The sequence below is a fragment of the Sphaeramia orbicularis genome, chromosome 5 (genome assembly GCF_902148855.1).
Source record: "Sphaeramia orbicularis chromosome 5, fSphaOr1.1, whole genome shotgun sequence".
Lineage (NCBI taxonomy): Eukaryota > Metazoa > Chordata > Actinopteri > Kurtiformes > Apogonidae > Sphaeramia > Sphaeramia orbicularis.
The window spans coordinates 58,046,222-58,157,703 of record NC_043961.1 but is presented as its reverse complement, the minus strand read 5'-3'; the positions used below and the strand labels follow the sequence as shown (position 1 = coordinate 58,157,703).

Below are 111,482 nucleotides of genomic sequence, written 5' to 3'. Positions count from 1 at the left end.
GTCATTCCATAAACATGGTGACAAACGTAAATATGGTGTTGATTTACAGATATATTCATTATTATTACACTGGTCAACAACAAATTTATTGTTTACGTTTTTTGAGCTGATTTAGGATAATTTTGGTGTGCTGAATCCAAAAATCACATTCATTTTGCTCAATCAGGTCAACTTTCTGAACTATGCTACATATTGGCTTTTTAACATTTTTGCTTACATTTATGGGCATTTTCACATCATATGATACAAAATTCTTTCATATTTCTTGCAATAAACGAGTTCTGAAGATTTTACTTTTGCCAATTTATGATTAATGTTTTTTTTTAATATTACAGGTGAATCAAATGGCTTCGACTAGAAGATCTTGCAAAAATAAACCTGACGTATTCTGCTACATCTGCGGTGAATACACCTTTGCAGCTAACAGGAATCAAGTCACAAGTTTCATAAAGTGTGCTTACCAATCTTATTTTGGTATTAATTATTCTATTTTGTGAGAAGATCAAATTTTTCAAAATCAAATGCGCAAAAAAACCTGACCTGATTGAGAAAAACAGATGTCATTTTTGGATTTAGTGGTGCAAAATGGTCCTAATTCAGTTGAAAAAACCTAGACAACTTGCAAAAACATTTTTTTGTAATCCAGTGTTATTAGTATTATATATTACCTCTCTATCTCGTACTAAATTAAAAAATAATTTGGTTTCCTGGTGTGTCCACACATACCGTGACATGTTTCTTTTAAAACTCTTCTTCTTCACTTGTAACATCCGTCAACATCCGTTTTGTTTTATTCATGTGACCCTAGTTGCAGAAAAAGGTCTTTTCAGTGCAGTTTTGCGTGATATACCATTTGCGCTATGCCCCAAAAAAACACCTATTTCCATTGCAAAGACTTTTGATCGAAAAATTAGAGTTTTGGCAAAATTGTCCTTTTTCCATTAGGTAAATTTTTATGTGCACGTTATATTCGCACAGTTTGAGGGTCAATGGAAAAGCGACATGTGACTTTATGCAAAGTCATTTACAATGCTGTTACTTGTAGCAAAATGCAAAGATGCATACAATCGTAAAGATAAAAAAAACAGATAACAAAAATCATGTATAACCCTCAAGTAATGAATAGCCAAACAAACCTCAGTTATTTTTATTGACTTATACTTGTTACATGTTGGTACTCTAGAGCACAGGTGTCAAACATGCGGCCCAGGGGCCAAATCCGGCCCGCCAAAAGGTCCAACCTAGGATGAATTAGTAAAATGCAAAAATTACACTGAAGATATTAACAGTAAATGATGAAAAATAATTTTAATTCAGGTTCCACATACAGACCAATTAGATCTCAATTGGGTCAGGTCAGTAAAATAGTATCACAATAATGTATAAATAATGACAACTGCAGATTTTCTCTTTGTTTTAGTGAAAAAAAGTAAAATTACATGAAAATGTTTACATTAACAAACTATCCTTTTACAAAAAATGTGAATAACCTGAACAACTATGAACAACCTGAAATGTCTTAAGAGAAATAAATGCAATTTTACCGATATTATACCTGGTACTATGTGTTTGGTGTATTTGTAATTGTAACGTAAGTTGTAATGCACATGTGTAGATGATAAACTGATAAACTGAGGCAGAATATTGTTAAAATTGCACTTGTTTTTCTTAAGACATTTCAAGTTGTTCATGTTATTCAGATTTTTAAGGAAACGTTGTAGATATAAACATTATCATAATGTAATTTTACTTTTTTCACTGTTATTATTTTACTGGTCCGGCCCACTTCAGATCATATTGGGGTGAAAGTGGCCCCTGAGCTAAAATGAGTTTGACACCCCTGCTCTAGGGCAAGTAGTGTTACAACAGTATACAATACATACAATTTACCTCATAAAAAGTACATGCTGTTACATCAGTTCAAACACACATTTGCATCAGCGTTCACTGAACAATGTGAAATCTGTCGCGTCATTAATTACACAATGAATCAAGTGCTTGCTCTCAGTTTTAGTGTGCACGTTACACAATAGGGTTACAGTGTGAGGAAATTCGACTGTGGGTGAGTGGTTGCATCATTTGGACTTTTACATTCAGTTCTCTTTTGAAAGTGTTTAAAGCGTGTAGTTCTTGTTTCTGTGAATTGGAAATGTTGCCTCGATGTTTGACATTTGTGTCTTGATGTGAAATGAACACTGGAATTTTTGGGGGTTTTTTTTCTGGCTCTTGGGTTAAACACGCAAACACACAAACACAGTACTGCTTCCATATCTTCTGTAAGTACATCTTCATGCTACTGGAACACTGAGACACAATCACTTAGATATTTTTGTAATCACATTGCTAGTTCCGCTCACAATTATTATTATTATTATTATTATTATTATTATTATTATTATTTTCTTTTTTTTTGGATCAATTTATTTTTATTAAGTCTTTCAAACATTGAAAAAGTAACACAAACACTGAGACGTATAGCAGAGGTACACTACAAACAAAAAGTTAAGGATATTCTTTTTTTTTTTTTGGTAATTTTTTTGTCATTTTTGCCATTTGGAAATAAAACTATGTCTGAGCATTAAAAAAAATGTGTTTCAATTCAGTTCATACAAAAAAAAGTAATAAAAAGTGCTGTGCAAGAATCCCAACTGAAAAAAATAGTCCAAAAATTAAAAATATCCTTAACTTTTTGTTTGTACTGTATGTAGAAGCCAATAATGTAATAACAGCCGATAGCATAATAACGGCCGATAACGTAATAAATTTGCCATTTTTAAAATGTAATAAGCCAATAACGTAATATCTGGCCGACAATGTAATAAAAGTCCTGAACTGATAATGTAATAACTTTTGGCCAATAACGTTATAACTTATTGGCTGGTTATTACGTTATTGGCCTGGTAAAAAAAAAAAAAAAATCTTTGCAAATGTAATAACTGAGCCGATAACGTAATAAGTTATAACATTATTGGCCAAAAGCTGTGACGTTATCGGTTCAGGACTTTTATTATGTTATTGGCCTATTACATTTTAAAAATGGCAAATTTATTACGTTATCGCCTGTTATTACGTTATCGGTTGTTATTACATTATTGGCTTCTGAAGTGTATAAGACGCCACACAACAATAATTAAAAATAAAAGTTGAAAAAATAAAAATTAAAGGTTTCCACTATGTAATTGCTAGGCCTGTAACTACACAAAATTTTCAGTTCGGTATGTTTTCGGTTTTCAAAGCCACGGTTCGTTTTTTGTTTTTTTTTCGGTTCGGTACAGGAAGAAAGAAAACTCCTCAAAATGTCTTTAATACATTTATGAATTTTTGAAAATTTTCCTCCCAATTTTTGGACACAATAGAATATAGAAAAGCAGGAATATAATTCTGCTGCTATAAATCAAACAGAAAATAAAGTAAATTATTAATATTACTAAATGTATTTTAAACATTAGTATTGCACTTTTCCCAGAAAGGTAGTTTTGAACAAACAACAAAAATCAAATCACAGTTCTGTCAGTTCACATTCTGCAGAAAAATAGCAAAAAAATTTCACATGAAGTGCAATATTAACAAGAGGACAAACTGGTATTCTGTTGAAATAAACTGAAGAGAAACACTGACAACAAAAAATTAACCAAATTATTTATTTTAGGACAGATAAACTGTTAAGGACACTTTGTGTACATGTACGTGCACGCGTGCGTGCGATTTGGGATGTTTTTTTGTTTTTTTTTGGTCGGGGGTGGGGGGGTCCATAACTAACGTAACTAATGCTGGCGTGAAACAAAAGTGAAACTTTATATACTTTCAAGGTCCGACTCCGGGTTCTATTCCTCTGTTATACAGTGTGCGTGACAGAGAGAGAGACAAACAGAGCTAGTGTAAGTGTGTTAGAACTACCGTAGTACACGACCAAGGTTATTATCGTTAACGAAAACGAACGAAATGACGAAAACTAAAATTGAAAAAACATTTTCGTTAACTGAAATTAATAAAAACTCTAATTAAAAGAAAAAAACGATAACTAACTGAAACTGTATCGTGAGCTTACAAAACTAACTAAAATGTATAAAAATTATGGATACAATTCCCTTCGTTTTCGTCTTTGTCAATGTCGGATTGATATCAAATTAATTTCTTTGGCTCCAGCAGTTTGAGCTGGTGACACCATACGACACTTCCCAGTCTGTCATGTGTGGTCACTGGTGGTTTCCAGTGGTCTTCTGGTCCCCACTCTACCTGGAACATACAGACTAAAGCTGGGACACAGCAGCACAGTCCTGTCTGGGGTTTACTGGAGTGATACATGGGTCGGGTTTTTTTTTTTTTTTTTTTTTGTTTTTGGCGTACCGTGTGTGTGCGCGTGAGTGACAGAGACAGAGCAGAGCTAAAGGACAGTCAGTGTTGAACTAGCATCCAGGTTAAAACTGGAGAGTTTATCACCATGAAAAGGCCTTCCAAGCCCTGAACTGCACAGTTTAGAAGAGGAGAAAAGAGGAGGATGAAAACTAATCCAATTACAGAGGTATGGAACCTGTTAGAATGTTCAAAAACGTTTGATGTTACTAGCTACAGCTAGCTGAACTGAACTGAAGCAAAGTTGGCTAATAATGGAACTGGAGATGATTGAGATATGAGAGATCTGCTAAGGTGTGGTTTACTGATGAGGAACTGGGTTAGATATGTTTATAAGTGGTTTATATATGTTTCTGTCTGCTTTAACTGCTGGTTAGCTGGTTTATAATAGGTTCCTATCTGCTTTAACTGCTGGTTAGCTGGTTTATAATATGTTCCTATCTGCTTTAACTGCTGGGTAGCTGGTTTATAATATGTTCCTATCTACTTTAACTGCTGGTTAGCTGGTTTATATATGTTTCTGTCTGCTTTAACTGCTGGTTAGCTGGTTTATAATAGGTTCCTATCTGCTTTAACTGCTGGTTAGCTGGTTTATAATATGTTCCTATCTGCTTTAACTGCTGGTTAGCTGGTTTATATATGTTTCTATCTGCTTTAACTGCTGGTTAGCTGGTTATATATGTTTCTATCTGGTTTAACTGCTGGCTGCTTTGTGCATCTCCTCTCCAGCTTTGCACATCTTCGCATTGTTTCACGTAAGTGACGTGTATGGATTGCACCCCCCCTCAACCTGCTATAGGGAATTTATACATTGTACGGTACATTGTGTCTCTGCTCAGTCCATGAGCCGCCCTAACCCGACCCCCAAATAAAGTGTCCAGGGTAACCCATATCCATGCCTCACTAATTTCTTTGAATAGGATGATGAGGAAGATAAAATATATGAAATAACTAAAACTAATACTAAAACTAAACTAAACTAAACTAAAACTAAGCATTCAGAAAAAAAACGATAACTAATAAAAACTAACAAACCTGCTCTAAAAACTAATTAAAACTAACTGAATAAGAGAAAAAAAAGTCAAAACTAATTAAAACTAAACTATAATTAAAAATCCAAAACTATTATAACCTTGTACACGACCAGGCAAAAGTTTGGACTCACCTTCTTATTTAAATGACATGAGATGGACCACAGATGGCCAACAAGAGCTCAGCATCATTTGGAACTCCTTCCAGACTTTTGGAAAACATTTCAGGTGATTACCTCATGAAGCTCATCAAGAGAATGCCAAGAATGCACAAAGCAGTAATAAAAGCAAAATGTGGCTACTTTGAAGAATCTAAAATATAAAACATGCTTTGAGTTTTGTCACACCTTTTTAAACTACATAGTTCCACATGTGTTCATTCATAGTTTTGATGCCTTCAGTGAGAATCTACAATGAAAATAGTCATAAAAATAAAGAAAAACCAGGTGAGTCCAAACTTTTGCCTGGTAGTGTACATGCAACAACGTCCGTCTTATCAACGTCTCTTTCCTCGTTATGTTTCACCGGGACCTGAGCTGATCCAAACAGGACTGTAATGATGGTGGAGGGTCTTCAGTCTCTTCCTTCCAGGTTCACATCATATTTATTGTTTTTTTTTTTTTTACCTTATATCAGCCGTTCTTTCGTATTTCAGGTCAGTGTGTGCATCCTTCAATATGTCCGTGTGAAACTTGCGTGGATTTAAAGTTCTGCATCACACAACGTCTTTCATTCCTTTTTCTTTTTCTCATCATACTGTGCCGTTTCGGTACAGCTGTGTACTGAACCGAACAGGTGTGTACCGAAACGGTTCGGTTCGGTACGTGTACCGTTACAGGCCTAATAATTACCCTATCACTTTGTACACAGCACATGTTACAATTATCTTTTTAAATACTTTGACCCAAATCAGTGACCTCATCTCAACAAAGCATAGTGGGGCAAAAATAGTTGACACTGAATGATGCTGAAGAAAGTGTGTCCTTTCATTCACACAAATCACATGAAATGTAGAAATACATGCAAAATACTCAGAATGTCTCTCAGTTACATGCTTTTAAATATTATTCTACACACCCATGGAGTGTACTGTTCATCTGAATAGTTCATCGTGTAGGTTTATAAAAATGTACCTGCCTAATGTAGAGGTCAATTATTGCTCAAGGTTTTTCATTTCTGCAGTCTTTAAAATGTGGCATATTCTGAAATAAGGTGAAGAATCCTCCTAATATGAAATATGATTATCAAGATCTGTTACTCCCTTTAGATCCTGATTTCCAACATACTGTGAAAGAACTACAGCTGAACATATATGACACGTTTCATTCTGGTTTTACATGAATTGCATATGTAGTTTTTTTTTTCTTCATGTCAAGGTTGCCTCTGTAGAGTTTCTGCACCACATTATGTTTTTTCTTTGAATACATTTCGGTAGTGTGTGATTGTATGAATAAACGGAGCTTTATAACGGGGGCAGTCCTCGTGCACGTTTATATGAACAGGCATATGTAATATTTTGATAAGTCAAACTTTTACATTTGAATTTTGCCGGGTTTTTTTTCCTTTTTACTATAATTTTTTCCTCTTCTCAGCTTATTGATGTCTTTTTTTTCTCTTTTTATTGAAAGAATTCAGATTTTTTTTAAGACAATGAAAAATCTGATAAATACACAAACTATACAAATCCAGAGAGTGGGTGTAAAAAAAAAAAAACGCCAAAAAAAGACAAAACAAAAACATTTACAGCAGCTCATCATTGTCTTAGCATACGTGGTCTCAAAATAAAGAATCAATGTATAAATAAGGATAAAAAAAAAAAACAACACAAAAACATATTTCCTTCAGAGGATTTTGGGTTCATATTCATGCATTCATCTCAGTAAGATCAGATCTCAAAGGCTTCACATATCTCACCCATCCCTCCCAGTGTTGCACAAAAACATCCATCTTCAAATTTACAGTGAAGGTTATTCTTTCCATCCTATAAATTCCCACGGTAATGTCGATCCAATTATTTATTGTCGGTTCTTCTTGTGTCATCCATCGTTTAGTTATTGCTTTTTTTCCCCCTGCAGTTAGTAATATGCTGAATAAATATCTATTTATGTTTTTGACCTCTGGAGAAATGTATCCCAAATACAAGGTTTTGAAATCAGAGTTTGTTGATGTCTTAATCATGCATCTTTTGTTTATTTAAGTTAAAAAAATCCTTATCTTCTCACTTTTCCTTCTTCTCGACATTCCCACAGACGTACTGCATTCAGTTTTTATCCGTCTTTATAACATCAAACTCAAAAAGTCTTCATCTGCCAGAACCATAGCAGCATCTGTGTACTTGGTTTAAATTAAAGAATAAGCTAAACATATGAACAGTCTTCATGTTGAGGATTTATTATCTCTTTTCTTACTCTAATTACCATAAATTAGACTAATAACACATTACACAAACTGTAAAAAAAAAAATCTGTAATTTAACAGAATTTTTACTGTTTATTTGAAAGATTTTTCCTGTATTTTTAAGATACAGGAAAATATCAATGAAATTACAAAAACAGACTGTGATTTTACATGTGAAATGTAAAATAACATGAAAAAACTGTGAATAACCAAAAAATTTCAATTTTTTAAAAGAAATTTTGTCTTTTTTCACAGAAAAATACAGTTAAAATACATTTGCAAATGTATCGTAATTTCACAAATATTTATTTTCTATTTATGAGATTAAACGGTTAATTTAAAGTTCAATACTGTAAAATAAATAAAACGAGATAAAATTACTGACAATTAACCATAAAAGAAGTATTTGTTCTGCAAGTTTAACAAGACTTGTTTGTTAATTGACAAATATCTTGTGTAAATACGGGAGGTTTCACAACAAAAATGTTGAATAAATATATTTTTGTGAATGTATAACATGTATAAGCACTGATAAACTGTCAAAATACAGTTTTTATCAGTGGATTGTATAACTTAGTCTCATTGAAAAGTATTTATATATATATATTTATAGGTAATTTGATTGTTTTAATACACAAAAATATTCTGTATTAAACATTAAAAAGTAAAAAAAAAAAAAAAAGCAAAATTTCATGTAAAGTTGGGGCAAAAAACTGTATTTTAATTATGGAAAATTAGCGTATTTTTATGAGATGGTTATTTTCCATATATAACAGTATTTTTTCTGCACCCCAGCTGCCGGAATATTACTGGTTTTTATGTTTGTTTGTTTTTTACAGTGCACCTCCAATGTAAAACAGCTCATTTTAATTTTCCGAACACCAGTTTAACTAACAGGATCCGCAATGAATTCCACAGGTTATTGAAATAATACACACATAGTTGAACTGAACTTCATTTCAAGCTTTCCGTCCTTGATGGCTTTTATTATTGAGAGGTAATAGCTCTGCTTAGAATGAGTGGGTTATTATTCTCAAGTGTGTGGGCTGGGTAGCTGGAGGCCCTCGAGGTGGAGTCTTGTCATCTGTATGTACAGTATATAGTGCCTTATAGGCTTCTTAAGAACACATCAATGGAAATAAAACAGCAGCAGTAATGTCACACACATTTACAGTTAATGTGCGTAAAGCTGCTTCAGAGGAGAGTTACAATATAGTCCGACACCGCAGTAGTTTCTAATGGTGTTTACATGAATAGAAAACATGTTAGAGCAAACACACGCAAAATAAAATCATGTTATCCTTGACTAAGTGGCTGAACAATGGCATTACAGGTTGGAACTCCATACATCGAGGTTGAAATGTCATCAGACAGGTTGTCAGAAAGTGTTGGAAAAAAAAACGACCTATTCAATATGTACATATAGCAGTGGTTCCAACCTTTTTTGTCTCGTGACCACATTTTAACATCACTAATTTCTGGTGACCCCAGACATTCAAAACAGAGACATTTTTTGGATAAAATTAATTTGTTGTTGATCATGTAATAGTTTGCTATACTATGTTGCAAATAAATGTTATTTTTAGAGGACATTTAGTCTATATAATGTGTATTGTCATGGACGGAGGCAGAAAAGCCAGGTGTAGATTACTGCACAAAGGAAGAATTTTACATAAGATAAGATAAGGTAAGATAAGATAAGATAAGATAAGATAAGATAAGATACGATAAGATAAGGTAAGATAAGGTAAGATAAGATAAGCATTATTTTCCTTGGTCAGGATATGTACAGTCAGTCCAGCTTGGATTTACAAGGCTGACAATTAATACTGAACAAACAAGAACTCAAACTATGAATTATGAAAGAGCTGCGGCATCTGAAAGTGACCACAATGAACATTTGACAGATAAACAGAACCACAGTGCTTCAATTTCAGCTTCACAGTTTGTCATGTCTGTTATGGATTGGGATTGTCTCTGTCAACTCAACATATATAATTATTATCATTATTATTTTTATTTTTTAATTTTTTTTTTTTTTTTATCAATTACCAGAAATTTCAGGTGACCCCACATGGAAAAACACTGACATATAAGTTTCATCATAACTGTAATATGTATGTCTAAATGTGGACAATGTAGAAATATACATAATAGGAATGTACATTTATCTTCACACTGTAATCTGGAGGAATGGACATTTACAAGAATGGACGATATATACATGAAAGGCTGTTTTTCCTTTTATTTATTTATTTTTTTTCTCTTATTGTATGATGAAATCTCATACAAACATTTATATAAGGTGAAAGCTACTCTCAAGGCAGTCTTGTTGTGTGCTGTTCATTACCTGTCTTTTGCTGGTTATGGCAATAAAGTTAAAAAAATAAATTAAAATCACGTATTCAAAATCAAAAATATTTTTCAAAAATATTTCAAAAATATTTTTCTTTTCATTTTATATATATATATATATATATATATATATATATATATATATATATATATATATATATATATATATATATATATACACACATAAATATATATGCAACATATATTATGAAAAGAAAAATATATGTATATATGTAAAATGTATATTTTTTCATCAAAAGTCAGTATGGAATTAGAGGTTCAGTGGAGAGCAATTGGAGAGCAGTTAAAGAAGAAGTAGAAGAAAGAAGTTAGAGGTAGTGCTGTCAAACGATTAAAATTTTAATCAGATTAATCACAGAGTTGCTGTGGATTAATTTTGATTAATCACGTTTAAATATCATTCATTTTTAATCTATTAATCACATGTCATTTAGCACGAGCAAACAGACTCAAGAAAGAAGAGAAAATACAATTGTGGAAAAAATTATTAGACCACCCCTTGTTTTCTTCTATTTCTTGTTCATTTTCATGCCTGGTACAACTAAAGGTACATTTGTTTGGACAAACATGATGATAACAAAACAAAAATAGCTCATAGTAGTTTAATTTCAGAGCTGATATCTATCCATTTAACATGTTTTCTTGATAATAACCAAAATCACTTCAGTTCTTCTATCAATATCTATGACATTGTACTGACAAAAACCGTGCGATATTTTCTTTTCTGTCTGTTTTAGTCACATGATACACACAGGAGTTAGGACTGGATTGCATAACCGTTGTTTTTGATGACTTTTGATGGTCTAATAATTTTTTCCACGACTGTATGTGTAGTCACATTTATGCTTCTGTAATCTTGTTTGCTATCGGTCGGCTGGGCTTTATCGTCTGTTTTTTCTATGTAAGAGATTACATGTGGCGTAAGTAATAAGTTGTATATTTGTATGAAGAAGAATCGTTATTATTTAGGATTCAGATTCAGATTTCTTTATTGTCATTCAGACATTACATCCAATATAAGTGCTGATCCAGACACCTGTCAATGGACAGTTGCGGAAAAAATTATTAGACCACTTCTTATTTTCTTCAATTTCTTGTTCATTTTAATGCCTGGGACAGCTAAAGGTCCATTTGTTTGGACAAATATAATGATAACAACAAAAATAGCTCATAGTAGTTTAATTTCAGAGCTGATATCTATGTTTTCTATATAATACCCAAAATTACTTCAGTTCTTACATTAATATCTATGGCATTGTACTGACAAAAACAGTGTGATGTTTTCTTTTCTGTCTGTTTTAGTCACATGATACACACAGGGGTTAGGACTGGATTGTATAACTATTGTTTTTGATGCGTTTTGATGGTCTAATAATTTTTTCCACGATTGTATGCACACTTAATGTGTTTGTTAAACACCTTCAACAACAACTTGAAACAACTGTTCCATCTTGGGGTATTTTTTGTTCCTCATATTTCCATCCAACCACAATGAACATTTGACAGATAAACAGAACCACAGTGCTTCAGTTTCAGCTTCACAGTTTGTCATGTCCTTTATGGATTGGGATTGTCTCTGTCAACTCACCATATATTTTTTATTGGTAAGTTTTTTTTTTTTCTTTTTTTTTATCAATTACTACAAATTTCAGGTGACCCCATTTGAATGTGGGGTTGAAAAACACAGCTCTATAGAGTTTGTTTTGTTCTTTTCATAGGTTATTTGACGCAGTGTGGGTCAGTCAAAGCCCGTCCATTAAACTGGATAAAAACATGTCATTATGGTGCATTAATTGTCTGGAGTTATTTTCCCATTTTGGCTAAAATTCTGTTGAATCCTGCTGTGCTTTTGTCTCTGTTTGAGCTGGTAAAAAAAAAAACCAGGTCATTTAATAGGTGTGTTAATGATTCATTCACACTGAGCTCTGGTCCAGAATAGTAAGCCGTGGCTAAACACAACAGGAGGAGGAAGAAGGATGGAGCAGTAGGGCTGAAGATGAGGAGGGGGAGGGGGAGGGGGTGGGCACGGTCTGCTCACCATTAAGCTGTTGATTAATAAGGAGCTGCTGGGCTGCCTCTCCTGAGCCTTCCATACATGCAGGCTTGACACATCCTCAGACTCACACCTGTGATTCCTCCGAGTCAAGGACATGCTCGCCGGCTGCCATTGTTGCTGGATGCAATAAAAGGAACTCAATTTGTCAGGTCTGTTATTGCATTAGCGACAATCCCCGAGGAGGTTTTGAAAGAATGGTTTTGTTGGCCTCAGGACTGCAGACTCTCACCACAGTAAGAAACGTCTCATTTACAGCATCCAGAGCAAGGGTGTCAAACTCGTTTTTTTTCAGGGGCCACATTCAGCCCAGTTTGACCTCCAGTGGGCCGGACCAATAAAATAATAGCATGATAGCTTATAAATAACGACAACTCCAAATTTTTTATATGCAAAATATAACATTAAATTACGAAATCATTTCCATTTTACAAACTATCCAAACAAAAAAGATGTGAATAACCTGAAAAAACTGAAATTTCTGAAGAAAAATACAGTGAAATAATAAGAAAAATGTGAACAATGTTATGCCTCAACTTATGATTTGTACATGCACTGTAAAAAAAAAAAAAAAATCTGTAATTTAACAGAATTTTCACTGTCTATTTTACAGATTTTTCCTGTATTTTTAAGATACAGGAAAATATCAATGAAATGACAAAAATAGACAGATTTTACATGTCAAATGCAAAATAACACGAAAAAACTGTAACTGTGAATAACCAGAAAATTTCCATGTTTTTTTAAGTTTCTTTTTTCACAGAAAAATACAGTTAAAATACATTTGCAAATGTATCATAATCTCCACAAATATTTCTTTTCTATTTATGAGATTAAACTGTTCATTTAAAGTTCAATACTGTAAAAAAAAAAACAACAAAAAACAAACAAGATAAAATTACTGACAATTAACCATAAAAGAAGCATTTGTTCTGTAAGTTTAACAAGACTTGTTTGTTAATTGACAAATATCTTGTGTAATTACAGGAGGTTTCACAACAAATGTTGAATAAATGTATTTTAGTGAATGTATAACATGTATAAGCACTGATAAACTGTCCAAATACAGTTTTTATCAGTGGATTGGACAACTGAGTCTAATTGAAAATGATTTACATATTTATTAATAGGTAATTTGGTTGGTTTAATACATGAAAATATTCTTTATTAAACATTAAAAGAAAAAAAAGCAAAATGTCATGTAAATTTAGGGCAAAAAACTGTATTTGAATTATGGAAAATCCCCATATTTTTATGAGATAGTTATTTTCTGTTATTTAACAGTATTTTTTCAGCACCCCTGCTGCCGGAATTATACTGTTTGCCCAAGATGCCCAAGAAATGACATGATCGCAACACAAACAACTTAGAGATAATTACATATCTACAGCAATGGAGTGAACAAACTGCAGCGCTCAAAGGAAATAACATCTCAAACACTGAGACTCAGCAAGTTTAATGCATTTTTTTATATATATATTCTCCCTTTTCTTGGCTCTCGGTTCCTAAATGGTTATGATCAATACTGCAATCAAATCCAAGAAACCCTTATATTTGCAGCTGTCTCCAGGAAAAGCAGTATGAATAAGGCTTTTATTCTTGCTCTTGCATTCACACAACAGTTCATTGTAGAATATAGAAACATATAGAACCTGGAGCACAATAACTTGTTTGTCAGTGAGGAACAATATTAAGTATGTGAGCAAACAACACATGGGTCAGAGCGGATTAATACGTATTTTAAGTCAGTTCTCATAGGTTTTATGAATGCTCCTGTTCTTTAGAATAATAATAATGGATTAGATTTCTGTAGTGTTTTTCAAAGCACCCAAACACATTGTTGATCCATTATTCATTCACTCTCACATTCTCACTCTGGTGTACTGTTTAAAAAAAAAAAAAAAAAGGTATTATTCTGGCAGCAGGGGTGCCAAAACAATACTGGAAAATAACGGAAAATAACAATTTCATAAAAATACGGTAATTTTCCATAATTAAAATACAGTTTTTTGCCCTAACGTTACACGACATTTTGCATTTTTTTTTTTTTTTTTTTTACTTTTTAATGTTTAATAAAGAATATTTACATGTATTAAAACAATCAAATTACCTATAAATATATATATAAGTAATTTTCAATGAGACTCAGTTGTACAATCCACTGATAAAAAACTGTATTTTGACAGTTTATCAGTGCTGTATATATATACAGAGTGGGGAAGCAAAATTTACAATGAACATTTAGTTGTTTTTTCTCTCATACCTAACACTATTATCCATATCTTTTCAGAAACTTTTGCCCATATGAGTAATCAGGAAAGCAAATGTCAAAGAGTGTGTGATTTGCTGAATGCACTCGTCACACCAAAGGAGATTTCAAAAATAGTTGGAGTGTCCATAAAGACTGTTTAGAATGGAAAGAAGAGAATGACTATGAGCAAAACTATTACCAGAAAGTCTGGAAGATACTATTAAAGAAGAATGGGAGAAGTTGTCACCCCAATATTTGAGGAACACTTGCACAAGTTTCAGGAAGCGTGTGAAGGCAGTTATTGAGAAAGAAGGAGGACACATAGAATAAAAGCATTTTCTATTATGTACATTTTCTTGTGGCAAATAAATTCTCATGACTTTCAATAAACTAATTGGTCATACACTGTCTTTCAATCCCTGCCTCAAAATATTGTAAATTTTGCTTCCCCACCATGTATATATATATGTATATATATATATATATATGTATGTATGTATGTATGTATATATATTGTCGTGGAAATTTACCGTTCAACTGATAACCCACACAAAGAAAAAGGGAGAAAGTTAGAGTTAAAATAGTAAATGCATTTATTGAGAAATCAATCACAGACAAAGCTCTGTAAATGAAGTCTGATTAAACAAGAGAAAACTAAAGATTATATAGAACCAAATCCAACCCCCTCAAACTATGATGTCATTCCTTACGTACATCGTACCACTCCATACTACTCCTTCTCTGCTCCGTGAAGAGGTCATGAGGACCTCTTCACTCTAACCTTGCTTGAATTCTATCTGAAATACAGGCGCCATCCTCTATCTACACATTCAGACATTCAGGTGTTTGGGTTTCAACTCAAGGTAAGAACTTCGTCCCCAAGTCGGGGTTGCTACAGAGTGGTAAACATCACACATAACAATGACTCAGCATGCACTTAACAGTATAACATATTAAAAGAGTATAAAATATAAAAAGTAAATTTTTCCACCACAATATACACACACACACACACACACACGTACGTGGCTTCTTTTTATAGAATTATATGTTTTTTCTTGTATTTTTTATCAGACTCCCTGCCACACAGGTTCCTATGTGTTTATGCACAAATGGCAAATAAACGTTTGAATCTTGAATCCATTTCCTTCATCTGCTGTTGATTTGACTGATGTTGTTTGTTTTCATATCCAACTGATTCTGTAAAGCCCTGTGAGGCGACCCTCTTGTGATACAGAGCTCTACAAATCAAATTGAACTGAATTGAATCTTGAACTTTATTCTGGGCTTTTATGAACATCTCCATCACAGGTGTCAAACATACGGCCCGCGGGCCAAAACTGACTCGCTAAAGGGTCCAATCCGGCCCGTGGGATAATCTGAGAAATGCAAAAATTACACTGAAGATATTAACAGTCAATGGTGTTAAACTCATTTTAGGTCAGAACAGTAAAATACTATCACAGTAGCTTATAGACAATGAAAAACATACTTTTTCTTCTTTGTTTTTGTGTAAAAAAAAAAAAAGTTACTTAACACAAAAATGTATAGATTTGCAGACTAGCCTTTTACAAAAAATGTGAATAACCTGAAATATCTTAAGAGAAGTATGTGGAATTTTAACAATATTCTGCTTGTTACTAAATGTTTTTGGTATTTGTAGATCTACTGTGATCTGTAAGTTGTAATGCACATGTATAAATGATAAACTAAGGCGTAATATTGTTAACATTGCACTTATTTTTCTTCAGGTTGTTCACATTTGTCCATTCAAGTACAGTTCATAGACAGTTTCATTATGGAATTTTACTTTTTCACTCAAAAACATAGACAAAACTTTGGAGTTGACATTATTTATCAGTTCTTATCCTATTATTTATATTATTTGACTGGTCCGGCCCACTTTAGATCATATTAGGCTGTTTGTGGCCCCTGAACTAAAATGAGTTTGACACCCCTGATGTACATGATCAGTAAATTAAATGTAGGAAAATACAAGATTTTCACAGAAAAAAACACAAAATACAGAAGATAATATTACAATAAATGGTGATAAATCATTTAAGGAAGGTTAAATATAGAGAAAAATTCATTTAGGAACTGCCACAAAAGTAACACTGGGTCTTCATGGGTTAAGTTTTCTTCTATCAGACACTCAAAACATCTTTGTGTATTTAAATATTATAAAATAAGTAACAACAAAATGCTAATGCTACATTTTGTCCTCTTCAACTCCTGGTTGTAGGCCTGAAGATGGGAATACAAATGTGACCCTGAGAGCTGCCGGGGTCAGACTTGGGTGTGACTCCAGGGTTAATTATACAGCATAGGCCCAGTGAGTGACAAAGAATATTGACACACTTTGACCTGCATGTCTCTAATTAAGTTAGGTGAAAAGGAAAAAGGATCAGAGGACCTTCCAGAGTGGAGACCTGGCCCTGGATACAAGACCTTAGGCCAGAAAGTGATGGAGAAATGTACTTTGTATCTGTGAGATCTAAACTGGCTGCCTCGAGTGGCCACCTGGAAGAAAACTAGAAGAAACGTGTCCAAATCCCCCAGAGATTAAACCGGTCCGCATGCGCCAAATAGATTCAGGAGTGACATTTTTATGCCTCTAGCATCTAGAGTCCCCTGGGACAGCTCTCTCAACCCTTGACCTTTTCACACGCTGGCCTTGCGCATCTGTCACCCACGATAACAGCATCAAAATTGATTCCAATTACCTCACAGTCCACAGCAGACAACAGAAAGGGAGGTCAGCAGATCCTGATTGGTTCTATGTATGAAATGAAATGAAATGGAAAAAAACACTGCAAAAAACACTTGAAGCTCGTGGAACTTTATTTACAACGTCAACATGTAGACAACTGATTTCTTTGGTACTGTTATAGTTTCAGAAAATTAGAAGATTTGTAAGAAAAAAAATGAGTAGTGACATTAGGTTGCATTATTATTATTATTATTATATGTTTACATTGTTTGCACTGTTACATTTGCACATTTTTATATTACTTTTATATATTTTTTTAAATTTCACTCTTTCATACAGTATATCTCTAATTTGCAAATATTTTCAGTTGCACACTATTTTATATTTTATATCTTTAACACTTGTCTGTGTGAAAAGAAAAACACATACGTATGCTCATTTCAGCACTATATGACAACAACAAAGCTGAACCCATAAAGACCCAGTGCTACTTTTCTGGCAGTTCTTGATATTTTTTTTTCTTTTCTTTTTTTGACCTGCCACGCCCCCCCCCCCCCCCCCCCCCCTTCGGGGGACAACTTTATTATTAATTACAGCTTATACTTAACAAGTGACCAGTAATAATTTCAAGTTTATACTATTGACCTACAGTCCTTGCTAGTATACAGGGGTTGGACAAAATAATGGAAACACCTAACATTGTGGCATCATAGAAGGTGTTTCCATTATTTTGTCCAACCCCTGTATATGTACATAGAGGGAGGGGGTTCATATAAACAAAAGTGCACAGGGACGAGACTTAACAAAGTGGCAGATTGACACACGACAGTGGTACAGAACGAACATAAGACAAGACAGTGAGACAAAACAGACATAAGGCAAGACAGTAGGATAGGACAGACACAAGACGGGACAGTGAGACAGGACAGACATAAGACAAGATAAATGGACAGACAAATTAAGTGGTCACTCTTACTGATGTTACTGTCGATTTCTTGTTGTATCTGAAGAAAAAAAAAGAAAAACACATATGTATGCTCATTTCAACCCTATATGAAAATAACAAAGTTGAACCCAGAAAGACCCAGTGCTACTTTTCACAGTTCTTAAATTAATTTTTCTCTGTATTTAACCTTTCTTAAGGGATTTATCACCATTTATTGTAATATTATCCTATGTATTTTGTGTAATTTCAGTGTACATCATGTATTTTTCCCCTTATTTAATTATTTGATCATGTAGATGTTCATGAGATGATATCTCAAATCATTTGTCCCATCTGCCGTTAAGTTTGTAAATAGCCTGTAGGCGAGCCAGTGGGGAACAAAGCACTGTTAACTATGATGCCTTATTTATTTATTTATTTACTTACTTACTTACTTACTTACTTACTTACTTACTTACTTACTGTATTCATTGTATTTATTGTACTATGTGAGACTGATTGTTTTGGTGATATGTGAGATGTGTACACTTCTGTCACAAATCAAATTGCCCTTCGGGGACATTAAAGATTTTTCAGTTCAATTCAGTTCAATTCAATGAAACCTCAGTGAGAATTCAAAGGTTATTATATCAAAACAAAGAAAACTGAAGAAAAAAATGACTTTTTCAGCAAATATATCAATAACTGAATATAATCCAAGTGTCTCCATCCACTATAATTTTTCAAAGTCCATGGGTTTTACTGGTGAATCAGTGTTGTAGAAGAGGATGGTGTTTATACATTCACTACGGAGCCTCTGAACGTCCAAATGGGTCATATCTGATGACCATGAAAAGACGATAAACTGCATTTTACACCAATTACTTACATGTATTGATAGGATTAACACTCTGTTAAAAAAAAAAAAAAAAAAAACTGTAAAAAGTGGTATTATACCGACAGCTGAGGCGCCAAAATAATACTGTTAAATAACAGAAAATAACCATCACATAAAAATACGGTAATTTTCCATAATTTAAATATAGTTTTTTGCCCTAACTTTACATGACATTTTACATATATTTTTTTACTATTTAATGTTTAATAAAGAATATTTACATGTATTAAAACAATCAAATTATAAATAAATAAATAAATAAATAAATAAATATACACATATATATGTGTGTGTGTGTGTGTGTGTGTGTGTGTGTGTGTGTGTGTGTGTGTATGTATATATATAAAAACTGTATTTGGACAGTTTATCAGTGCTTATACATGTTATACATTCACAAAAATACATTTATTCAACATTTTTGTTGTGAAACCTCAATAACACAAGATATTTGTCAATTAACAAACAAGTCTAGTTAAACTTACAGAACAAATACTTCTTTTACAGTTAACTGTCAGTAATTTTATCTCATTTTATTTGATTTTATTTTATTTTTTTTACAGTATTAAACTTTAAATTAACAGTTTAATCTCATAAATAGAAAAGAAATATTTGTGAAATTACAATACATTTGCAAATGTATATTAACTGTATTTTTCTGTGAAAAAAGAAAAAAATTTCTTTTAAAAAATTGAAATTTTATGGTTATTCACAGTTACAGTTTTTTCATGTTATTTTCCATTTGACATGTAAAATCACAGTCTGTTTTTGTCATTTCATTGATATTTTCCTGTATCTTAAAAATACAGGAAAAATCTGTAAAATAAACAGTGAAAATTCTGTTAAATTACAGATTTTTTTTACAGTGTAGATCAACATGTATTAAACAGTTTAGATCAGTAGATGGTTTTGGTCACTAATAGTGGATGTTTGGGTCTTTATGGGTTAATGTGACTTTTACACTGTATAAAAACACACTTGCCTGTAAATGTTTTAAGCCTGTAAGATCTTATTTGCATGTAACATTGGGAGTCCTGCATGATAATAATCATAATTAAGACTCCTAACTCTGTTTCCACTTTCATTATATAACCATTTGTGGGTTTATCTGCTCTGTTTGCACTAATTGTATTCTTTGAAATTTAATAATGTTTTATTCGTTCCGTCAGTGACCCAATTTTTCCACAGAGATCATTAAACTTTCATTTTTTTTCTCTCCTTATCTTTCTCTTCTATTTTTAATATTTCATCTTTGTCTCAACTATGTGATGTAGAGTTTAAAAAAATGGGGGAAGGGTCCTTTTCTGTCATATTTTCACAATTGTCATTTTTATTATAACACATTAAGGACGTGTCCTCGTGTAATTGTTAACCCTTTCATGCATACTGGTCACTACAGTGGACAGTTCTTCTGCAGCTGTTCTCTTGTATATTCATGGATTTTGTTGTTTTAGTTCCATATCAGCCAACACAGTGGACGCTTATGCATCATCTCATACACTGCAATTGATACCATTACTGTAACTTCGCTATTCTTGATAAAATTGATCTGCAGTAACATGTTTGAGTGTAAAATAATTGCTTATTATTTTTATTAGACTGTAATTAACACCAAAAAGTTTTTCTTTTTTCATATTATCTCCATGACGTGAGTACTGACTAGTATTGGAGTGTGTTAAAATATGACAAAACTTCAGATTAGCAGCATGAAAAATGTTTTTATGTCATAGTTTTTTACACAGCATATTAGTAAATACATGTTTCTTTGCTTCAAAAATTGAACGCATGGTGTCCAGCTGAGTGGACTTTTTTACAACTCCATATAAAAAATAAGTTGAGAAAAATTAGAGGACTGAAATTATTAACAAGACTAAAATGAGAAAAAAACAAAACAAAAACAAGACAAAAAAAAATGTACAAAAATAGAGATAAAAATGAAATACAACATTCTCATTCTTATTTAGTTTTCATCTTGTTTTTGTCTCATTTTTTCCCTCTAAAACATTGTGCATAAATGGAGAATCTAGTATGATTAAAGTCATCTTAAACCTTCAAAAAAAAAAAAAAAAAAAAAAAAAAATTCAATCGCATTGTTTTTTCAATCCAGTCCAATCTAACTTATTTGTAAAGCACTTTAAAACAACCACAGTGGACCAAAGTGCTGTACAGAAAAAATAAATAAAAACCACAATAACAGAGTAAAATACAAGAATAGATTAAAAGACATAGAACAGCTGTAAAGAATAAAATTAACCCTTTCATGCATGAATTATGAGAACCAAAATCGAGATTTTTTTCCTGAGTGTTTTTATTCCTCTTTAGGCATGAAAACACAATGCAATTGAATTTCTTTTTTAACCCTTTCATGCACAGTGGTCACTACAGTGGACAGTTATTCTACAGCTGTTCTCTTGTATATTCATGGATTTTATTGTTTTAGTTCCATATCAGCCGACACAGTGGACACAAGTGCATCAACCCATACAATGTAATTCATACCATTACTGTAACTTTGCTGTTCTTGATAAACCTGATCTGCACTAACATGTTTGAGTGTAAATCAATTGCTTGTTATTGTTAATAGACTGTAATTAACCATTTTTCTAAAACAAAAAGGTTTTTTTTTTTTCATATTATCTCCATTAAATGAATAATAACTAATATTAGAGTATGTTAAAATGTGACAAAACATCAGATTAGTAGCATTAAAAAAAATATTTAATAGTTTTCACACAGTGTATCAGTAAATACATGTTTCTTTGCTTCAAAAATTAAATGCATGATGTCAAACTGAGTGGATATTTTTGCAACTCAATGAAAAATAGGTTCATAAAATTTTTTTCGATCACATTGTTTTTTTTATGCCTAAAGAGGAATAAAAACACTCAGGAAAAATAACTTGATTAGGGTCAAAAAACGGTATTCAAAATCTCTCTGAAGTGACATTTTAGAGACAATTTGACCCATGTTTTTACTTTTAAATTCATTTTCGCTTTAGTTGGACCATAAGGGATTATCTAAAACAAGGAGCTACTTTATATTGAAATAAATGTTGGAATGTGAATCAATTAAAGTTCGCTCTCTGACGGGACATTAATGCGTTTGACCCATTAAGGTTCTCATAATTCATGCATGAAAGAGTTTAATAAACCTGTTTTTTTATGAAGGTAGATTTGTTTCTTTATTGCTTTTACAAAAAAAAAAAAAAAAAAAAAATCAGTAAGAAGAAGTGTTTGAATGAAAAAAAAAACTTACGACACAAAAAACTGCATTTGAACATGTTTTTTCTTTGATTGAAGTGATTTTTTTTTTTTTTAATTGATTTTTTTTTAATGAATTTTTTTTTTTTTTTTTTTTTTTGGTTAAAGCTATAAAGAAACAAATCTACCTTCATAATTTTTTGTGGAGTTCCAAAAACGCCCACTCCGCTGGACACCATGTGTTTAATTTTTGAAGGAAGGAATGCAATATCAGAAAGTGATCTACTGTGTGAAAACTATCAAATCAAAACATTTTTAATGCAGCTAATCTGATGTTTTCTCACATTTCATTGTATTCCCAATTTTTATTAGCAATTGATTTACACTCAAACATGTTAGTGCAGATCAGGTTTATCAAGTAAAGCAAAGTTATAGTAATGGTATGAATGTCAGTGTATGGGATGGTGCATGAGCGTCTGCTGTGCTGGCTGATATGGAACTATAACAACAAAACCCATGATTATATTAGAGAACAGATGTAGAATAGCTGTCCACTGTAGGGACCAGTATGCATGAAAGGATTAAAAAATAATAATAATAAAATAAAATAAAAATAAATAGATGGACAGAGCAAATACATTAATAAACAAAGGTGATCAAGAGAAAGTAGCAATTGCAATGTACACTAGTAATAACAAAATACATTCAGTATGTTCTGCTCAAAAAGGAGTGGGAAGAAGAAAACTTATTAAACCCCACCCCCTTCTCACATGTATTCAACATAACACATGACTTTTGTTTCCTTAACCCTTTCATGCATGAATTATGAGAACCTTAGTCAATATTTTTTTCTTGAGAGTTTTTATTCCTCTTTAGGCATGAAAAAAAAAATGCAATTGATTTTTTTTTTTTTTTTTTTACCTATTTTTCGTACTCAGCTGGACACCATGCATTTAAGTTTTGAAGCAAAGAAACATTTATTTAAAAATCAGCATCAGAAAGTGATATACTGTGTGAAAACTATGAAATAAGAACATTTTTAATGCCACTAACTGCTAAATTGCTACTGTTTTCTCACATTTTATCATACTCTAAAAAAAAGTTATTACTTCTTTCATGGAGATAATATCCTCCTGAGACCCAGGAAATTGACAGTTTTAGCTTATTTACATTAAGATAGATAGATAGATAGATAGATAGATAGATAGATAGATAGATAGATAGATAGATAGATAGATAGATAGATAGATAGATAGATAGATAGATAGATAGATAGATAGATAGATAGATAGATAGATAGATAGATAGATAGATAGATAGATAGATAAAAAATACAGAAGAACAGATAAAACCTAAATAAAAGAATAAAATACAAGAATAGATTAAAAACATTTAAAACGCTGTACAGTTAAAGCAATGAGACTCAGTTGTCCACTCCACTGATAAAAACTGTATTTGGACAGTTTATCAGTGCTTATACATGTTATACATTCACAAAAACACATGTATTCAACATTTTTGTTGTGAAACCTCCCGTAATTACAGAAGATATTTGTCAATTAACAAACAAGTCTTGTTAATCTTACAGAACAAATACTTCTTTTATGGTTAATTCTCAGTAATTTTATCGGGTTTTAATTTTTTTTTTTACAGTATTAAACTTTAAATTAACAGTTTAATCTCATAAATAGAAAAGAAATATTTGTGAAATTATCATACATTTGCAAATGTATTTTAACTGTATTTTTCTGTGAAAAAAGAAAAAATTCTTTTAAAAAATGGAAATTTATGGTTATAGATAGATAGATAGATAGATAGATAGATAGATAGATAGATAGATAGATAGATAGATAGATAGATAGATAGATAGATAGATAGATAGATAGATAGATAAAAAATACAGAAGAACAGATAAAACCTAAATAAAAGAATGAAATACAAGAATAGATTAAAAACATTTAAAACGCTGTACAGTTAATGCCAAATTTAAGAAGAATAAAAACACTCAGTAAAAAAATCTCGATTAAGGTTGTCAAAATTCATGCATGAAAGGGTTAAATAAATACCAAACACCGGCTCTGTGAACTTTCCCTATTAATGTGCCATGAGGGTTTCTAAAAAAAACTCCTTTTTTTTTTTCTTCTTGGTGTGAAATAACCTTTGGAGTTTTATTTCCCCCCTCAAGCAGTAGGTAAGGGAGCACAGCAGAGACTAAGAGAGAGAGAATAATGAACAGTGAGCACGGCCCTGGTAGTTCAATGAGTGCAGATGATGAATGACCATGGGGAGGGAGTCCAGGACCAGAGCAGAGGTACAGCCATTTGTTACTCTGCTGTCACAAATGTATTTTTAATGAATCTGCACCTCTGACTCCTCTGCAGAGCACCACTGTTCCTTAAGGCCAGCGTGACCCCAATATTTTCCTGAGACGCAGCGGCTCCGAGCAAAACCCACTTTAGCTCCGTGGTCTATGTAATGTAAATAACCTTCTCCTTGTGTTTGCTGAAGCCATCAGTCTAGCTCCTCATTATTATTATCCTTACCTGCGCTGAAAATAAGGGCCGTCCCTGTCACTGCGCTGGAAGCAGGTGGTGGAGGTTTCACCTTGAATTTACTCCTGTGTTTCTCACACTAGTTCTTGGCTGAATAAAACAAAAAGTCCTTCACAACAGCTTTTAGTTTTTACACTTGAAATTTAATTCACATTTTTACCTAGGTACCAAGGTACTGTGATCACTTTGCTTTGTGTGTTTGTGTGTTTGTGTGCGTTTGTTTGTTAGATAACTCAAAAAGTTATGGACGGATTTTCATGAAATTTTCAGGAAATGTTGATACTGGCACAAAGAAGAAATGACTAAATTTTGGTGGTGATCGGGGGGGGGGGGCAGATCTGTCTTGGCAGAGGCCTGTGCGAGTGCTTTTCTTGTTTGCTTGTTTGTTTGTTTGTTTGTTTGTTTGTTAGCAACTTTACAGGAAAACTGTTCCAACCATCTTTACCAAATTGTACCCACAGATAGGCCGAGGCCCTGGGACCAACCCATTCAATTTTGGGCCAAGTAGTCAGTAGTCAGTATGATGGGATCTGGAACAACCATGTCACAGCCGTCCACTGCCACATTTAGTGTTTTTGTGTCAGCTGGTATTGTTTTAGATCCACAATACTAACATTTATGAATAAAAGGAGAATTAACAATAGTAAGTCTATAAGTTTATTCCTAATAAAGTACTGGTACTGACCAGAGCATCATGGGTAATGTCACTTCCATCCACCAGCAAAAGTTTTCACATACACGTGCTATTCAAAATCCAATATTTCTGAAAATAGAGCTTCCACTGTCAAATAATATCAGTAGTCTGTGCACAAATGGATTAGCATTATTTCAACACAGTTCTATGCATGTCCTACAACTTTTTTTTTTTGTTTTGACAAAAATGGCCACTCATTTGACCCCCTAAGTAAATTTTGGCCGGGGAAAACTATTCCAACCATCTTTACCAAATTATACCCACAGATCGGCCTAGGCCCTGGGATGAACCCATTAAATTCAAAATCAAAATCTACAATTTTCTCTCATTATTGAGCAATTTTTGAAAATTCATAAAAAATTAAAAACGACTCCAATTAGGCAAGGCAAGGCAGCTTTATTTCTACAGCACATTTCATGTACAAGACAATTCAAAGTGCTTTACATAAAACATTAAAAGCATTACAGAAGAAGGCATGAGAAAAGCAAACAAACAAACAAACAAACAAACAAACAAAAATCAGATAAATAGATAAAAGAGATAAAAACTTAGCCTCCAATTTGATCCACCTGTAGCTTAGAACAATATCTTGTATCTGGTACTAAATTGTCCACATCCACTGTGGAATGTGGACTCTGTGGACATTTACATTTAACATTAAAAATCCCATTTACCACACATTTTTCATTAGAACTCAACAAATGTTGATTGGAATTTAATATAATTTGACACACACAGGACTGGTACCAAGCTTCAACTTTGTACAAAATATCCTTCCGCTCTGTTTCTCTTCCGTTACACTCTGTTAACTTCTGTTATTTTTTTATGCACCATTTTCAAAAAATCATAATAATTAGTATGATTATGAATATAGTAATTTAAATAGAAATAGTCGATCCACACATGCACACCATTCGGGGTGCTTGGCGGAGGTTTGCGTTCTCTGAACGCTTGTTTTTCATTTATCTTCCTTTTGCTAAATGAACTAAAAACTCAACTATTCATACCAGAGGTTCCCAACCTTTTTTGACTCAAGATCCCATTTTAACATTATAGAAAATCTTAGCTGAACTTTTTCACATAATAGAAATACTAATGACAACTTACAGAGAAAAACACAACACGACACGATACGATACGAGAGGGAAACATCATATAAGGCAGTGGTTCCCAACCTTTTTTGACTCTTGACCTCATTTTATTGTCACAAATTTCTGCTGACCCCAGACATTCAAAACAGAGACTTTGTTTTTGTGCAAAAATTAATTTATTTTTGATCATGTAAAAGTTTGCTCTACTATGTTGCAAATAAACATTAATTTTAGATGACATTTAGGCAAAATAATATATAATATACAAACATATACTCTGTTCGGTCTGGTTTTCTGACTGTGACTGTGTCTGGGCAGGTTGAAGCATACAATATAATAAAATATTATTAGACCACCCCTTGTTTTCTTCAATTTCTTGTTCATTTTAATGCCTGGTACAACTAAAGGTACGTTTGTTTGGACAAATATAATGATAACAACAAAAATAGCTCATAGTAGTTTAATTTCAGAGCTGATGTCTATCCATTTTCCATGTTTTTCTTGATCATAACCAAAATCACTTCAGTTCTTCCATCAGTATCTATGTCATTGTACTGACAAAAACAGTGCTTTTAGGCATTCCATGTTTTCTATTCTGTCTGTTTTAGTCACATGATACACACAGGAGTTAGTACTGGATTGCATAACCATTGTTTTGATGACTTTTGATGGTCTAATCATTTTTTTCATGACTGTAGTAATGCACATGGTCACATGATCAGGTCAATCAAGATATGCCCTCTCAGACATTATATCCCATTTTATTTGAACTTGATTTTTATTAGGAAAAATGTGTGGTGTTTTAATTATAATGAAATATATATTGAATCCTTAGAAAAAAGAGTTTGTTAGTAATTTTTTTTTTTTTAAATTCAATTACTAGAAATTCCAGGCATCCCCATGTGGGGTCACGACCCCAAGGTTGAAAAACACTGATTTATACAATTAATTCTCTCCCACCAGTACCAAACTACAGTTATCCAGCTTATAGTCAGCTGATCTTAAGATTCTTTTTATGTACTTCATTCATCCAGTTTTGTGTACACTGGCAATGAAGTTGGAATAAAATATTATATATATATTATATGTATCTATTCTCACAAAAATGTCATTTATTCTCGATAATGTGTAACTAGGACTCATGTTATCGCTACACCAGGTCAAAGGTGATCACTGATGTGTATGAATAGGAATAAAACGGAATGTGCTAAAAAAACAAAATGATTCCAACTGTATGGGACAGTGTCTTTATCTGATTTTTAAACATTTTTACATGTTTATGTAATTTAGCTCAGATTTGACATTATTTCTTGAGTTGTTTCTTATTGTTTTATTTTATGTACAGGCCATTTGGTACGTATATTGTAATACTAGTATGTTAGATGCTATTGTGATAAACATGTATTTTACTGTTTTTATTATTCTCCCTCTGTCCTGTTTAATGACTCTTTCGTGTATTTTTTTCTCTACAAGAGTATGGGGGACTGAACCTGCCATATTAAAAAATATATACAGAAATATAAAATGGCTTGATAAATCCATTTCTTTACCATTTATTTATCTATTTTGTCCTTCTGTATATTTTTCCATATTTAATTTTTTATCCCTGCATTTATTTCGGTGTTGCTTTCTATTTCGATTTTCTTCAGTATTCCCCCTTTTGCATTTTCTTCCTCTATTTATTTGTGTCGGCTATTTAATTTTTATTTATTTATTTATCTATCTATCTATTTATTTATTTATTTATTTATTTATTTATTCATTTATTTATTTATTCATTCATTCATTCATTTATTTATTTGGATTTTTTTTTATTCGCCTATATATTTTTTAAGATGGCAGGTTTAGTCCTCCATGCAAGAGATCAATAAGAATACAACATTTAATTTAATGTCATGAATATGCATACCTCTCAGTTTTAATTAGACTTTAATGTATGGTGCAGATATTGTACAACCTATTATCAAGTGCAGATTGTAAATCACTTGGAAGCAAATTCACAATTAGCGATATCGATTTGACTTGACCTGATCTGTTTAAGATACCGACAAGATTAATTAAAGAGATTGGTGGGAAAACAAGATAAGTGGAAGAGGAGAGGAGGCAGGTTACCCGCTGGTTGTCTGCAGGGCGAACTCCTTAAAGCTGCTGACACTGATGTGTGATGGAGTCTGGAGGCAAACGAAGGAGAATACATTTCTGTTCTTGCAGGTGTACACAGTGCCTCGCCGTGCTGGAATATTGAGTGTGAGTGTGGGGTTATAACACGGCCAGTTACATTCACACACCTCTGTAATTTCAGTTTTTCCTCTTTTGGCAAGTAGATGTAGGAAATGCAGGAGGGACAAGTGTTCAGAGAACGCAAACCTCCGCCACGCACCCCAAACGGTGTGCATGTGTGGATCGACTCTTTCTTTTTAAACTACAGATGTGCAAAACAAATTTCATAATGATATTTCACGAATTGCATTTTTTTTAGGATTTTTTGAAAATGGTGCATAAAACATAACAAAAGTCAACAGAGCGGAACAGAAGAGAAACGGAGTGGAATGATATTTCGTACAAAGTTGAAGCTTGGTACCAGTCATGTGTATGTCAAATTCTATTAAATTCCAATCAGTATTTGTTGAGTTATAATGAAAAATGTGTGGTAAATGGGATTTTCAATGTTAAATGTAAATGCCCACAGAGTCCACATTCCACAGTGGATGTGGACAATTTTGTGCCAGATACAAGATATTGTTCTCAGCTACGGGTTTTTTTGAATTTTTTATGAATTTTCAAAAATTGCTCAATGATGAGATTAGAAAATTGTAGATTTTGTGACCTTGCTGTGACCTTGAACTTTGGCCTACTTGGCCCAAAATTTAATGGATTCGTCCCAGGGCCTAGGCCTATCTGTGGGGAAGATTTGGTAAAGATGGTTACAATAGTTTTCCCAAGCTAAAATTTACTTAGGGGGTCAAATGAGTGGCCATTTTTGTCAAAAAAAAAAAAAGTTGTCATAAATGCATTGAACTGTGTTGAAATAATGCTAATCTATTTGTGCACAGACTACTGATATTATTTGACAGTGGAAGCTCTATTTTCAGAAATATTGGATTTGGAATAGCACGTGTATGTGAAAACTTTTGCTGGTGGACGGACGTGACATTACCCATGATTCTCTGGTCAGTACCAGTACTTTATTTGTAATAAACTCATAGACTTACTATTGCTAATTCTCCTCTTCTTCATAAATGTTAGTATTGTGGATCTAAAACAATACCAGCTGACACAAAAACACTAAATGTGTCAGTGGACGGATGTGACATGGTTGTTGTGGATCCCATCATACTGATGCTCTGCAGCCATGTCAGCGTTTACACTAATGATCCCTGTGCAAAAACTAGGATCAGAATTATTTATTGTATCGTTTATCATCAGACTAAAGAGGAAATAACAATATAGAATTGTTATTTCTTTATAAAAATGCTTATTATTACAAAACTGTTGATTTAAAAAGTGACGTGTGACATTCTTATTGTATGTCTTGGTGGAACATAAGCAGGATGGATCAGCACCATACTCCAGATTGAACCTGTAAAAATAAAACATGTGATATGTAGGATAGAATCTTGTAAGAAAAATTGGGGAATCTAAAAGAATAGAATATTTGTTTTTAAGGTAAATTCAGTTCAAATATAACTTGGCCATTTGTGACATGAAAACATAGCAACAGCTGTGATGAAATTGGACATTTTTGACCTGAAAACATAGTTCGTATGACCATCAACATGTTGAACAGAACTCAAATCCTATAAATTTGCAGAACTTGCATTTACCAACACAAAGTTTCTTTGGGGATTCACTTATATTGATTTCTTATGCACAAAGACAGAAATAAGACCTCTAAGCAAATTTCAGCTGTCTAAAGTTGCTAACAAACACCCAAAGCAAAGTGATCACAATACTTCCTGGCGGAGGTAAAAAAGCAGCAGCTGGAGCCACTGTAGAAAGACTGTCTCAATCTGAAGGTGACTGAAGCATGGGATGATACACATGACACATATCAACATGTGACCTCCACTGACACCCAGAATGACACACACATCATTACATTTGCTGTGCTCCATCTGTGCTGTCACACCGGTTCAACAATCTTCCGGGTGAACTGAATGCGGGCAGTCATCCATCATCAGCCTCAAGCTTTCGAAAAATGTTTTATGCAAAGAAAAGATACTGCAAAGGCAATTCACACATCAGCAAACATATTCACACTCTGAGCATACTTATCATTTTAACAGCCAATCGCAAACAAAAGACATTTCCATTCCTGTTCTCCCATTAAAGCAGTCCATGGCTCCTATGTAATTCTTAATGACAGTGTTATCTTTGAGCGTTTCAGGCCCTGACAGCAGCGAGTCTTTGACGTCCGTATATGTATGTACATCCTGTTAGAGCCGGCGGAGTTTGTCCATGGGCTCACCTTGGCGCTCTTGACAGGTACGTACACTTTCGGTATCTGGACAGCCGGGGAAGTCGCATACCATCCGGGGCTTGTTATACTTGCATTAAAGGCACATCGGCTGCACAGGGACAGGCAGGGGATGAGAGGGAAAGGGTGGGAGGGGGATAGGGGTGGGGGTGGGTGGCAGAAATCAAATGACAGTGTTTATGAAGGCATCTCATTGTGGCTGGACGCCTCCGCGGGGCCCCTTTGCTTGGCCAGACGGTTGGTTTTGACAGAGCTCTCCCCCGACTCGAGGATCAGCGGGCGGGTGTTCTTGTCTCTGTCTTGGTCTGTGACAGAAGCCTGGTTGTCACTGTCAACAAAAATAAATGAGGTGCTTCACTCCCAGATCCAAAAAAAAAAATACAGTGAAAGAATGTTACTATTTTTGTGGCAAAGCCTTTGGTTGTGCTTTACTTTACACAACACCAGTGCTACTAAAACAAGGGTCAGTGCTTCAGTGAACACTTAAAGCTCTTTTTAGTCCAAATTTTCGATAATTTACTGACTGAATTTTGTGTTTCATTAGCAATATGCACCCTAGGGATGCACCAATACCACTTTTTTCCAGACCGAGTACAAGTACAAGTACTTACATTTGAGTACTTGCCGATACCGAGTACCGATACGAGTACTTAATAATCCCATTCCAGTTCTTAGTTCCTTTTGTAAATGTGCTTTATTGTCGTTGTCATTAGTCTGACTGGAACAAAGTGCTGCTACTGACATTTAAGGTGTTGGAATGAATGTTTGTCAATTAATCCACCAGGAGGCGTCGCTCTGAATTAACCATACTGGACAAATACCACGAAGAAGAGGAAAGTTTTTTGAGAAAAAGAAAGTCAACAAACATGGAGACGACAGAGGTAACTCTAATGTGACACTAATATTGCAGCGTTTTCACTGGTAAGGTTTAAAAGATAATTGAGCGATAAGTTTGGTTTTTACGTTTAGGTATTGTTTTTTGTTGTAATTTGTTCTGTCTACCAATTATTGTCGCATTTGATACATCTAGGTAATGTCTAATATTTAAAAGTAAACACAGGTATCTACAAGCTATGACTTAACTTTTTATTTATTTTTATTTTCTTCTATTTCCATTAGCTCAGTTAATATTCTTGTACACCACAGATTTGATACTGCTTGTACTTATTTGATTTTCTACTGCTCAGAGACTGTTATAATGTTCTTGTTTCTGCTGTTGCCCCTTCTCGGAGGGCCTCGGGGTTGGATTGGGCATGGGGAAAAATTATATACAGGGTGGGGAAGCAAAATTTACAATGAACATTTAGTTGTTTTTTCTCAGCAGGCACTACGTCAATTGTTTTGAAACCAAACATATATTGATGTCATAATCATACCTAACACTATTATCCATACCTTTTCAGAAACTTTTGCCCATATGAGTAATCAGGAAAGCAAACGTCAAAGAGTGTGTGATTTGCTGAATGCACTCGTCACACCAAAGGAGATTTCAAAAATAGTTGGAGTGTCCATAAAGACTGTTTAGAATGGAAAGAAAAAAATAAAAACTTACTAATAAAAAATCTATGGTGAGTTGAGAGAGACAATCCCAATCCATAAAAGACACGACAAACAGTGAAGCTGAAACTGAAGCACTGTGGTTCTGTTTATCTGTCAAATGTTCATTGTGGTCAGTTTCAGATGCTGCAGCTCTTTCATAATTCATAGTTTCAGTTCTTGTTTGTTCAGTATTAATTGTCAGCCTTGTAAATCCAAGCTGTACTGTACTGTACATATCCTGACCAAGGAAAATAAAATTCTGACTTTGTGCAGTAATCTACACCTGGCTTTACGGCCTCCGTCCATGATAATATACATTATATAGACTAAATGTCCTCTAAAATTAACGTTTATTTGCAACATAGTGTAGCAAACTATTACATGATCAAAACAAATTAATTTTAGCAAAAAAAAAGTTTCCGTTTTGAATGTCTGGGGTCGCCAGAAATTTGTGATGTTAAAATAGGGTCAAAATCCTATGGAGCGCCTCAATGCTACACTAAAGAGCAATGACAACTTGTTTTATAATGTCTGGCATCCCTTCCTGAATTACCTCCCCGACGATACCGCTGACTTGTTGAAGGAAGGGCGGCCGTATTTTGTTTTCACAAATAAGTCATAGAATATTTTTATTGTCTTTATCTCCTCCTTTGTGTAGCCCCAATGTAAATTTACATAAGCTATATGTGCAGTTTATGTATGTGAATCGTTGTTTTCTTTTGTGGTTTGGCTGTATCTGTGCTGTGCTGTTCATTGTTTGTTGTTTGTGAAATCAATAAAATATATTGCAAAAAAAAAAAAAAAGGGTCACAAGCCAAAAAAGGTTGGAAACCACTGACCTAGACGCAATGTAGCACCATTATCTACCTAACTTTTTGTTCAAGCCTGCCTTGACATGATTTTATATATCATTAGCCTCATAGCATGTTTGCCTAAGTCATATTTTTGCCCAAATTGAGATACGTATCTGCGTAACTTTACTCCCCTAACACTGCTGCTTCATTTTGCGTCACTGACTATATCCTGAAAAAATATGACTAAATCAATTATGCTATGAGGCTAACGATATACAGTCAAAACAATCCATTCCAGATGCAATACCTGGTTTGACTTTCTCTTGCTGTTGTGCTGTCTTCATATATTTTCAGCATTGTTTCTGTGCGGTCATCATGGTGCTCTTTCCCTTCCTGAAATCTAGAAAATAAATGCATTATAAAACAATAAAAAGAAAAGCAACAAGTATAAACGTAGAATATTTGTCTAGACTTAAAACTAGAATTTAAGACGTACTTTCAAGGAGCAGAAAACCCATATACAACATTGTTTTTTGCAGCTTTGTGTTTCATACAAGGATATTTTAGAAACTCAACGCAAAAAGCCTTGTGTTTTCCCAGCCGCTATCATTAGTCATCTCCACACACCCTCTGAATGTAATACCTGGGCTCAAGCCTTTCTTTAACCTTGGCAATAGACATGATGTAGGGGCTGATCTGCTTGGCGATGGTGGTCAGGTAGGAGTTCTCCTGCTTCAGCTGCATCAGGTCATGAAGCTGGGCTGTTATCAGTAAGCAAAGAAATAGCAATAAATCATACGGTAAGGGAAGAAAAATGTGTGAGCACCGCGCCTTGTATTTTTATTGTCAATACTGAACACAAACCTTCATATATTTCCTGCTCATTAGTGACTCTCTGAAAAGTCTCATCCCAGATCTGGAAGGATAATGTGAGAAGAAAGTGAGACTCATAAAATAAAATGTGACATAAACTGGTTTGACATTTACTGCTCCTTCTCTGTGGGTATTTTTTGCTGTTTTAATTTATAACACTATGAAAAGCTGCTTGGTGTTTATCCAGTTAGTGGCGCCAACTGGGGATAAATGTAACAGTCTGATCCGAGGACAGGTACAAACCAAAGGTCAAAACATCATTTCATCACTCAGCGCACCTCTTCAAACATGACCCTCATAGTTTCCACGGTGGCGTACTGAGCAGCTATCTGACTGTCGACGTGAAGCGACCTGTCCAGGATCTCGCCCATTGTGTCTGTGTTGATGATGGAGTGGTGCTTGGTCAGGTCTCGGTGCATCTCCTGAACCTGATCCTTCAGGTTCTGGATCTCTGTTTGGAGAGTCTAGAAATACACATGTACCGCTGTGACATGGAGCGCAGATATCAGTTTTTAAAAAAAAGGAAAGACTTTCACTCAGGATATGACAAATTGTGACACAGCACTAAACATATACAAGGTGTATCAAAAAAAAACTATACATTTTGAAAAATTACCCCCAATTCCACATTTGATGATTTTTGGAATTTTCTTTTATGGATGTCGGTAGGTAGGGGATTGGTGGATATTTGTCCAAATTTACAGACTCAGGTTTTCATGCATGAGTGAGCAGGGGCAAATTGCGCAATCCAAGTTTGCGCGAAGTAAAGGTGGGATTTAAATCCAATCAAAGGTCATGGGAGGGGACAATGAGCATCCATCTTGTTTTCCACAAAACTGGTTAGGGTTAGGGTTAATCCTTAACCCTCAATCCTAACTTGATCCAAGTTAAAACTGGTTTGTGCGAAGTAGCGGTGGGATTTAAATCCAATCAGAGGTCATGGGAGGGGACAATGAGCATCCATCTTGTTTTCCACAAAATTGCCAGGTTACAGCATTAACACTTTGGTCACCACGTCAATTTCATTTCGTTACCCATGGCAGCTGTTCCTGCCTTTCAAAGTTAATTCAACTTGTTTAGGCCTGAAAATGTCACTGAGGACAGGCCAAGTTAGGGTTAGGGTTAAGGATTAACCCTAACCGATTTTGTGGAAAACAAGAACGATGCCAGGGCAACATGGTGGTGCAGTGGATAGCACTCGTGCCTCACAGCAAGAAGGTCCTGGGTTCGATTCCAACACCAGTCAACGGGGGGTGGGACCTTTCTGTGTGGAGTTTGCATGTTCTCTCCGGGTACTCCGGCTTCCTCCCACCATCCAAAGACATGCACTGATAGGTTAACTGGTTAATCTAAATTGACCATAGGTGTGAATGTGAGAGTGATTGTTTGTCTCTATATGTTCAGCCCTGCGATGAACTGGCGACTTGTCCAGGGTGTACCCCGCCTTCGCCCCTATGTAGCTGGGATAGGCTCCAAGCGACCCCCATGACCCTAGTGAGGATAAAGTGGGCTCAGAAAATGAATGAATGAATGAATGAAAGAGCGATGCCCATTGTCCCCTCCCATGACCTTTGATTGGATTTAAATCCCACCGCTACTTCGTGCAAACCAGTTTTAACTTGGACTGCGCAATTGTCCCCTGCTCACTCATGCATGAAAACCTGGGTCTGTAAATTTAAACAAATATCCACCAATCCCTCACCTACCGACGTCCATAAAAGAAAATCCCAAAAATTATCAAATGTGGACCTGGGGGTAATTTTTCAAAATGTATAGTTTTTTTGATACACCCTGTATATCCGACTTGACTTGAAAGAGGTTATGTGTTCGTTACCATCTGTCTGCCTGCCCGTCAGCAGGATTACACAAATACTACGACAGATTTTCATTAAATTTTAGAGCAGGTCCATGAAGAGGAACAGATCTTGGATTTCTTTCTCTTTTTTTTCCTAATACTGATTAATCTTCAGGACTGTGGGATTTTCCTGGAAGTATGAGTGCCCCTCTACTTCCACGTACAGTCATAATATGTGCTGTTTTTCCTGCACTGCACTCACCCTGTAGGCATTCTCATAATTTCGGCAGTGCTCGGTGAAAGGAGTTTCCTTCCCCTCGGCCAGGAGGACCTTGGTGCAGACATTGCGGTGAGAAGTGGGTCTTCGACCGAGCATGGAGCCCAGAGGCATCTCACTGAGAGATGGGGAACGACAGGACACGGAGAGAGGGGACTGGAGTCTGGGGATGAGGAAAATAACACAACCACTGGTAAAAACACACCAATGACAATATTGTCACGGTTTAAAAGTCTATTCTGTTTTCTAGCTACCAAATCCCACGGCTTTCTGTCCTCACATCCAGCAGGGAATTGTATACTTAGCACCATTAAAAACACATGGGTCAGAAAAATATGTATATCTGGAGATATATTAAATTAATTGGTTTGGGGTTACCTTCATATTAAAGAGTGAAACATTGGTCATTAGAGAATGAATTGTGGACAAATTGTGATCAACTGAACAGATTTATTCAGTCACTGAATACAGGTACTCAGAAATTTAAAGTGTCATCATTCAACATCAGGTGCGTCCACCTCTGGCTTCCAAACAAGCAGTGCAGCGACGATGCATGGAACTAAAGCCGCGTTTCCGCTGTCAGTGGTTCCCAACCTTTTTTGGCTCGTGACCCCATTTTAACATCACAAATTTCTGGCGATCCCAGACATTCAAAACAGATCCATTTTTTTGCTAAAATTAATTTGTTTTGATCATGTAATAGTTTGCTATAGTATGTTGCAAATAAACATTGATTTTAGAGGACATTTAGTCTATATAATGTATATTATTCTGGACGGAGGTGGAAAAGTCAGGTGTAGATTACTGCGCAAAGTAAGAATTTGATTTTCCTTGGTCAGAATATGTACAGTCAGTCCAGCTTGGATTTACAAGGCTGACAATTAATACTGAACAAACAAGAACTCAAACTATGAATTATGAAAGAGCTGCAGCATCTGAAACTGGACCACAATGAACATTTGACAGATAAACAGAACCACAGTGCTGCAAGTTTCAGACTCACAGTTTGTCATGTCTGGTATGTATTGTGATTGTCTCTCTCAACTCACCATATATTTTTTATTAGTTGCAAATTTTTTAATAAAAAAAAAAAATATATATATATATGTCAATTACTAGAAATTTCAGGCGATCCCATTTGAATTCCAGGCGACCCCACGTGGGGTCCTGACCCCAGGGTTGAAAAACACTGCACTATGTGGTATCAGCTCGACATGACTTGACTGGGCCTTTTTGCGTTTCCATGACAAAAAGGACCTGGAATCTGGTACCTGGTACTAGTTTTTTGGTATCACCTCCGCCGAGGTTCCAGGACTGGGGACCAGATGCTAAAACGCGATGTGTAAACACTGCAGACCACTGATTGGTCAGAGAGTTGTCTGTGTGACCCGCCGTTTTACAAAAAACAGATGCAGAAGTTGGCAGTAAATACAGTGGTAGGTTAATCCACATGATGACGGCCTGTAAAACTACACCATGGTCGGTCGAGGAGGTTCAGACGTAAAAATTCAGCATGAGCTTGACGAAACACGCAACAAGCGACAACTCTCCAAGCAGACAACACAGAAGTAACGCGCCGCATCGCAATGACGTCCAGGTACTGTAAAGTCGGTAGTATCCTGTAATGGAAACGGTCTCCAGGAATAGTACCTGGTATCTGAGCCGAGCCGAGCCGAGTTGGTTCCATGAAGTGGAAACGCAGCATAAGTCTCATGATCCTGTCCTGAGGGATCCGATCACTTAGACGACTGATTGTACTGCGATGACAGCGCAGACGGCGAGCGACTTCACTACGGCTCAGACCTGCTTGTAACATGCCAATGACATGTTGTATCTGTTGTATCCTAAGTCGTGGCATTTTGAGTAAAAACATTTGGACATTTTCTTTGCTTATTGACCACACCTAAAGATACCAGTCAAGTGTGACTCTGTACAACAGATTCAACTCAGTGGGATTAGTCCAAACGCCGACGTTGCGTGCTTCGGAAATGAAAAAAATACAGCTGTTAACTGTGTTACTCATCTCGTGAGCAACATGTACAAAATAGGCTCCTGAGCAAATCACTTTCTGGAAATTACACCACGTGTTTGGACCATGCGTTTTTAACGGCGGTACGTATATATAGTATATAATAGTATATAATAGTATATGCAAAGTATGCTGAACCTGAGTTTTTATTCTGTCATTGTAATTGCCTACTTCTACAGTTTTAGAGCTGTATATATATATATATATATATATATATATATATATATATATATATATATATATATATATATATAGTATGCAGTCTGAAAAGATAATTGTAATTACATCTTTATGGTACACTATATTTAATATCACTTACAGTGATTCCTCAGAGCGCTTCTTTGTACACCTGCACTGTACAGCTTCCATCTCACCACATAAAGAAGGTCTCAAAATGATACACATTAAATATTTCCTTTAGACTGAAATGAATGAACCTAAGAGGAAAGAGCTGCTCAGTACTCTCCTTTTATACCTCATCTCTTCAGCATATTGACACACTCCATATGGAGCTGTATTAAAACATTACAACCTCCTCCCCATTACTTGCACTTCTCCTCACACCTGTTGATAAATATACACTTATGTGGGTTCCGGCACTGGCCGACGTCATTCTATAAAAACCTCTTGTATAAATGTATCCCTCTCATGCTGAAATACAAATTGTTCCTTTGAGGCTGCGTCTCAACACCACCAATTAAAGTCTTTGCTGGCACTAAAGAAGCAGCATCAGTTGCATGAAAGAACATGGATGTACCACCACAATCTATTCTGTTCAGTGTGAAAATATGTTTAAAAAAATAAAAATAAAAATCGGGACAGCCAGCTGGCCGTCTACCAGTCCCTGCCTGGTGTGCATTTTGCATTAGTGTTCGAGTATCTGGGGCAGGAGCTTTCACTTGAAGATGTATCAGACACAACACATTCAGCCACGCTGAGTAACAGGGAGCACCATGTGGGCAGCATTTGGAGCGACCATATGGTAGGAAAAGCCAATATCCTTCTGCAGCTGTGAACTGAAGGATGAAGAAGAGCTGAGAGCTCAGTCAAGCAACTCAGATAAACGCTGCTGTCTTACAATATTAAAGTTTACACAACATCAGGCTGCAGCTTCACCTCTGGAGAGTAAACACCTCTTTAGTCTGGATTGCATGTACACATTTATGATTGTATGGGTTTTTGGGATTTATTATTATTTTCTATATGATATGATTTATATGTTCACCATTTTTTTATTTTATTCATTATTTATTTCATTGTTTAACATTGATTCTGTTGAGCGACCATTTCTGATTTTATTTTATTGTAGCTTGCAAGGTTATAGTAGTTTTGGATTTTTTCTTATCGTTTAGTTTTATTTAGTTTTGACTTTTTTTCTCTAATTCAGTTAGTTTTAATTCGTTTTTAGAGCAGGTTTGCTAGTTTTTATTAGTTTTCGTTTTCTTCTAAATGCTTAGTTTTAGTTTAGCTTTAGTTCAGTTTTAGTTTTGTCGTATCTTTTCTCTTCTTCTACGTCATATTCAAATAAATCCCAGACAGGACTCTGCTGCTTTCTCCCAACTTTAGTCTCCATGTTTCCAGGTAGAGTGGGGACCAGAAGACGACTGGAAACCACAAGTGAACACAAGTGACGGACCGTGAAGTGTCGTATGGTGCCGCTAGCTAAAATTGCTAGAGTGAAATAAATTGATTTCATATCAATCCGACATTGACAAAGATGAAAACTAAGGGAATTTTATCTGTAATTTTTATACGTTTTAGTTAGTTTTATAAGCACACAATACAGTTTCAGTTAGTTATTGTTTTTTTCTTTTAATTATAGTTTTTATTTATTTCAGTTAATGAAATGTTTTTTCAATTCTAGTTTTCGTCATTTCGTTAGTTTTCGTTAACGATAATAACCTTGGTAGCTTGTAGAGATAGACCGATCATCAGCCATAGCCAATTATCAGATCCAACATTCCTTTTTTTTTTTTTTTTCACAATAATCATAATAATAATCAGAATGTGAATGTGTAAGTGAATGAATAATGGATACACTGTACGTGCTTTGAGTATGCGTTCATAGAATAGCGCTATATAAATCTAATCCATTATTATATTATTATTATTATTATAATCCTGTCAGCCCTGTGATGAACTGGCGAAATGTCCAGGGTGTACCCCGCCTTCGCCCGTAAGTAGCTGGGATAGGCTCCAAGTGACCCCCGTGACCCTTGTGAGGATAAAGCAGGTTCAGATAATGAATAATGAATATTATAATCCATCTTTGTATCTTTTAACTGATATCAGATCAAATAAAATTGTTTAGAAATGCTCTAAATCATTTCTCGCATACTTGGAGGAAGTTAAATTGGACTAAGGATTATATCTGGATACCAGTGACTGTCCTCTACCTCTGCCCCTCTTTCTTTATTTGAATAAAGACTGGAAAGTTAATTAATTAATTAGTTGTTATACACATGAGCCTTTATTTTTGTTTTACATAACTGAAAACTGCAAAATAAAATATTTAGAAAGAAAAAAAAAAAAAAAAAATGAAAGGCTCTAAATTGTCTGTCTCCATCTGGTCTCAAACTATGTCCCACTCTAATTGGTTACAAGTTCAGAGTAATAGCCAATCAACAGTGAAATAAACAAAGAACATTTGCTAGTACGTATTATTTACAATTCTCCCAGTTCAATATAAAATGTTACAATAAATGCTATTGAAACATTACTGAATTGGAGTTTATGCATTTGATTTGAGCCAGTTTAGAGCTGTTATTCTAAAAACTGATTGAGATTTTCCAGTGTTTTCACAAAGGCACAGGTTTCCTTGATAACACTGGGTTACAAAAAAATGTTTTTTGCAAGTTGTCTAGGTTTTTGAAACTGAATTAGGACCATTTTGCACCACTAAATCCAAAAATACATTTGTTTTTCTCAATCAGGTCAGGTTTTTTTGCTAATTTGATTTTGAAAAATTTGATCTTCTCACAAAATTGATTACATTTAATTACATTAATACCAAAATAAGATTGGTAAGCACACTTTATGAAACTTGTGACTTGATTCCTGTTAGGTACAATGGTGTATTCACCGCAGATGTAGCAGAATACGTCAGGCTTATTTTTGCAAGACCTTCTAGTCATTTCATTCACCTGTAATATTAAAAAAAAAACATTAATCATAAATTGGCAAAAGTAAAATCTTCAGAACTCGTTTATTGCAAGAAATATGAAAGAATTTTGTATCATATGATGTGAAAATGCCCATAAATGTAAGCAAAAATGTTAAAAAGCCAATATGTAGCATAGTTCAGAAAGTTGACCTGATTGAGCAAAATGAATGTGATTTTTGGATTCAGCACACCAAAATGATCCTAAATCAGCTCAAAAAACTTCAACAATAAATTTGTTGTTGACCAGTGTAATAAATGGTTATCGTATCAGTATCAGCCATGAAGAAAAACTGACTATCTTTGACATTTTGTTTGCACTACTTTGCCTGAAAACTGCCAAATAAAAAAAATTTGATTTATTAATTGATTAACTAATCCAGATCTTTTTATAAAACAATCTCATTCCAACTATTTGAAGATGCACACATTGAAAGGATTAATACACTGACAGCACAGCATGTGAAATGAACATGTCACACTCGTAATGTTTCTGACTCAGACACATTTCTTAGTTCCCTTCTGTATAGTTGAACAAAATAAATGATCAAACATGCTATATAAACATTTACCTGGGGGTCTGGTAGGCTCTCACTCCTGTTTTCTTGCCCAGTGTTGCTACAACAGAAGACCTGTCTAAAATGTGAATCTCTCCTAACCTGCCATATACACATGTCATCCTCGACCACCGCTGACGCCAATTAAAGACTGCGCCTGTGCTACAGCAGTGACATCAGCCGCCTGGAACAAAGAGGCCCGTCCTCCGCCGCGTGCCAACTTCCACATGAATCCTGGAGGGTTCTGTGAAATTATGATAAAAATAGTGCCAGACGGACAGCCACCAATCCCTGCCCACTTCGCGTCTTACACTGGCAGGGCGCTAAACAAGTTGGAAAGGAGAGTTGTCAGTATGCTGGCATTAGTGGGTGGGCTTAAGGACCTGTGAACAGTTGGGAGACAGCAATGTGGAGAAAAAAAAAAAAAAACTCCATCAGGGAGTGTGTGAATGTGGAGTTAAATGTAGAAAAATAGGCAAAACCTTTTGTTCTTTGGAGCTGTGATGTGTATTTAAACAAAGGTGGTATTTAACTGTGGTTTAATATAAATGTCAAAGACTGCATGGTGCTAAAAATACCTCTGCATTATGTTACACCACTTGTTTTCCCTGTTTATTTAGCTAGCTAGCAGATTCTTTCATTTATACACTTCTGGTTAAATTAACAAAAAAAATCTTAACATTTCACTTTTGAGTAACGGGAAACTTCTATGACAACAAGGGGCGTGTATTGGCAAGAATCTGGCGATACAATACAAATCACAATATTAGGATCACAATATGATATATTGCGATATATCATGATACTGTTAACAAGGTGATATTTTTTGTTTTGTTGATTTTTTTTTATTATTATTATTTCTTGGGAAAACTTATAGTGCAGCATTTGGATAAATACATTTTTAACATGCGGCTTTACCAGTACAAAAAACACACAAATAAATGACTAAATAAATCAATAATGTTTTACAGACATTACAGTTTAAGATCCTGCTTAAATGTTTGGACTCTATTGCAAAAAGAATACTTGGTGTTCAGTCCCTGAATCATCCAACATCACAACTTTATTTTTGTGCCTTCCCAATAAAAAAACATTTGCCTCTTTCAGACAGTAAAAAGTGCTTTTAAGATGCTTGAATTATCCATTATTTAACAAAACAGCAACAGAAACATCAGTTTCAAAAAAACTACATTTATGACCTGCAATATCACAATACTACTTTTCTAGTATACAAACAACAGAACAAATACCCATGTGAATATCGAAATAAAAGAGCCTGAAAATCAAAATACAAAAATGAACCTCTGCCATATCTACATTTGACTAAATACCTAAAAATATCGATACAGTACTTTTTAACCCTTTCATGCATGAATTATGAGAACCTTAGTTGAGTTGTTTTTGGTTTTTTTTTTATGTTTTTATTCCTCCTTAGGCAAGAAAAAAAACAATGAGATTGAGGTTTTTTTCATAGATTGACAAAAATGTCCACTCAGCAACACCATGAATTTTTTTCTTGAAGCAACGAAACATGTATTTAAAACCCAATATCATAAAGCGATATGAAAACAGTGAAATGAAACCATGTTTAATGCAGCTAATCTGATGTTTTCTCACATTTTAACCTATTCTAATACTAGCTATTACTCACTTCATGGAGATAATATGCAAAAAATAACAATTAACAATTGATTTCCACTCAAGAACCAATCAAGAACAGCAAAGTTACAATAATGGTATGAATTGCAGTTTATGAGATGATGCATAAGCGTCCACTGTGTTGGTTGATATGGAACTAAAACAACTAAACCCATGAATATACAAGAGTAAAGCTGTAGAATAGCTGTCCACTGTAGTGACCACTACAGGGTGGGGAAGCAAAATGTACAATATTTTGAGGCAGGGATTGAAAGACAGTGTATGACCAATTAGTTTATTGAAAGCCATGAGAATTTATTTGCCACAAGAAAATTGACATAATAGAAAATGTTTTTATTCTATGTGTCCTCCTTCTTTCTCAGTAACTGCCTTCACACGCTTCCTGAAACTTGTGCAAGTGTTCCTCAAATATTGGGGTGACAACTTCTCCCATTCTTCTTTAATAGTATCTTCCAGACTTTCTGGTAATAGTTTTGCTCATAGTCATTCTCTTCTTTCCATTATAAACAGTCTTTATGGACACTCCAACTATTTTTGAAATCTCCTTTGGTGTGACGAGTGCATTCAGCAAATCACACACTCTTTGACGTTTGCTTTCCTGATTACTCATATGAGCAAAAGTTTGTGAAAAGGTATGGATAATAGTGTTAGGTATGATTATGACATCAATATATGTTTGGTTTCAAAACAATTGACGTAGTGCCTGCTGAGAAAAAACAACTAAATGTTGATTGTAAATTTTGCTTCCCCACCCTGTATGCATGAAAGGGTTAAAATCGGTACAGTATTGTGAAGTGAAATATAACAATATATTGCGATACCAATATTTTCTTACACCCCTGACAACAACTAAAATCATTTTCATCTGGAAATCACCACATGCTTCCGGTGAATATCATCTGTTGTCTTTCTCACCTGGCCACTGTCGGATCAGACCTTTTCAAACAGGATCAGCTGCCTCCTTTCTGCCCCCATTAAACAGAATGAGTTACATAAACATATCAGCGTAGAGAGCTTACACACAGACAGAATAACTACCATAGTGGGAATCAGAACGGCGCCTTCTTTACTCTCGCTGCAGTCATCGCTGTCTACCATCTGTACTTGCAAACCATTTGGGGATTTTGAGTTTGGATGCTTCACAAGTGTGACATTTTCTCCTCAGACTTTTTTTTTTTTTACTTTCTTGGAAGAATCCGAAAGACATCACAGTGATAGTCAGAAAGCAAAGGCACATTGTGAATGGAAGCCTTTACAGGAAGGGATCATCTGAGTGACTGCACTCAGATGATATTTGGCAGCAGGTAAATAAATGATCTCACCTTATTGCACTTGTGGAGCCGGTGACAGAAGGAGGGCAGCGCTGTCCTATCAGCAGTAATGGTTCTAGACAGCGGGCAAACTCACTCCGATAGTCTGTGTTGATCTAACGGTAGACATACATTAAGTTATTTAGACTTCTTTAAACAGTGTAAGAATGGCATCTTTATATATTATAGAAAATCTGAGCTGTACTTTTTCATGAAATAGAAATACTAATGACAACTTACAGAGAAAAACACGACACGACACGACACGAGAGGGAAACATTGTATAAGGCAGTGGTTCCCAAACTTTTTTGGCCCATGACCCCATTTTAACATCACAAATTTCTGGTGACCCCAAACATTTTGCTTGGCTAAAATTAATTCGTTTTGATCATGTAATAGTTTGCTCTACTATGTTGCAAATAGAAGTTGATTTTAGAGGACATTTAGTCTATATAATGTACAGGGTGGGGAAGCAAAATTTACAATGAACATTTAGTTGTTTTTTCTCAGCAGGCACTACGTCAATTGTTTTGAAACCAAACATATACTGATGTCATAATCATACCTAACACTATTATCCATACCTTTTCAGAAACTTTTGCCCATATGAGTAATCAGGAAAGCAAACGTCAAAGAGTGTGTGATTTGCTGAATGCACTCGTCACACCAAAGGAGATTTCAAAAATAGTTGGAGTGTCCATAAAGACTGTTTATAATGGAAAGAAGAGAATGACTATGAGCAAAACTATTACCAGAAAGTCTGGAAGATACTATTAAAGAAGAATGGGAGAAGTTGTCACCCCAATATTTGAGGAACACTTGCGCAAGTTTCAGGAAGCGTGTGAAGGCAGTTATTGAGAAAGAAGGAGGACACATAGAATAAAAACATTTTCTATTATGTCAATTTTCTTGTGGCAAATAAATTCTCATGACTTTCAATAAACTAATTGGTCATGCACTGTCTTTCAATCCCTGCCTCAAAATATTGTACATTTTGCTTCCCCACCCTGTATATTATTATGGACAGAGCTTTTCAACAACGCCTACATGATCAGTGAATTAAATATGGGAAAATACCTGATTTTTATTGAAGAAATGCAAAATACAGAGTATAACTGATTTTCAACCTTGGGGTCGGGACCCCATGTGGGGTCGCCTGGAATTCAAATGGGGTCGCCTGAAATTTTTAATAATTGCTAATTAAAAAAAATGGCTTATAAAAAATATATGGTGAGTTGAGAGAGACACGATAAACTGTGAGTCTGAAACTGCAGCACTGTGGTTCTGTTTATCTGTCAAATGTTCATTGTGGTCGGTTTCAGATGCTGCAGCTCTTTCATATTTCATATTTTTGAGTTCTTGTTTGTTCAGTATTAATTGTCAGCCTTGTAAATCCAAGCTGGACTGACTGAACATATCCTGACCAAGGAAAATAAAATTCTCACTTTGTAGTAATCTGCACCTGGCTTTTCTGCCTCCGTCCATAATAATATACATTATATAGACTAAATGTCCTCTAAAATTAACGTTTATTTGCAACATAGTATAGCAAACTATTACATGATCAAAAACAAATTAATTTTAGCAAAAACAAAAAAAGTCTCCGGTTTGAATGTCTGGGGTCACCAGAAATTTGTGATGTTAAAATGGGGTCACGAGATGAAAAAGGTTGGGAACCACTGGAGTATAATATTAAACAAATAGAGAGAAAATTTCATTTGGGAACTGCCACAAAAGTAGCTCTGGGTCTTTATGGGTTAAGATCCAATCTGGATATATGTGAAATATGCACAGCAGTAAAAACAAACATTTAAGGAAAAAACAGCTTCTATGAACCAAAGAGGAAGCATCTAGTGTGACATTCCTTTGCACTTAACATGTCTTTAACCCTTTTATTCAGACAATATGAAGTTTATTGCATTACTTTTCTGGTGTTTTATACCAGGTTTCATTCAACACATGTCAGATGTGTTCAACTGTTTGGGCTACTTCTTGTCGTGGGGTCAGAGGTCACAAAAAAATAGTGACTTTAGCCCAGTGGTTTCCAACCTTTTTTGGCACGTGACCCCATTTTGACATCACACATTTCTGGCGACCCCAGACATTCAAAACAAAGATTTTTTTTGTTGCTATAATTAACTTGTTTTTGATCATGTAATAGTTTGCTATACTATGTTGCAAATAAATGTTAATTTTAGACGACATTTAGGTGATATAATGTATATTATTATGGATGGAGGCAGTAAAGCCAGCGTCACAGTTTGTCTTTTATGGACTGTGATTGTCTCAGCTCACCATGTATTTTTTTTTTATTAGTAAATTTTTTATTTTTATCAGTTACTAGAAATTTCAGGCGACCCCATTTGAATTCCAGGCGACCCCACGTGGAGTCCCGACCCCAAGGTTGAAAAACACTGATTTAACCTTTACAACCCATTTGGTTCAGGGTTTTTTTGTGTCTTTTAAGGCAGTGCACTGAGAAATAAATACGTATGCTCATTTCAACAATGCATAAACAACAAAGATAAAGGTGACCTAAGAGTTTTGGACAGTACTGTGTGTCAAACCTTGTCCTGCTGTGTGTATTCGAGGTGTGAAAGTGGGTATTTCCCCAGCCAAATGGATTCTTTTAATTAACTGGAAACAAACCAAACTGCTTCAGGATGGTTAACTGGTATAAGGAGTTTGTGGACAGACTGCTCTTGTTCTCAAAGACAATGATAGACCTGATGGTATTCACAGTCCTTGGGCTTATTCTGGCATTTAAAGCAGAAAACAAATGTATGCTATATGTACTTGTGATGTACTGAATGTGAATATCTGATACTGAATGTCAATAAACAATAACTTATAAAAAAAAAAAAAAATCATATCTTGCTGTAAATTATGAATACAAGTTGCATATGTATTTTAAATGATTTGTAAATAAATCTGAACTGAACTGAACTGAAAAACGTCACAAATCAGCAGGAAACATAAGTATGCACGGCACAAAACTGAAGGGTTTGATGAGAATGAAAATGATGTGGTCATCCCTCCAATAAAGTTTGTGAAAGCACATAATGATAGCAGTTGATACTCATTTAACGTCCATCTGTTCAGTCTTACATTTCTAAATTTAAAAGCTGGGAAAAAAAAAAACAGTAATGTGAATGGATAGTATACTGTTTTTGACTGAGTCTTTCTTTTCCATTTTCTACATCATATAGTGGTTAGAATCCCATTAGAAGCCTCAAAACTCAATTTTCTTACAATAAAAATTGGCAGTGGGGTTTAGAAGCGCAGTGGAAAAGCATTGGGAATGAGCAAAACAACATCTAATCAGTACACTGGAGTGGATTTCACTCTGAACGTAACCTTTGCCGGTTCTGTATGCGGCCTGTTCCTACTCACTTTGCTGCTTTGCACTGGTCTCAGTCGATGAGGGAGCTTTACAATTCGCTGCAGCCTCTCCATGAGTTGCTGTGTAAGCAAGAACATCCAGAGTGTGATTCAATGACCTGTTTCACCTCGCTGAAACATTACGGACAACCTCCATTTAATGCCCAATTCAGTCTGCCTACTGCGGGAAGTTCCTGCCAAGAAAACTTCTCCAAAATATACTGACTCCTATCCCATAACATACGGTCTGTGATTGTTTCAGAATTGCATTAATAGTGTTATATTACAGTGTACAACTGTGCATGAATATTTGATAAAATTCTAATTATTAATGAAAGGCAGGGAAAAAATAGTCCATAAATTATGTCCTCTAGATGTGATCGTACTCACATAACCCATGTCCAAAAACTCAAACTTATTGGCAGAGTTGAGAAAGGCTGAACAGGTGACAAGATGAACCTAAACACAAGAAAATAGAAATGCAGTTTTAACAAGAAAAAATGGAAAATAAAGCACTAACAGGCTAAAACGGAAAATTAAAACAAATGTCTAACATATTTAAAACTCTAACACAGGGATGTCAAACTCATTTTAGTTCAGGGGCCACATGCAGCCTAATATGATATAAAGTGGGCCGGACCAGCAAAATAATATAAATGATCAGATAAGAATTTATAAATAATGTCAACGCCAAAGTTTTTTTTTATGTTTCTGAGTGAAAGAAGTCAAACTCTGTAATGAAAATGTTTACATCTATGAACCGTACTTGAACATAACATGAACAAATATGAACCTGAAAATTCTTAAGAAAAATAAGTGCCATTTTAACAATTCTACGCCTTAGTTTATCATTTATACATATGCATTACAACTTACAGATGACAGTGGATCTACAAATACACAAAACATTTAGTAACAGGCAGAATATTGGCACAATTCCACATACTTCTCTTAAGAAATTTTAGGTTATTCACATTTTTTGCAAAAGGCTAATCTGTAAATGTAAACATTTTTGTGTAATTTAACTTTTTTATGCTACAACAAAGAGAAAAAATTGTAGTTTTCATTATTTATAGGTTATTGTGATAGTATTTTACTGGTCTGACCCACTTGAGATTGAATTGACCTAAAATGATTCTAACATCCTTGAGTGTTAATATCGTCAGTGTCATTTCTGCATTTCACAAATTCATCCCAGGACCCTTGGGCAGGCCAGTTTTGGCCCCCGGGCCGCATGTTTAACACCTGTGCTCTAACAGATATGCTTCATGTAGAGTTGAAACCTGATACACTTTTGGTTGTACTTGGAGCCTCTAATCAATTTTCACAACTTAATAAAAACACCACCGTCAACTTCTATCTTATGCACTTATCGTAGGAAAAAAGCTTGTTTTGTTGTTCTGGAAAAAATCAGAAGTTCCTTCAGTTAAATTATGGCTGGAAGAAATGGTTAAACTCTCTCACCTGGAGAGAATCGGGTTCTCGTTGTTAAATAAACTACACCAGATTATTCAGATGTGTATCCCCTTCAACAATATATTGATAACTCAACCTGAATATAATTACAAATTACGTGGCCTCCCTGGGTGTGACATGCCATAAGTCCTGGGATGGGGGGGGTGGATGAGGGTTGTTAAATTGTGTGTTTGTTATGTTTGCTTTCCTTTGTTGTACTTTTGGTTTGCTCACTCTGTGTGTATTTCTCAAAATGTGGACAAATTGTAACAAGTGTTCAGAGAACGCAAACCTCTGCCAAACACCCCGAACGGTGTGCATGTGTGGATCGACTATTTCTTTTTAAATTAAACAGTTTCAAGGTTGTTCCATACAGCAGAAAAAGTTGAAGCTTGGTACCAGTCATGTGTATGTCAAATTATATTAAATTCCAATCAGTATTTGTTGAGTTATAATGAAAAATGTATCGCAAAAAGGATTTTCAATGTTAAACTGAAATGTCCACAGAGTCCACATTCCACAGTGGATGTGGACAGTTCTGTGTCAGATACAAGATATTGTTCTAAGCTACAGGTGGATCAAATTGGAGGCTAATCTGAGTCGTTTTGAATTTTTTATGAATTTTCAAAAATTGCTCAATGATGAGAAATAGGAAAATTGTAGGTTTTGTGATCTTGCTGTGACCTTGAACTTTGGCCTACTTGGCCCAAAATTTAATGGGTTGGTCCCAGGGCCTAGGCCTATCTGTGGGGAAGATTTGGTAAAGATGGTTGGAATAGTTTTCCCGTAAAGTTTCTAACAAACAAACAAACACACAAAGAAAAGTGATCACAATACCTCCTGGCGGAAGTAATAATAGATGTTTTTGTAACTAACTTCTGAATAAAAAGAATGACAATAAAAGAATTTATGTCACATCTAACTGCACAATTCATTTTCTCTGTAATCTGCTCCAAAGGCCCATTAATTAAGGTTTGAGTTCAGGTGAAAGTGTGCATCTATGTCTGCTTCATCATTATTCATCATTGAGTTGTTACCGTGCTCTACCTGGAGAGTGGGCAGGAGGGCGGTGAGGTGTGAGAGCTGTTCTTTGAGCGCTTTCTCCTTCTCCTCGTGTTGACTGCAAACATACACAAACACGTAACACTACACCCTCCATTCAACGCCCGCTGATATTCACAGAGGATTCAGCTCAGGAGGTGCAACCACAAACAACATGCTCCATATTTCCAGAAGCTAATCTATCTGTCTCCTCCTGTAACAAACACATAAGCACAGACACAGGGCCGGACACACAAAGCCCGACATAAATAGCCTTTAACACCCTTCCGGGAACCCAGCCACTGGATGGCTTCCAGGCAATGGAGAAACAGAAAGAGACAGAGAGAGAGAGAGACAGCGAGAGAGAGAGAGAAATGGAGGACACTTGTCACAAAAAAATCTCATTAAAGATCCCCACAGACTGCAACCTGATACACTCACTCACATACAGAAAATTGTTCCCGTTCAATCATGCACACGTACACATGGAGAGCGCACCAAGAAGGAATTGGTTTGCATTCAGATGGAGTCATTTAGAATCGGTGCTGTTAGCAAATCTGAATTCGCAGACTCACAGGAAGCGAGGAGGTCAAGATAAAACACTAATTTGATGTCTGCTTCTTGTCAAGGACTACACTTAAGTGATTAGTCAGTAATCTTCTGTGACCTTTAAGCAATGTGCAATATTTTGATCTTGAAATTAATTAGTGGTAAAGTTTAATGACATTAAATCAAACTTTAATGATTTTCTTGGGGATGCTGTAGGATTATTAATTTTGTGCTAAAACTACATGCTGCGAGGATACTTGTGGAAGCCAATTAAGCTTTTATCACAAAGAGATTTTCTAGTGTTTTTTTACTTTTATATTCTGGGTTGAACACAGTTACATGCAGCAGACTTAACCCTGTAAAGCCTGAACCACAAAAATCATTGACAGAAAATCCCAGTTCTTTGAAACTGGAGCATTTATTGGTTCTTCTGAACAACCAAAAAAAAATTTTTTTTCAAATATCGGTTTCCATGTATGAGTTTTAATTTTGTATCATATTTAATACATCGGGTCTCAATGCTCAAATGCTATTATTTTTGAACAGACAAAAACATAATATAACACAAACATGTCCAACAAATTATTAGTTCCTTTTCTAAATTGTCAAAGTTCTTCCTCCTTCCTTATTATCCCTTTCATGCACAAATTATTATTATTAGTCAAGATTTTTTTTATTGAGTGTTTTTATTCCTCCTTAGGCATGAAAAAAAATTCCAAACAAGTTTTTTTTCCTCATGAAAATACAAAAATGTCCGTGCATTTAATTTTTGAAGTAAAGAAACATAAACCAAATATCAGAAAGTGAGATGAAAACAATGAAATAAAAACATTTTAATGCAGCTAATCTGATGTTTTCTCACATTTGAACATATTCTAATCCTAGTTATAACTCACATCATGGAGATAATATGCAAAAAAAAACAAACTTTTTGTCTAACAAATAACAATTGATTTAAACTAAAACATGTTACTCCAGATCAGGTTTATCAAGAACAGCAAAGTTACAGTAATAGTGTGAACTGCAGTGTATGGGATGATGCATAAGCGTCCACTGTGTTGGCTGATATGGAACTAAAACAACAAAACCCATGAATATACAAAGGAACAGCTGGAGAAGAACTGTCCACTGGAGTGACCAGTATGCATGAAAGGGTTAATGACAGTCTTGTAGTGTCACTGGAAAGGCCTCTGGTGAATGAATTCCTCCCCCCTGGTGGATTATCTGTGTATTACATGTATCTAATTGTATACATCAGGTTTTTTAAAAAAAAAGAAAAAAGAAAAAGAAATCACGCTGATCATGTAGAGGGCTTCAAAACTCATGTATCAAATATGATACGTTTGGCATTATAGGGTTAAGCACATAAAAATAAAAATTAAAAAAAAGATAAATATATCTCACTAACAGAGAAATAAAATGTAATGGGAAAAGGCTGTATATCATATTTAAAAAGTAATAGAATTTATAGATTTTTCTTAGTCCGGGAACAAATTTGTGAACCTGTAAACCTCATACTGTAAATGTCTTCTTCTGCGTTTGCCATTCAAGGTCAGTAAGTACTTCATTTAAACACTGCATATACTTCAGTTAGTGTATTTCAATGACACAATCCACGCACAAGCTGCAACCACTGACTTGAAAAATGTAGCAGCTCTAAAGTGGTTCTAATTCAGCACCACGCTTTGTTAAAATGAAAATCACCCAAGAAAATGTGTTTGGAGAGGAAGGAGATTATTCCAAGGCAAACAGGGTGCTGCTATTCATCACCTGAAGTACAATGCTGTATAATACAATGGAAAATGTATCAAGTGACCCAGTGAAAATGGGATAATAACACTCAGTTTAGTCAATTTTGTGACATGAGCTTTGAGGCAACAAAGAGAACATTTTGCTGTAAGAACCCAGAAATCTTTTATGCATTTTATTTTACCTTTGGGCTGCTTTCAACAGAATCTTCTTCCTTTCTGCCAGTCTCTCCTATCAGATCAGAAGAGAGGAAGCACTCCTTTAATAATACAGTGCAAAAAAAAAAAAAGAAGAAAAACAGCTTTGACCTCTCTAATACCTAATGAATTTTGAAGATTGCATGAAAAAGGCGTGAAGGTGTGAATTGTCTGAGGCTTTTATGGATGGCTCATAATGCATAGATACTGCGCTTTCTTCCTCACAATTAGGCCACTAGAGACACCCAGTGGACAAACTATGCTAATGGTGTTAGGATTTCAAACCACTGTATTAAAGACTGACAATATTTGCATCTTAATCTAAACCTGAAGGACATTACATTGCACCCTGGACATTGTAGAAACTTAATCACACATCATCTAAACTGCGCTGGCACACATTTCTTGCGGTATTGTCAACCCATAAAGGCCCAGTGTGACTTTTGTGTCAGTTCCAAAATTAATTTTTCTCACTAATTAACCTTTCTTAACCCCTTTAGCCCTATCAGCCCGTCCGCGGGCCGAAAAAATTATATTAATATTCATCTACTATAAGAAATATAATAAATCAGGACAACGAATGTTTTTTTCAACTTTTGCTCAAAGTTTAGACCCTAATGTTAATAAAAGTACATCAAAAGTGTATTTTAGTGCAAACTTTAATGTTCAGACATGATTTTGAATATTTGTGGGGTGAAATATACGCTATTAAAAATCTCCGACACGAACAATTAATTTATGCATATCATCGTAAATCCAGCCGAAAAAAAACAGGCGAGGATAAAAAATTCTAATTTCTCTTTTAGTTTGTTACAGTTTACTCAGGCATAGTAATAGATACAATATTTTCAACAATGGGAATAGATTCTGTGAGGTCTGTAAATGTCCATAGACACCAAGAACATCCATATGGACCTTATTATTGTGGAGTAATTCTTCATTTACTTTGGGTATGTCTTTTTAGGCGTTTTTCCCCTGAAAATACGGTCAGGGTTTAACAGGTTAAGTGATTTATTGTCATTTATACAATATTATCCTCTGTATTTTGTGGGGGGTTTTTTCAGTGAAAATCATGCATTTTATTATATTTAACTCACTGATCATGTAGATGTTCATAAAAGCTCAGATTAAAATTGAGGATTATTATATCAAAAATAGAGAAAACTGAAGAAATGATGACTTTTTCTGCAAATCTATCATTAACTGAACATAAACCCAGTGTCTTCATCTACTGTCACTGATCCAACTCCATGGGTTTTACTGGTGAATGAATGCTGTAGAAGATGACGGTGTTTCCATGGTAATTATGGAGCCTCTGAACGTCCAAATGGGTCATATCTGATGACCAAGAAAAGATGAAGAACTGTATTTTACACCAATTATTTACATGTATTGATAGGATTAGTGGATCAACAGGTATTCAACAGTTTAGATCAGTAGATGGTTTGGGTCAACAGCGGATGTTTGAGTCTTTATGGGTTAAACAATTTTGGTTCAGTGTAACTAAAAACCTGTCATGTCTTCTTAGTCCTGGTCCAGTAATAGGTTTGTTGGTTTAATTAAGTTTTAATGATCACACATATGCACGTCTCCGTCTCTGTATTAACCCATAAAGATCCAAACAACCACTGGAAACCAAAATCATCTACCAATATACCATGTTTAATACCTGTTGATCCACTAATCTTATCAATCCATGTCAATAACTGATGGAAAATACAGTTATTCGTCTTTTCATGGTCATCAGATATGACCCATTTGGACGCTCAGAAGTTCTGTGGTTACTGTGGAAACACCGTCATCTTCTACAACATTGATTCACCAGTAAAACCCATGGAGTTGGATCAATGACAGTGGATGGAGACACATAATTAATGATAGATTTGCTGAAAAAGAACACTTTCTGTAGTTTTCTCTGTTTCTGATATTATGACAGTTAATTTTAATCTGAGCTTTTCATCAACTTCTACATGATCAGAAAATTAAATATGGGAAAATACTGGATTTTTATTCAAGAAACACAAAATACAGAGGGTAATATTATAAAAAATGGTGACAAATCATTTAAGAAAGGTTAAATAGAGAGAAAATTTCATTTGGGAACTGCCACAAAAGTAGCTCTGGGTCTTTAAGGGTTAAGGTCCAATCTGGATACTATATGTGAAATATGTACAGCAGTAAAAACAAACATTTGATTAAAAAACAGCTTCTATGAACCGAAGAAGAAGCATCTAGTTTGACATTCCTTTACACTCAACATGTCTTTAACCCTTTTATTCAGACAATATGAGGTTTATTGCATTAATCTTCTGATGTTTTATACCAGGTTTCATTCAACACATGTCAGATGTGTTCAACTGTTTGGGGTATTTCTTAGTCATGGGGTCAGAGTTTGTAAAAAAAATAGCGACTTTAACCCAGTGGTTCCCAACCTTTTTTAACATCACAAATTTCTGCCGACCCCAGACGTGCAAAACTAAGACTTTTTTTTTTTTTTTTTTTTTGCTAAAATGAATTTGTTTTTGATCATGTAATAGTTTGCTGTACTATGTTGCAAATAAATGTTAATTTTAGACGACATTTAGTCTATATAATGTATATGATTATGGACAGAGGTAGAAAAGCCAGGTTGAGATGACTGCACAAAGTGAGAATTTTATCTTTTTTTATGTACAGTCAGTCCAGCTTGGATTTACAAGGCCGCAAATTAATACTGAACAAACAAGAACTCAAACTATGAATTATGAAAGAGCTGCAGCATCTGAAACTGACCACAATGAACATTTGACAGATAAACAGAACCGCAGTGCTGCAGTTTCAGCTTCACAGTTTGTCATGTCTGGTATGTATTGTGGTTGTCTCTCTCAACTCACCATATATTTTTTTATTAGTATGTCGTCTTTTATTTTTATCAACTAGAAATTTTAAGCAACCTCATTTGAATTCCAGGCGACCCCATGTGGTATCCCGACCCCAAGGTTGAAAAACACTGCTTTAACTTTAACACATTTGGTTCAGCTTTTTTTTGTGTCTTTTAAGGCAGTGCACTGAGAAATAAATATGTATGCTCATTTCAACACTGCATAAACAACAAAGATAAAGGTGGCCTTGGAGTTTTGGACAGTACTATATATCAAACCTTGTCCTGCTGTGTGTATTCGAGGTGTGAAAGTGGGTATTTCCCCAGCCAAATGGATTCTTTTAATTAATTGGAAACAAACCAAACTGCTTAAGGATGGTTAATTGGTATAAGGAGTTTGTGGACAGACTGCTCTTGTTCTCAAAGACAATGATAGACCTGATGGTATTCACAGTCCTTGGGCTTTTGTTAAATCCTGCCAAGAAAAACCCTAATTACTGAACTTCTGTTGTTAAATTATGTACCCACTACCGCAGTTTTTTCTTTGTCTTCTCTGTTATTACAAATTATTAAATTTTTTTTAAAAACTTGAAGAACATGTTATCTGTTTAAAAGGTCTGAATGAGCCTGCGGTATGTTTAAAGAAGTATATTATATTTCAGTAAATTAGTCAAAGTGTGTGTGACTGCGTAAGCAAAGAAAATACACTGCAATAGGATCATAATATAACCTGCAGGTTGTTAAAAAGAGTACAAATTGCACTCTCTTCTTCCTCCACATTCAGACACACTTCTCCTATCATCGCTCTCAGCAACACGATTGCTTCTCTGGTGGAAGTCTGCAGCTCCTTCACCACCTACAGAACGAAGCACTCACTGTCAGTACAAAACGTCAAAGCCACACAATCCTATTACACCACATTAAGAATTAACATTTGACTAATTTTGTTTGATGCTGTACTGTGCATTTTTTCAAATTTTATACTCAGTGCCACTGAAAACGCACCACTTGAAGATTTTTATATTTTTTTTAAATCGATGAGGATTTTTATTCCATAAGCTCTTTGGAATTAATCATAGGCCATTTCTATACAGTAAAAATCAAAAATCACATCCAAATTTGTAGACAAAAAATAAGGATAAAGAAAGAAACTCAAGGACTTCCAAAACCAAAAGTCACAAAGCGGTCCCGGAGGTGCTGCAGCTCAATGTAGCGATCCTGCTGTGGCGTGGTCACATGTGCTCGTCCAGGGCGAGGTCTGTCTGCAGCTGAGCCAGTTTCTTCATGCCTCTGTTGCATCCTGACTATGGTGGACACATTGCATCCAAAACAGCGCGCCACCTGCCGAGCAGAGATTCCGGCCTCCAGGAGCCCCATAGTATGGCATCTTTGGTCACGGGTCAGTCTGGGCATCGCTGAGTTATTGCAAATGATTTTCATGCTTTTCAGCTTGCCTTTATATACAGAACATGAGCACTCCTTAACTGACCACAGTTCCTTAAGTTGAGCAGTTCAAAAACAAGTCTTATGAATGCAGACAAGTTCATTCAAGCGTGACAATAGCTCAACCCGTCTCAGGTTGTTAAGAAATTGTCTGGGATTATCTTATACAGGTGAAACTTAAACATATTGATGCAGCTCAGGAACAATAAAACACATTCAAGTGTTGCGTTTTCATTGGCACTGAGTATACAAATGTCAGTGCACCCACACCAGTATCTCATTTCAGAATATCATCCCCAGTGGTCTAAACCAACAAAGTGGAAGTGCTGCTGGGTCTTCTTGGTGATTATCCACAGGTGCTCTTTGGAAACTTGTGGTGTGTCTTACTATTTGGAGTCAAAAAAATCCACATTAACACCTAAGATTTCAAAAAATCTTAGATTCTTGTGTGAAAAATGCTTTTATTACTTGATGGCAATCATTTCAAAAATCATTCAAAAGATCGTTTCATCATTTAACCTCCTGAGAGCCAAGAAATCTCAACAAAGTACAAGCTTTTTTTTTGTTTTTTATTAAATAAGTGTCTATGTTGGAAAAATCATGATGCAACAGTTTCTTCAGATGCAGTTTTTAAAATTTTTATGGAATGTCCTTTGTGGTGGACAGTTTTCTTTTCTTTTCTTTTTTTTATAAAGTTGTGATACTCTTGTCCACAAATGTGGACAGAAAACCCATAGCTGGGTCTTAGGAGGTTAAAATATTTTAAATGATTGCCATGAAGTAATTAAGGCATTTTATTTTTACACAAATCCTACATTGTGCCTTAGAATATTTTTTGAAATCTTGCATGTTAATGTGGATTTTTTTGGACTCCAAATCATCCCCAGTGGTATTTAAAATATTTATGATACTTTTTTTTTGTCTTGAATGTCAAATGCATGGAGATGAAGCACACTCTCTCACCAGCACAGCCTGGTCCAACATTTCACACCCTTGCACGTATGCTGTTTCAATATCAATGCAGTGAGTCCGACTCTCCCTGTGGTATACAAAAAAAATATAAGTTACTGAAGAAGAGAAGAGAAGAGAAGAGAAGAGAAGAGAAGAGAAGAGAAGAGAAGAGAAGAGAAGAGAAGAGAAGAGAAGAGAAGAGAAGAGAAGAGAAGAGAAGAGAAGAGAAGAGAAGAGAAGAGAAGAGAAGAGAAGAGAAGAATAAAAGATTTATTTTTGGTTTGTACACAAATCACCGTACACAGTACAACAACAAAAAACACAAAAACCAAAAAAAGGCATAGGCTTGAAGAAAAAGCTTATTATTTGCTTATCCTTTTCACCTGACACACCGCTTACATTAAATTAAAAATTAACATTAACATTTTTTAAACTTTGTCAGAGAAGTGAACAATTTAAATTCATCAACTCCATTCCACAATTTCATCTGGACTTTACATTTGTTCTCACTTTCATACATTAAAAAATGTGAAGACCTCTTAAATTATAGTTACTCTCTCTTAATTTAAAGGACTCTTGAATGGTATTTGGAACAATATTATGTTTTACTTCATAAATCATCTCTAATATTTTAATATAAACAATATCCAGCAATTTTTAAGGTATTAAGCTGAATAAATAAATTATTAGTTGCTTTAAAATATCCTACTTTACTAATTATTCTAATTGCTTTTTTTTTGTAATTTTACTCATGTATCTATACTAGTTTTTCCTGCATTTCCCCATATTTCTGCAAAATAGGTTAAGTAGAGCAGAACCACAGAACAGTATATCATGTATAGGCTGTTTTTATTTAGGAAGTCCCTTTTTTACACAGTATTTTATGCAGTTTTTGGACATTTTACTTTTAATATACTCAATATGAGGAGAAGAGAAGAGAAGAGAAGAGAAGAGAAGAGAAGAGAAGAGAAGAGAAGAGAAGAGAAGAGAAGAAGAGAAGAGAAGAGAAGAGAAGAGAAGAGAAGAGAAGAGAAGAGAAGAGAAGAGGAAGAGAAGAGAAGAGAAGAGAAGAGAAGAAGAGAAGAGAAGAGAAGAGAAGCTCTGAATATTCTGTAGTGGAATCACTCACACTTGCATGTCTCTGAAGCATTTAATGCAAAGCATAGACTTGTTCTGTGTTGAGAAGAGGATGTAGGGTTCCTCGTGGAGAGCTGTGGAGACACAAGCATCTTTTAACTTCAGCTGGCAGGGTTTCCAGAGTGTGAGTATTCTGCTTTTCCAAAGAACAGACATGAGACAAACAGACTTTAAAGAAAACGCTGCAGAATACTAACATAAGTTGGCTGATAAAATGGAGAGAACAACTTGTACCAGCTGGAGTTTACCACCCAGTGTTCAAATCATGCCTTTCATAATGGAGTGTGAGCACAGGGAGCCGTAAGAACTGCTGTTGGGCTGTTTGAAAGGCGGAATTAGACTAAGTAAGTAGATGCTTTTCAGAATTTAATTGTAGCCCAAGCAGAGCGCAGGAGGGACTCCATTTCTCATTAGGAACATACAAGTACATTACCACTGGTTTAATAAAGCCGTTGTTGGCGTGCAATATTTCTGGAGCGAGGAAATTACAGGTGGCACTCACAGCACTTCCTGTGTTTGGCTTTAGTGCGTTTGGCCAAGGACACAATCTCATGATGGGAAAACATTCTGGCCTTGTGTGTTAGCTCCCTGCAGGCGCTGCACAGTGGCTGGCTGCAAGTGTTACAGTAGTACATCATTCCCATGTCCTGTGAAAAATAGGAAAAATAAAGTGAAAAGACGGGAACAATGAGATATGAAGTAGAGAGAAATTGACTTCACACGTGACAAACATGCAAACAGGGTGCAAAATATACTTGTGCCTTTTAGGTCTGATAAATGCTTTTCTTAAAATAAAACAACAGCATCAATTTTTTTCTTAAATCTTTGATTGATTGATTGATTGATTGATTGATTGATTGATTGATTACCTCCGCCAAGGAGGTTATGTTTTTGCCAGGGTTTGTTTGTCTGTCCGTTAGTGTGCAACATAACTCAAAAAGTTATGGACAGATTTTGATGAAATTTTCTGGTCTGCGCCCCCCCCGTGGGCCCCCCCCGTGGGCCCCCCCACCCCCGATCACCACCAAAATTTAATCATTTCTTCCTTATCCCATTTCCAACAAACCCTGAAAATTTCATCAAAATCTGTCCATAACTTTTTGAGTTATGTTGCACACTAACGGACAGACAAACAGACAGACAGACAAACAAACCCTGACAAAAACATAACCTCCTTGGCGGAGGTAATAATACATATTCGAAAAGGAGTGAGAAGAAGTACAACTTATAAACTCCCACCCCTTCTCCTTATATAATAAATAACAACAATAACCTTCCTAGTCTAATCATATCTATACACTATGCCATAATATGACTGATCCTTACAAGTAAATAATTAGGTTTCTGGCTTTATATTATTATGAACAAATATAATATGATTTACATAAACACATAATACAATAACACATATATGTAAATACATATTCATACACAGATCTATACATACATATACACCTACATATATACACACATACATACACACTGTGTGATTTGGGGGAAGTGGAAAATGAATCACATTTTCTTTTGTATTGTCCTCTATATGATGAACTGAGAGCCCCTTTGTTTGATGATATGTGTATCCGAAATCCTGATATGTTCTGGAGCACTGATGATGACAAGATGAAATGGTTGTTTAGTTCTAATGTATACAGGGTGGGGAAGCAAAATTTACAATATTTTCAGGCAGGGATTGAAAGACAGTGTATGACCAATTAGTTTATTGAAAGTCATGAGAATTTATTTGCCACAAGAAAATGTACATAATAGAAAATGTTTTTATTCTATGTGTCCTCCTTCTTTCTCAATAACTGCCTTCACACGCTTCCTGAAACTTGCGCAAGTGTTCCTCAAATATTTGGGTGACAACTTCTCCCATTCTTCTTTAATAGTATCTTTAAGAAAGTGGACATTGCTGTGTGATGTTCTATTGGTAGCATGTTCTAAAACGCCCCAAACAGCAGAATCCAGAGGGTTTAGATCTGGGCTAGAAGGCGGCCATAAACATGATTCCCAAAAATTGCTAAAGTTGGATTTGTTGCTGTTGTCAACAAGTGTTTTGGTGTTCTTGTGTAAGATTTTAACTTCAAATCATATTTTACTGCATTTCTAACGGTCTTGTTGTCTACCTCAAGTTCAATTGCCATTTTTCTCATGGATTTGTTTGGATCCTTTAGGATTTTGGATTTGAGAGCTTTAATAAAAGCTTTGGTCCGTTTTTTGTTGCTTCCTCCACTTCCAGACTTTCTGGTAATAGTTTTGCTCATAGTCATTCTCTTCTTTCCATTATAAACAGTCTTTATGGACACTCCAACTATTTTTGAAATCTCCTTTGGTGTGACGAGTGCATTCAGCAAATCACACACTCTTTGACGTTTGCTTTCCTGATTACTCATATGGGCAAAAGTTTCTGAAAAGGTATGGATAATAGTGTTAGGTATGATTATGACATCAATATATGTTTGGTTTCAAAACAATTGACGCAGTGCCTGCTGAGAAAAAAACAACTAAATGTTCATTGTAAATTTTTGCTTCCCCACCCTGTATAAATTAGCATTCTTTGTTTGTAAAGCCTGGAAAAAGTGGCAGATGTGTTTGTTTAAATAGGTCACCATTTTGTTTTGTTCATATCTATTGTGCCTAATGTCTGGTGTTTGATTTTTGGTTTGTATTTTTGGTGTCTTATAAGCCCATGGAAGGGCTGGGCATGTTTTTTTTATGCAAGACACAATAATAAAAACATTCAAACAAACATTCATACACACCTATACATACATTTACACACACTTACCACATACTTGTACATCTTTAGGACACCCAGTGAGCCCCCTCTACCTCTGAAAAATTGTGTCTTTGTACCTCTTTTTAAATTCTTTCATGCATCTTAAAGGAACAGGTTGCTTCTGCTGCATTTAACTTTGACATAAAGCAATTCAGGCTTGTGCTTTTTCACATTTTTGATTTTCACAGCAGCCTTACTGTACAACGTTTTCTACAACATGACTTAAATGTCTATCACTATGTACCTTTTTGTTACTCTCCAGGTCACAGTTGGCACATTGGACCGCCTCTTCAGCATCTGCATTACTGTCGACCAGGAACTTCAGCAAACGGTCCTCAGGTGGAAGAGCAGTACTGCCTTTCAGTACGGATGGGTAACTGAGGCAAATGACAAAGTTTAAGAAAAGAGAGTTTTGATCCACCACTGTATGGCACAACAACTGAAAGTGGCAATCAGAAAAAGATATAGTGATCCTTAAGTGGTGTGCATACGACACACAATTTGCACCAAATAAATTAGATAATAGATTTAAAGAGTGGGCGAATAAAGGTATAACGGCTATATGTAAGATTATAAAGGATAATATACTACTTAGTTTTGAAAGAATTAAAGAGAAATATGCTCTAGAGCACAGGAGTCAAACATGCGGCCCAGGGGCCAAATCTGTCCCGCCAAAGGTTCCATTCTGGCCCGTGGGATGAAAGTGCAAAAATGAACCTGAACAGTCAAGGTTGTCAAAATCAGTCTGGTTCAGGTGTCACATACAGACTAATGTGATCTATAGTAAAAATAACAACACAATAACCCATAAATAATGACAGTGACAAATTTTATTGTGAAAAATTATGTGGAAAAAATGTAGGTGAAAAAAAAAAAAAAAAGATTACACTGTGAAAATATTAACATTTACAAAACTATTTTTTCACAATAAAATGCAAATAAATACATAAATAAAAACAAAGATGAACAACCTGAAATGTACAATATTCTGCCTGTTACTAAATGTTTGGTGCATTTATGGATCCACTGTGATCTGTAGTTGTGTTAATAATAACAGATGGAATATTGTAGAAATTGTTCAAATTTTAGTTCCAAACTCCAAAATTTTAACAATATCCTGCCTGTTACCAAATGTTTATGGAACACTGTGTGTAAATGTACATATATGAATAATAAGTCGAGGCATAATATTGTTAAAATTGCACTAATTTTTCAAATGAAATGTCTGTTTTTTTAGGTTATGCACATCTTTTTTAGAAAATGTAAATATTTTCATAATTTAATGGGGGTTTTTAGTACTAAAACAAAATTAAAAACTTGGATTTGTCATTATTTCTAGATTATTAAGTCATTATTTTACTGGTCTGGCCTGCTTGAGATCAAATGGGGCTAAATATGGCCCCTGAACCAAAATGAGTTTGACACCCCTGCTCTAGAGACACAAGATTTCTATCGTTGCCTACAGCTGAGACACTTTGTTAATCAAAAAATAAAAAATGTAGCAGAAAAAAGCAATCAGTTATTGGATGTATTCATAAGAGCTTATGATTCACACAAAAACAGAGGTATAATCTCAGGTCTATACAAAGGGCTTGTTAACATGAAAACACATTCCACTTTATATATAAAAACAAAATGGGAAATAGAGGGAGGACTGGATCTGACAGAAGAAGAGTGGATAAGAGTCTGGGAATATCAATGGAAGTGTAGTAGTTCACAGAGTTGGAAAGAGTTTGGCTGGAAAAGCTTGATTAGATATTTCATTCCACCGCATCAAAAGTCCCACTATAGCGATAACTCCCCAAGTTGCTGAAGAAAATGTGGTAATACAAATGCAAATCGTTATCATCTCTTCTGGAATTGTTCAGTTATCGAAAATTACCGGAAGGAAATACATAAGGAAACACAAGAAATTATCGGGAGCCACTTATCCTTTGAATGTAAATCTTTATTTTTTTGGACTTATACCAGAAGGATGGTCAAAGAGAGACAAATATTTATTTAATATCCAGCTAATAGTGGCCAAAAAAGCCATCACAAGAAAATGGCTTTCATCAGAAAGCCCAACGCTGAGCATGTGGATGGACATTACAGTGGACATATACTGAACAACAAAAGAAACGCAAGTTTTGGTCGTTAATTTAGGCAAGAGTTCAGCTGTCCTGTTGAGTTGTCAACTGAGATACACATTACAATAAGTGAGTTGTAACCATTGGAGTGTATGTTTGCAGGCAAACACGACCACGAGTGGTGTTGAGCACGTGTACAAAGTATCGGAGGTGCGGTACATTTAGAGTGATATGGTAGTGGGAGCAACAAATGGGAGTGGCGATTCCCTTTGTTTATCCGGGGGCTATAAAAAGAAATGGTACGATTCAAAAGTTACTGCATTACCACGATGCCTCGCCTTAACGATAATCTGAGAGAACGCGCCATTGGTATGCTTGATGCTGGTTTAACGGCTCGCAACGTTGCCAGACGTCTGCAAGTGCACGAGTCCACCATCAGTAGGCTGAGGACACGATTCCGTGACACAGGGACCACTCGGGACAGACCAAGATCCGGAAGACCACGTGTGACCACCCGTAGTCAGGATCGCCATATTGGCTTGGCCCATCTCCGTGACCGTCAACTCAGTGCTACAAGGACAGCAAGAGAGACCCACTGGAAATTCCACAGCTGGATATAAATATCTCATATGAAACCAATATTCATAATAAAACTCCCATATAAACCAATACCGAAACATACCTGCGTTTCTTTTGTTGTTCAGTATATACAGGGTGGGGAAGCAAAATTTACAATATTTTCAGGCAGGGATTTAAAGACAGTGTATGACCAATTAGTTTATTGAAAGTCATGAGAATTTATTTGCCACAAGAAAATGTACATAATAGAAAATGTTTTTATTCTATGTGTCCTCCTTCTTTCTCAATAACTGCCTTCACACGCTTCCTGAAACTTGCGCAAGTGTTCCTCAAATATTCGGGTGACAACTTCTCCCATTCTTCTTTAATAGTATCTTTAAGAAAGTCGACATTGCTGTGTGATGTTCTATTGGTAGCATGTTCTAAAACGTCCCAAATAGCAGAATCCAGAGGGTTTAGATCTGGGCTAGAAGGCGGCCATAAACAGGATTCCCAAAAATTGCTAAAGTTGGATTTGTTGCTGTTGTCAACAAGTGTTTTGGTGTTCTTGTGTAAGATTTTAACTTCAAATCATATTTTACTGCATTTCTAACGGTCTTGTTGTCTACCTCAAGTTCAATTGCCATTTTTCTCATGGATTTGTTTGGATCCTTTAGGATTTTGGATTTGAGAGCTTTAATAAAAGCTTTGGTCCGTTTTTTGTTGCTTCCTCCACTTCCAGACTTTCTGGTAATAGTTTTGCTCATAGTCATTCTCTTCTTTCCATTATAAACAGTCTTTATGGACACTCCAACTATTTTTGAAATCTCCTTTGGTGTGACGAGTGCATTCAGCAAATCACACACTCTTTGACGTTTGCTTTCCTGATTACTCATATGGGCAAAAGTTTCTGAAAAGGTATGGATAATAGTGTTAGGTATGATTATGACATCAGTATATGTTTGGTTTCAAAACAATTGACGTAGTGCCTGCTGAGAAAAAACAACTAAATGTTCATTGTAAATTTTGCTTCCCCACCCTGTATAAGATGGAGAGACTTACTGCAGAGGTGAACTATAAGAAGGACTTGTTTTTTAAGCGCTGGAAGAAATGGATGGAATACATCATGCCACGCAGACCGGACTTTGATGCTTTTATTTTTGTATAGAAGATTAGATATAGTAAATGTAATAACTGCAATTCACTCCCTACTTGTTAATGTTCTTTTTGTTTGTTCCATTGTTTAAAAAAATGGGACATTCAGACTGATATATTGTTGATGACATTTAAAATGAATATCTTTGTCAAAATTGATGCAGAATGTCAATAAAAAAGTGAATTTAAAAAAAAAAAAAAAAAAAGAAAGTGGCAATCAGTACTTACCCATACAACACAGGCATTCACACACAGGTGTACACACACCACACACACGTACACAAACAAACAGACACATATAAACACTCACCGCCACATGAGTCATGCGCAAACTTACACTGAAGGGTGTGTTTTTGTCGTTTTAATAACTGGTCTGTATTTGGTTGATATGTTGTGATTTGATTCTGTCATCACATGTCAGCCCCCCCTCCTGTACCCGCCCCCCACCCTCACTCATGTCACGTCCATGTCTGTCTTGTGTGCCACCTCTGTCAACTCCTCACTCCTTGCCTTCCTGTCAGATTTCGCACCATCATTGACTTGAAAATAAATGAAAGATACAGAGGTTTGTTCAGAGCCAATCACAACATTTTTTTTCAATTATTTACTTGTATCAGACATGGAAATAGTTACAGTCCATAAAGTATAACGAGCATTAAAAAGATAATAAAAAAGGGTTATAAATGTAAAAACGACACACATGCACACACCCTATCTCCAATAACAAGTATAAAGATGCTGGTGCCAGTATTTAACAAGTGTAGAATCAATATAAAAGTCAGAGTTAACAATTGTAAAAATCACAACATTTCTAGAATGACTTAAACGCAGTATAAAATTCAAAACTGCTTTCCGTAACACCTAATAATAAGAACGAACACCATTAAAACAGAACATACCACTAGCACTACAGCTACGATAAAAACCACGTATAAAACAGAATGCATTGTTAAAAGCAACTCTGACTGAGTGAGCAGTGCAACGTTTAAAATTAACCCATAAGTAACAGAGATACATATTCGAGCTAAAGGATATGAACAATTTATTCTTAACGGTACTGGAACAAAAATAAAACCTGCGAGAGATTAAAAATTACTCCTGCCAGAAAGACTCCTAACCTCAGTTTGAATGTCATTATCATCACTAAGATTACACTGGGTTACAAAAAAATGTTTTTTGCAAGTTGTCTAGGTTTTTTCAACTGAATTAGGACCATTTTGCACCGCTAAATCCAAAAATGACATCTGTTTTTCTCAATCAGGTCAGGTGTTTTTGCTAATTTGATCTTGAAAAATTTGATCTTCTCACAAAATTGATGACATTTTTGTGACTTTATCAGTTGATTTTTTATATAGTTCTCACCCAAAATAGGTTTTAAGAGAAAAAAAATCATTTTCTAACAGGATTCCTGTTAGGTACAATGGTGTATTCACCGCAGATGTAGCAGAATACGTCAGGCTTATTTTTGCAAGATCTTCTAGTCGAAGCCATTTCATTCACCTGTAATATTAAAAAAAAAAAACATTAATCATAAATTGGCAAAAGTAAAATCTTCAGAACTCGTTTATTGCAAGAAATATGAAAGAATTTTGTATCATATGATGTGAAAACACCCATAAATGTAAGCAAAAATATTAAAAAGCCAATATGTAGCATAGTTCAGAAAGTTGACCTGATTGAGCAAAATGAATGTGATTTTTGGATTCAGCACACCAAAATGATCCTAAATCAGCTCAAAAAACTTAAACAATAAATCTGTTGTTGACCAGTGTTATCAGATACAATATGTCCAAGGTACTTGTCGTTTTTGACATATTCTAATGGAAGGTCATTCAACTCAAGTTTAGTTTTTACATTTTGTTTAAAAACTGTGGTTGGCAAGTAGAAGAATACTAGAGGAAGAATTTCAATTGTTTGGCTGAATTAAAACATGGAACATAGGTGCACAGAAGACTAGTGAATCAATTAAATGTATTATAAACCACTTTTTAAAAACTGCTGAATGAGTATTTCATCATTACATTGCAGGGGCGCAGAATTGGGTAGGGACGCTAGGGACACGTCCCTACCAATATCCAGCCACTACTGTGTAATCACAAGCAATACAATGAAAGACACTATTTAATGCCAAACAGATATATATTTTTTTAAGTTAATTTTTACTTATTTTCATGTATTTCTATGGAAGAGAGCAAAAAACACAAATAAAGAAATTTTGTGGGGAAAATACAATAAAACCTCAGATTCTAAATGTGATTCTAGATGTGATTTTATCCATATTTTTGGGGAATAAATTACATGTAATCATTGAAAGTAAAAGCCTTTTTTGCTCAGGCAATAACTGTATGATCAAACTCTATGATCATTGTATCCGCAATCTGTTCAGATGTCATGCATCAGCATATTTATGTCAGGTGACAGACAGTAGAGAGGAGGGAGGAGGAAGAGGAGAAGAAGGAGGAGGAGGTAGAGGAGGAGAAGAAGGAGGAGTAAGTAAGTACGTAAGTAAGTAAAGCTTTATTTATATAGCACTTTTTAAAACAACATGTTACAAAGTGCTTCACATAAAGGGGAGATAGATCAAATCAAGTCAAATTTTAAGCCAATTTACAGAAACCCAACAGAAGGAACCCAACAGAAGGAAGAGGAGAAGCTGGAGGAGAGGCTGTAAATTCACTGTTGAGGTTAAATAATAATGGACATATTAGTCATGAGAATAACTTTGCAGAATGCATTAAATTCTTGTACTGTCTTTAGACATTCAGATATGCATTATAAACATGTCAATTACTGAATTTTTTTTGACTATGATTGTTTGCTCATTTGATCAGCTCGACATGATGTAAAATTATGATTGCAAAAAAAAAAGAAAAAAGAATCAGTTTTCAGGAGTGCTGCCTTGGAGCACTTTTGTGTCCCCACCAATGTCAAATTCAAACCTACTCCCTTGTTATATTGCCTGAAAACTTCCGTTTAGAACAGACCTGGGCAAAGTAAGGCCCGCAGGCCACATGCAGCCCGATAGCTGACCCTGCATGAGGTCACTGGCAAATTAAAAGTTAATGCAAATATATGTCATGGTAATAGATGCAACCAATGCAACGGCACAGCTTTTATTTTGTAGGATCCGCTAAATTAGCGTTTTTTCGCACATACTTTCCGTACTCAGCATAAAGCTTAAGGTTATAATAAAGCTTATTGGTTTGTTGGTCAGTTTCAGCCCATTAAGATGTCAGCTAACACCAAAAAAAGAAAGAAAGTTTGATTAAGAATGCAAAGATTTTAACAAGACATAGACTTCTAAAAATTTCTTCACTGAAGTCAGAAAAGGAACTGAGATATGCAAACAAACAAAGCTGCATTTATGGTTTTTAATGTAAAGTTAACATGGAGCTGGTTTTGCACAGTTTCAGAAATGTTTTTGTGAATATTCATTAAATAGTATTCTGTGCTCCACATTTTCATTGTGTCATTGTATTGTTTCATTTACTGTTTTTATAGAGATATACTGTATATTGAGCAGAGCTGCAAGGGCATTGATTCGGCCCTTAATAATTGTCAAAGTTTCTCATGTGGCCCCATAAGAAAATTAACCCTTTCGTGCATAGTGGTCACTACAGTGGACAGCTATTCTACAGCTGTTCTCTTGTATATTCATGGATTTTGTTGTTCTTTTCGTTGTTTTTTTTTGTTTTGTTTTTCCTTTACACATATCTTTATTAAAGTTTTAAGACACTACATATCTTTTCTGACATGAATTCGAAACATTATGTAGATCTCTCCTGAGCATAAACCCCCAGAATCACAAGTCTTCCCCATAGTTTTCACACAATTTATCAGTAAATACATGTTTCTGTGTGTCAAAAATTAAACGTGTGGTGTCCAGCTGAGTGGATATTTTTGCAACTTCATGAAAAATAGATTCATAATAATTGTTTTGTCATTATTACTTTTTTAAATGTATTTTTAATTTTCTATAAATTATTTTTTATTTTATTTATTTATTTATTTATTTATTTTTCAGAAGAAAATTTTCTATCACATTGTTTTTTTCATGCCTAAAGAGGAATAAAAACACTCAGGAAAAAAATTTTGATAAAGGTTCTCATAATTCGTGCATGAAAGGGTTAATTGCCCACCCCGGTTTAGAAAAAGAAAAAGCAAAACTATTGTCCTGCAGTACTCCAGAAAACCTCTAGGGGCAGCAGTGACGTCAGCAGAGCGCCGCCGTCAGCGAAGAAGAAAATGCGGAACAGGAAGTAAATCAAAGCCAATGAAACAAACGTGCGGAGTGTAGGTTAGTCATCCTGTCATCTAGAAGGTTCTAGAGAAAGACACAGCTGTACGAGAGCGTCAAGTGTTTTTATGGCCAGAGCAGCATTTTAGAGGAAGAACATGTCCGTCATAGCCGAAGACAGTGTACGAGGTTCTGTTTTCAAGGATATCAGCGCCGATGATGAAGACGGACAGCCCACGGAGATAGAGAGCATGTGCATGAACTGCCACGAAAACGGCACAACCCGCTTACTTCTGACCAGAATCCCGTTCTTCAAGGAAATAATCGTCAGCTCCTTCAACTGTGATAACTGCGGTTGGTCCAACACTGAAATCCAGTCTGCGGGTCGGATTCAAGAGAAAGGCGTGTGTTATACCCTGAAGCTGAAGACCAAACAGGACTTGAACCGGGAGGTGGTGAAAGCAGACAGCGCAACCACCAGGATCCCTGAGCTGGATTTTGAAATCCCTCCATTCACACAGAAGGGTTCTCTTTCTACCATCGAGGGTCTTTTGGACCGGGCTGTAGCAGGTTTGGAGCAGGACCAGCCAGTGAGGAGGGCCATTCAACCAGATGTGGCTGAGAAGATAGATGAATTCATCCAGAAGCTGAAAAAGTTAAAGGATGTTGAGCATGAATTCACTCTGGTGATTGAGGATCCTTCAGGGAATAGTTTTGTTGAAAATCCACATGCCCCTCAAAAAGATGAGTCTCTAACTGTGACCTGGTTCACAAGGACATCCCAGCAAGATGTTCTACTGGGGTTAAAGGCTGATGATGATGAAGACAATGAACCGGCTGGCAACGACTTGGAAACCATGAGAAATGAGGTTTTAGTATTCAACACCAATTGCCCAGAATGCAATGCACCGGCCTCAACTAACATGAAGCTGGTCCAGATCCCTCACTTCAAAGAGGTCATCATCATGGCCACAAACTGTGACAGCTGTGGCCATCGGACCAATGAGGTGAAATCAGGTGGAGCGACAGAAGAACTGGGCACCAAGATCACCCTGCACATCACCGACCCTTCTGACATGACCCGAGACGTGCTCAAGTCGGAGACATGTGGAGTCTGTATACCAGAGCTGGACTTTGAGCTCGGGATGGCAGCTCTGGGGGGAAAGTTCACGACTCTGGAGGGGCTGCTGAAAGACATCAAAGACATGGTGGTTGGCAAAAACCCTTTCGTCTCTGGTGACAGCGGCGTGGAAGATCGGATACAGAAGCTGAATGAGTTTGGGAAGAAGATCGACCAGATAATTGCTGGAGAATTGGATGTCCACATCGTCTTGGATGACCCGGCAGGAAACAGCTACTTGCAGAATGTGTACGCCCCAGAACCAGACCCGGAGATGACCACAGAGAAGTACACCCGCTCATTTGAGCAGAATGAAGACCTTGGACTGAACGACATGAAAACTGAGGACTATCAAGAAGAACACTGACATGTCGCATTATATCACTCTATATATAATTTGTGCCATTTTCATACATTTTTGTTCAAATCTGGGTAAAGTGTTAATACAAACAGTGTGTAATTATCTATAAGAAGAATTCTAAGTTTGCTGAATTTACACTGAAAATAAACTCAACTGTGTCTGGTGGGTATTAAAGTTTAAAAACCTTCAAATTTGTGCTGTCTGAATTTCTTGTACATTCCAGAAGATGGCGCTGTGTCATCTCTGATTAAAAACATGTTTTCTTCTGGTGTACCACACACTGTGTAACCAATGATCTTAGTTCTACACCTGTAAGCGTGATATCTGCATAAAGTGTTATTTAATTTCCCAGTCAAGCTCAGCTCTTCTATTTAGTAGATGTGTGAAAACAGCATGTAATCTATCCTGTATACTATAAGAACTGATTAGTTAACTGAAGTCTGGGTGCACAGACTTACAAAACAGAAGCTGTAGAATCACCTCAGTTAACCCTTTCATGCACGAATTATGAGAACCTTAATCAAATTTTTTTCCTGAGTGTTTTTATTCTTCTTCAGGCATGAAAAAAACGATGCGATTGAAAATTTTCTTCTGAAAAATAAATTAAAAAATAAAAATGATTTTAAAAATGTAAAAAATACATTAAAAAAAATTCTTATGGACCTATTTTTCATGAAGTTGCAAAAATGTCCACTCAACTGGATGCCACACATTTAATTTTTAATGCACAGAAACATGTATTTACTGATAAATTGTGTGAAAACAATGGGGAGGGCTTTGTGATTCTGGGGGTTTGTGCTCAGAAGAGATCTACATAATGTTACCAGTTCATGTCAGAAAAGATATGTAGTGTCTTAAAACTTTAATAAAGATATGTGTGGGAAAAAAAAACAAAAAAAAACAATCCATGAATATAGAAGAGAAAAGCTGTAGAATAGCTGTCCACTGTAGTGACCAGTATGCATGAAAGGGTTAAATTAAAGATTGATTAATGAAATTCTAAAACCGCTTTTTGATATCCCCAAGAATTTAAAGGACTTGGTGGAAACACTACAGATGTGGTCAGTGTTTTCTGTCACATTAACTGCATTTGTACAGGCCTGTATTATGTTGTTTGCCACCATTTTAATGCAGTCGCAGGGATGCAAATGTTCCTCCCCCTTCTGCTGTCCATGTTTTATCTAGTTTTCACAGCAGCAGGGATCTGTTGTGTTCTACTAATAGCAGAGTAGTGAATTCCTAGATTACATGCTTCTTCACTGAGCAGCTGTTAGTGGGCTGCTGCTGCTACGGCTGATGGAAATAGTAGCTGCCAGGCAGAAGACCTCATATAGCTTTAGCCCAGACAACAGAGAACAGCGGCTCTGTGCCCACTAGGTTATTTACAAAGAAAATCCATGACTGTCGGTTTTTTCCTCCGTCTAATTTTTTTTTTTTTTTTACCTTGGTGTGCACTACTGTTGCTTTAACTTATGCTGACTACAGCATCCACTCTAATCCAGCAAAGGTGAATATCAAATAGCTGTGAGGGGCATGAATGTTTTAAGTCTGGAGATTAGGCGATGCTATTCAGTATTCAGTATCAGTATCTTGTAGTATAGAGTGGATATGTGGAGTGTTTTTTTTTTTTTTTTTTTTAATTCATCCACTATATCATCAGCAAAATTAACATTTTGAGAAGAGGTAGCTGTGAATGAGTAGAGTTACAATTCAGCAGCTTCTCACTAAATGATGGTCACAATGAAATCACATTTAATGAGAAATGCATTGATGAAAAGCTGAGGAATGCAATGACATTAAAATTTATAGATTTCCTCATTCACAACCTCAATATGAATATGTTAGGGTTGTATCTGATTACACTGGTCAACAGCAAATTTATTGTTGAAGTTTTTTGAGCTGATTTAGGATAATTCTGGTGTGCTGAATCAAAAAATCACATTCATTTTGCTCAATCAGGTCAACTTTCTGAACTATGCTACATATTGGCTTTTTAACATTTTTGCTTACATTTATGGGCATTTTCACATCATATGATACAAAATTCTTTCATATTTCTTGCAATAAACGAGTTCTGAAGATTTTACTTTTGCCTATTTATGATTAATGTTTTTTTTTTTTAATATTACAGGTGAATGAAATGGCTTCGACTAGAAGATCTTGCAAAAATAAGCCTGACGTATTCTGCTACATCTGCGGTGAATACACCATTGTACCTAACAGGAATCCTGTTAGAAAATGATTTTTTTTCTCTTAAAACCTATTTTGGGTGAGAACTATATAAAAAATCAACTGATAAAGTCACAAAAATGTCATCAGTTTTGTGAGAAGATCAAATTTTTCAAAATCAAATTAGCAAAAAAACCTGACCTGATTGAGAAAAAGAGATGTCATTTTTGGATTTAGTGGTGCAAAATGGTCCTAATTCAGTTGAAAAAACCTAGACAACTTGCAAAAAACATTTTTTTGTAACCCAGTGTTATCTATAACAGACAAATTATACCCATATTTGTTTGTTTGTTTATTTATTTTAAATGAGCATTAAAACCAAATAGCAAAAGGAATATATATATAAAAGAAAATCCAGCATTTGAAAAGGAGCAGGATGAAGTTTAATTTATAATCACCCGCCCCCTTACTCCATCCTTCTACCTATCCTAAATTCCCATGTCAGATCCCATAAGTAACTCAAAAATCCTACACATATTAGACTAAATTCTGACTAAGCACAAAACACACAATTGCTGTACATATCAAGGACTGACTGTCCATTTTGCAGCAGCATTTCACATCAAAATAAACTCAGTCCTTTTCACAGAAGTAATAGTGCACATATCAAAAACAAAATAAACTCTGTCCATTTCATATCAATAATACACATATCAAAAACAAAAGTAAACTATCCGTTCCATAACAATAATGCACAAAAATAAACTGTCAATTTCTTAGCGGTAATATTTGTATCAAAAATAAACTATATCCAATTTATAACAATACTCAAATAAAAAAAAAACAAAATATATTCTGTCCATTTCATGACAATAATACCCATATAAAAAAAAAAAAAAAAAAAAAAAAAAAGTAAACTCTGTCCATTACATAACAATAATACCCATATAGAAAACCTAAATAAACTCTTGTCCATTAGCAACATATAGTGACATGGTCTACTTCTGTACATCTGCCTGCCCTGATCAGAGAAAATGAATATCGCAGACCTGAAGGTGACTGGACCAAAAGTCATTCCTTAATAGGGACGAACATGGATCTGTATCATGTGACTTCTGATTAGCCTAAGCTGCTGGCATCACCGCCAAATGCCAATATGCTTTGTTTGCTGTGTGACTGGTCTTATTAGAACTTGCTGACCCCGTGGAGCGGTGTGTGTTATGGCCGAGGGCTAAATCAGAGTCTGGGATGACCCAGCAGCTGCTCCAGCCACTCAGAACTGCCCTACACACACACAGGGGCAACAATAGGTCACTGAGCTGCCTCCTAAACCAACACAGAGACCTGATGCTTTCTGAAACCAATGGGATTCTCCTCAAATCTCCTGCATGAACCAAACCCAATCTACTAATGAAGTTATGTGGAACCAATCCCTTTGAGCAGCATGGCTCAAAACTGGAGCCTGCAGGACAAATCTAGCTCTTCACACAAAGCATTTGACCCTCCAAGGCGCTTCAAGGAGCAAAATATTTTATTACAGACATTTACAGACATTTACAGAGCTTAATCATATTTTAGAAGATTGCCTGACCTGCGTTTTGCATCACAGAGGGTTGTCGTGATACATGCTGAGAGTCCACCACAGTCAGTGTGCATCTGTTAGTTCTCCATGTTTAGGGATTGTGTGCGGATTACTGATTTTGTATTACAGGTGTTATAACTTGGCTCCTTTTTACAGGATAGATGCCAAAACATTTAGCATACAACTGAAACATATTTTTGTCGCACTATGATCAAATAAGGAAACGTATTCCTTTGAAAGTAACATCCTGTTTCACAGCTGAGAAATGTTGGCTATATAACGCAATGTGAGTGTGGAAATGAAAACAAACATCTACAGCTTGTGTTTAGGTTGTGTAGGAATTTCAGACTTTTCCATTACCTCACAACATTGGTAATGGACTACATATGGGGCGCAATTTGACCTAAATCAACCTCACAATGCTTTTTCTTACCCACAGAGGGGGCAGCTGAGGCGGCCGTCACTGGTTCGGCCTCGAAGGCAGCGGGCACAGAAGATGTGGTAACAGTCCAACAGACAGGGGCACTGGTACTGCTCATGGCAGAGGTGACACACCAGGGGGTGGACGCTGGTACAGTCCACATTACACAAGTTGTCCAAATTGGTGAAGATGCCTCCAGCCATCTGTTCATGGAGTAAGTGAGTAATGACAAACTGTGAGTTACAAAGAGACAGGTTTTCAAGGCGACATCATCCACACAAACAGAAACTAACAAGTGATTTGGCAGAAAATTCCAGTCAGTGATCAAATTACAGAGACTTCACTGCCTGTGTTACCAAACAATTCAAACAGTTCCACATCTGACACATTAAAATAAACTAGAGCAACCTTCTCTGCTTTTCTTACCTTGTCAGTTCTGAAATTATGCCTGCAGCTTCAGTCACAACACCCAATTCACAGATGACAAAATAACAACATCAAAGGCATTGTCAGCACCAACATGACATCTAGCTAACAAACCTACTGTAAATGCAGCAGGCCTGTCTGCATAAAGCACACACAGCCACTGTCTTACCTTTCACTGGTGTTATCAGCTACCCTCAGTAGGAATGGCAGCAATGCAGAAACTCTTCAATAGTAGGCCGATGGGGTCCCTCCGCCAGGCAGCTGACAGCACACACCTCTTGGCAGCCCCCAAGTGTTGCCAAAGTGCAAAAGGATATTTAATATTGCTGTCCCATGAACACAGGCATTCTGTTTCTAATCTTAATAGGCTGTTTCATGAACAGCAGGGCAGAGCTGTACAAAACCAAAACTGTTCAGAATATTCTGAATGTTGGGAATTAGGCAGTGGTAGGATGTAATTAGGTACTTTTACTCAAATACTGTATTTAACTACAAATTTGAGGTCATTATGCAACTTCATATTTCCACTCCACTACATGTTGGAGACAAAAATCACACATTTAAATTTGTTTAAAGGATTACTAATCACTTTTCAGATTATTACTTCTCACACACTCCCTGCTCAGTGTAGATTAAACAACCTCTCAGTAAATATAGTAGATAAATTACATCAGTCATAAACATTTACAGCAGTAAACCGCAACATACACATTAATGCAGCATCAGTATGAATAATAATCATAATTCATTCATTCATATATTATCTACAGTACATAAATTTTATTTATAGGTGTCTTTCAGGACACCCAAGGACACTGTACAGCAGAAAATAAAACAGACAGTGCATAAAATACAAAGAAATAAACAAATACAGTGGTGTGCAAAAATATTTGAACACTTGTCAAATCTTAAGAAACTGGTGGTTTATTTTTTTCCCAGAGCTTGAATTTCACTTTTTTGCCATTGCAAAAGGTAAGGGCAAAGGTACTGAGAATATTTCACCTACAAATTTATCAGTCTAGTCCTTTTTTACATTTTACTCTAAGATTTAGTGTGGGCCCACCCTTGGCAACAATCACAGCTGCGCATCTTTCTGGCATTGTGTCGATGTATTTTCAAAGAGTTTCAACCCCAATGTCATTCCACGCTCTTAGAAGCTCATTCCAGAGAGTTTCCTCAGAGTTTCCTTAGATTGTTGCCAAGGGAGGGCACACTAAATATTAGACTAAAATGTAAAAAAAAAAAAAAAAAAAAAAAAAAAAAGGACTGGACTGATACATTTGTAGGAGAAATATTCTCAGTACCTTATCCTTTACCTTTTGCAATGGCAAAAAAGTGAAATTCACACTCTGGGAACACATAAACCACCAGTTTCGTAAGATTTGACAAGTGCTCTAATATTTTTGCACATCACTGTAGATAAAAGAGTAATTACTATACATAGAAATAGAAAATGTGAATTCAAAAAATATAAGAAAATAAAGGACTAGTTCTCCTTTTCATGCTTTAAGTACATTAAGCTCATTACATATACTTCTACTTTACTAAAGTTTTTAATTCATAATTTTTTACTCAGTTAATATTTAATGTTTATGTATTATCAGTTTGGTATGAGTTTTAATATACTTCTTCCAGCAGTGAACTTGCTAATACATTTAGCATAGGTAAGGGAATTTGACATTAGCATAGGGGTATGTCAATTCTAACTGTAAACGAAATGGTTAAACATCTTTGTCAACAAAAAATTGAGCTAGCTTAGTGCATGAAACTAAATGAGCCTGAGCTAACTTTACTGTTTTTACATTAATACTTACGTAAAGTATGAAGGCACAAAAGAGCTAAAAAAAAAATTTTAAAAAAAAATTACAAGATATTTGACTGCATATCACTGTCAACAGAATGGCACTGTGCCTGACTGAAATAATAAAAAAAAAATAAACAAATTGCAGTGTTTCAGCCTTACTATTTTTTTTTTCTTTTTTTTTTTTCTTTTTTATTTGAACCATTAACACTGAACAGTAAATATACGTAATAGTATACAACAACAAGGGTAGAAAGTTCCATAATTCACAAAATCTTTTACATTATATAGAGAAATACATGTAAGTAAAAACATTAGGAAAGAAAATAAATAAATAAAAATAATAAAATAAAATGAATTAATAAAAATAAATAAAAATATGTGATAAAATTTTTTTAAAAATTGCTCGAGGAATAAATAGAAATTATACAAATTGAATAAGATTATACATTTGACTTTTTTTTTTTTTTTTTTTTTGCTTTAGAATTTATACTGTTTCTCAAATTGTCCACGTAATTGGAAAAAAGGGCTTTGAAGACAGTGATGTTTGGACGTTGATGTGCAAATTTGGAGCAATGACTGTGAAATTTGGCAAAAATAATCAAAAGGTGTTTCAGCCTTATTCCTATTCCCCAGTCGCATGGTTAATCGAACACAGATAAATCGATCGGATCGCTGTCTCCGCCGGCTATTACACTTCCTGCGCATGCTCTCCTCCTTCCTTTTAGCTGAACGTGTCAGCCATGGCCCCGATTGTGAGTAGACAAACGCCAAGATAAACCGCATGTACACCATATATTTTCACTTGTTCGCTTCACATAGAGAACTATATATAATCACTGAACCTTAATGAATGTTCGCCGAGTCTTTTTAGCCTCGTTTGAAGTTTTGTTTACTGTGTTAGCCTCCACCACGTTGGGCTAACTGCTTATGCTAACATGAGCTAGCGGTGGTACCATGAAACGCCGGTAGAACGAATATTTGTAAATAGTTAAAAATTTACCAACTTTTTGCTCTTGTCCATGTCTCATACAGATTTGAATACACAACAGCTACAAACTTCCGATATCTTGACGCAGCTAAACAATTTTATTTGTCATTTTTACAGGTGCACATGTTGTGGTAGTACTTATAATCTTATGTATAATGTGTGTCCCAGAAAAAGCAGGTGGTCAAAAAGCAGGGAGGGAAGAGGAAGAAGCAGATCCTCAAATTCACCCTAGACTGTACTCACCCGGTTGAGGATGGCATCATGGATGCTGCCAACTTTGTAAGTATCCCACTTTATACACAGGTGACACTTTTTCTACTTTTTATGACTTGTCAGTTTAATTGAGCCCATTGAAAACGACATATATACAGAGACACCAGAAACACCAAGTAATTAAGTATTTATGACATGGACTATGTAGATGACTTGAAATGTGACCAGCAACTGGGGAGGGGTCTAATAGAAAATAAACAAGAAAGTCATATCAAATCAAATTTTATTTATATAGTGCCAAATCCTAACAAAAGTTATCTCATGACACTTTACATATAGAGTTGGTCAAAACCAGACTCTAAGCCAATTTACAGAAACCCAACAGAATCCTCCAGGAGCAAACACTTGTGACTGGTGACAGTGGTGAGGAAAAAACTTCCCTTTAACAGCAGAAACCTGGAGCAGACCCAGACTCCTGGAGGATGGCCGTCTGCCTTGACCAGCTGGGGTTAAAGAGAGAGAGTAAAGGAGGAGAAAAAGAGAGAGTGATAGAGATCGAGAGAGATTGGGGGAGAAGGGGGGAAGTAGGGGGAGACACATGGATGCAGTTGATGCACAGATAACTGAACTAGAACATCTATGGAACAATATAATAAACACTATCGTAACTATATGGATAAGTGAGTGATGACGATGAAGGCAGGAGAGAGGCAGGACCACAGCAGCAGATCCAGAGATCTCCAGAGAAAACCTGGAGTAATATTTTAGTCAAAATAAACATACAAGTCTCACAAGCGCCCATGTCAATAATTAAAATCTGAAATTAAAGCTGTCAAACACTGCCAGTCATTTCTGTGCTATTACGTAATGGACACCAGGGTGGCTTTTAAGTGTACTAACAAATTCAACAGTAAGTCGGACTTTCTTACTCAAACTTTTTGTACTCTTTGCACTTCCAGGAGCAGTTCCTGCAGGAACGCATCAAGGTCAACGGCAAAGCTGGGAACCTGGGAGGAGGTGTCGTGTCCATTGAGAGGAGCAAGAGCAAAATTGCTGTAAATTCGGAAGTTCCCTTCTCCAAGAGGTACAAAATGCAGTGTGACACTAGCGGTCATGTCTGATCAGTGGAATATTTGTGTATTTATCAGTGACGTCTTTTTTGCAGTGCTTAGAATTTGAAAGGACAAGATCTCCCCTGAAAGTAGCATAACATTGATAGAAACATCAGAATGAAATCTGATGAAACATTTTGTTATATGTATGAGACACCTGTGTTGACTTGGTTGTCAAAAGGTTATAGTTCACCCCTCCTTGTGGACTGAATTGGGGAACAAAGGCTGAGATCAACTCTTTACTCGGTCTGCATCATCACAGTCAACTGATGAACAAGTATGCGCTAAGGCTTTAAAAAAAAAAAATTCCACAAGTGTTAATTTTTTGTCATGAAATTAAAATTACATATAACATTCTGTATATGACACCATGCCTATCGAAAGTTAACACCTTATTTAAGGCCTTAACCTTCATCTAGTGTTTTACTCTCAAGTCACCTGTCACTAGAAAAGACGCAGCTACTCCAAATGATAATGTGAGTATAGCAAAGCTAAAATATGACAAATATAATGAATGTTTATGAATAAACTTCTATAGATATCTATGGAAAGTTTATTTTAATTGACCTTTTTGTGGTCAGGGCAATAACTTGCACTTGATCTACTGAAACAATATTCCATGTATGACACTTGTAAACACACATGTAAACACTTTCACAATTAAAATAAAACAAGAATGAAATGGGCTGTACATTTAATTTTTGTTGAACAGGAAAGGTTTTCAAGGGAAGAATGTTAATTTTGCAATTTAGGCATTTCTCATGATTTTCAAAAAGTAAAACCATAATTTTGATTTATTATCCAGCCATGGTTAAAGCAGTCATGAAATGGGTAAAAAAAACACATAAAGGAAGTCAGATCTTGATTAACTTTTTTTAATCAGATGTATAACGTATAAGTTAAGTAGCTTTCAATGCTACAAAAAACTTTTCCAGTAATTGTGTTGATGATGACAATACTACAGAATAACTACACTCAGTTGTGATGGGTCACTGTGGATAAAAAGCTAATCAAAACTGGTGCTGGTCAGCTCTTTGAAGATGTTAATGCTTCACATAGAGCAGCCATTTATCTGAAGGGTTGAAAGCTGCCACCAGAGGGTGACTGTAACACATTGAATTTTAATTGGAGCACTGGCTATTACCAGAAGACCTCAGTGGGAGTTGTTAACATTAGCTTGTCTTGGTTTTGTCAGTGCTACAAACGTGCAAATTCTACTATTTTAGTTAAATGAACACAGAGATCTGGAAAATTACCCTTAGTATTATTAATCATAAAATGACTTTGTGTAGTTTTGAAATTTAGGTGTGACAGAAATATGGCCTGGTGGGTGTAGGTCAAGAGAAGTGCCACTGAGAAGCCACAACACATTGTCGAGCCGTCTGTGTCACAAGACAAACTTATGAAAGGATGCCCACTTAAACAACACTCTTTCACAAACATTGCATCTATACTTCAATGATGAGAAGACAGGTCAGCAAACATAATGTAAACTTCCTCAGACCAGTGGGAGTTGAGCCGAAGTGCATATATAGAGCATAGAAAATGGTTTTGCTTATTCCGCAGCATAGAGCATACATAATAGGTCATTTTATTATCCACTGCGGAGGCTAATGACATTAAAACATTCAACATGAATAGACTTACTGGGGATTACTCGTCTATCTTGTGGTACATTTTGTGCCATCTATCGCACGTCCGACTGATCTCATGAAATCACGTTGTATTTCACGCCAGTTCTTATGGCATTTAGCGTGCTATACGTACGCATTTTCATCCTTTCATGTGTTATTCAACACCATTTCATCGTGTCAATTAGGGATGTGACGATATGACGATTTCATATCACGGTTATTGTGACCAAAATTGTCACGGCATTGTTGAAATGTGCTCAAAATGTTCAAAAAGTACAGACAGACAGATAGATAGATTGATATACTTTAGTAATCCCCAAGGAGAAATTCAAAATACAGTCACCACTCACACAGAAACAGTCATACCACGTCAACAATAAACAAACAAATGCAGAGTAATACACACACTGAAATAATTTAACCAAGTTGTATTTTGAAATAAATAAATAAATAGACACAATGTACTTTCTGTGGCAGAAACATTCAAATATTAATATGTAAACATCAAACATACAAATTTGCATTAAAGTTTCACCTTATGACCATTGTTTGACCATTTACCATATCAAGTTTGAATTATTTTAGTTTCTTTTTCATAGATAGATAGATAGGACGGAGGTCTCTCTCTCACTCTCTCTGTGCACTCGGACCGGGTCGTGTGGGAGCCCGTTACCCTCAAATCCCAGGAGTGCTGTCCATGCAGGTGCTTCAGCCATGTTTTCAGAGGCCAAAACTTTCAGACTGGCATGCGCGCCTGGAGTGCTGCTGCTGCTCCAGGAAATAAGCAATAGCATGAGTTTTCAAAGTGCGGTAATCAAACATGGTTATCATGATAATTAGAATTTAAACAGTAATACTAACAGTTGGCAATATTACCACGGTTTATCTTTATACCGGTAATCCTTACACCCCTACTGTCTATGTACGCCAGCATCTCCGGTTTACATATCCGTAACCCCTAACCCTAACCCCTACCTGCTAATCGTGTGGTATTTGACACGGTGTGAACATACACGCAGAAAGCTTATAATGCGTACAGATAACACACCAGTTAAAAGTGGCGTATTATCTGTACGCAATTCATGATATCATGTTGCGCAGGTTACTCCCACTCCTCTAAACTATTGGACGTCATGTTTTTATTGTGTTCAACCACTTTTCCACAGTATATAGACGAGCTGTGAAAACAACTACTAGAGTCTAAACGTGTACATGGTCCATTCCACCTTATGTGTTTCAGGTACTTGAAATATCTCACCAAGAAGTACCTCAAAAAGAACAACCTCAGGGACTGGTTGCGGGTGGTGGCCAACACCAAGGAGAGCTACGAACTGCGCTACTTCCAGATCAACCAGGACGAGGAGGAAGAGGACGAAGATTAAACATGACACCGCTTTTAATAAAAATTCAAAGGAGAGATGGGAAGACTGTGGTGGTCTTTTTGTTTAGTGTTTCCTGGTTTTTTTTTTGGTTTTTTTTTGCAACAACCTTACATTTGCTTTAACTGGTTTACTTTGTGATACATTGTCACTATTTTTGGACAAGTGGATATTCTGATTTATGCAGGAAATGCTAAAACTCAGGAGCCAAATGGAATTTAGTAGAGCTGCAATCGATTAATCGACTAGGTGCTTGAAGCCAATGCAAAAATTCCCGATTTGATTAATTGACTCGAATTGATTGAAGGGAAATATTCTATTGCAGTTTTCCTGAATTGAAGCTTCTTTGTGCGTCGCAATAAGCGTCCGTGTGAAACACAACAGTGGAACAAACAATGTTTAACAGCAGAGAAATGAAGGAAACAAAGCTTTGATTCAGGAGAATTATGGTTGAATGATTTTTTTGGATCACTTTGAGTCGATTAATCGGTTGCAGCTCTAGAATTTAGAACCATTTGCTGAATAATTTACACCTGTAAATATTGTGTGAGTGCGGGTGTTTGGTGGCATTTGCACCTTTATAGCCATCGTAACTTAAACGAACAATTAATGCATGAGGTCAAAAATTCCTGATTCGATTAATCGACTCGAATTGATTGAAGGGAGATACTCTGTTGCAGTTTTCCTGAATTGAAGCTTATTTGTGCGTCACAATAAGCGTCCGTGTGAAATATAACAGTGGAACCAATGTTTAACAGCAGAGAAATGAAGGAAACAAAGCTTTGATTCAGGAGAATTGTGGTTGAATGATTTTTTGGATCGCTTTGAGTCGATTAATCGGTTGCAGCTCTCGAATTTAGAATCATTCACGTGAATAATTTATATCTGTAAATATTGTGTGTGAGTGCGGGTGTTTGGTGGCATTTGCACCTTTTGCAGCCATCGTAACTTAAACGTATAATTAATGCATGAGGTCAAAAATTCCTGATTCGATTAATCGACTCGAATTGATTGAAGGGAGATATTCTATTGCAGGTTTCCTGAACTGAAGCTTCTTTGTGCATCACATTAAGCGTCCGTGTGAAACATAGTAGTGGAACCAATGTTTAACAGCAGAGAAATGAAGGAAACAAAGCTTTGATTCAGGAGAATTATAGTTGAATGATTTTTTTGGATCGCTTTGAGTCGATTAATCGGTTGCAACTCGAATTTAGAACCATTCGCTGAATAATTAACACCTGTAAATATTGTGTGTGAGTGCAGGTGTTTGGTGGAATTTGCACCTTTTGCAGCCACCGTAACTTAAACGTACAAGTAATTCATGAGGTCAACAGATAAGAGGAGCTGGGAGTAGAAGTTGATGCTGAATATGAAGCTAAAGTGAGTGACATTTGTAAAGCAGCTGCTGCATGTGCAGTCAGAACTCTTTCCTAGCTCTTGATTTGTATATTTTGGTACATTAAGTGAAGTTGAGTCTCTGTGGTGTGCTCTCTGCAGGGAATCCTCTGGTACAGCTGTGGTAACCTTGACAACAGTTAGACCACTGGCAAGGCAGGACTGCACACAGCACGCAGTCATCAGTCTCGAGTTGGGTCACTTTTTGTTTTGAGAAGCTGAAGTTGGCAAAAATGAACCAAAAAAAAAAAAAAAGAGCTTTTAGGTTTGTGGATTTTAATGGTTAATTAAAACAGAAAATCCGGCCAAATTAAAAAAAACAAAACTAAAAGAAAAGTCCGCATTTATTGCCATCGTTGCTTTATTTGTCACAGTCTTGAGTTTGTAGCTGGAAATGTACGTGGATTTGTGCAGCAGCTTGTGCGAGAAGGAAAGAAGTTTGTGTAACCGATTCTCCCGTTTCTGCAAAAGGCGACAGGCGCGGGGAGTGTACGCACCTATTAGCGGCACATGGCTTTGCGCACGGACCGGTGTGTATATGTGTGTGTGTTTTTTATTTATTATTTTTTTTCCTCTCTCCCTGCACCCAACTAGTTCGAAGTGGTAACTAGGAGAGCACGACTAACTAGTTGTGGGTGAAATTATGGGATGCATCGTCATGGCAACAGACCAGACGTCACAATCTGGGCATGTGTGTTCCATTTTGTCTTTCTTATTTTTCAGACTGGAAGACCTGGATAGAGATCAGTGGAAAAAAAAATTAAATGATGATATTATTATTTTTTAAATTATTATTATTCCTGGAGAGAAAGCGTTAAATTAAATGCGCTGCCAAAAAATAAAAAATAAAAATAATAAGTGAGCGACGAATAGCTCTATTTCTTTCTTTTTTTTTTTTTTTTTTTTTTTTTTTGGGTGAAGAAAGACGCAGGGCTGCGGCGTCTGGAGGGTTAACTTTCAGATTCTCAGCCTAAAAGGGGGTTTGGGGGGCTATGAGATAAAGATGCCGGGGTCGCTGAGTAATGAAGACGAGGGACAAGACGACATGGATTTTGAAGACGATATGCCAGGTGAGGGAAAGGGGGGGAGGAGGAGGGGGGGCGGGGTGTCCTTCAGATTATTTTTGCGCCGCTACGCCTTGAATGCGGGGAAAAGGGCTTGTCCTGCGTTCCTGAGACCAGAAAGGAGGAGGGGTGGGGTGCAATAAGCAGAGTCATGCCATTATTTTTTTTTTTTTTTTTTGTGCACGACCTAGTGTCTTAAAGGTGTGAACGGATTTTTTTTTTTGTCTTTTGCCTCCGGCTGTCCTATAACAGACCGATTTGGGGCAAGATGAAAACCTTGGTGCATGCTTTCTGAATGCTGTTGTTTTTTTGTTTTTTTTTCTTTCCCAGGCTGCATGCATGTGCAAAGTGAATGGCTTTTACCTTGTGCAGAAGTCCAAAAACAAGTTCAGCTGTCTAGAATCGTGACAATCTGTCCTGCTGTGGATGCAGGGTATGCTGGGATGTTATGTCGCCATTCTGATTCTAATGTGTGCATATGCGTTTAAGTGAGAAATGGGCTTGTGTGACAGCATCCGTGTTCATTTTTGGTGATGATGCGTTGTGATCAGGAAGGCTCAGGCGGTTCGAACTTGGCCGCAGAGGTGTGAAAGCCACGTGTTAGGCTACAGAGAGATGCGTTTGTCCAAGTGGTTTTGTCTTGATCCACACTTTTGGACGCTTAGGGTCACCAATAACACCCCCCCCCATCAGCAGAAGGTGGTGCACTCACTGGATAAACTGTAACCCATATTCTTTAGAAGCTGCTTAATCAGTTCACATGCACAGATTTATTGGAAGCAAATGTGTGCATGTGGCTGGAAAATCTATGTCATTGTTTTGTCTTTTTTTTTGCAGTGCTAATGACTACACAGGTAGTTAGGGGGTGTGTATTGGCAAGAATATGGCGATACGATACAAATCACAATACTAGGATCATGATACAATATGTCATGATACTGTTAAAAAGGTCTTTTTTTTTTTTTTGAAATGATTATTTCCTTGAAGAATTGAATTACAGCCGAAATATGCACAAATACTAAACACATATTTATTTGATCACAGCAGGATCTGATGCGATATCACAACATTGGACGCTTAGGGTCACCAATACCCCACCCCCCACCCCCACCCCATCAGCAGAAGGTGGTGCACTCACTGAGATAAACTGTAACTGTTTTGTCTTTTTTTTTTTTTTTGCAGTGCTAATGACTACACTTGTAGTTAGGGGTGTGTGTTGGCAAGAATATGGCGATACGATACAAATCATAATACTAGGATCATGATACAATATGTCATGATACTGTTAAAAAGGTCTTTTTTTTTTTTAATGATTATTTCCTTGAAGAATTGAATTACAGCCGAAATATGCACAAATACTAAACACATTTATTTGATCACAGCAGGATCTAATGCTATATCACAAAGTGTTTTTGTCTTGATCCACACTTTGGATGCTTAGGGTCACCAGTAACCCCCCCCTCCATCAGCAGAAGGTGGTGCACTCACTGGATAAACTGTAACCTGTGTTCTTTAGAAGCTGCTTAATCAGTTCACATGCACAGATTTGCTTCAAACAAATCTGTGCATGTGGCTGGAAAATCTATGTCATTGTTTGTCTTTTTTTTTTTTTTTTGCAGTGCTAATGACTACACACGTAGTTAGGGGTGTGTATTGGCAAGAATATGGCAATACGATACAAATCACAATGCTAGGATCACAATACAATATATGATGATACTGTTAAAAATGCCATTTCTTGTTTATTTATTTTTTAAAAGATGATTATTTCCTTGAAGAATTGAATTACACCTGAAATATGCACAAATACTAAACACATATTTATTTGATCACAACAGGATCTGATGCGATATCACAACTTTGGATGCTTAGGGTCACCAATAACCCCCCCCCCCCATCAGCAGAAGGTGGTGCACTCACTGGATAAACTGTAACCCATATTCTTTAGAAGCTGCTTAATCAGTTCACATGCACAGATTTATTTGAAGCAAATCTGTGCATGTGGCTGGAAAATCTATGTCATTGTTTTGTCTTTTTATTTATATATTTTTTTGTTTTTGCAGTGCTAATGACTACACAGGTAGTTAGGGGTGTATGTTGGCAAGAATATGGCGATACGATACAAATCACAATACTAGGATCATGATACAGTATGTCATGATACTGTTAAAAAGGGCTTTTTTTGTTTATTTTTTAAAAAATGATTATTTCCTTGAAGAATTGAATTACAGCCGAAATATGCACAAATACTAAACACATATTTATTTGATCACAACAGGATCTGATGCGATATCACAACTTTTGACTCTTAGGGTCACAAAACCCCCCCCACCCCCACCCCACCCCATAAGCAGAAGGTGGTGCACTCACTGGGATAAAGTGTAACCCATATTCTTTAGAAGCTGCTTAATCAGTTCACATGCACAGCTTTGCTTGTTTGAAGCAAATCTGTGCATGTGGCTGGAAAATCTATGTCATTGTTTTGTCTTTTTTTTTTTCTTTTTGCAGTGCTAATGACCACACAGGTAGTTAGGGGTGTGTATTGGCAAGAATATGGCGATACGATACAAATCACAATACTAAGATCATGATACAATATATCATGATACTGTTAAAAATGCCATTTTTTGTTTAATTTTTTTTTTTTTTAAATGATTATTTCCTTGAAGAATTGAATTACAGCCGAAATATGCACAAATACTAAACACATATTTATTTGATCACAACAGGATCTAATGCTATATCACAAAGTGTTTTTGTCTTGATCCACACTTTGGACACTTAAGGTCACCAATACCCCCCCCCCCCCCCCCATCAGCAGAGGGTGGTGCACTCACTGGGATAAACTGTAACCCACATTCTTTAGAAGCTACTTAATCAGTTCACATGCACAGATTTGTTTGAAGCAAATCTGTGCATGTAGCTGGAAAATCTATATCATGAACCAGTTGTAGTGTACGTGTCATTGTTTTTTCTTTTTTTTTTTTTTGCAGTGCTAAGTAATGACTACACAGGTAGTTAGGGGTGTGTATTGGCAAGAATATGGCAATATGATACAAATCACAATACTAGGATCATAATACGATATATCATGATACTGTTAAAAAGGCCTTTTTTTCTTTATTTATTTTTTAAAAAATGATTATTTTCTTGAAGAATTTAATTACACCCAAAATATGCGCAAATACTAAACACATATTTATTTGATCACAACAGGATCTCACGCGATATCAAAGTGTTTTTGTCTTGATCCACACCGCCCCCCATCAGCAGAAGGTGGTGCACTCACTGGAATAAACTGTAACCCATATTCTTTAGAAGCTGCTTAATCAGTTCACATGCACAGATTTGCTTCAAACAAGCAAATCTGTGCATGTGGCTGGAAATCTATGTCATGAACCAGTTGTAGTGTCCATGTCATTGTTTTGTCTTTTTTTTTTTTTTTGCAGTGCTAAGTAATGACTACCCAGGTAGTTAGGGGTGTGTATTGGCAAGAATAAGGCGATACGATACAAATCACAATGCTAGGATCACGATACGATATATCACGATATATCATGATACTGTTAAAAAGGCCGTTTTTTTTGTTTATTTATTTTTTAAAGAAATTATTATTTCCTTGAAGAATTGAATTACATCCGAAATATGCACAAATACCAAACATATTTATTTGATCACAACAGGATCTAATGCTATATCACAAAGTGTTTTTGTCTTGATCCACACTTTGGACACTTAGGGTCACCAATATCCCCCCCCCCATCAGCAGAAGGTGGTGCACTCACTGGAATAAACTGTAACCCACATTCTTTAGAAGCTGCTTAATCAGTTCACATGCACAGATTTGCTTCAAACAAGCAAATCTGTGCATGTGGCTGGAAAATCTATGTCATGAACCAGTTGTAGTGTACGTGTCATTGTTTTGTCTTTTTTTTTTTTTTTTTTTTGCAGTGCTAATGACTACCCAGGTAGTTAGGGGTGTGTATTGGCAAGAATATGGCGATACGATACAAATCACAATGCCAGGATCACGATACCATATATCACGATATATCATGATACTGTTAAAAAGGCCGTTTTTTTGTTTATTTATTTTTTAAAGAAATTATTATTTCCTTGAAGAATTGAATTACATCCGAAATATGCACCAATACCAAACATATTTATTTGATCACAACAGGATCTAATGCTATATCACAAAGTGGTTTTGTCTTGATCCACACTTTTGGACGCTTAGGGTCACCAATAAACCCCCCCCCCATCAGCAGAGGGTGGTGCACTCACTGGGATAAACTGTAACCCACATTCTTCAGAAGCTGCTTAATCAGTTCACATCCACAGATTTGCTTGTTTGAAGCAAATCTGTGCATGTGGCTGGAAAATCTATGTCAGCCACTCTAGTAATGAACCAGTTGTAGTGTACATGTCATTGTTTTTTTTTTTTTGTTTTTTTTTTTTTTTTTTGCAGTGCTAAGTAATGACTACACAGGTAGTTAGGGGTGTGTATTGGCAAGAATATGGCGGTACGATACAAATCACAATACTAGGATCACGGTACGATATTGTAACAAGTACAACGGAGGACCCAAGTGCAGTTTTAGGTGCTCAGTGAGCACAGTCTTTATTATAAAGCAGACAAGCAACCGACAAGGGACAGACAACAGGTGAACCAGAGACAGGCGATGGGTCAGAAACCAGGAGATCCAAACGAGACCAGAAGGGAGCAGGCAGGAGAGGAGGTCGGAGGACAGAAGGCAGGTCAGTATCCGGGGGTCAGGCGGAGAGACGTGGTCAGACAGGGGCTAGTCGGTTACCGGGGGCTCAAACAGGAAGACGTGGTCAAACAGGCGGGCAGGTGGATCTCCAGGTGGCAGGCAGGGCAGGTCAGGAACTAACAGGGTCAGGATCAGAAAAGCAGACAGGAGAAAACGCTGGAGAGTAACACACGATGGTTGATACAATCTGGCAGAGAACAGAGAAGAGAGAGGTGAATATATACCCTCTACCTAATGAGCCCAGCCGGGCTCACAGGTGAGAGTGATAAACTGATGAGGAGGTGTGACAGGCAGAGTAATGAGGAGGTGTGGCTGAGAAGTAAGAGAGAGAGAGAAAGAAAGGGAGAGAGAGAGAAAGAGCAGAGTAGACAGGGATGTGACAGAACCCCCCCCTCAAGGGACGGCCCCTGACGTCCCAAAACAGAATAACCAGAGTCGGGCGGGTGGAGGGGGTCCGGAGGAGGGTCAGTATTCTTCAGACAGGACCTCTTCTTCAGATCTTGACCCCTCCTCCGCCTCCGAAGAGCTCTCCTCCACAGACGGCGATTCAGGAGCGTGGGAAGGAGGAGAGACCACACCATTGTGTGCGGTGCGACAATGGTTATTTGATGGCTGATCTAGGTGTAGACGGTGAAAATCCCGGATGAGCTGACCATCTAGGATCTGACATGCTGGGACCCACGACCTTTCCTCGGGGCCGTAACCCTCCCAGTCGACCAGGTACTGGAGCCCCCTGCCCCGGCGCCTAGAGCGAAGCAAACGGCGCACAGTGAAAGCTGGGGCACCGTCAATCATCCGGGGCGGAGGCGGTGGCTGAGAGACCGGCATCAAAGGGCTGTCACGAACTGGTTTTTATTTTGGAAACATGGAAAGTAGGGTGGATGCGCATAGCGCGAGGAAGCTTTAACCTGACAGCCACCGGATTTATCACCTTTTCAATAGGGAATGGACCTATGAACCTCGGGGCCAGCTTCTTAGATTCAGTCCTAAGGGGCAGGTCCCGGGTGGACAACCAAACCTTCTGCCCCTCCTGATACTGAGGGGCCTGTGATCGATGGCGATTGGCGGTTGTGGAATACCTAACCGCCGCTCGCCTCAGAGCGGCTCTGGCTTTGAACCATGTCTGTCGACAGTGACGAATAAAAGCTTCAGCCGACGGACAGGATGACTCTCCCTCCGCTGCAGGAAACAGCGGAGGTTGAAACCCATAAGCACATTGGAACGGGGGTGAGTCCTGTGGCGGAGCAGGAGAGGGAGTTATGGGCGTATTCTACCCACAACAACTGTTTGGCCCAGGTTGCTGGATGCTGGGACGCCATACAGCGGAGGGTTGTCTCCATCTCCTGATTCATCCTCTCCGTTTGGCCATTGGACTGCGGGTGGAATCCTGATGACAGGCTGGACGAGGCACCGAGCAACCGCAGAATTCCTGCCAAACACAGAGGTAAACTGGGGACCCCGATCAGAGGACTATATCCACAGGGATGCCGTGTAGACGAAAAACATTTACAGAATAACTTCAGCGGTCTCTTGGCAGACGGCAGCTTCGGCAGCGGAATAAAGTGTGCCATCTTACTAAACCGGTCCACCACTGTCAGAATGACCGTGTTCCCTTCAGACTGGGGTAACCCGGTGACAAGTCTATGGAGATATGTGACCAAGGTCTATGGGGTATAGGCAGCGGCTGAAGGTGACCGGAAGGAGATGACGAGGAGTCTTGTGCTGGTTGCAGACCGGGCATGCGTTGACGTATTCAGCTGTGTCCTCCACCAGAGAGGGCCACCAGAACCCGCCGTTGCAGCACTTCTGTGGTGCGCTGAATACCAGGGTGACAGGTGAGTTTTGAACCATGTAACCATGTAAGACTTCTGACCTTAGATCCTGAGGTACGAACAGGCGGGTCGGGAGGACAGGCACTGGGACCCGGCTGATCCTCCAGGGCGGCTTTAACTCGTTCCTCCACATCCCAGGTGAGGACTGCGATGTGGGATGCAGCCGGGAGGATGGGGTCTGGCTGATCACAGTTCTCCTCCCCCACCAGGAATTGCCGTGACAGGGCATCAGGTTTTATGTTACGGGAACCTGGCCGGTAAGAGAGAGAAAATTTAAAACGGGTGAAAAACAAGGACCAACGAGCCTGACGGGAATTGAGTCTTTTGGCTGAACGGATGTACTCCAGATTTTTGTGGTCGGTCCAAACCAGAAAACGGAAATCTTGGTCCCCTCCAGCCAGTGCCGCCACTCCTCCAGCGCTAATTTCACCGCCAGCAGTTCTCGATACCGATGTCATAATTTCTCTCTGCTGGTGATAAACGCCTGGAAAAAAAAGCACAGGGATGCATCTTTTGATCATCATCTGCTCGTTGTGAAATGACAGCCCCCACCCCTACATCAGATGCATCCACCTCCACCACAAACTGTTTCTCTGGGTCCGGAACCCGTAAAACGGGTGCTGAGCTGAAGCGCTCCTTCAGCTGACAGAAAGCCTTTTCTGCAGCCGTGTTCCATTGAACGGAACATTAGAGGATGTGAGGGCAGTGAGAGGAGCGGCACCGTACTATAACCCCGGATGAACCTCCCGGTAAAAGTTAGCAAATCCCAGGAATCTCTGCAGCTGCTTGCGAGATTCGGGGACGGGCCAGGAGGTGACAGCTGATACCTTCGCTGGATCCATCTTCCATCTGGTTCTGCCCCACAATGTATCCCAGGAAGGAGGACTGATGTGACATCTAAACTCACATTTCTCTGCCGTCAACAAACAGAGAATTCTCCAGGAGGTGCTGCAGAGAACCGCCTGGACATGATGCACATGCTCCTGCTTGGACTGAGAAAAGATCAGAATATCATCAAGATACACAAATACCAACTTATTTAACATATCACGGAGGACATCATTGATGAGTGCCTGAAATACGGCTGGAGCATTGGTTAGTCCGAATGGCATCACTAAATATTCGTAGTGACCAGTGGGGGTGTTAAACGCCGTTTTCCACTCGTCTCCCTCTCGGATCCGTACCAGGTGGTACGCGTTCCGGAGATCCAGTTTAGTGAAGATGGTGGCGCCCTGCAACAGTTCAAAGGCTGAGGAAATGATAGGGACGAGGGTAACGGTTTTTTACAGTGATGTCATTTAATCCTCGATAATCTATGCAGGGTCGGAGGGTCTTGTCTTTTTTGTCCACAAAAAAGAAACCAGCACCAGCGGGGAAGAAGATGGCCGAATAATACCAGCAGCCAAGGCTTCATTGATATATGTCTCCATGGCCTCTCTCTCAGGAGCGGACAGTGAATAGGGGCGGCCCTTAGGGGGAGTTGTGCCAGGCAGAAGATCGATGGCACAATCATATGGACGGTGCGGTGGCAGTGAGGTGGCCCTGGCTTTACTGAAACCTCCCTAAAGTCATGATACTCTGACGGAACACTGGACAGATCAATGTCAGAACAGGAACTAGCAGGGTTTTTGGACCAGGATTCTGCTGGAGGCAGATGGACTCACAGGCGGGGCTCCATCCCAGGATGGACCCCGTAGACCAGTCTATATGCGGGTTGTGCCGCCGAAGCCAGGGGTAACCCAGGATTAGTGGGGTCTGAGGGGACTTTAAAATGTTAAAACTGGACTGTCTCATAGTGGTTACCAGATAGAAGCATGGGGATCGGCGAGGTCTGATGGGTGACCGTCCCAGAAGGTGTCCATCCAGTGCACTAGCAGGTACTGGCCGGGACAGAGGAATCCGGTCCACGCCCAGCTGCTTGATGAGCCCCTCATCGATGAGATTGACATCCGCCCCCGAGTCTATGAAGGCAGCCAGAGTGAGAGGACCTCCAGCTAGCAGAAGCTGGACATGAAACAGGGGGTCGGGAAAAGGAGCGGAGACCTGAGACCGAGTCAGCTGGATACCTCTCCTGGCTGTTAAACCCTCCTTCTCCGGACACCCGGAGACGTAATGTCCAGCCTGACCACAGTACAGACAGAGGTCATCACGGCGTCGACGTTCCCGTTCCTCCAGAGACAGGCTGGCGTGCCCCATCTGCATGGGTTTCCCCCCATCCGTGGCTGAGGGTTCTGAGAGGCGGTTGGAGTCAGCAGGTGCCCAAGACGACGTGCGGAGCAGCCCTGATCCATTCTCTCCAGACGTTGCTCCCCTCTCCACACCTGCATACGCCTGTCCAGTTTAGTAGTCAGGTCAATGAGGCCATCGAGAGAGGGTGGTAGGTCGAAAGAGACCAGATGATGTTTAATGTGGGGGTGCTAAGCCGTAGAGGAAAGCGTCACACTGGGCGTCTGTGTTCCAGGAGCTAAGTCGGGCCTGGGTTCGAAAGTCTATTGCATAATCTGCAACTGAACGACTCCCCTGTTTTAAATTCATAAGTCCTCCGGAGGCGTCTGGACCCTGTGACACGGGTCCAAACACCTTGCGCAGCTCATCAGAAAAAGTCTGAAAAGAGAAGCAGGCGGATGTACCCTTCTCCCATTCTGCAGTCCCCCACAGTCGGGCTCTTCCAGTCAGGTGGTTTATTGTGAAGGCCACCTTAGCAGCTTCTGAAGCAAACGTGTGGGGTTGAAGAGCAAACAGAATAGAACAGTTCGGCAGGAAAGGGTTACATCCCTCAGGGTCCCCGGAGTAACGTTCTGGTTCCCCTACCCGGGGTTCTGGCGTGAATCAGACGACGAACACGGATACGGAGCCGGGGGCGTTGGATCAGGTACGGGAGACGCCTGCTGAGTGATGAGGACTGCCAGCTGGTGGACCTGCGCAGCAATAGCAGCTACTCCCTGCTCCACATGGTCCAAGCGAGCCCTCTCCGAGGTTCGGTCTGCTGGTCCATTTTTTGGCCAGATTGTACTGTAACAAGTACAACGGAGGACCCAAGTGCAGTTTTAGGTGCTCAGTGAGCACAGTCTTTATTATAAAGCAGACAAGCAACCGACAAGGGACAGACAACAGGTGAACCAGAGACAGGCGATGGGTCAGAAACCAGGAGATCCAAACGAGACCAGAAGGGGAGCAGGCAGGAGAGGAGGTCGGAGGACAGAAGGCAGGTCAGTATCCGGGGGGTCAGGCGGAGAGACGTGGTCAGACAGGGGCTAGTTGGTTACCGGGGGCTCAGACAGGAAGACGTGGTCAAAACAGGCGGGCAGGTGGATCTCCAGGTGGCAGGCAGGGCAGGTCAGGAACTAACAGGGTCAGGATCAGAAAAGCAGACAGGAGAAAACGCTGGAGAGTAACACACGATGGTTGATACAATCTGGCAGAGAACAGAGAAGAGAGAGGTGAATATATACCCTCTACCTAATGAGCCCAGCCGGGCTCACAGGTGAGAGTGATAAACTGATGAGGAGGTGTGACAGGCAGAGTAATGAGGAGGTGTGGCTGAGAAGTAAGAGAGAGAGAGAAAGAGGAGAGAGAGAGAAAGAGCAGAGTAGACAGGGATGTGACATAAATATAGAGAAAAAAATTCATTTGGGAATTGCCACAAAAGTCACACTGGGTCCTTATGGGTTAAGGGGGTTAAAGCTTCAGGATGCAGAACTCCTTTATCTCTTCTTAGCTCTGTTTACAAGTTGTATGGCTGCTCAAATCACAAAAGCAACATAGCAGCCCCCTAAACCGAGATATTTTCCTTCAACTTTCCATAGAAAATAAAAATGGGATCATATTATTTACATTAGTACCTTTTTATTTGGACAAAGAGGAGAGAGCTGTAGAGAGAAGGCGTATATTTTCCACATTCTGGCCTTCAGTTTCTGCCTCCTACAGCTTTAAATAACACGTTTTACATTGTTGCACCGGAGCCCCGGTAGCAGAGGCCATCACACATACCAGGACAAGTCCCGGGGGCTCTGCATATCAGTCATTCAGAGAACATATGAGAACGTGTTGCATGTGTCTTCCAGGCCTGGACTCACCGCTCTGCATGTTTAGTATGCAGACTCTGAAGCCAAATTGCATCACACTGGCAACATTGAAAGTCCTACAGTTGCGGAAAAAAATTATTAGACCACCCCTTGTTCTCTTCAATTTCTTGTTCATTTTAATGCCTGGTACAACTAAAGATACATTTGTTTGGACAAATATAATGATAACAACAAAAATAGCTCATAGTAGTTTAATTTCAGAGCTGATATCTAGGCATTTTCTATGGTTTTCTTGATAATAACCAAAATCACTTCAGTTCATACAAACATATCTATGGCATTGTACTGCCAAAAACAGTGCTTTTAGGCATCCCATGTTTTCTTTTCTGTCTATTTTAGTTATATGATACACACAGGAGTTAGTAGTTGATTGTATGACCATTGTTTCTGATGACTTTTGATGGTCTAATAATTTTTTCTGTGACTATAAACATCAATATTTCCTAAAAGTTCAATGGCAGATTTTTCTTCCAAAGTGAGATGTGAAGAACGTAGATGATTAATTGTGACAGAAATTATTATTTACAGTCAGAGCATGAAAAATATGTGGAGAAATCTGCTGCTATAATGTTATTTTTATACCATGTTTAATGCAAATGATCCATAATTCCATAATTTGTCATAATTTTACATTTTCAGTCTTACATACCTTGAGTAACTATTGTCAATTTCAGTCGATTTCACTGTACCATATATTGGAGGGGAGTACCACTAGGTTCTATTTGTAAATAAAGTGTATTATAGTTTACAATTAAAATGTTGTTTGTTTCTTTTTTTTTTTTTTTACATATTTGGAAATTCCATGTATTGATTTTTGTAATAATTTAGATCATTTGCATTAAACATGGTATAAAAATAACATTATAGCAGCAGGATACCATTCTAGGCCGGCCTAGAATAGAATTCCATTCTGGGCCGGCCCGATTCTGAATCGGGCTAGATTCTGTTTTGGGCCTCGACAGATATATATGGATAGTATACAGGGTGGGGAAGCAAAATTTACAATATTTTGAGGCAGGGATTGAAAGACAGTGTATGACCAATTAGTTTATTGAAAGTCATGAGAATTTATTTGCCACAAGAAAACTGACATAATAGAAAATGTTTTTATTCTATGTGTCTTCTTTCTCAATAACTGCCTTCACACACTTCCTGAAACTTGCGCAAGTGTTCCTCAAATATTCGGGTGACAACTTCTCCCATTCTTCTTTAATAGTTTCTTCCAGACTTTCTCGTAATAGTTTTGCTCATAGTCATTCTCTTCTTTCCATTATAAACAGTCTTTATGGACACTCCAACTATTTTTGAAATCTCCTTTGGTGTGACGAGTGCATTCAGCAAATCACACACTCTTTGACGTTTGCTTTCCTGATTACTCATATGGGCAAAAGTTTGTGAAAAGGTATGGATAATAGTGTTAGGTATGATTATGACATCAATATATGTTTGGTTTCAAAACAATGACGTAGTGCCTGCTGAGAAAAAACACAACTAAATGTTCATTGTAAATTTTGCTTCCCCACCCTGAATAATAATATAATATATGGATTTTGGATTTATTTTTACACAACAGCAAAACAGTATTATGTCGTTGGCCTTTATATATGTATGTTTTTCATTAAAGCAGATGATGAACTTGCTTCCAGTGTCATAGCTAGCAGTATTTGATTTTGCTTAGCTCCTTCACTGTCAAAACAAACTAAAACAGGTGGTCACCATTACAGTCAGTCCATTACACCTCCATTTAGTCCTCTCCTGCTCCTTTCTTTTTGTCACATACTATCATCTAAATCTGCCAATTTCAGTGTAAATTGTTGTTGTTATTCACATATTCTGTTTCTGTGGTCCACAAGAAATAATGATCCTTACCCTGGGCCCTGCAATAGTGTTGCAACTGCGTCTGTATATCTGTACTCGTAACTTACAAACTGCAGCACATTTTGGCTTGAAAAGTTTATATTTGTAACTGCTAGAAGATGGATTGGATTTGAGAAGATTCATGGTAGATAGGGTATTACTTAACTACTGTATTTGCACATACTGCATAACAACAAAGTATCAACGGGAACATTTTCTTTCTCTTCCAAAAAAAAAAAAGTTCCTGAGCTAAGAGCATCTATTAATTTCATTTCTAAATCTGCCACATTCTCATAATCCTGAACTCAGTAACTTCAGATTTGGTATTTGGGTGCTTCTATGAAACTGGGTTTATTTTGGTACCAGTTTTTTAGACCCAATAATAAAAGAGAAAGGTAGACATATTTCGCCCTAGGATGTACCTAATGATGACCTCAGATAAATGGAAAAAAAATACACTCTTGCTCTGAGCCATCCAAAAATTAATGAATTTTTATTAAAATATTGTGGCAAAAAAGGACCAAAATTGGGACATATAAAGCTGCCTAGGTGTCAGTGCATTTGATCAGGAAAACGTGGCTGTAAATGGTCTTATACCACTATAAATAAAGACACTGTGCTAAATTTGTCGATCCTAGTGTTTTTTCTAATCCAGACACGCAGGTTTTTTCATGAATCTCAGTCTCATTCCAGGTTTTCTATGTAACCCGTCGTGTCCACTTGCGTTACATGCAGAACCTGCCCAGTTAAATGCATATACATCGTGAATGATTTTGCAACAGTGGTCATTTTTGTGAAACACTGCCTTGCATAATTAGTTCAATTCCCAAAATGTACCTGTGAGAGAATAAAGAGATATTAAAAAAATATATAGTAGCGCGTAATTTTTGTGTCTTTTTGACTGTGTTACATGCAGATTTTTGTATTAAATATCTGTAAAATCATCTAAAAATGTGTTTTATCTGAAAAATAGTTTCTCTTTTATCTCAGTAAATATTATTTTTCAAATAGACCCTAAGTGCTTCCAAACTTGCTTCATAACATTAGTCTACATCTGTTTCGCATTTTTAGCCTCCATGTCCTGTTTTTAGGGACCAGTTTCATAGAAGCACCCATTTGCACTCATTCTGAAGACCTGCTCATACTGTGATAATAGATCTGACAGTAGGGGTGATGGAAATGCATATATTTGAACCCCAGGTAACTTCAGATGGATGTTAGAAGCATGAATCTAAATCTAAGAATGAATCTAAGGATCAATGATTGATTGATTCTTTAATGACAATTGGAACGTAAAATAAAGTAAGGAACTATGTACAATCATGGAGTATTATTTCTTCTTATAAAATAAACTAATGTGCTGTGTGAATAAAACCAGGCCTGTGACGTTTTACATAATGGAACCATTTTTCTCAGTGTGAGATAAATTGTTCCAATGTACTGTATGATTAACAAGGGCTGTCAGTTTTTCCGTTCTGTAAATGCCCATTGTGATGATCATCTATTTATTCAAGGTTGGATTCTCCTGGAACAACCATTTCCTGGTAAGAACCTCTTAGCTGCAACCAGCAGGACATTCATTATTTGCTTTTTTTCTGGTCATTTATGAAGAATAAAAGGCATCATTTTAAGTGGAACACAACATTAAAAATATCTTTAGTGGCCTTATGTATCCTCCCCAGTAGTCTGTGGTAGCAGGATGTGGTAATGGTTTGCATTAGATAGATAGATAGATAGATAGATAGATAGATAGATAGATAGATAGATAGATAGATAGATAGATAGATAGATAGATAGATAGATAGATAGATAGATAGATAGATAGATAGATAGATAGATAGATAGAAAACATAAACATTATTGGAACACAAAGATACTGATGATTTAATGATTTTTTTTTTTTTTTTTAACATAGATTAGATTGTTGTAAACTTCCATAACACGTTTTTACTCAAAATGAATCACGTCATAGTGTTTTATGTGTCTTTAAATGTAAAAAGTTAATAATTAATAATTCTTGGATAATAGAAGGAAGGAAGGAAGGAAGGAAGGAAGGAAGAAGGAAGGAAGGAAGGAAGAAAGAAAGAAAGAAGAAAAAAGAAAGAAAGAAAAGAAAGATGAAACAAAAGAAAAAGATGAAAGAGAAAAAAAAGAAAATAGAAAAGATGAAAGAAGAAAGAAAGAAAACAAAAAGAAAAGATGAAAAAGAAAGATAGACAGAAAGAAATGAAACAAATAGAAAAGATGAAAGAAAGAAAGAAAGAATCTAGACAATGAACAACAATTATAGATAGATAGATAGATAGATAGATAGATAGATAGATAGATAGATAGATAGATAGATAGATAGATAGATAGATAGAGATAGGACGACGGACGGACGGACGGACGGACAGATAGATAGATATTCTTTAAACATATAGTTTCTTTCACAAATAGTCGAATAAATCAGATATGACGTGAGGCTGTTATTGTCTATAAACCAGCAGGTATTTTTAAGCTGTTGTACTGATAATAATCTTTAATTTTAAATCTGACAAAATAAACATCCACATCATAATGACCACTAGTATTTTTCCATGTAATGCCCGTTAACTTTAATGAGATTGATTCCGTTTGTCTTTTGATAGACATTTCTATTTGCCCCCTAAAGTTACGGTCCTTGTCATTCAGCTCTTTTGAAACACAGATCAAAAAGCCGTTCTGTCTATCTTGTACCGTCCTTGCACGAGCTGCCATTTTGGCCTTTCCGCCCTCACTTTTGATTGTGTTTTCTGAGCTGAGACCATCCTTGTGCTTTTTGGCGGTCAGTCTGACAGGATTTCAAAGCTGTATTTCAATGTAATGACATTTTATTCTTGTGAAGAACAGTGCCTTCGATAAGAGGTCATGAATAATTCTGCTCCATAATGTACTGTATAGCATGTGCATTTTCCCTTGAAATCATGGTCGACTGTAACTTAGAATATTTTGCACAAGTTCAAGGATCTGAAGAGGTTAAATTGCCTGGTTACTATAAAATGGGTTGTAGCCCACAGCAATGACAAGCACAGGATTAAGAAAGTCGCACAGGGAAGTGTAGTATAGTATGTTGTCAGGTGCTGAGATCTGTCTTTCCCAGTAGAAGTCACTGTCTGTTCGCCTGCGGCTCAGTGACCTGCCCACACTCGGCTGTGTGCTGCCGCCACCGCTCTGGGATCCTCTCTGAATTTATTGATTCCAGCCTGTCCGCCCACCACAGGATCCGATAGCAGTTAACATGATGCAGAGTCCACATATTTAGAGGCCAGAGGGTATCAGCAGACTGAACTCTGATTGGGATAATTGAGAGTGATAGTGATCAGTTAGAGCCAGGTTACAATTGATTAGGTGTGTATAAACAGATAGCGAGATCAATGGAGACAGGTCAATAGAAATTATAAGTGTTTTAGCGAGCACCAGTGAGTGACACCGAGAGTTAAGAGGTGTTATGGACTAATGCCAAGGCCTGGTTTTAGCCTTTTCTGTACTGATACTTCCACAACTAAGAGTACACCTTCACTAAAGAGGTTGTGCAAACGCTCCGTCAACAGGATTATGTAAAAACTACGTCACAGATTTTCATGAAACACAGCTGAAGGCGAGGGCATGGGCCAAGGACGAATCCATTACATTTGTAGCACATCCATTAAAAGGGGTGGAGGCTGTAATTATTTTACTGCTTTTTTTAAATTACGAGATAGGGGGATGGTTGAATTACAGGACTGCACTGTTTTCTGAGGAGTGAACGCGTATATTTAACAGCAATATCCAATTAAATGACTAAATATATTGTTACAGGTACTAGATATTTTCTTGATGGTTGCCAGGGAGTTTATGTTTCAGACAGTGGCGGCTGCTCGTCTTTCAGACAGGGGAAGCTCGTTGTCGGCTTACATCAAAAAAAAAAAAAGTCAAATTATTTAAACATAAATTCACCCTCTGCTGTTCCTTTTTAAGAAAATGGTCAGTGACCTTATCATACCAAGTAAACAAGAAACATTGAAATTATGTTAAATTGAAACAAGGAAGTACAATGAGTGTGTTTTGTTTACAGTGCAAGAAATGAACAAGTCATTTCGTAGTGGTTTCTCTCTGCATTTCATAAGCAGAATGTACGACGGTATTAATAATAATAATAATGGATTGGATTTTATATAACCTTTTCTAGACACCCAAAGCGCTTTACATTATTGATCCATTATTCATTCGCTCTCACATTCTCCTCTGGTGGTGGTAAACTACATCTGTAGCCACAGTTGCCCTGGGGCAGACTGACAGAAGCATGGCTGTCAATTTGCGCCTCTGACCACCACCAAACATCCACACGCATTCATACACCAGTGTGAGTGGCACTGGAGGCAAGGAGGGTGAAGTGTCTTGCCCAAGGATACAACAGCACATGGACAGAGTGGGATTCGAAGCACCAACCCTTCGGTTAGTGGATGACCCACTCTACCACCTGAGCCATAGCCGCTGAACTCTGTCAAGTGAAGGAGTAGATCTGAAAATAGCTGTCAATCAAACGGGATTCAGCCTTTCGACTGATCCTCCAATCAGCATGTGGAAGCCCGGCGTCCAGCCCAGCCGAGCTCCGCCCACAGCTCCATTCACCCCCAGAGATGTCGAGCGTCCGGGGGCAGGACAACATCGTGGCATTTGTCCAATTACCGTCCAGTTTTGACGCAATGAAAAAAACTGTTCCACTCAGTCCCATTGAAGTGCATGGACGCTGAGCTTCTACGGGCAAATGCACTGAGCAGAGATCGTATGAGAAAACAGTGCAACGGGAATGTATGAGAAGTGAACAACATGGAGTCCATTGATTTGTGTAAAGCTGATTCTGAACGAACTCGCCTGTGAGATGAACGTGTTCTAACAATTTGTAGTTAATGAAATGTCAACACAACTGTACATATTTAACCATTTAATTTTCAGAATTTTAGGGCAAGCCGAGCTTCCCTTGCAGTCTATGAGAAGTCACCTCTGGTTTCAGATTATGTAATATGTGCTATATGTTTTATTGTTTCTTGAGTGACCATTTATACTTGAGTTACAGAGGTGGTAAAAACACACATATTCTTTACTCAAGTATTGGAAAAAAAAATCCAATTCAGATCATGTTTCTACTGGCAGTTTCTAAAGACATCTCATTAAATAGACCTTTTCTCTCTATTGTTGTTTTTTTCTTGTTACATCACTGTGCTTGTCACATGTGATATAAACTGAGCTCCACACCAAGGGGTTGTCTTTTCTATGTTATACTCAACCGTCCAGATAGGCTGGAATGGCTCTTCATGTTTGGAAGCTGAGCTCTGACGCTGAATAAGAAATAAGTGGTGACTCACCTTGAATGTGTTAAAAAAAAAAGAAGAAACCAGTTTGGAAAATGGAAGGAGTATATTTGTTTTGAAATGTAGGTTATTAGAATAATAGTAATAAATGCTGCACTTAAAAATACAGTATTAACCCTGTAATGCCAAATGTATCATATTTGATACATGAGTTTTGAAGCCCTCTACATGATCAGTGTGATTTTTTTTTTTTTCTTGAAAAACCTGATGTATACAATTAGATACATGCAATACACAGATAACCAATAACTGGCTGATATGACATCATTGACTTTGAACTGAAATCACTGAAACTGATCCTCATTCAAAAGGCCAGACCATAAGCTCTTCTTCTAAGGTTAAAAGTAAGCAAGTTCAACGAAAATTTACAAGCAGCAACAGGATTAATATGGGTTTTCAAATTATTTGTTAACAAAAAAGGGTAATTTTTGCCCACTTTTCAGCAAACATCATAAAAAGTCACACAAGGATAAGTGATACACATTTTTTGATGTTATATTCTGAAACTACACCATTTTTCCAATAAATTCAACACAAGATACTGCATGAAAGGTATACATTTATTCCACAATATTTTTTTCACAATAATGATACTCAAAGTTTCAACCTTGTCATAAAATCTCTCTGCATCACTGTATAATGTTATAAAAACCAACATGCTTCTGGACCTCACTGAGGCACGGGATTGACCCCATATTTAATGTTTGAGGAAATTACCAAAAATGGTCACTTGCCTGATAAAAAGGGTTAAAATGTACCTCAAGTTTATTTCTTAACTTCACATTGCTCCTCAGCTTCATGTTAAACTTAAACTTCTGCCTCATTTGGCGTCCACAATAACATCTGAGAACAGTGTTATTATGACCGTTTCTACTCTTTGTAGTCATTTTTATGTTATATTGTGAACGGAGATATACATAATTATATTAATTATTGCTATTATTTTATTATTATGTTCATATATTTATGCTTTCAAATACACATTTAGAAAATATATTCATACTAACGTGAACAGTGCAATTAATCTATGTCTTTGGGGCTTTACAGCTTTATTGCCCAGTTTAAAGTAATGAGATGAAATTACATTATTTTCTAGTAATTATTGTACTAGTTAGTGCATTCATTGGTGGTGGTGTGTGCTCTAGAATAAGCAGGTGTAGTGATCTCTGTCTGACTGTAAGACAGACCATCAGAGTGCGGTTCTAGTTCTGCTACATCTATACTTCACAACATTTTGTTTCCGTTTTGCTCTTATTATATCTGCATTTGTGGTTGATGTGCATACTTCTGTTCTACTAATTTTACTACAACTTCTTGTGTGAAAATACTTTACAATAAGCAGCCTATCTGTCTAATCCGTTTATTTCTTGTCTTATCCCTGCAGATTATGCATTTTACAGAGATATCTTTATGGCCAATTTGCATATAACAGGTGTAACGTTGGCATCTCATCATTCATTTTCCCCTTCTATGGAAGCTCGCTCTACATCATTACACTTGAATTCGGAGTGGTACTCAATCAAACCTTAGGATGTTAATAAAATATGCTAGTAACCCAGATGAGATGAATAATTCCAGGAGTCAAGTGTACTTTCCAGCCCACCAGGTCGGGCATGTGCGGCCCGTACGTCACGCTCTGGGAGGAGATCACTGGCTCTCGTGGTGGTCGCACGGCGGCTAAGATGGTGCTGATGGAAGGAGGGGAAGGCAGGTTTGGCATGGTGCGCTGCATGATAAGGCTTGTGCACCGCTGTGGACAGCACTGGGACTGTGCTTATCAGTCTGTGTCAGGGTCTATCATCTGTCATGTTTACTCCTCAGGTGTGCTGGCTGCTGGCTGACTGCTCTACCAAGGCTCCTTCATATCAGCCGGCTGAGAGCGAACCGGTAGCGCAAACAGAAACCCGCCCACCGTCGCTTCCGCTGCCAACCAAACCCTCCTATTTACGCCGTCTGTTTGTATTTACACCTGTTTTTTCCAAAAGTTTACTTGTTACATTAGCCCTTCTCCAATCTCATCCCTCCACATCTTGCTTTGGTCTGTGAAGCCAAAGCCCAGCTCAGACCAAAGACTCGCAACGGTTTTAAGATGTTGCTGTAGAAAGTGTGAACTGGAATCACCTGCGACTCAGTTTGGCAAATGTATCACCCATGGCTGGTTTTAAGATAAAGCATTGCATAGTGTAGGTTTTTTTCACAGTAGCTCACCAGAAGGACATCAGCCATTTTTCTGATGAGAAAAATTTTTAGTCTGCTCTTCTTTTCTTTTATAGTTGGATGCTTCTATAAAACTGGGTTCATTTTGGTACCTGGCACTTTGCTAGCTTTTTAGACCCAATAATAAAAGTAATAAATATAGTATAAATAATTTGTAACTGCTAGAAGATGGATTGGATTTGAGAAGATTCATGGTAGATAAGGTATTATTTAACTATTTGCACATACTGCATGACAACAAAGTATCAACAGGAACATTTTCTTTCATGTCCCCAAAAAAAAAAAAACCTTGATTGCATAATCATTGTTTTTGATGATTTTTGATGGTCTAATAATTTTTTTCGCAACTGTATGAACACTGGATTTTGGATTTATTTTTACACAACAGCAAAAAGCAGTATTATGTCGTTGGCCATTATATATCATGTATAGCCTCGTTTCCACTGCGTGGTATCGGCTCGACTCGACTCGGCTCAGCTCGGCCTTTTTGGGTTTCCATTACGAAAAAGGACCTGGAATCTGGTACCCGGTACTACTTTTTTGGTATCACCTCCGCTGAGGTTCCAGGACTGGGGACCAGATACTAAACCGTGACGTGTACACACTGCAGACCACTGATTGGTCTGACAGTTTTCTCTGTGACCCACCGTTTTACAATAAACAGATGCGGAAGTGGACAGTAAATATAGCGGTACATTAATTCACATGATAACAGCCCAAAACTACACCATGGTCGGTCGAGGAGAATCAGTCTTTGGTGGCCGACGTAAAAATTCAGACGAGACAACACGCAACGAGCGAGTTTTCAGCAACTCTCTGAACAGACGACACAGAAGTAACGCGCCGCATCGCTATGACGACCAGGTACTGTAAAGTCAGTAGTATCTTGAAATAGAAACAGTCTCCAGGAATATCGAGTCGAGCTGAGCTGAGCCGAGCCGGTTCCATGTAGTGGAAACACGGCCTTTATATATCATGTATGTTTCTAATTAAAGCAGATGATAACTTGCTTCCAGTGTCAACGTTGGCAATGTTTGATTTTGCTTAGCTCCTTCACTGTCAAAACAAACTGAAACAGTTGGTCACCATTACGGTCAGTCCATTACACCTCCATTTAGTCCTCTCCTGCTCCTTTCTTTCTGTCACATACTATCATTTAAATCTGCCAACTTCAGTGTAAAATATGTTTTGTTATTCACATATTCTGTCTCTGTGGTCCACAAGAAATAATGATCCTTACCCTGGGCCCTGCAATAGTGTTGCAACTGGGTCTGTATATCTGTACTCGTAACTTACAAACCGCAGCACATTTTGGCTTGAAAAGTTTATATTTGTAACTGCTAGAAGATGGATTGGATTTGAGAGAATTCGTGGTAGATAGGGTATTATTTAACTATGTATTTGGACATACTGCATAACAACAAAGTATCACAGGAACATTTTCTTTCTCTTCCAAAAAGTAAATTAAAAAAAAAAAATGTTCCTGAGCTAAGAGCTTCTATTAATTTCATTTCTAAATCTGCCACATTCTCATAATCCTGAACTCAGTAACTTCAGATTTGGTATTTGGGTGCTTCTATGAAACTGGGTTTATTTTGGTACCAGTTTTTTAGACCCAATAATAAAAGAGAAAGGTAGACATATTTCCCCCCAGGATGTACCTAATGATGACTTCAGATAATGCAAAAATAATTATACTCTTACTATGAGCCATCCTAAAATTAATGAATTTTTAATCAAATACTGGGGCCAAAAATAGGTTCGAAATTGGGACATGAAAAGCTACCTAGGTGTCAGTGCATTTGATCTGGAAAACGTGGCTGTAAATTGTCTTATATACCGCAATAAATAAAGACACTGTGCTAAATTTGACAATCCTAGTGGTTTTTCTAATCCAGACACGCAGGTTTTTTGTGAATCGGCAGTCTCATACCAGGTTTCGCATGTAACCCATTGTGTCCACTTATGTTACATGCATAATCTGCCTATTTAAATGCAAATAAATCCTAACAGAGGTCATTTTTGTGGAAAAACTCCACCTTGCATAATTAGTTTGATTCCCAAAATGTATACCGCAGTAAATAAAAACACTGTGTTAAATTTGTCGATCCTTGGTTTTTCTAATCCAGACATGTGGGTTTTTCATGAATTGGCAGTCTCATTCTAAGTTTTGTGTGTAACCCATCATGTAGAGAGCTTCAAAACTCATGTATCAAATATGATACGTTTGGCGTTATAGGGTTGAGTGAGTGATTTTTGATGGCATCGTACAAATACAGTTCTTTTCACTGGCATTCCGATAAGAACATGCATTCAACATTGATTTGATGATGAACGAAGCCTTAAAAATGGCAGATCATGACATATTTTTGTACATTTGTGTCCTGAGGAGACACATTATGGTTATATGAGTCTCACCGCTCAAAACATGGAAATCACTGCTCTGAGAACACTATCTTGTTTTTATGCTCGCACTGTTTCAACAATAGAAGAAATTCCATTGCAGTAAATAACATATTACAAATTCTAGCCCGGCACAAAAAGAAGCAAAGTGAGTCACGGATACAAAAATGATGTATTGTCTCATTTCGTTGAGTTGATGTGGAGTGGCCTGTTTTTGCACAGTTGCAGACTGGTGCTTTGCAAGTACTAGCAAGTTTTCAGCTTGTATCGCTGCGAATCTTGTCGCTGAAATCTTTGTATGGATGCGGTGAGTCATCTCTTAACATACAATCAACAAACCCAAGCACGGCAGAGCCTGATTTAAACAAGCACTTGTTCACTCTTCTTCCAGTTCAATGGCAATTTGTCAAGACCACTCAGTCCGTTCCTCACACATAAATTTCACATTTATGTTGCCGCTCTTATACGAGCTGAAATGTGCTTTTTAAAGAGTCCAAGGTCCTCATTCGAGCTGAGGATACAAAACCATGACGCCGTGACATATACTGAGCCCAGTGGAAATTTAGCTGTTCTGTTTAATCTTTGCAAACAAGATGTGTGTGTGTGTGTATGTGTGTGTGTGTGTGTGTGTGTGTGTGTGTGTGTGCGTGTGTGTGTGTGTGTGTGTGCAAAAGAGAGAGTGTAACGCATACGAGCAGAGAAAAGGTGAGGGGAAAAGTTCAAGGAAGAGAGAACGAGAGATTTGAGAGAGATTGTCAAAATGTCACAGGTGGAAATGTCAGCATGGAGGTGGAGAGGAGTCAAACTGAGCCGGAGCAGGAGGTTGAAACTAATTAGTGTCTGTGAGTCAGAGCGAGTGGCCCTGTGTGATGTCACCGAGTCCCTGTCCTCTGTGTCCACGGCCGGAGACAAGCACGGGGACCAGCACGTCTCGACCTCTGGCCTTTGTGACGAACACGCTGTACTCTGCTCTGTTTTACTGCCGCGTAGCCTCCGGTCTCCAGGCTCCAGCCCTGGATGTGTCGACTGTAATGACCTCATCGCTATTTTTGCGGGGTCACACTCACGCCTGCTGTGACTGTCGATGTGTTTCTGCGAAAGGGAGCCCCCCCCCAACATATACCACCACACTACTACTACTACTACTACCGTCTGCACCGTTCAAGTCTCTTATCTCTGACAGAGCACAAGCAGCTGCTGCATGACTGACAGCGGAATCAAACCGCTGTAGCGAAGACCGTCCGCCTGACCATCTCGCCGGTAAATCAATGTAACACTGGAGCAAATCAGAGCAACGTATGAGAAGTGGCCTCTGTGTTCCTGTTCTGAGAGGCAGATGACCACGGTCTGTGTCATGCTGTTTTCTCCTCAGTGTGGTATCACGGGAAGACAGGCAGTCAGCCACTGTGAAGGAGTGTGTGCTTGGGAATGACAAACACCCACTTGATCTTATGAACCTGCATAACAAATGGTTCTCGGAGCCTCCAACATGACCAAGGCCAAGAGAGATAGAAAGGTTGAGGAATTCAGACAGCTCACACCAACAAAGCATGACAGAATTCTGAGAAATGTGAAGACGTTGTCCAAGGGCTGGAACTACATCGATGTTGAATTGAGATCTGGTGTGTTTGTCAGACTCACTCCAACAGCTGCTTTATTTATTATTTATTTATTTATTTATGAATTGCGAAGTCTACACACGTTATTGCTGCTTGTTGACGTGGGTTGGATGGTCCTGCCTTGTGAACTTGTGAACTTAAGCACAAGCATACTATTATTATTATTGATTATTTATTGTTATATATTTAATTTTTCATTTAAATTTTTTTTTATTTGAATTTTATCCTGTTTGATATATTAATTTATATTCTCATACATTATGTTGTTTTATCTCACTCCTTCATTTTTACATTGATTTGACAGCATCATGTTACGTTATCTCTGCCCTGTTTACTCTGATTCACTTAATTTATTCAAAGTGTCATGTTTTTCCATTTGCTGTACACATCTCTCTTGTTGTGTTGCTTCTGTTTTAATGTTTGTACTTGCATCTTGTATCCTGCTGTTGTGCCCTCTGCTTTGTCTGTCAACAGCACTTTGTAAACTTTGTTTTTAAAAGGTGCTGTATAAATAAAGCTGTTATTATTATTATTATTATTATTATTATTATTATTATTATTATTATTATTATTATTATTATTTCTAAGTGTATTTCTAGTCTGCCTCTATCATATACTGTTGCCCATAAAGCTGGAATAAAATATTTGGACCTCTTCTCAGGAAATAATTCTTAAAATGTGATTTATTCTTGATAAAGTGTAACTGGGACTCAGTATATAATCATTGCACCAGGTCAAAGGTGATCACTCATGTGTATAAATAGGAATAAAAAAAAAAAGGAATATGTCTGAAAAGTAATATACAGCGACAGTGTATTTTCAGCTTTTTAGACCCACAATAAAAGAGAAATTTAGACATATTTCCCCTCAGGATGTACCTAATTGATCTCATATTAATGCAAAAAAATAATTATACTCTTGCTCTGAACCATCCCAAAAATGAATTTTTAATAAAAATATTGTGCCAAAAATAGGACCAAAACTGGGACATGAAAAACTACCTAGGTGTCAGTGCATTTGATCTGGAAAACATGACTGTAAATGGTCTTATATAGTGCTATAAATAAAAACACTGTGTTAAATTTGTCAATT

The 111,482-nt window shown here is 36.8% G+C and overlaps 3 protein-coding genes and 1 pseudogene across 3 annotated transcripts; 3 read left to right on the top strand and 1 right to left on the bottom strand.

Moving 5' to 3' along the window:
- Nucleotides 1–30,714: 30,714 nt before the first annotated feature.
- Nucleotides 30,715–76,418, bottom strand: rnf207a (ring finger protein 207a). Its single transcript, XM_030134705.1, has 17 exons — nt 76,228–76,418; nt 62,788–62,920; nt 60,267–60,411; nt 59,757–59,838; nt 58,640–58,715; nt 56,964–57,089; nt 53,361–53,407; nt 50,885–50,957; nt 48,773–48,841; nt 48,395–48,463; nt 45,014–45,117; nt 36,272–36,449; nt 34,493–34,678; nt 34,206–34,257; nt 33,985–34,102; nt 33,649–33,741; nt 30,715–31,336 (listed from the first exon to the last, which is right to left on the bottom strand). The coding sequence occupies exons 1-17, from the start codon at nt 76,416–76,418 to the stop codon at nt 31,186–31,188; spliced, it is 1,893 nt and encodes a 630-aa protein (XP_029990565.1). The 3' UTR covers nt 30,715–31,185.
- zpr1 (ZPR1 zinc finger) lies at nt 70,571–72,394 on the top strand. The gene has a single exon (XM_030134706.1). It carries the CDS (start codon nt 70,721–70,723, stop codon nt 72,047–72,049), a length of 1,329 nt encoding a protein of 442 aa, XP_029990566.1. The 5' UTR covers nt 70,571–70,720; the 3' UTR covers nt 72,050–72,394.
- Nucleotides 76,419–79,112: 2,694 nt separating the features above from the next.
- Nucleotides 79,113–83,817, top strand: LOC115419739 (60S ribosomal protein L22-like). Its single transcript, XM_030134708.1, has 4 exons — nt 79,113–79,197; nt 79,602–79,712; nt 80,606–80,730; nt 83,633–83,817. Exons 1-4 carry the CDS (start codon nt 79,186–79,188, stop codon nt 83,772–83,774), a joined length of 390 nt encoding a protein of 129 aa, XP_029990568.1. The 5' UTR covers nt 79,113–79,185; the 3' UTR covers nt 83,775–83,817.
- Nucleotides 83,818–110,239: 26,422 nt separating this feature from the next.
- The window catches only part of LOC115419956 (zinc finger protein ZPR1-like), a 6,702-nt pseudogene continuing 5,459 nt past the window's right edge, over nt 110,240–111,482 (top strand).

Excerpts from the sequence above, each read along its gene's own strand:
- rnf207a (XM_030134705.1), bottom strand. The coding sequence starts at position 76,418 with ATGGCTGGAGGCATCTTCACCAATTTGGACAACTTGTGTAATGTGGAC. Across the intron at positions 57,090-58,639 it reads TGTTGGACCAGGCTGTGCTG|GTGGTGAAGGAGCTGCAGAC; the intron begins GTGAGAGAGTGT and ends TTCGTTCTGTAG. Across the intron at positions 53,408-56,963 it reads CTCTTTTTAACAACCTGCAG|GAGAGACTGGCAGAAAGGAA; the intron begins GTTATATTATGA and ends CTGATCTGATAG.
- zpr1 (XM_030134706.1), top strand. The coding sequence starts at position 70,721 with ATGTCCGTCATAGCCGAAGACAGTGTACGAGGTTCTGTTTTCAAGGAT.
- LOC115419739 (XM_030134708.1), top strand. Across the intron at positions 79,713-80,605 it reads TCATGGATGCTGCCAACTTT|GAGCAGTTCCTGCAGGAACG; the intron begins GTAAGTATCCCA and ends TTGCACTTCCAG. Across the intron at positions 80,731-83,632 it reads GAAGTTCCCTTCTCCAAGAG|GTACTTGAAATATCTCACCA; the intron begins GTACAAAATGCA and ends TATGTGTTTCAG.